At 41.7% G+C, this 144,179-nt stretch overlaps 3 protein-coding genes across 3 annotated transcripts; 1 reads left to right on the top strand and 2 right to left on the bottom strand.

Moving 5' to 3' along the window:
• Window positions 1-33,947: 33,947 nt before the first annotated feature.
• CAMKK1 (calcium/calmodulin dependent protein kinase kinase 1) lies at window positions 33,948-98,057 on the top strand. The gene is made up of 15 exons (XM_063298143.1): window positions 33,948-34,499; window positions 40,966-41,013; window positions 48,722-48,775; window positions 51,511-51,562; window positions 53,892-54,025; window positions 56,765-56,801; window positions 58,407-58,428; window positions 59,648-59,736; window positions 71,057-71,256; window positions 71,733-71,786; window positions 72,241-72,314; window positions 81,044-81,131; window positions 82,259-82,387; window positions 82,871-82,974; window positions 95,260-98,057. Exons 1-15 carry the CDS (start codon window positions 34,053-34,055, stop codon window positions 95,330-95,332), a joined length of 1,605 nt encoding a protein of 534 aa, XP_063154213.1. The 5' UTR covers window positions 33,948-34,052; the 3' UTR covers window positions 95,333-98,057.
• Window positions 98,058-112,369: 14,312 nt separating this feature from the next.
• On the bottom strand, window positions 112,370-121,945 carry C1QBP (complement C1q binding protein). The gene is made up of 6 exons (XM_063298105.1): window positions 121,699-121,945; window positions 118,317-118,467; window positions 117,620-117,704; window positions 116,525-116,620; window positions 115,198-115,320; window positions 112,370-113,258 (listed from the first exon to the last, which is right to left on the bottom strand). The coding sequence occupies exons 1-6, from the start codon at window positions 121,928-121,930 to the stop codon at window positions 113,109-113,111; spliced, it is 837 nt and encodes a 278-aa protein (XP_063154175.1). The 5' UTR covers window positions 121,931-121,945; the 3' UTR covers window positions 112,370-113,108.
• A 1,640-nt stretch (window positions 121,946-123,585) lies between these two features.
• Window positions 123,586-143,016, bottom strand: DHX33 (DEAH-box helicase 33). Its single transcript, XM_063298092.1, has 12 exons — window positions 142,564-143,016; window positions 139,699-139,859; window positions 138,320-138,547; window positions 137,507-137,677; window positions 136,111-136,296; window positions 134,741-134,852; window positions 133,012-133,171; window positions 132,322-132,410; window positions 130,758-130,885; window positions 127,543-127,746; window positions 126,285-126,371; window positions 123,586-124,398 (listed from the first exon to the last, which is right to left on the bottom strand). Exons 1-12 carry the CDS (start codon window positions 142,826-142,828, stop codon window positions 124,084-124,086), a joined length of 2,106 nt encoding a protein of 701 aa, XP_063154162.1. The 5' UTR covers window positions 142,829-143,016; the 3' UTR covers window positions 123,586-124,083.
• Window positions 143,017-144,179: the final 1,163 nt, after the last annotated feature.

Here is a 144,179-nt window from a genome sequence, read left to right as displayed (position 1 = left end):
GGCCCAACCTGGCACGCAGACCAACAATGGAGGCTTGCCCACGGGCAATGTACCAGGTGTGGGAAGACGGGCCACCGAGCGGCGGACTGTTTCAAGAACAGGACAATGGATTACCCGCCCAGACCAACACCGAAGACGCCGCACAAGCCATCCAACCCCCCCAGGCGTCTGATAGGAGCGCTAGCAACCCCGGATGAGGACACAGATGCCTACCTCACAGGGGACGTGATCGACGCCCAAGAACAGCCGGCAGAAAACGCCCCCCACCTGCTCTAAGCAGCGCCGCTGGGCAGGTGGTGAAGAAGGGGCGCAACAACCCCAGGGTGAGTGACGATTGCTCCATCCTGGCAGGGACAATTGAACTCTCATACGGCCCTAGAGCCATCGCGGTCGAGGCTCTGGTGGACTCTGGATGCTCCAGAAATCTGATCCACCCAGACATTGTCGCCGCATTAAAACTGCCCTGCTCCCCCCTCCCTAAACTGCTGGCGTTCCAACAACTCGACAGCTCTACAGCGGGGGGGGGGGGGGGGACCGGCCACCCAGAGGACCGGAAAGGTCACCGTGACAATGGGCACCCACACGGAATCCATAGACTTTGTGGTAACCCAGGTGGGGAAACCCATAGTAGTACTGGGGATCCCCTGGCTAGCACGCCACAACCACACATAGATTGGAGGACACGCTCCATCAAGTTCAAAGACGGGGTTTACCAGGCACCGACACCGGACAAACCATCTGCTCTGACGGTGGGGAGGGCAGAGGTCGTCGACCAAACCCACAACCCTCCCCCCCGAAGGACTGCCGGAGCAATACGTGGACTTTGCAGATGTCTTCGGAGAAGAGGAGGCGGACCAATTACCCCCCCACCGCAAGACGGACTGCACAATTGAACTGCTCCCAGACGTCCCATTACCCAAGCCCAAGATCTACCCCATGACCCAGAGAGAATTAGTGGCGCTGCGGGAATTCTTGGACAAAAACCTCTCCAGGGGCTTCATAGAACCAGCGAACTCGCCGGTTGGAGCATCCGTCCTATTTCGTGAAAAGAAGGACGGCACCCTGAGACTATGCACCGATTACCGTGGATTAAATTCCGCTTCCCTATCCAACAAATACCCCCTACCCCTCATAAAGGACATGCTGGCACACTTGTCAAAGGGAAGGGTGTTTTCCAAACTCGACCTCCGCGAGGCGTATTACAGAATCCGCATCAGGGAGGGGGACGAGTGGAAAACGGCGTTCAACTGCCCCTTGGGCTCCTTCCAATACAAGGTACTGCCATTCGGTCTTGCGGGGCCCCCGGGGGTCTTCATGCAACTCATCAACGAGGTACTGCATGAAGATCTATTCAAGGGCATACTGGTTTACCTGGATGATGTCCTCATCTACACGAGGACGCAGAGGGAACACGAGAGGTTAGTGAGGCAAGTTCTCACTAAGCTCCGGAAAGCCAAACTCTACGCTAAGCTGTCCAAGTGCAAATTCTACAAGTCGCGCTTGGACTACTTAGGGTACAGAATCTCTGACAAAGGTGTAGAGATGGACCCTGCGAAGGTCCAGGCAGTTTTGAGCTGGGAACGCCCACACACCAGGCGCCAGCTTCAAAGCTTCCTTGGGTTCGCGAACTTCTATAGCTCCTTCGCGAGGGGGTTCGCGGAAATTGCCCTGCCCTTAACCGATTTGCTCAAGACCAAAGGCGTCAGGGAGACGCACAAGGTCAAAAACCCAGGGGCCATACTTAATTGGACTCCTGCCTGTCAAACCGCGTTTCACAGGCTAAAAGCGCTGTTCACAGCGGAGCCAATTCTAGCTCACCCGGACCCTGAACGGCCTTTTGTGGTGCAGGTGGACGCCTCTGACTTCTCAATAGGCGCCATCCTACTGCAAAAAGATTCCGCTGGAATCCTGAAGCCATGCACCTATCTCTTGAGGAAATTCTCAGAGACAGAGAGGCGCTGGCACGTGTGGGAAAAGGAAGCATTTGCGGTTAAAGCAGCACTGGAGGTTTGGCGTCACCTTTTGGAAGGAACGACTTGCCCGTTTGAGGTCTGGACAGACCACCGCAACCTCAAGGCGCTCCGTACGCCCCGGCGCCTCAGCCCCAAGCAGATACGCTGGGCTCAGTTCTTCAGCCGGTTCAACTTCCAGCTGAAGTTCATACCAGGAAAAAAGAATTTCCTAGCAGACGCACTCTCCCGACTGCCCCAGGATGCGGAGCCTATCTCCGACATTGTAGGGACGGTGCTCTCCGATTCCCAACTGGGTATGGCAGCTGTCACCCGGGGACGCGCTCGGGGACAACCTGCCCCCCCTCGCAAACAACTACTGCGCAACCCACCCCTAGACACAGGCAACCTCAAATGCCAGGTGGGTTACGGGCAGATTTTACAATGGCGTTAAAATCTGACCCCTGGCTCCTCGCCAACCCCAACAAGGTCACTATGGAACAGGACCTCGCATGGGTGGAGGGAAGATTATATGTACCCGACTCACAACGGCAGGTGATCCTCAACAGATCGCATGACAGCAAACAGGCTGGTCACTTCAGGTTTTTGAAAACCCTACACCTAACTCAGAGACAGTTTTGGTGGCCCTCGCTGAGGAAGGACGTCAAGACATATGTGGCATCCTGCCCAGTGTGCGCTATGGCCAAGTGACCGGCTGGCAAACCCCAGGGTTGCTGCAACCCATGGCTGAACCCTCCCGCCCTTGGGATGAAATCTCAATGGACTTCATAGTAGACTTACCACCTAACCAAAAGAAAACGGTCATTTGGGTTGTAAAAGACTACTTTTCAAAATAAGCCCATTTCATCCCCTGCGCCTCGATCCCATCAGCCCAACAGCTGGTGAAACTGTTCCTAGTCCACGTGTACCGCCTACATGGCTGCCCCTCCCGCTTGGTGACCGATAGGGGCACACAATTTACCTCGAGGTTTTGGCGGGCTTTTTTGAAACTGATAGGTACCCAGCAAGCCCTGTCAACCTCCTGGCATCCCCAGACGGACGGATCCACAGAGATCCTTAATGACACAGTGGAGCAATTCCTCCGCTCCTACATAAACTACCACCAGGACGACTGGGTGGACCTCCTCCCGTTTGCAGAGGTCGCATACAACAACGCGATACACCAAAGCACGGGAAAAAACCCCTTTGGGGTGGTGTCGGGTCAGGAGTTCGTCCCCATCCCTGAACTACCTCAGCCTCCATCCCCAGCAGTGGCCGCCTGTGATTGGGGTGAGAAACTCGCAGATTCCTGGCCGGTCATCAAGGACGCACTTAAAGAGGCACAAACCGCGTACAAATTGCAAGCGGACAAACATCGGCGCCAGCAACCAACATTTCAGGTGGGGGACATGGTCTGTCTATCCACCAGATTCATAAAATCGCCGCAACCGTCAAAGAAGCTGGCCCCCAAGTTTATTGGACCATTCCAGGTGACACAAATTGTGAACCCAGTCACGGTGCGCTTGGACCTGCCCCATAATTTAAAGAGACTGCACCCAGTATTTCACTGCAGCTTACTCAAGCCGGCAAGTGATCCCTCCCGGTGGCACCCACGCACGCCCCCCCCCCCCAGTGATGATATGACGTCCAGGCCCCCAATCTGATCCGCACCTTCCATACCACCTATCCCTCCAAACCCATGGCTTAACCTTCTCAAAGGGGGGCAGTATGTCATGATCACCATTGCGATGCTTGTGACATCGCAACGGCTCGCATGACAATGCAGGGAAATGGGTCCCGAGCGGATTAAGGGAAAAGGCAACTAGGTAACAAAAGAGAGCAACAGGTGCTGGCAACAAAGTATCAACTCTAGCCGGAGGCATGAAGAGAAAGATACAATGTTGCAAAGAAAGCAATTGACAAGACCAGACCATGAGGCGCGCCCGAGCTGTCAAAGAGATTATGAACCTGATCGCCCGGCAATGAACCATCCAGGTTCATTGAACCAGCCAGGGAAGCAATCAAGTAAACGCCCGGAGCACAGGAGGGGCTCCACGACCCCTCACCTACCGACGACAGAACCGACGGGGCTCGGGGGCGCACCCAGAGTAAGAAGGGGTGGAGCGCTGACCGGCGCGGGCTATTTAAATCCCGTTCCGGTGCGCTCCACTCACTCTCAGCTTTCTTAAAGGGCACGCATACTGTTACTCAAATAAAACCAGAACCTAAGCCTATACTAGCGTCTGTGTTTTTACTGGGTAGCAGGCAGAGCCTGACACAGACCTGAACTCTGGAGTGAAGTTCTCCATGCATTCAATGAACTGTCAGTCAACCATTCTGAATATTAAATAGCAATCCTCTTAAAACAGTGACTGACTGGAAAGAGATTTGTACCATAAACAAATGTTGAATCATAGATTCAGATTTCAAAATCTGAGCTTCTGTAAACAGATTAAAAATTGCACAAACACGTCCAGATCTGAATCCATCAACTTCCTCAAACTAAGTTTTACTCTCCCTTTTGTCAGAGCAATTTTGTTGAATTTTATGACCCTTTCTGTTCAGTGGCCTACTCTTGTACCTGGGCAGATCAGCCCACTTGGCGTGTTTGAGCAGTAGAGTGAGCTAAGATGCTGGTGAAACATGGCTTATTTTGAAAGAATCATGCTAGTACTTGCAGCCTGTTTGCTGCTGCTTGGCTAACTTAACCCAAGTTCATTGCTTGAACTTGGTGAGGAAGATACCAGAAAGATGAGGTGGAACATTTGCCTTCATTATATATAAACTTAGGAAAAGGGAGTTCCAGTTTGCAAGGCTCTAAGTCCAGCACGGGAAAACCTTATGCCTGTAGGCATAATCCAAACTACAGAAGTTCGCCATCAAATCTACAAGGTCTTTCAGGAGTCATTACCCCTTTATCTGTCCCAGGTTCTGATTGGAACCAGAGTTTGTGCCTGTATTTAGACCCTTTATGGTTCAATCACCAATCTTCTTGACTGAATTTCCTCTGACTCTATAGAATAGCCCTAGGTAATGTTTAGAGTTAGATTTATGATATGAGAATGGAATTGTTCTTCTGTTTTCATGCTTTTTCAAATTTTGAGATACATTTACTTATTGAAAAATATAGGAGCACAATAGTGTACAAAATACATGCATTTTAGATGGATATGCACTAAAATGATCAAAGTGCATAAATTAGTGAAAATGTGAATATTCATGAGGATAATTTACACAATTAGTCCTCAAGTGGATGCAGAGAGAGGATGGAACAAACTTAGGTCTGGGAGAAAATGTGCATGTAGCAAGTGAAAAAGGTGAAGAATCATCAATCTCTAGCTTGGAGGACCTCAACTTACTACTCTCATAGTTCTGAATTGGACCACACATAAATTGTTATAAATAACTCAATACTGATACACCTGCATCATAGATAGTGGTTGTTGTGGGTGATTTAGGCACTGAAATTCAGGCAAGGTGGCAGAAATTCAGGTGTGAACTTGGATTTTTCAGTCGAAGGTGGGCAGTTTCTGAGCTCCCTACAGGCTCCCTAGCCCTGTTTTGCACCTCAGTTTTACAGTTTTTGTGAATTTTGCTGCCAAATTATAGTGGCAAAATGCAAACATTTTTAAAATCAAGAACGACGAGAAATAGATATGTAAAGTCTCTGCAGGGTTTAACACATATTTCCCTTTTTTATATAATAGATCTCCTCAGAACAAAAAACACTGAAAATTGTAGCTCCACTCCCTTCAGATATGATGTCACATTCAACATTATGCTTTCTGTTGAAAAAGGTTGCCTATGTTGTCCTAAATCATGCAAAAAATAACACATTTTGTCTTGTTCTGGTTTAGCCAGATTCTTTGCAAAGTTTGCAAGAGAGTAGAGAAATATGGAAAAACATCACATTCCTGGAATGTCAGTGTCTGATCTGTAGCTTTTGCTGAGGACCAGCTGAGGTATTTTCAGTTTTAAAATATGACTTCCCACTTGATGGGAAGCAGTAATAGCTTGAGAACTGTTCTTAAAAGGAAATGTGAAGAAACTACACAGGAAATGCACACTAAACAAAGCAGAACCCACACTGGAGCAATTTCAAGCTAATTGGATGTATGCTCTTTTAAAAAGAGAACCTCTCAAAGAAAAAGGAACTATGCACTTCGTTTGCTGAAGAAAAAATAGAATTTGTTTTTTGTGATTGCCTATTCTAATGGTTATGAATGCACAGTGAGAAATTAATGAATTCAAATTCTGAGTTATTGGTAAGTCACAAATGAGTGAATCGATTTGCCTATTGAAATGTCTTGCCTTTATTACTGATTTGTTCATTTATTAATTAACACTGAGCACTGACATCTGTCAGTAGTTTTGAGCAGCCTATTAAGAGCTGCACCCCTAAACTGGGGGGGGGGGGGGACCAAGGCCTGTATTTTAGTGTGGATATGGGAGATTTGAAGGGTCAAACTGAGGTCTTAAAGCTGTGTTTCTCAACTGGTGTCATGCATGTTGCAGATGGTCCTCATTCTTTAGTTTTCAGATGGAACTTGCTTTCCAAGTATCTGCACTGGTGAAGAAGGAGAGAAGAAACCAGGTTTGAATTGAGTGTGCGAAGGCAAGCTGGGTTACTGATTGAAGCCATAGCCATGAGGCCCAAGTCGGGGCTTGGTTAGTTGCTAGGTTAGAGCTATTCAGAGATTTTCTTTTGAATGAGGCAAACAGTTCATTTCACTGTGTTATCAGTGTAAGGAGAGATTTGATTTTCTTTTCATTTCTTCATTTATAGAATTTATATGGCCACCCATCTTAAATACATAACCAGGGGCAGCTAACAGCAATCCACAAAAATATATATAATAAAACCTTGAAACAGTAGAACAAAGTAGAACAAAGTTAAAATAACCACAGTACAATAGCCGAGGCACCCTAATGAACTCACAACACAATGACGCCTGTACTGGGCTCAGCTAACATCTTGGCCCAGCACCGGGGGGAAAGAACCAGGTTTTCATAGCCTTCTGGATGGCCAGGAGGGTGGGGGCCCTCTGGATGTTGGGGGGAGGCTGCTCCATAAAGCAGATGCTGTCCTAACAGCCAGGAACCACGCTGAGACAAGGAATAGGTGTCTAGTGTTTTATTACTGCTACATAACAGAGAATCCTAACAAACTGAAGAAGCGTGGGAAAACCCAGACATATAAACCCCAAAGACTAAGGCGGGCCCGATCTGTGTCTCTTTGAATGGCCACCTAATTCCTCAGTACTACGCATGCGCTTTACAGCCTGGATGGGAGCCCCTGCTCGCCATCCTCACTCATGACAGATGCCGTAACAGAGAAGGCACATCTCCTAGGTACCACTAGATGACATTGTTTAATAGAGGTGACCTGAAGCATGCCTACCCTGCCAGATCTAGAAACAGAAGCAGAAATCCTTCTGGAGGGGCAGTCCCACAAGTAACCAGGCTTTGTAACATGTTGGATTTTAGAGGCCAGTATCTTGAATTGTGCCTGAAAACATACCAGAGTCTTGAGGGCAAAGACTTTGGTTCATCATATTATTCCAGCAGAAGCAGAGATACATTTTTTTTGTCTGAGACTAACAAATACACAATTGCATTGTCATACGCCAGGTTGAGGAGAGATTTGATTTTCTTTTGCTAGTCAGTGAAATGCAGCCACAAGCTTTTAAGTTATTACTCCATCTTTCCTCATGATGACATATCTTTTAAGATTGGCAGTTAGAGCAATAAAATTTGTCAACAGTATTTTTGCATTTTTTTATGTTCTTAAAACTCTGTAACTGTATATTTATAATAACAGAATCCTGACCTGTTGTTTCTATATTGGTGGGACCTAGGGTCTTGAATGCTGATTTGTGGGACTTAACATATGAAAGGGTAAGAACAATTTCCTTAAAGCATCTGCCAAGTTAAATCAACTAATCTAACCCCAAACTCACAAAAATGAAAAAAAAAATGGGAGTGGGGGATTGAAAAGGGAATCCTGGGGGATATCAGAGAGCCAAATGCAGTCTCCCAATCCCCAGGCTGCATTTTTGTACCTTGTTTTAAAGGAACAGCTGTGTGCTCTAGGTAGAATCCTGGAAACTCTGGGAATAAAGCAGAATTCTTATTTTAGAAATTTAGCATCTGTGTGATAGCACTAGAATAATAAAAAGGTATCTCTCTCTTATTACAGCTTCAGAGAGGAAAAACATTGTACTAGTTGGATTGTTTTCCCCTTGTGATACAATTAATGGCACAGGAAAGGCCTGGCTACGAATAACCTTGTTCCTATTAATAATTTGTAAACACTATGTGTGTTTTGAAGATATATTTATGCTCATGGACTAATTGACACCTATACCCTTTTACTCACACACAAACACACCCTCCTTCCAAGTGGGGAATTTAATGCATTTGAAAGAGGAAATCCCAGTGCATAATTGTCTTGATCTACAACAAATAAAATAGGTAAATGTTCTCTGACTGGGGGCTGCAGGAGTGATAATAAGGTAACATCTTAGATATGGGCAGGGGCATTTTGGGAGTGTGTAGATAGGTGTTTTATTGATTGACTTTTAAATATACCACCATCTAGAGACATTGTGATTACGTGGTATAGAAATCTATGCAATAAACAAAGTTTCTCAGAACACTTAGCAGACCTTATTTCTTTGTTTTCTGGACATTTGGCTGGAAATCTTGGTGCTTATGCTAAGTAATTTACCACCAAATTTTGGCAAGAAAACAGCTGTTACTCTCTAGAAAGTCTCTAATTATACATCATTTTATGGATATGAAAAACTGACATGGAAAGCAACTGATTTAAGGATCATGGCATACTCTCATGGCTACCTGTTTGCTGATCAGAATCTACCACATGAAAGGGCTTTTAAACTCTTTTTATGCTATGGATTTGGTTGATATTCCTATTTTAATGCATAAATTGCATTATTTTAATGAGATTGCCCTGAGATATTCTTAGTGACTTTTAGGAAAGTGATGTGCATATTTGAATGTGTAGGGATGTCTGCCTTATCTGCCTATCCTATCCTATCCATCTATCTCTGTCTGCCAGGCTGATCTTCAGTTGAGCTGCACCTGGCACTTTTCAGACTGTAGTAAGCTTAAACAAGATGAATTAGCATTTTGATAGCTCTCTTTGTACTGGCAAGGTGACTCCCTGAGCATCTGGTTCTGGGCGTTCTGCCCAAGAGAGCCCCTAGACACAGCAGTGATGAACTGGACTAAGATAAACTCTTTACAGAACTAAATGCGGTAACAGCTAATCTTGGCTGGCCACCTGGGTCCTGCACGATGAAAGGAGCTTTGCTTCTTTTGATGTAACCGCTACTGGCAAAACACATGTATACATCCATACACAGAGTATGTCTTTCTTTTTTTCCTTCCTAACAAAAAGCATTTTTACAGAAACCAACGGTAAAAAGGCAGAGGCTCAAAGACTGATAATTGGGTTTCCATAGCCCCATTCATCCCCAAACCCATCTGGGTTTTGAGGTTTTCTTTAGGAGTTCTGGAAAACCTTGAAGAAAAGTTGGTGGGTATTCCCAAATTGTATGGGGTTGAAGTATTTCAAGAATAATTTTCTACTTGAACCTTGAATCTAAATCATTGGTGTCCTTTGTCTTTAGTTCATTCCATTTGACCTACAGGAGACTGGCACATAGGACAGGGTTAGGAGTGGCATTAAGGTATTTTTTATTTATTTATTTATTTATTTATTTATTTATTTTTATAGATTTATTCACCGCCCATCTCCACCTCATGGGGGACTCTGGGCAGTTTACAATAAAATGAAGTTAAAATTTAAAACCATTTCAATACAACAATACAATAAAATAAAGATATAATAAAATCTAAGTGGCAAAAGATTTTAATCAGTCCATGAGTGTAACAGGCCCCTCAAAATCACTTAGGGCGCTAGCCATCCCCAGGTATAACTATTCCCCCTCCTATTCCAAGCCTGCTGACAAAACCAGGCCTTTAGTCTTTTTTGGAAGTCCAGGAGCGAGGGGGCCTGTCTGACCTCTGGGAGGAGGATTTTCCAAAGGGCGGGAGCAACAGCAGAGAAGGCACACTTCCAAGACCCTGCTAGATGAAATTCTTTTATAGATGGGGTCCGTAACATGCCTTCTCTGCATGACCGGGTGGGGCGGGTCGATGTAATAGGGATGAGACAGTCCCTCAGATATCCTGGTCCCATGCCATGTAGGGCTTTAAAGGTAATAACCAATACCTTGAATTGGACCCAGAAGCAAACTGGAACCCAGTGCAGCTCACGCAACAAAGGTGTTACGTGTACAAATCTTGGAACGCCCAAAATTGTCCACACGGCTGCATTCTGAACCAGCTGAAGCTTCCGGATACTCTTCAAGGGTAGCCCCATGTAGAGCGCATTACAGTAGTCTATATGGGAGATAACCAGGGCATGAGTGATAATTCAAAGGGCCTCTCGGTCCAGGAAAGGGCGTAACTGGCACACAACCCGAAGTTACGCAAAGGCCATCCTGGCCATGACTGCCACCTGCTCTTCGAGCAGGAGTCGTGAGTCCAAGAGGACCCCCAAGTTACGCACCAGGTCTGTCTGGGGCAGTGCAACCCCATACAGCACTAAAGATCACAAATTCCTGGCACATGAGGTGCCGTTAATCCACAGCCACTCCATCTTACTAGGGTTCAGTTGAAGCCTGTTGTTCCCCATCCAGGCCCCCACAGCCCCCAGACACTCAGAGAGGGTGGTCACAGCATCACTTACTTCACCCAGGATGGAGATATACAATTGAGTATCGTCAGCATACTGATGGTACCTCATCCCATGGTGACGGATGATCTTGCTCAGCGGTTTCATGTAGATGTTAAAAAGGAGAGGGGAGAGTACTGATCCCTGTGGCACCCCACAAAGAAGGGGCCGTGGGGCTGATCTCTCCTCCCCTGTCACCACCGATTGGGACCAGCCCTGGAGGAAGGAGGTGAACCAGCACAAAACTACACTGCCCACCCCCAACTCCCTGAGCCGACCCAAAAGAATACCATGGTCGATGGTATCGAAAGCCTCTGAGAGGTCAAGAAGAGCCAGGATGGATGCACTCCCTCCATCCCGCTCCTGCCAGAGATCATCCATAAGTGTGACCAATGCCGTTTCCATCCCATAGCCAGGCCTGAAACCTGACTGAAAGGGGTCTAGATAATCCGTTCCATCCAGGATCCTCTGGAGCTGCAGCACCACCACTTTCTCAACCACTTTCCCCAAAAAGGGGAGGTGGGAGACGGGCAAAAGTATATTTTATTTTACTTCTATAATATACACATCTTAAATCTCTTCTGTCTCCCTAAATTCCTAAAGGAGGGTGAATAAAACATTGCATGTTTCTTCATCAAAAAGGTCGAGCCAGTAAAACCAACCATCTTTTTGCTTTATCTAGCTTTGCATCCTTGCTTTCATTTAAGATATTAAGGCAGATGAATGCAATTAGTTAACCCATCTGGAAACTATGTAGTTAGTATCATTATATAAACTAGGCTATAAGCATGTTATAGTTGCACCACAGATAGGAACTTGTCCTTCCTATGGACAAATGGATTGTCGCTAGTGTGCTGATCCTGGAAAGCATTTTGGCTTCAACTTAATTATCTTTGCATTCTTGTACAGATTAAGTCTGTACCTGTTTGCACACCTGATGTCATGTTGAACCAAATATTGGGAAAGGTTTGGTTGAATCTTAAGAGAAATGCTTGAAGAGAAACCCAACAGAAGTTCAGTGACAGAACCAATTTCTTGGGGGAGGAGTGAACTTTAAGCAGAGGTGGGCAAATGTCTGTTGGAGATACTCTAACTTGGAATTTCTCCATGGAGAAGAATTTGAGTTAGAATGGCCTTCACAGCCCCTCTACAGCTCTTTGATCATTTTTAATTCAGCCCTAGTTATATTAGATCAGTCTTGACATGGTAGGTGTGGATTTGTTTGTTCATTTTGCACAAATAAATTCCAGTTTATTTAGTTACATTAAGCCAAAATACATTTCTGCTATGTTTCATGGTATGTTTCAGGGAGCTTAATTTTTTTTTAAAAATCTGGTTTTTCAAATCCAGCGTGGGAGGTAAATGTAGCACTTGCGTATTCTTCTTTCCAAAATTGAGATATTTTTGTCTTCTATTCTCCTCCTGTTCCAAAGTTTCATGGAGAAAGTGAATTAGTTTCAAGTAAGATCTTTCCTTTATGCTTGCAAAATAATAAATCTCCTTGAAGAAACATTGACTGTTTATATTGTCCAAGGAATAAAAGCTCTGGCTGGTGTTGGTGAAATCAAACTAAGTGGGAAGCTATCAAAACAAAGGATTGACAAGCAGATGGGGAGTAGGACTTCCCTTGGCATTGAAGGGTGAATTTGCTCAGCATCCATAGGAACAAAGGTGTTTACATGCAGCAGAAATAGGTTAAGAAGTGTAAAGCAAATTTTGTAGTTAGGGAAAAGTCTGTAACTGGTAGGCTATAGAGCAGTGTTTCTCAGCCTTGGCAACATGAAGAGGTGTGGACTTCAACTTACAGAATTCCCCAGCCAGCATGCTGGCTGCGGAATTCTGGGAGTTGAAGTCCACACCTCTTCAAGCTGCCAAGGTTGAGAAACACTGCTATATAGAAAGGGAAAGGGGTGCTTCCAGTCTATCAGCCTAACTTGGCCTATCTGATTGGCCTGTCCAGCTCCCCAGGCTTTTAGTTAGGACCTTGTCCAAATTTGGGGCTTTTTTGTTCTCCCAGATACATCCTTCACCAGGTTACAGGCTGGCTTGAAGCTTCATGTTCTCCAAAGGTTTTGAATGAAGAGTTAATATCAAGGTGGGCAGGCTATTAAGCCCTTTCTCTTCCTCAAGGGGCAGATCTTCTTCCTTGCTAGGTTTTGCCCAATCTCATCGGATTGGGGGCACAAGAGGGAGCTTAGGAGTTCTTTTTTCTCCCACTAGTGGATCCCTTTGGTTACTTACTAAGTCTTAAGTGTACAATGTGTTATTATGCCTCCTTCAGAAACCTAGGGTGTTGGAAAAAGCTTACTCCATCCTGGGGACCCAATCCCCTTCTTGTCTGCCTGTTCTTCTTTTTTGGTGCTGGCACTGCTTAAGAGGTGCCATCCTCTTGCGTACCATGTACCATTCCTCTAGAATTTCCAACTTTGCCAGTTTAGGATCTGAGCCTTTAGTGAGATGGCAGATTTTCCTTCAAAAACTGCTTGTAATGTGGGGTCATCTACACTGTCAGGCAGGAATGGGAAACTTGAAGTCTATATGCACCTTCCATGTGGTGGTCTCCAGAACAGCTCAGATTGTGCAGTTGGAAACAAGTAACTGGTTTTAGTGGCTGGTGCCACTATATTCTGCACTGGTTGAACTTTCCAAGTTGCTTTCCGAGACAGTCTAGCTTTTAGTATTATATCAACCACATGCAGAAGGTCTGGCTTAAAGAGAATGATGAGGTTGCCTACTGAACTTTATGGTTGAGAAGGGGACATGGCTCTAGTTTTAGGACTATATTGAAGTGGAATTCAGTGAGAATTTTTAAGAAATGCAATCCTTAATTGGGGGACCCAGTTAATATCCGTTGGGGAGAGATGGGCAGTGAATAAATTTATTAAATAAATAAATAAATTTATATTTCGAATTTTTTGTCACCGACCATCTCCCCCAAAGGGGGACTCTAATTGCTGTTATCTGAATCAGTTGCATTTATGATTTCCCAATCTTTTGGTTAACAGACTCTGCCTTTTGGTTTTCCTTTCCTGCTAAATAATAAAACTAAAACTCCGTTTGCTGTCCAAAGTGTAATCACTTGTCAGGGATGGAGGAAAGCTTCATCTGCTTTCTCCTCTTCCACCCCCTTTTCCAGATTGCCATTTTCATTTTATTTTTCTTTTCACAGCACTTTTTAAATGGTCTTTATTTATACCAACTTTTCTATTATGCCCTACTTCAAGCAACGCAAGGAGGTTTACATGGAGGAAAAAGTAAAAATGTAGCAGCATGGGAAGATAAAACAATAATAAGTGTTCAGAGAACACTTGCCATCATCTTTTAGTGCCTTTTAATTCTCTTATGCAAGACCAAGGTCATGGAGAGCTGATATCAGAGTCAGACACACTGTCTTAGCTCCCGCCTGCAGATGATAATTGTCTGAGGTTTTCAGGATAGATCCTACCAGAGGAACACTAACTTTCCTTATGAAGTCAATGCCTATTTGGTGGATCACCCACATCTCAACTCCAGTGTTTAATGCAGAGCTACATGCTCAGTCTCTCCTCCCCCAATATGTGATTGCCCAACTGTAATATTGAATGTGACAGGCGAGAGAAATTCTAGAAAGCAAAGCTGAATTTCTTAAATGATCAACTTAGCTTCCTGTTTTCTACCCTATGGGTAGAAGACAAACCCATCAGGCTGAGCTAGAAATTTCTCCCTGAGGCTTGCTACTTTTTTAAAGTTTAACTGTCATGTAATTAGGATGGGGGATGTGTACATTAGGCCACAACTGCGTTACAAGAAGTAGCAATCAAGTCAAATTGTTATTATCTGTAAGCCACCCAGAGTAGTTGTGTACAAGATGGGCGGCAGAGAAATTTGACAAACAAACAAACAAACAGTACAGTATTTCTGGACTGGATTGCCAGGCTGCAAGGGGGTGGGTGGATGGGTGGGTGTGTTTCTCCTGCAGCAAGCAAACAGAAAGATTACACCTAGGGAGACAAATTTAGCCTACTTTTTCTCCCACACAGAACCAATGTTTAACAAAGTGTGGTGGTAAAAGGTACCCCCCACACACATGTGATCTGCATTTCCTACCAAGCCTATGAATTGCCCCCCTCCATACATGTGAACTGCTTAAAGTGCCCTTGTAAGAAAATATTCACAGCAAGCTGAATTGGTCCTGAGTGATGACAGGAGGGGAATCAGTCAGGAACCTCTGGCCCAAATGGCTTATATTCACTGGCCATATCTCAGGGAGAGTAATGCTGACATGCCGGCCTAGTAGGAAGGGAGAAATAAGAAGAAGGTCACCCAGATGAGCTTATCAAAAATATTCCAGCATCATGCTGTAATTTACACTCTGTCTGCCTTTTTCTTGGTCCTCTCTTTGTAATGTTGTTAGCCAAAAGTATATAAACTGTGACTCTGCTTTTGCTCAGGGCTGCCCAACAAGCTACCAGTGCTTTACTAGGAGCCCAGTGTACACTGTACAGTATGCATGCTAATAGATTTATGTTGTATCTTCAGAGTGACTTGGTTGCTTTAAGTAACCAGATTTTGGCCACAACAGTTTGGTGCTGTGATTTGGATCAGAAGGATGAGAGGGGAGGCAATCAATCACTTGCATGTCTGTCTGTCTGTCTCCATACCTTCCATAGCTGCAACCTTCACAGATGGAACATTTCATTAATCTTATTTTGTTTTTTTCTCCAAGGAGCATGTGTTTCATGTTTCAGCATGTTTTGTGTAGGCATTCCTTTATCTGTGTGAAAACCAGCCGTAGAGTTGGTCTAATTGAGTAAGTGCGATTGCCCCAAAGTCACCAACTGAATGCTTGGTAAAATGAGGTTCTGAACATGCTGTAGGACCATCCATTTAAGAACTGGGCCACAGTGGTTCTTAAATTCAAAGCAGAGAGATAGGTGCATATTATCACCTCCTCTGTACAGCTGAAAGCCAGTAAAAATAGATGAATATCTTAGTAGAAATGTATCATAGTGCCTCCCTTATCCCTCACCCCACACATAGCAAATAAAAAAGAAGGGGAAAATATTATGTTTCAGTCTAATACTTTTAATATGGAGACTGTATTATACCATGCTAAACCACAAAAAAGAATTAATAAACAGCTGTGTTTTCTCCATGAACTTCTGCAGGGAAGAGGAATGGAGGGCAAGTGATGTCATATGCACCATGAGATAATTGTGCAAATGACATGAATTATGTAATTAAAGATGCACATGACATCACTGTGGCTTCTGTCCAATGCCTATAGGGTTGTCATCTTATCTCCACTTGTGCATGACTGTTTAACTATAGAGTTGTATGATTTGAACCTGAAGGAGGTGCATTTTGATTTCTGGAAACCAAACTTAAAATCAAAGCTCGTTGCATGTTTCAAATTCTGATTTCTCCAAACCAACAGTAGTGGCTTCAATAAGCTCAAATGGGATATTAAATGATGGACTCTTGTTTTTGAACCATGTGGGGTGGGGCTGTGGAGGGTGAGATGGCAGAGTACACATCCTTGTTAACTTTCTCTGAGAGGTAGGAGATGGACTATAAGCACTTGTATCTGGCCTTTCCCCTCTCAGAGCTAATCAGTCTCTCAGCACATTGACCCTTGTACTTTATGCATCAATATTTAATGAGCAACAGTGGCTTCCAGGAAGGAAGCAGCCATTTTGACACTCCAGAGCAGGGATTCTCGACCAGGGTTCCGTGGAACCCTTGGGTTCCACGAGAGGTCACTAGCGGTTCCCTGGGAGATCACAATTTATTTTAAAACGTATTTCAAATTCAGGCAACTTTACATTAAAGAAGTAAGTTTCATTCTTTACTGTCACTATTAATGCATACATTCAGGGCTACACATGAAACGAATACAATAATTTTCTAACTTGTGGCCTATATTTGAGCCTGAATGTGCAGGGGTTCCCTGAGGCCTGAAAAATATTTCAAGGGTTCCACCAGGGTCAAAAGGTTGAGAAAGGCTGCTCCAGAGTATTTTGAGGGACACAAGCAGATCCATACCTCAGATATAAGACCTGCCACAGTGGTGACATCAGTGTTGCAGTAAATCTGCTGAGTAGAGGAGCTGTGCATGAATGAGGTGGGTCCCATCAGTGTGCCAAAGGCCATCTCATTTCTGACACAAGCTTTAGCTGGGATGGATAATACTCTAAAATGAGAGATCTTTAAAGACTGTGGGATTACCATAGTGCTAGATAAAAGCTTCAGGGTAACATGACCGGGAGTAACTCTGTTCAGCAGTGCTTCCCAAACCAGGTAAATTACCCAAAATTGGGTAAAAGCATTTTTTCTTTGGATAACGACACATGAACCCATTAAATTGATTTAAAGTGTTTTACCTTTCTGATAAGCAGTTTTTGGTAATAAAGGAACAAATAATAGGAAGTGAATTTGGAAGTTTCTATAGTAAGTTTCAAGCCATCAGTAGGACATTTAGAGAGAAAGCTTAGTTTTGTATACTTGCTTTAAAATGGCTATTTGTCCACTTATCCTCTTGCATATAGTTTGAACAGTTTGTCCTTTGTATACTGAAAGCACTGATGGCAACTAATGGCATAAAGAAAGTTGGAGGAGGAGGAGATAAATGAGTCCCTGCCTAGATAGGTTTTAGGTAATTATAGGGTTTTATTTCTTTTCCACCACTAACACATCCCCATCTGAATTTTTAAATTAATTCATGGTCATTCGGATAGGATGAGAGAATGTGACGTGAGGGACTGCTTGCTTGTGCTGCATAAATATATATTGCATTAGTGTGGTGGGAAATAAATATTTTGCTGTTTTATCAGTAGGGCAGCAGAAGGTTCAAAGGTCCCTGCAGATAGCTGAATAATTTTTGAATCCTTAATTTAGACTGGTGTTTTTCAAAGTTGGCAACTTTAAGATGTCTGGACTTCAATTCCCAGAATTCCCCATCTGGAATGCTGGGGAATTCTGGGAGTTGAAGTCCAGACATCTTAAAGTTGCCAACTTTGAAAAGCATTGATTTAGAGCAATGCATAACACAATTAGACAGAGCTAGGAGGTGGGGTGTCTTTCTGATTCCTCTTCCCACTAATCTCTTTAAGTGTTATTCATAAATAGTGCCACTGAAAAACCTCAAATTGTTCTGAACACTTTTCAAACCAAAAAGCAGCCCTCTTGAAAAACTTGTTCCATTTTCACAGAGTGAAATGATTGGAGTTGTTTAAATATCTGTCACCTTTCCATTTCATTAAATTCTCAAAGACAGTTAACAAATAAGTGGAGTGTGGACTTGGTCAGTTAGTAACGAAGTAGAATTAATATATGAATTATTTGTTTGTTTGTTTGTTTTTCAAATTTCTATCACCTCCCATCTCTCCCAAAAAGGGGACTCTGGGCAGTTTACAATAAAATCAGAATTAAAAACATATAAATTACAATATAATAAAACAATGAATAAAGATAAAATAGGTATAAAATCCAAGCGGTGAAGATCTTATTTGTTGGGGAGAGGTCTGTGGTACTAGCCATCCCCAAGAAGAACTGGTGCCCCTCCCACCCCAAGCGAGCCAGCAGAACTAGGTTTTCAAGTTCTTCCGGAAGGCTGGGAGCGAAGGGACCTGTTTCACCTCCGCGGGCAGAATGTTCCAGAGGGCAGGCGCCGCTGCAGAGAAGGCCCGCCTCCTGGACCCCACCAAGTGGAATTCCCTTACCAGCGGGGTTCGTAGCATGCCCTCTCTGCATGACCGGGTGGGACGGGTCAATGTTAAGGGGATGAGACGGTCCCTCAGGTAATTGTAGCCAGTTTCTGCAATTACAGCAGAATGCTTCAAATACTAAAAGCATAGAAGAATAATTTGTCTTTAACGCATTTTATTTTACCATTTGGGTCTATGATATCTCTGTTTAGAGAACTCTTTGACAGATTCAGAAGTATTATGTGTGTTTCTTTGGAGAGAATACTTTGATATTAGGATAGTACTGAGATAGTTTTGTTTCTGATGCCTGCTTACTTAACTTTTTAATGGCCAGGAATATTAAGAGTAGGTCTAACAAAGATTTAAAGCAGCTGTCTTCATCCTGACACCTCCCCAAGATATTGGACAACAATTCTTAGCATTCTGAATTAGCTTACCTTTCACTCATGATGGGAATTTGGAGAGTTGCAGTTCCAGCATATGTAAAGCATGCCTTATTGCAGTGTTTCCAACCTTGACAAGTTTAAGATGGGTGGACTTCAACTGCCAGAATTCCCCAGCCAGCCATGCTGGCTGGGGATTCTGGGAGTTGAAGTCCACCCATCTAAAAGTTGCCAAGGTTGAGAAACACTGCCTTATTGGGATAAGACTGATTTATAGTTAGACAAATTTGTAAACTGAGTCAAAAGTACAGAACATGGATGATGGATAGGGATGGAGAAACTCCTGTTGCCCCGTCATTTAATTTTAATGTGCAAGACAGTATCCAGGGAAGATCACATTTAATTTTAAAACTGTGTGAGAAGGAATCCTGCAACTAGACCATGGAGAAAAAAATGAAATGGGTAGTCAACCAGTTGATTCATCAACCAATTAATCAACCAACCAATCAACCACCAAAGCTTTGGGAATTTTCCCAAAATCTGGGTGCCATCATGGAAAAAAATGTGTTGTTAGCAGCTGTTACTCTTCTCCCTTCCCCTGAACATGTACTCACAGATACAAACACATCCAATGCATTCAAGAATAAATTTATCAATATCCTGATTCCTCTATGTAACTATGGTGTGACTATGTTGTATATAGCTTTAGCCAGTATACCTCAAAAACAGCTGGGAAAAGTTCATAGAAGAGAAACACAAATTATCAAATACTGTAGCAGTCCTATTTTCAAGAAAAGTTACATTTTGAAAAGTTACAGTATAAAAGCATTTGAATCATGTACAATCTGGAGAAAAAGTTTTCTTTCATTAGAACCTGGCGTTATCTTTGATTGGTAGCAAATTGGCTGTATTCACAGAGCCTGGATACTGAATTAATCCATTTTCTGGATTCACAGAAAACACTGGACCCCAAACAAAGCAAACCGGCTAGATTCATCAACACACACAGCTGCACAATAATGTTGCATGTTGGATCCACTAAATGCATCTACTTGCTCTTTTACCTGATCTGGTTAAGCATGTTGTGTGAACCCAACTAGTGTTTCCTCTCAGTAAATGGGGGAAATAGAAGTGTGGTGCTATACTTTGTTGGCTTTCCAGCCTATGTGGTTGGCTCCATGGGAGCTGAATGCTAGATTAGATAGGCCTTTGGTCAATTCAGAACTTTCTTGAATTCTTAGCAATCAGGAATGAATTTTCTAGGCTTATTCTCTGTTAGTTTACAGTCCTAAGTTTTTGGAACCATTGTCTGCTATTTCCCATGTTAGCTAAGAGGCCTAACAAAAACCCAGCCAATTAAATCAGCTTGAGATGGATGATACACCTTTACTGGCATCCCTTTTTCTGACTTTTGTGAAGAATGCCCTCTGGCACAAAGCTGGTACATTTTTCTCCCAACCACATCTCCCATCCTCTGCAACTCATTCTTTTTATTTTTATTTTATTTTTTATCCTTCCCAAGAATGAATGTAAGCAATCTGTTGCCATAGCAATGATAACTATACCATCACCCAGGAGCACATAAATACTTCAAATGCCTGGCTTCTGTCAGTAGCAACCATTGTCAACTTCCCCACATTATTGCTATCCTCACTGTCAGCTCTTCGATTCCTTCCTACTCCTCAGTGGGTTTTTACAACCATTAACGAAATGAGGTGAAAAATCTTATTATCTTTTCCACAAAGCATCTGGGCCCTGCTAGTTCTTGAGAATCTGGAGGAAATGCCTCAAGAAAGACTGAAAATGCCATATGGTCCCAGTGGGCCCCATTTGGCTCCCTTTGAAAAATCAGTGCCCACCTGATGTAACTAATGGTTATGCTGTCCTGTTAGGGTGAGGCAGTTGGGCATGTAATTTCCCATAATGCCTTGGAGTGAGGTTTTGTGGGGAGAATTCTGGGAAATTAAAATAATGGCTCACAGAGTAATCTACCTGACACTGAATGGAGAATCTGGGGCCAGATCAAATTTGCAAGATTTCATTTTTCACCTGTAAATTTGATGTTTGCCTAGTCTGCTTAATATTGTCTTGCCTGCTCACTTCTGCTCAGCGCTTTTGAAGCAGTAGATTTTTAGCCATTGTGCCATTTTTCAGTGAGGACTATCAGCATTTTAATTCTTATTCTTAACAAGTAGCAGAGAACTGGTGTTGTTGGTATCCTGCAGTCCACACTCGAATCTTATTCTTGTTGGCCAAGTTCTTGTCACATCCACTAGGGCAGCAGCATCATTTTAAGTTTGCTTGAATGCATTTTGTTTTTGATTTGCATCCTAGAGTTGTCTCCATCCTCTGCTTTCCCTGTGTAATTTTTGGTTGATTATTGCTTATACATGCAATTAGAATAATTACATCTGATTATGCAAATCAGTATCATTGTGTAATTAGAACACAGAATGATAAAGAATAATGCACTGCTGTTTTCTCTCTTTATTTCTTGTTTTACTTCCTAACCAGCTGCATAAGAACATAAAATCGTTGGTTATTTCTGCTGTTGGCCTTTAAGTAAGAGAGCTCATTCAGAACCCCAGAGGACTTTGGAACAGATATTTTAATGCAAAGTTCATTGTTTAAATAATTTATATTTGGCCAGACCAACTGCATATTTCAGTCATTTTATCATTAACAGAGAACACAGGTGTATTGTCACAAAGCGAATGGCTTTCACGCTGGAATAGAAAGATGCTGCTTTTAGGCCCTGAGCAAATTGTGCCACCCGTATCTCCTGTTCTCCCTCCACTGAGCTCATTATAGCATATATGAGTGCCAGTTACCCTTCTGCTATCCCATAGGCCAGGATTTCTCAACCAGGGTTCCGTGGCAGCCTAGGGTTCCGCTAGAGGTCACTACGGGTTCCCTGGGAGATCACGATGTATTTAAAAAATTATTTCAAATTCCGGCAACTTCACATTAAAGAGGCAAGTTTCATTCTTTATTTTTAGTTTAAAAACACTGTTAACGCACATGTACAGGCCTACCCATGAAACGAATATAATAATTTTGTAACTTCTGGCCTTTATTTGAGCCTGAATGTGCAGGGGTTCCCCAAGGCCTGAAAAATATTTCAAGGCTTCTTCCAGGGTCAAAAAGTTGAGAAAGGCTGCTATAGACACACACACACACACACACACACGCACACGCTTTCACCATAACAGTCCTGTGATGTGGGCAAGGGTTAGACAGCAACTCACCGCAAGTTGCACTTTTGTACCCAGATCTTTCTAGCCAAGGTCTAAAGTATATTTATGCTTGATTAATTTCCACTATCCTGTCAGTTCTCCCTGCATATTCTGGTGGTATAATTACAAAAATAGAAATGTACCATGAAGAGATAAGGAACCATTTTGGATCTGCTGGATTGAAAGACCTCCTGTTTCCATGCTGTGTCCCCAGAATAGGGGTAAATCTCTGGAGCTATCTTAATAATCTATTTATTCATTTATTGAGTTTACTGAACTGCTGGTTACTGAAGTCTCTTGTTGGTTTGTAACATATAACAGCAGAGTTAAAGCCAACATTACTGAAATAAAAATTACAATAAGCTTCAATTAAAAGCTGCTCAAAAAGGATATGTTTTAAATGTCTTTTTAAAAGCTGACTTGAGATTATTTTCCTCCTTGAGAGAGCCAGCCCCAGCTGCCTTTTATCTTGCCAGTGCAAGTCTGCTAAGAACCCACCAGGTTCTCCTTTCTCAACCTGGCAGAACAAGATGGCATCCATACCAGAACCTCGCGCATCGAAAGCTAGCCAGTCAGCGAAAAACAAAGTGATCGTATTTTTCCTATTTAGACTACTTAGATTTCTTTATCATACTAAAGAATTTTATTATTCTTCACTCTTCGAGTGTATGGGGGCTGTAGGGGTCTGGATGGGGAACAACAGGCTTCAACTGAACCCTGGTAAGAGGGAGTGGCTGTTGGTTAATGGTTCTGTATCTGGGACATCTCTTGTTCTGAATGGGGTTGCACTGCCCCAGACAGACCCGGTGTGTAATCTGGGGGTCCTCCTGGACTCACGGCAGCCGTGGCCAGGAGAGCCTTTGCGCAGCTACGTGCTGTGCACCAGTTACGCCCTTTCCTGGATCGGGAGGCCCTTCAAACAGTTACTCGCACCCTTGTTATCTCTCATATAGACTATGGCAATGCACTCTACATGGGGCTACCCTTGAAAAGTATCCAGAAGCTTCAGCTGGTCCAGAATGCAGCCACGTGAGCTGTCTTTGGTGCCCCCAGAAGGGCACATGTAACACCGCTGCTGCGCGAGCTGCATTGGGTACCAGTTTGCTTCTGGGTCCAATTCAAGGTTTTGGTTATTACCTTTAAAGCCCTACATGGCATGGGGCCAGTTTACCTGAGGGGCCCCCTCTTCCCCATTATATCAGCCCGTCCCATCCGATCGTGCAGAGAGGGCATGCTGCGGACCCTGTCTGTAAGAGAACTCCATCTGGCAGGGTCCAGGAAGTGAGCCTTCTCTGCAGTGGCACCCACCCTCTGGAACATGCTGCCCCCGGAGGTGAGATTGGCCCCATCGCTCCTGGTCTTTTGGAGGAGTCTGAAGACCTGGTTCTGCCACCTCACTTGGGGTGGAGAGGGGAATAGATCTACATGGGAATGGCTGCTATAGACCACTCCTCCCACACTTGGACTGCTTTAGATTCTTTTACCACTTGGACTTTTTTATTTTTTATTCTTATGTATATTATTTATTATTGTAATTTTATATTGCGGATGTTATTATTGTTGTTTTAATTGATTACTGTAAACCGCCCAGAGTCCCCTGACGGGAGGAGATAGGCGGGGACAAATTGGATAAATAAATAAATAAAATTATTATTAGATTTTTATCCTGCCTTTATTATTAGATTTTTATCCTCCCTTTATTTTTGGTCAGCTCAAGGCAGCATATATCCCTAATGTTCCTACCTCTGATCTTCCCCACAACAAGAATCCTGTAATGTGGGTTGGGGTCAGCCCTTCGTGGTAATCCAGACAAGAAGCACAAACCATTGAGTATTAACACTACCTTTATTGTAAGGTTGCAGTAACAGAATCTTGCAAGTCTGAAAGTACTTCCCTCCTCCCTTACTTTGACCTTCCAGGAAACTAGGGAGGGTCCCTTCTGAGACGCTTCCCACACCCCTTTTCCTTCTGTGGGCTGAGATACCTTTTGCATGATGGTTGTCTAGGCTGCAGCTCTTCCTCCTGTCTCTCAAGGTTATTCTCGCAGACCATTACAGTTGGGCTGAGAGAGAGCGACTGACTCAAAGTCACCTAGTTGGCTTCATCCCTAAGGGAGGACTAGAACGCACCATCTCCTGGTTTTTAGCCCCCCATCTTAGCCACTACACAAAACTGGCTCTCAATTGAATTGAAACTGAATTTAAAATACCAGTACAATATCAAATCCCAAATAATCAGCGCTTGGCAAAATTATTTCATGTATAGATGTGTTCAGACTATGAGTCCTGATGAAAATCAACTGATAAGCCAAATAGAGGATATTAAACTCTTTACAGTTACTGATTATTAATATTAAAATAGACTGTTCCACTTGACTGCATCACAGGGAGAAGAGAGAGAAGCTACTGAGATCTTCTTTCCCAGAAACATAGCGTGCGGTGGCCATTTCACCACCAGCTACATCCGACAGCAGGAGAGCAAAGCCTTCTCTATTAACCTTAATTGACCACCTGCCATTTCATAGGGTGTTTTGAGATTGGTTTGAGAGCCTCTTCTTTCCTTGTCCTTTTCCTGGGTTAACATAAGATACAAGTAAATATATCTCCTTCCATTAATGGCCGATAATATCTCCAGGAAAGCAGTCGGCTGCAACTGACTTAATCCAGTGGGGGGAAACGTAAATGGTGCTGCTGGTCGTGCCTGCTGCTTCAACTTATTGCAAGGAATGGGTTGTAAGACTTTAATAACACGACACATTATATGCACCAGAACAAGAGCAGTACTTTGTTGGAATATATGTTTATTTTATATTAATTTAATTAATTTAACTATTTTAATAGAATTTTAATGATTTTGTTTTGTTATTTTGAATATTTTGAGGGGAGGTTGTTTGTTTTTGACTGTGTATGCTGACCAGAGTCACAACATGAGATGGGTGACTATACAAATTTAATAAATTAATTTATAAACTACCTTTCTAAACCAGTTACTTCTAGAGTTCATTGGTAGTATTCAGACTAAAGAGAGCCCCACTGAAATTAATGGCATGTTAGCTATTATAACTAATTATGTCATAAATTTAAAGGGTGCCTCTCATCAGTAATTTAGTTTGAATGCTATTCTCATAAAAATAAAAGTTTGAAGCTGCTTTTTGTACTTGTAGAGCATCTCCTTTAAGATTTTTTTTTAAAGGAGAGAAAAACTGCATTTCTTGAACTAAAAAGAAATCATATATTTTAGTTCCCAATACAGTAAGGGAACATTTCATGAAATACAGAACAGATTGCAAACATATACTGCCCCAGGTTGTGAAATTTCCTGAGACAGTGTTATTAAACATTAAATAATATATTCCTTATAAACCTCTTTCAGATTTGCCCCCTTTTCAGGTTTGTCCTTTATTTTTTCCAGGAAAATAGGGTCACTGTAATGTATATGGATAAAACGCTTACACACAAGCTGTTCTACATAAACATCTATCAGAAATTCTGTAGTTAAGTTGTGCATTATAGATCCTACATTGAGAGGAGTGTTGGGAATAGATTACTTCCAAGTCCTCTTCCAACTTTGTGGCCATGTTTGTACAACACACTCAGATTGTTTCCAGTACAAAGCTAGTAATTCCTTTTGTTCAACATGCTAACCTTGTAGTGGAGAAAATAAATCTAACAAAGAAAATGGAGGCTGAACCCTTTTTTTCCTTTCTGTCTGTCCTGACTCCCAGGAAACACTCTGAGACAGGGAACTGTTCTCTAATGTTTTATTGCTAATACATAACAGTAATCCTAACAAACTGAACAAGCGTGGGAAAAACCCAGCCATATAAACCCCGCAGGTTAAGGTGGTCCCAATCTGTGCCTCTTGGAATGGCTCACCAATTCCTCAGTGCTATGCATGCGCTTAACAGTCTGGAAAGGAGCCCCCTGCTCGCCATCCTTACTCATGACACATCCTTAGGCATGAATTAAAAACTAGGTTTAACCTAGTTATGGGCTAATTATGTGGGCTAATTATGTGACCAGTTAATTAGGTGACCATCTAATTATGTGACCAGCTAACATACATTCATTCATTCATTCATTCATTCATTCATTCATTTAACTAACTAATTTATTCACTGCCCATCTCACCCCTATGGTGCAGCGTATGATTCTATGGTTGTATATTTCCCTCCCTGCTCACATCTAATAATCTTGTTAGCTTTCTAGTATCTGCCTTTTTTTTTTAATGCAGTTCAGGGAAGGTCTTCTCTTCCAACCCACCATACTTAAGTGTTCCAAACTCTGCTTGTTTCCTTCTGTTTTACTTCTAAAGATAGTACTGTTTGTTGATTCAAATTTGAGAAGTATATTTTTGCCACATTTGTAGAAATCCTATGTTTCAATCTTCTAAGGGTTAGTTTTAGGCAGTAGTTCCACTGACCTTTTTGACTGCCTTTCACATCTCTTGAGTAGCCTAGAATATCATCTAAGGACTTAAATTGGACTGAAATGTTATCAATATGATTCTTCATTTTTCCTCATTTCTTTTGAAAAGTAGCAGAAATATCCCAGTGTCCACATTTGAAAAGAGAAGACAATTACCAACATGTCACATTATACTGATTACTCTTCTTAATCTGTCTGAAAGATAGGATCCTAGTTTAAGTAAGTTTTTATGTTCTGCCAGTTTCTGTGTTCTGCCAATTTTGATCAGTGTCTTTGCGTGTTTTTGTTTTATAGCAGTATTTCTAACCTGGAGCCCTTCAGATGTGCTGGAATTTAGTTGCCATCATTCTGGCTGGGGATTATTTCCGCTTGCTTGCTTGCTTGCTTGCTTGCTTTCTTCTCAGTCCTTTATTAGATTTTTTAAAACAAAAAATATTTAATCTTAAAGAAAAGATTCTTGTGGGGGGAGATGGGCACATCTCCTTGTTGGGGGAGATGGCCGATGATAAAAATTTGATAAATAAATTATCTTAAAGAAAAAGAGGATTTTTAAAAAAATTAAAAGTACAAACTAAAAATACAAACTAAGAAGGAAAAGGAAAAAAAAACAAAAAAACATATAAAGAAAGAAACTTACCTCTTTAGTGTGAAGTTGCCAGAATTTGAAATAATTTTTTAAATAAATCGTGATCTCCCAGGGAACCCCTAGTGACCTCTTGTGGAACCCTGATCTACAGATTTGGATTAAGGTTGAATAATCCAAAAATAGTATTGTATATTGGACTTTGGACTCCCCTGTATCCATTTTAAAAGAAATAAGTCCCACTGAATAGAACAGAACTTACTTCTGAGCAGCCATGTAGAAATACATTGTATCGTTCTGATCCTATACATGTTTATCCAGGAGTTGTTACTGCTGAACAAAATGAGACTTGCTTCTGAATAATTGTATTTAGGCTGGCTCAGTTAAAACACAAATGTGTATATACTGTTTTTTGCAAAAAACAGAACGCAAATATGCTAAAAACAGTGAAATTTTAAACAAATCTACTCAGAAGAATTTAAGGGGACTTAGTCCAAGGACACCGTTTAAGATTACAGCTAAAGGACTTTTTAGTGTGACCAGTAGTGTGACCAAACTATACAAAGTTATGCAAGTCTCCCTCAAGTTGAGCCTTTTTCCAGGTGACCCCATGGACTTGTCTATGTCAGTTTTTTTGAAACAATATAGAGGTGCTATGTACTAATAATGATATATAACATTTGTGATATTTCAGGCAGAAAGTTGAGGCATACAATTCTGCTAACCTATGTCTAGCAAAAATGCAAAATACTCTGATCCTGTTTCACAAACTTAATCACAATGTGCAAAGATATCTCTTTCTATCCATCTCTGAAAAACTTATCCTTCTGGATTATTTTTTTAAACAATACTCAGGTAGGAAATGTAGAAATCCAAATGGTCCTTGGCATAGGGCCAGCAGGTCTGGTTTGCAAAAATCTGGAAAACGTCAATGGCAGCAAAACGTGAGTTTTCTAGCTCACTTTGCTGCCATCTAATGTCTGCTTGGATTTTTGCAACCTGATTTTGTAGCTGTAATGTGTAGCAAAAACTTCTCCTTTGCAGGGTCTTAACCAATCAAAACCATAGTTTTGTGGTTTTCTTTTTCCACTGTTCCTCAATACTCTATGTTTCTTGAGCAGGCTCTGCCATCACTCTGTTCTCCATTCACTCCTATTAATGTTATTACTCATAGCATTCCTACTACTACACAAACCAGAGACTCCTCCAATCATACTAATACCTTATTTGAATTGAATTGAATTGAATTGAATTGAATTGAATTGAATTGAATTGAATTGAATTGAATTGAATTGAATTGATGGCTGTCCAAATCCATACGACTCTGGACAGCATACGTCATTAAAATATTATATTTATTTATTTATTTATAGTATATGGTTTATATAGCTGCTCCCTCACACAAGTGATTCTGGACAGCATACAAGGATTAAAAGAAGAAAAAAAACCCACAACATGTAAAAAATAAGAAACAGTAAGAAACACAAAATCACATACTTCTAGAAGGAACAATCCCACAGGCAAATGACATCCTGTAGAGAATTCCCCAGCCAGCATGCTGTGTGGACTTCAACTCCCAGAACTTCAACTTCAGCTCCCAGAATTCCCTAGGCAGCATGCTTTAAGATGTGTGGACTTCAATTCCCAGATTCCTCAGCCAGCATGCTGGGTAATGCTGGCTGGGGAATTCTGGGAGTTGGTCCACATACCTTAACGTTGCCAAGGTTGAAAAACGCTGCCATAGAGGGTCAACACCCAACTTGTGATGGAATGTAAGGGTGACCTTGGAAGATGGGAGAAGAGATGCTGCCTAGGGAATGATCAGATAAATGAAAAGGAGTCCACAACAGAGTAACAGTCAAAGGAAGAAACTTAGGAAGGACCTACCCTAACTACTCAGGTGGTAAATAGTGAGGGCAGGAGATTTGCACTTTCAGACTTGCAAGATGCTGTTAATGTAGCCTTACAATAAAGTAGGATTAGCTCATCTGATCCTGTCTCCTGTCTGGTCTACCTGGGAAGGCTGACACAACCTCACCCAAGGCTTGTGGGAACAGCAGGTGTTCATAGACTTCTTGAAAATCATCAGGATGGGAGCCATACAGATCTCTTGGGGGGATGTTGTTCCAGAGGGTGGGTGCTGCGACAGAAAAGGGAAAGGATACCAGATTTTGACTCTACTTCTGTTGGTACGCACTACCTGACTTCACTATTGGGGGAATGATCTAATCTGTAGCTTTTTTGTGGAGTTTTTTTTTCTCAGTGTACATGTGCACATTTAGTAACATCCAGGAAAGATGAGTATTGCCCAATGGAACAGCTTACTGTAGCAGTGATGTTTATGGATCATTCTGCCATAATAGTGGCTGATTCCTGATGTTGTGTGCTTCACTTTGGAAAGATACTTTAATGGCACAAACATGAGGGCAAAGGTCACATAAAGAAAATTTCAGAAGCGTCCTAATTTGTTTGCGACTTAATTTCTCCATCATATACTATATAAGAACTAAGAAACGGCTACCCTAAAAATAAACAGATGAACCAAATATATACAAACCACACCCTCCGGTGTGTTACATTCTTGCAGATGCAGATATGTATGTAAGTTGCAGGAGAATGTTCTTTGCTCAAAAAAATATTATTTTTTCCTTTTTTAAGAACTGTTGTAGTCTAGTTTGTTGGGGGCAATCAGATATAATTATAGTAATTAAGTAACTAGAACTTCTGACTTGCTTGAGTTGCTGATATAAATAAAATAGTGGCTGATATAAGCTGTATCCTCAAAATATACAGTTCAAAATATCAAGGTTTCCAGTGCCAAGACGTAAAACAAATATGTGGAGTCTGCAACAGATTATTGAGTATATCCTCCTCCAATTAGTCTGGAACATGTTCTTTTTAATGCTGTTTCTAGTTACACAATACAGCAGAAGTAGGCAACTTTTGGGACCCAGTGTGCAGATTTGAAATGTTGACAGGAGGCTATCATGGATGCATTCATGAAATAGCTGCTGGGGGAAGGGAGTGGCTTGTTCAAAAAAGGGCTTCCATAGTGGGCATGACCATTAACACTACATCAGAAGGTGTTCCATAGTGGGCGTGATCATTAACACAACATGTCTAGTACCCTAGACATGCTTTTTTCCCCTCAGCTGATGACCGTACTTCCAACCCATATATATACACATGTACTCTCTGATGAGGCCAACCTTTGGGGTCCCCTCTACAGCCTAAGGTGATGAGTTGCAGCAAGCCAGCTTCCATGTTCCCTTCCCCTATGATAGTACGTACTACCTTCTCTGCTGGCCTTTTCTCCTGCTTTATAGGACTAGAAAGTTTCCATTCCCAATTATATAGAGAATTTTATCATTTTCTCTAGGGAAGTGGAGAGCTTGCTAGAGATGCTGCTTTAATCTTCCATCTTATTAGGCTACTTACTATAAAGTATGAGCAGATAAATTTGCTCTTACTCCTCTTGTTCTTCATTTTTGTTTTTATTGTTTTCTGTTTTCAGCAGCTACACTGATTTTATTTATTTATTTATCATATTTTTATCACCGCCCGTCGTCTCCACAAGGAGGGACCCTTGGCAATTCACAATAAAAACAATTTAAAATTCAATAAAAATCATAAATAATACCAATTTTCTACATAACATTCCATCCTATTTAAAAAAAGTCTTTTGGAATGGTGCCATTTCAATTCTAAATTAATAGGCAGCCAGCTACCTGAGTTTGTTGTTGATAGGGAACCCCTCCCAAAAAATAAAACCCCCACACTTTGCATATAGCATATTGCTTCTGGTAAACCCCATAAAATTATTATGTGTGTAAAAAGCTCAGGTGGCCAGAATTGGCTTTGGATTTACAAACATAAGAACTATGGAGGTGAATTCTCAGTTTTGATGAATTAACTCAGCCTTCCATTGGGGCCCTCCTTTTGTAGCAGGGGACTCTGGAATTTGTTGTCTCAGCACATTTGGAGGGTATTTGGTGGAGGAAGGTTGATTTAAGTATGTAACTTCCAACATTTTCTATCAAAATATTCCTATAATAAAGTTGATTTCTTTAGCCTGGGATACTGGGATTTGCCCAATTTTTACATGGGACGTTTGGAGCAAATCCAAAATGAGAGACAAACAAGGTTATGCTAACTATCTAGCTTTGTATCTTAGAGAATGTAGGGAAGGGACTTACAAAGGTGGTAGAGATGTCTATTTCTTCTTCTTGTTTCCCCTATACCGATTTCTTATTTCTCTTCTCCTCTCCTCTCCTCTCCTCTCCTCTCACTTTAAAACAGCCTTCCTCAGCTCCTGGAGGAACCCTTGAAATATTTTTCAGGCCTCAGGGAACCCCTGCACATTCAGGCTCAAATATAGGCCACAAGTTACAAAATTATTTGTTTCACGTGTAGGCCTGTATATATGCATGAACAGTGTTCTTAAACTAAAAATAAAGAATGAAACTTACCTCTTTAATGTGAAGTTGAAATAATTTTTTAAATAAATCATGATCTTCCACAAAACCCTGATTGATAAACCCTGCTTTAAAAGCTCTTGGTCCTGCTTCATAGTGGAGTAGAAAATAAGAAAGTTAAGGTGTTGTGATGAGCACCCTTGGTTCTGTTGGATCCTCCTGTCATATACAGATACTTCAGAAATTCAAAGGGGGCTGTTTTCTGCTGCCTATTGCCTCCTGCTCCCTGGGTGATCAGATGAAATGGTGGGGAGCAGGATTCAGGACCCTGGACTTCATCCTTGTAATTCATCCTGAGCTATATCAGCAGACTAGCACTGGATCATTCGTTGTTTCTGTGGCCACCATTCTCTCTGTCCAGAGTGAAAGGCCAGCCATAGGGTGGCCTGGGATGAAGGACAAGATGGTGCCCATCCCAGTTCTCATAATTCTTACTTCAACATTGGAAATAGGACAGCATCCTCTAGCACAGTATTTCTCAACCTCACCAACTTTAAGATGTGTGGACTTCAACTACCAGAATTCTGGGAGTTGAAGTCCACACATCTTAAAATATAGTAGCTGAGGTTGAGAAACACTGCTCTAGCAATTCTGGAATAAGTGACTTGTTTGGTGGGTAAGAGTGGGAGGCTGCCGCTGTTTAGACCAGTCCCATCCTCTGCAGTTGTTATATGAAATGGCCCACTTCATTCTGACTGGTGGTAGAACAGTTCCTGGTAGGATACCTATGAAAAAGAAGGAAAGATGGGAGTGGTGCATAGCCAGTGGCTTCCTGAGGCATAGCCAATGGCTTTTTGGTATTAAAAAAGAGAAGAAAAGGGGAAGGAGTCCTCTGACACCAAAAGCCTTCTCCTTCTAAAATCATTTCAGCCCTTAAAACAAACCAATTTATTCACCTCCCACCAATTCTCATTTTAAGGATCCCTTCCATAGCCACTTCCCTCCTAACTTAGTACTGCTGAAGGTAACTCAACCTATATGTGTTATATTCAGCGATACTTTTTCTTTTCACTGTTTCTCTGGCTTCATACAGCTTTTAAAAGCTCTTTTCTCCTTCTGACAAAATGTGTCCTCAGCTAATGCATTAATTGAACAGATGATTGTACCTGAATCTCAGCATGTGCAGTGTGTAAAATGGCTGTATAGTATCTGGGGCCTTAATGATTTGTGCAGGTAGACAACCAAGATGATTATGGGGATAACAGCTTCAGTGGGAAGAAAATCTTCAGCACTTGAAGCTTTTTAAGAGACACAAAGAGCAGACTTCTCCGTCCCATCCTGGGAGTCCTCCAAATGGTATGGCCTTCAACTCATTGCTGAGAATTCTGGGGGTTCAATCCACACATATGGAGGATGGGCAGACTAGGGGAAGCTATGATAGAAGTACATAAAATCACACCTGGTATGGAAGTATGGACAGAGATAAGTTTTTCTTCCCCTGGATGATTTGGGATCATCCATTGAGATGAAATGTAGGATTCAAGGATGATGAAAGAAAACATTTATTTACAGGACACAGAGTTCAACTGTAGAATTTGTTGCTCTCAGATGTGGTGATGGCCCCCAGTTGAAATGGTTTTTTAAAAGGAGTCTAGATATATTAATGGAGGATTGGGCTATCTAATAGCCGTTGATGGCTTGATTTTTTTTAATTGATTATATGCCATCAAGTTGTTTTTGACTCCTAGCAACTGCATAGATAGATTTTCTCCAAGATGATCTATCCCATACCTGTTCTTTCATGTCTCCCAACGGTGCACTCATTGCATCTGTAACTGAGGATGGCTTGATATGAACTCCTGAATCATAGCCTTCACTCCTTAAATACCAGCTCCTAGGGAAGTGGAAGTGAGCCATTGTCCTCCAGTCCATGTTTGTGAGTTTCCCGTAAGCATCTGGTAGGCACAGAATAATGAACCACATTGGCTTTTGGTCTGATCCATCAGGACTCTTCTTATATGCTTACATGTGAACATGTGGGAGTGTAATAGAAGTAGGATCCATCCCTTCCAACCTTGTGATTTAATTTCTGAAGCAGTCTTTTCCATATGGTGGTCTTTAAATATATTGGATTTCAGTGCCAATAATTCTCTATCAGATGCATTTCAACACATCTGAAGAGTATTGGGTTGGAAAAAAAAGTTTTAGAGATATATGTTAGCATCCCACAAAAGCAAAAACAGGGCTAGTAATGGCTATATTACATTATAGGTAATAACTGGTAAATCACTTGAAAATGGTACAAGTACAATATACTGTTGCAGCAGTGGACAACTTCGTGCCCCCTAAATGATTTGGACTTCAGCTCCCATGAACTAATGGCAAAGGATATGAAAGTTGTGCTCCAAAATATCTGGAAGGCACCAGTTGGCCAACCCTGTTATACTGGCTTTAAAAGTAATGGCTTCCTCTTTGTTTACCCTGTTCCTTATTACAGTTCTTTCCAGAGATCCATGTGGCCGAAATCCCCACCTTGGACGCTTCAAATGAATTATTCAATCCCGATGGCCTACACCATCATCTAATAACGTAAAAAGCCAGGATCGAAGTATGGGTGATTCTACAGCAGAGATTGTTGGGCAGGTCACAGACACGTGCCGCAAAGATGCTCAGACAGAGCTTGCTGAGAGAGTAGCTACCATCAGTGTAGCTGTGGGTCCCAATGCTATTAAACCAAACAGTCAGGAAGAAAATATTGTTCTGTTCTCTAACTGCACAGCTGCAAACAACCAAAGGAATGGGGTGAGTGTTGATTCAGGCACATCTGAAGAACTGGATGGTACCAATGAGTTGCATGCACCAAAGAAGGTCCCCAAAAGGCCTGTTTTGACTGGCAGGAAGTATTCCCTTCAAGAAAAGACTACCGGAAATTACTTGAGTTCTGCTGATCTTCCAGGCTTTGGTCCATACGCCACAGGACCCTCCACTCACATTTCACCACGAATAGTGAGGAGGCCGACAATAGAATCCCACCGAGTCTCCATCTCTGATGCTGTGGTAAGTTTGCTCTTCATGGCCCACTCTGATGGCTAGCTATTATGCCCGTTGGGGATAGCCTTAGTTCAGCAGTGCAAAAGATCCATCAAACCTAATAGTTAATGCAAGCACCCCTGTCTACCTGAGTCATCTTTTTACCGCTTGCCCCTTCTATTTCTCTCTACCATCATCTTTGGATGCATTTTCTTCGGCAGATATCCTTGGGAAGTTTTATGTGTGGTGGTAGCTTGCTTATAATTATTTTATTGGCTGACGTGTGTAGCATTTCCCAGGGTGACTCAGACAAGAGCAGAAAGTAAGCAATTTAAAATTTTAATACAGGCAAAGGGTGTGTAGTCGCTACACTATTGATAACTGCAACAGTCCACATAACACTCTCACCGGACTGTAAAGACTAGCTGATGTATTGTGGCATCAGCTTTCATTAAGTCAAGTCTCCTTTGTCAATTGCTCTTAGCTGGCAGATATATTTATATTTGTGTCCAGAGGAAAAACCTTTGAATCTAAATTGTCAAAGCAAAATGGCCATGAAATACAAAAGGTTCATAGGCATGTGACATTTCCGTCCAAATATATATAAATTGAGGATCAACTAATTCCTTTCTAATAGTAGTCTCTAGTAATAATACTATGTTTCTGTAGTGCTATGTAAAATTATCAGTAAGAGAAAACCCAGTTGTTGAAGACATACTTTGGTGAAAGCCAAGGCAGATAAAAAAGGGATCCCTGATTTTTGGGGACCAAAGTAGATATTTGCAATTTTGAAAACATATAATGGGAAGCTTAGGACTGAGTGCTTCCTTCCTGCTTCAGCCATTAAGTATCTCCAGTGCAGCTACCCACAGAGTTGTTGTAAAAATAAGCTACCCAGTCAACTCTTAAGAATAATGATACTAACAAAGATTCCTGCACCCCATATTTCTAACTTAATCTGTGTTTACCATCTTCCGCATGAATGTATACTTCCCTCTGATCTCTACCTGTCTTTCTTTCTATTTTTCTAACATTGTCCGAGAAGGCCAAAGAACGAGTCTCTTTAAGCACACTAGAAGACATTGTGATTGTGACCTGCCACATTTCTTTTTAAAGATCCTGCAGAGAGGTCATGTTACGGACACCATCTGTAAGAGAATTCCATCTGGCGGGGTCCAGGAAGCAGGCCATTTCTGCAGTGGCGCCTGCCCTCTGGAACATCCTTCCCCCAGAGATAAGACAGATTCCATCCCTGGTGGCTTTTCGAAAACAGCTAAAGACCTAGTTCTGCCATCTTGCCTGGGGGGAGGGAGGTAATCACTCTTGGAGATGGCGGGTGCCCTAAAATGGTCCTTTAGGCATACATGTGTGGTTTTATATCTATCATCATCATCTGGATTTTATACTATATTTATGTCTTATATTATGTTGTTATATTGTATTGGATATTTAGGATATTTAATGTTTTTATTGTTTTTGTGAACCGCCCAGAGTCCCTCCTTTGTGGGGAGATCGGCGGTGGCAAAATTTAATAAATAAATAAATAAATAACAGAAAGCTCTTGCTAGAGGTGGAGTTGGTGTGACATTGATTGAGGCTGACAAGGGAATGACTGAGTTTGTCTCTAAGACGTATCCATTTATTCTGGATTTCTAGGTCTACCCTTACTGCCCTCTTCCTTTCACCTTTAATTTATCTTTCCCATAACTACTGACTGCAGACTTAATATAAATACAGCATGTTTTATTTTCAGTGTTTATGGGGCACAAAGCATACCTAGGCATTTTATGCACAAGATCTCCTCTTTATTTCTGATATTGATGTAATTCATACATAATGGGGGGGAGGAGCAGGATCTTGAGGTTTATGTAAATTTTTTTTAAAAGATTTTCAGAAAGACCTGTAGGGGAGAGATGAAAGAGAGCACTGAATGGCAAGAAAGAAGGCTAGAAGGGCTGAAATCTTCACATTGCAATATTTTTGCCACAGGCAAAATACAGTAAAATACAGTATAAGTGTACAGCAGGCTACTGGAATCTGGTTTTCTCCAGATGTGTTGGACTTCAATTCTCAAGCTTCCTAAGCAACACAATGCCATACGGAGTCTTGAGTAAATGTTGAGCACATCTGCTAAGCACCTGATTGGGGAAGGCTGGCTTAAACACTGGCTTTATCAGAGTTGGCTCATTTGCAATTCCGTTTCTTTCCCGGCCTCCATCTACATCATCAGAGTCTTTGACAGGCACGTTATGCAGGGTTGGAGATTGTCTGCTTTCCTGGGCAAATTTCTTACCAATCTCCCCAGAACCTTCAGATGCATAAGAACACCTTCAAAAGCAACACCTCCTAAAGTCATTTGTCATTTTCAGGCCCTGGAGGCAGCATATCCATACTACTATGGTTGCAATCATTATGCAGCCTCATTTACTCATCTTGGCAAAAATGAAGATGAAATCGATCAATGTCTTGTGCTGCCGGTTTATGCCCAAGCGGGCTCCATCAGCTGAAAGTGAAGACGGAGGAGTGATTCTCCACTGCATTGGGTAAACAAGGAACAGCAAAAGCAGGTGCCATTTGAAGCCTCTGCATACCCAGCCAGTGGCACATTTTTTTGGCAAAGAACAGTTGGCATATTTTCTGCCGCAATAAGGCTAGAGAGCCAATGGCATTAGCTGAAGGCTGCTAGATCTTGATGTGCTGCTTTTTGTGATTTAATTCTCCTTTTCAAAGCTTCCAAAAGTAGTAAAATACTAGGGTGAGAATTTGGAATCAGAGGATAGAACAATTTTTTCTTTTTTTTTTTAAGTAATATTTATTATAAGATTTTACATAGGCTTAAAAAACAACAGAAACATAAAAGAAAAAGTGGGAAAAAAAGGAAACTATACTGTACTAACAAGTCTTTATATGTTAACCATTTTTCTTTGACCACTGTTCCTTTTCTGTAAAATGCTTCTTGGACTGAGGCCAACAAAAGTATTTTTGGGCATAGCCTGGGTTTGTATTTATTCCATATTTGTAATATGGCATTCTTGGTATAATGATTTTCAAAATCTACATTTGCTTTAACTTTATCATACCATAAGTAACCATTCCACCCAAACCTCAGACCATGTCCTTCTAATTCTAAGAGTCTCTTGTTTCTTAACAACAGCCATTCCTTAATCCAAACCAAACAGCAGGCAGCAAAAATACAATTTAAAATCAGGTAGTCCCAATCCTCCTCTTTCCTTTGCATCTTGGAGAATCTTATATTTAACCCTTGAGGATAGGACAGTTTTCTCAAGTTGGCTTGAGAGCTGCTAATACTATGGATACTGATGGATACATCAGGCCCCACTTTTTCCTCCAAAGAGCCTAGTACCATCTGTCTGCACAGTGCAGTTGAAGGTGTGATGAACTGCTGGATGTATATGCCATTGTCCCCCCTCTCCAGCCTATGTGGCAGGCCAGGTGTGGTATAGGTTCTCAGGGAATTACCTTCTGATCTTGGAGTGACTCCACCAGCCAGCTTCTCACTGGATTCTCCTAATCAGGAATTAGTACAAGATCTGTTTTTCTCAGGTTCCCCTTGTGGTGAGCTATTGATCTGCTGGATGTAGCTCCTCTGAAGATATGCTTAGACCAGTGTTTCTCAACCTTAGCCACTTTGAGATGTGTGGACTTCAAATCCCAGAATTCCCCAGCCAGCATGCCTTCATGTTGACTCCTGGCAACTGCCTGGACTAATCCCTGCAGTTTTCTTGGCAAGATTTTTGGCAGTGGTTTGCCCTTGCCTGCTTCCTAGGACTGAGAGAGAATGACTGGCCCAAGGTCACCCAGCTTGCTTCATGCCTAAGGTGGGACTAGAACTCATGGTGTCCCAGTTTCTAGCCTGGTACCTGAACCACTACACCAAACTGGCTCTCACCTTGAAATATTTTTGTTTTTAATCCATTCAATCATGTCCAAGTCTCAGAGACTGCCTGGACAAGTCCCTGCAGTTTTCTTGGCAGGTTTTTCAGAAGTGGCTTGCCATTGCCTCCTTCCTAGGGCTTAGAGAGAGTGACTGGCCCAAGGTCACCCAGCTAGCTTTGTGCCTAAGGCAGGACTAGAACTCCCAGTCTCCCAGTTTCTAGCCTGATGCCTTAACCACTCCACCAAACTGAATCTCTTGACATAATTAGGAATATCTAAATTGTAAGCAATCCATTTTATCCAGAATCAAGTACTGGAAGCCTCACTGACCAAGAGTTCCATGTTTAATTTGTCAAAAAGTAGTCCAATAAGGCTAATCCAAAAGCCAAGTTATCATCTGAGTGGGTAACCTGTGGGTGTAGGGTGATGCTGGATTCCAACTCCAATCAGTTCCAGTCAGCATCCTAATGCTCAGGTGTGATGAAATCTATTTTACCGTCTGGAAGATCATAGGTTCCTCACTATGCTATACTATGGTAAATAGAGTTCCAGGGTTTAGATCATCTATAATTTGCTTTAATGAACTACAGGCATTTTCATCAACTACAAGAGAGCTTCTGTTGAATTAGTTGACGAGACTTTTTAAATGGACAGCAAGTGAGAATGAAGCATTTCCTGCAAAGCATGTGAGGCAAAGAAGAATGCCTCTTTTAAAATGATGTTTGCTTTGATCCAGATAGGCATAATTTGAATTAAAAGGAAGTGTTCATTTGAACCTTCTTTCCCAAAGAGCATATGCATGTTTACTTGGAAGTGGGTGCTATTATATTTATGGGATATACTTCCTGGCTAGTATGTTGGTGACTGCAATGTTAATATAATACAGTCATAATGAGCTACCAAAATTTCCTTTACTTCTGTATCATCCATAATGAGTCACAACCCAAAATGCATTATTTGATGTGTTAACAGCTCTGCTGCTCAACACCTGACACACTAGCAATATTGGCATTTGCCCCAGGCAGCATAAAACCTGGGAAATGCTCTGCCTTTGGAGTGTTGTCATAGTTGATATTCTTGGACACTGCAGACTGCACATATCTCTGTACAATTGGACCAGGGTGCTCAGTTCCGTGCTGAGAGAGGGAACCTCAGTGAGGCAAAACATTAAAAGGTTTCCTCTTAGTGTTCATGAGTAGCTATTTATGGGGGAGGGAAGAGAGCAGAAAGGGTGATGATTATTTCCTGAGAATTTCTGTCATTATTTCAGAGGAACCCACTGTTCATTCTCATGTCACTGACATTTCATAGAATTACATTCAGGTCCTTTTCCATGTTCACTGCAGGAGATTTAGTGCTACAGCACAGAATCAAGGGAAAGTAGGACCATGGAGTTGAAGGGCCTTTGGAGGTAACCTCCTCTAGCTTTCTTGATCCTGCAGATGCATGAACTTAAATTCCTAAAATTCTGAGCAAGTTGGTCATCTGGAGGAAGTCCAGGTTGGAGAAAGATGACCTTGTCCAGCCTTTTGCTCCAGGTGGAATCTGAAATGTACAATACAATACAAATTCAGCATTCCCAAAACATGATTATTTCAATGAGGGGGAGCCAATCACCACCTCGTATTTGAGTTCTGTTGTTGTTTTCCTAATGTATACCTGGAATGTACCCTCTTGTAACTTACAAAATTGAGATCTTGCCTTAATCAAGTTCAGTTACCATTTATTAATTTTCTATTAAATTTTAGCTTTTTGTCTATTTTCCCTGTCCTTTCCCTTACCACCACTTTTTAATGTTGCTTCAACTTCCCCTCCCTTCGAATAATAGTTTAACTAGCAGCATTACAAAAATTAATTCCAAAACTGGTTTATTAATGTTGCTTTTCAGTTCCTTCCATTGTTTACTCCCCTCCATATGCAAGGTATTTCAGAGAGAGGTGTGTCATCTGCAGATTGGTAAAGATACTGGAGAAAAAGAGACTTGACCCAGAGGGGGGTGCGTTAGAGTCAAAGTCTTTTTCAAGTCACATATTTCCTGGCGACTTTATGGACACATCCATGTAATCTTGGCAGCAGCAAAAGGGAAGTGGTCAGACATTGGCACCTTCTGGAATGGTTTTTTCAACTTCCCAGTCTAGCCAGCAGCCTTGGGATTTCCTGGGTAACCTCCTGTCCAGTAATAATAACCAGGTCTGACCTTGCTTATCTTCTGAGCCTAACCAAAGTTGTCCACATTCCAAAGCTGAAAAAAACTGAAATAAAATACAAAATAATATAATGAAGGATTTTTGATACTTTACTTTGGGAACACAGCTGGGCAACTTCCTTTATGCTTCCTTTATGGCAAAGCTGTCTCTTCTGTCTGTTGCTGTAATTTTTTGAACAGAAGCAGGTTGGAAGCATTGCTGCTTACAAATATTTATATCTTATCTTCCCTAGTGAATGAGGTCCCAAAATGTATTTGTCACTTCTCAATATTTTGAGGAGCTAAGAGAGGAGTGAAACTACATCTCAGACCTTCTATTTCTTTGTTACCCCCTCCCTCCATTCTTTTCAAGGTTAGATACTAACTTGGTTTATCTTTCTTATTCCACAGGATTGTGTGCAGCTGAATCAATACAAACTGAAAAGTGAAATAGGAAAGGTATGTTTATAGTACCTTATTCTCTACCCCAAGGTTGGTCAGAATGTATATTGGAATTAATTGGGAGATCTCTGGATGTTTTGCAGTAGATTTAGAAAGGTTCTGGCTCCTTCTAAATTTCTAAAATTATTTAATAAATTTAGAATAAAATAATTTAAAAATTATTTCTAAAACCAGAAATAATTAAAACACCCCCAATTTTGTTGTCGAAAAAAGTATCATTACAGCAAGTGATGGGGGTGGGGCAGAACTCAGAAGAATTCTTTGAAAGAAAGATTATTCTTGAATTGAAGATTTGCTGTGTAGCATGCTAGCTTCCCATTTTTAATTTTTTTTTCAGTTAGAAGAATCAAACATAAAAGATCAGGTGTGGTCTGGAGCTTGCTGGATATCTGTGGGCACATTGGCTTCATAGACACAACAGTGGGAACTTAGGGAAGAAGAACTGGGGGATGGGTTCTTGAGTGCAAGGATGATCAAGCTTGTTCTGATACTGATCAGATATTTCTTAATTGAGTTATGTGATCAGAAGCAAAACAGGCAATTTTCTTCCCACGCTGGCTCAGTAAATATCTAGTAAAAGATGAGGTAGAATAAAGTCAACTCTGCAAGTCTGAAATCAGTCCACTATAGTTCTCCTTTTATCAGAATTGCATCTGTCTGATGGGTTGGTCCAACATCAGATGGAGACCTTTCCTTCCATAAGGGAACTGGCACTTTTAATCTCTTGGGATTTCAAATCTTAATATGTAATCTTTTATCCTTCAGCAAAGGATCGTTACCTTGTCATGGTGCTGGAGCTTGAGCACCTCAATGATGCCATGAGCTAAACTGTGAAGGGCCACCCAAGACGGGAAGGTCATGACAGAGAGGTCAGACTAAATGCGATCCCTGGGGAAGGTAATGGCAACCCACCCCAGTATTCTTGCCGTGAAAACTAAATGGATCAGTACAACCAGAGATATGTCAGTATACCATCGGAAGATGAGACCCCCAGGTCAGAAGATGGTCAAAATGCTACTGGGGAGGAACAGAGGATGAGTTCAACTAGCCCCAGACGTGATGACGCAGCTAGCTCAAAACTGAAAGGACGGCTAGCGGCCGACGGTGCTGGTGGTGAATGGCGAATCCGATGTTCTAAGGATCAACACACCATTGGAACCTGGAATGTAAGATCTATGAGCCAGGGCAAATTGGATGTGGTTATTGGTGAGATGTCAAGATTAAAGATAGACATTTTGGGTGTCAGTGAACTGAAATGGACTGGAATGGGCCACTTCACATCAAATGACCACCAGATCTACTACTGTGGACAAGAGGACCACAGAAGACATGGAGTAGCCTTCATAATTAATCGTAAAGTGGCTAAAGCAGTGCTTGGATACAATCCAAAAAACGATAGAATGATCTCAATTCGAATTCAGGGCAAGCCATCTAACATCACAGTGATCCAAATATACGCCCCAACCACAGATGCTGAAGAAGCTGAAGTAGAGCAGTTCTATGAGGATCTGCAGCACCTACTGGACAGCCTAAAAGAGATGTTATTTTCATCACGGGAGACTGGAATGCAGTGGAATGCTAAGGTGGGCAGTCAAATGACACCTGGAATTACAGGTAAGCATGGCCTGGGAGAACAAAACGAAGCAGGACATAGGCTGATAGAATTTTGCCAAGACAACTTGCTCTGCATAACAAACACTCTCTTCCAACAGCCTAAGAGATGGCTTTATACATGGACTTCACCAGATGGACAACACCGAAACCAGATTGACTACATCCTTTGCAGCCAAAGGTGGCGGACATCTATACAGTCGGTAAAAACAAGACGTGGAGCTGACTGTAGTTCCGATCACAAACTTCTTCTTGCACAATTTAGGATCAGACTAAAGAGATTAGGGAAGACCCACAGATCAGCTAGATATGAGCTCACTAATATTCCTAAGGAATATGCAGTGGAGGTGAAGAATCGATTTAAGGGACTGGACTTAGTAGATAGGGTCCCGGAAGAACTCTGGACAGAAGTTCGCAACATTGTTCAGGAGGCGGCAACAAAATACATCCCAAAGAAAGAGAAAACCAAGAAGGCAAAATGGCTGTCTGCTGAGACACTAGAAGTAGCCCAAGAAAGAAGGAAAGCAAAAGGCAACAGTGATAGGGGGAGATATGCCCAATTAAATGCAAAGTTCCAGAGGTTAGCCAGAAGAGATAAGGAATTATTTCTAAACAAGCAATGCACAGAAGTGGAAGGAGACAATAGAATAGGAAGGACAAGAGACCTCTTCCAGAAAATTAGAAACATTGGAGGTAAATTCCAGGCAAAAATGGGTACAATCAAAAACGAAGATGGCAAGGACCTAACAGAAGAAGAAGAGATCAAGAAAAGGTGGCAAGAATATACGGAAGACCTGTATAGGAAGGATAACAATATCGGGGATAGCTTTGACGGTGTGGTCGGTGAGCTAGAGACAGACATCCTGAAGAGTGAGGTTGAGTGGGCCTTAAGAAGCATTGCTAATAACAAGGCAGCAGGACATGACGGCATCCCAGCTGAACTGTTCAAAATCTTGCAAGATGATTCTGTCAAGGTAATGCATGCTATATGCCAGCAAATTTGGAAAACACAGGAATGGCCATCAGATTGGAAAAAATGAACTTATATCCCCATACCAAAAAAGGGGAACACTAAAGAATGTTCAAACTATCGAACAGTGGCACTCATTTCACATGCCAGTAAGGTAATGCTCAAGATCCTGCAAGGTAGACTTCAGCAACTCATGGAGCGAGAATTGCCAGATGCACAAGCTGGGTTTAGAAAAGGCAGAGGAACTAGGGACCAAATTGCCAATATCCTCTGGATAATGGAAAAAGCCAGGGAGTTTCAGAAAAACATCTCTTTCTGTTTTATTGACTATTCTAAAGCCTTTGACTGTGTGGACCATAACAAATTGTGGCAAGTTCTTAGTGGTATGGGGATACCAAGTCATCTTGTCTGCCTCCTGAAGAATCTGTATAACGACCAAGTAGCAACAGTAAGAATAGACCACGGAACAATGGACTGGTTTAAGATTGGGAAAGGAGTATGGCAAGGCTGTATACTCTCACCCTACCTATTCAACTTGTACGCAGAACACATTGTGTGACATGCTGGGCTTGAGGAATCCAAGGCTGGAGTTAAAATCTCTGGAAGAAACATTAACAATCTCAGATATGCAGATGATACCACTTTGATGGCTGAAAGCGAAGAGGAACTGAGGAGCCTTATGATGAAGGTGAAAGAAGAAAGTGCAAAAGCTGGCTTGCAGCTAAACCTCAAAAAAACCAAGATTATGGCAACCAGCTTGATTGATAACTGGCAAATAGAGGGAGAAAATGTAGAAGCAGTGAAAGACTTTGTATTCCTAGGTGCGAAGATTACTGCAGATGCTGACTGCAGTGAGGAAATCAGAAGACGCTTAATCCTTGGGAGAAGAGCAATGACAAATCTCGATAAAATAGTTAAGAGCAGAGACATCACACTGACAACAAAGGTCCGCATAGTTAAAGCAATGGTGTTCCCTGTAGTAACATATGGCTGCGAGAGCTGGACCATAAGGAAGGCTGAGAGAAGGAAGATCGATGCTTTGGAACTGTGGTGTTGGAGGAAAATTCTGAGAGTGCCTTGGACTGCAAGAAGATCAAACCAGTCCATCCTCCAGGAAATCAAGCCAGACTGCTCACTTGAGGGAATGATATTAAAGGCCAAACTGAAATACTTTGGCCACATAATGAGAAGACAGGACACCCTGGAAAAGATGCTGATGCTAGGGAGAGTGGAGGGCAAAAGGAAGAGGGGCCGACCAAGGGCAAGGTGGATGGACGATATTCTAGAGGTGATGGACTCGTCCCTGGGGGAGCTGGGGGTGTTGACGACCGACAGGAAGCTCTGGCATGGGCTGGTCCATGAAGTCACGAAGAGTCGGAAGCAACTAAAGGAATAAACAACAACAATCTTTTATCAGTCATAATGTACTATAATGGAGTACTAGTCTTCACCTAATGCAGGGTAGACTTCTTGCAGGCCAGACTGACTCAAGAGTTCTTTTGTAGTTATGAGAACCCTTCCAAGTGCACCATACACAGCAAACTGATATTTATGGACTGAAAAGCTAATTCAAATGTGCATTTTAATTATTTGCCTTCTACTCTACTTTTCTTAGAAATTTGCATCCAACACTTTGCACCCTCCAAGTATTATACTCTCCAATACCTTATTGTTGTATTTATCCAGATAGTGTTGATATCCAAAGCAATGACTTCAACAGATACTTATATTTCATTCAGTCTTTTGCTATGATGTTCTGTTTGGGACCAACTCTCCATCTTGAAGGAGGTTTTCTCAGTGGGCCTGTAATTGTAGAGCCAATAGTCTTCAGTACTTGACACTCAAAGGGAGGCAGACTGTAATAGCATATCTATATAAATATTAGTGCTAATAATACTGACTGTTAATATCAAAAACATATTGCTGATGGTATTATTATTAATCAGTTTCAGAACTACTTACCTGCACTTTAGGTTTGTATTAGTTAAGGTAAAGTTTCCAGGTTGAATTTGATTCTTTGCAAATTTACCGACACATCCAAAGAGCTTAGCTGCAGAACATCAGTGGTTTGTTGTTATCTTTTCCATTTTTTAAAAACTTTCAACTCTAGTTTATAGCCCTGGTAATCCCTGGAAGTCTTCCATCCAAGGCCAGGCCAACCCCACTTAGCTTCAGGGCTAATTCCCCATTAGGAGGCAAGTATTTTTATATATATTTCTCCCCCTCAAAAATGCAAATACAGTAGATTCTCAGTTAACCGGCACTCATGGGGATCGGTAGATTCCGGATAAATATAGTTTCTGGTTGCTTGAGAGTTACTATTAAACACTAATACCCACTAGATGGCAGCAGAGAGATACAGATTTTTTTTTGCTGGTTGCTTGAGAGTGGCGGTTGCTTGAGTTCCGGTTAACTGAGAGTCTACTGTAATAATTTTAGATAGACAAATGCTGTATTTATCACCTCCATTTCTCATGAGGAAAGCTCAGGTAAGGACATAATAATTATTGGTTGGCATTATCATTATAATTATACCTGAAATTGCAATTATTACTGTTACGTTTTCCTTTTCATCTGTGAGCACTTTACTTGGCTGTCTGCCTGAGTTTTCAAACATGATATAAAGACTTTTAATAACCTTTCATGCAGCCAATTGTTGGAACTTCAAAAGGCCAACCTTGGCCATCGGGCGTGGTTATTTCCATTCAGATGCAGTGTAGTTAACTGTTTTCTCCTATCAGAAATCTCCCAGAGCTAAAAGGCATTTTAGAGTGAATAGGTGAGTAGTTTCTGTATGGAGATTTGCACTGAAAGCAGGGTAACAGATGACAGCCTAAATGAGGATATTTTCTCTAGGGGGAGATATATCTCTTTTGCCAGAGAAGAATGTTTGCAGGTCCTTGTGCAATCCTCTGTTTGCCCAAGGACCTGTGCCTGTCTTTTTGTAGGTTTTGAGAGCTGCATCCCAAAGGTGGCATGATCAGAACCCAAGGCAGACTTCATGGCATGGGGGCAGGGGGGCAGAGTTTTTAAAGAGGTGAAACGGGTACCTTAAGCCTTTAAGGCAGTGGTTCCCAAACTGTGCACCTCAGTGCCTCAGGGCACTGTAGAGAATTCACAGGGACACCACAGGATATTTTACTACTTAATAAATGGAATATTAACAAGGAGAATATTCTGCAGCACCCTTGTGAGTTCTCTGTGGCACCCCATGGTGCCATGGTACATCGTTTGGGAACTCCTTTAAGAGCTTCCGTTTCGTCCCTTAACATCTCCCACATTTTCATTTGTTTTAAAAGTTGGCGCTGCTGACTCCTGGAGGCTGCAAAAAATGAGCATGAATGTGCCTGCAAATGCCTTCCTTGGCACCCATTAGAGTCCCTGTCTATAACTGACTTTTGTTAAAAATATGTATCTTTTTAGGAAAACGAATGGGAAGCTGGCATGTTGAACAAAAGCTAGCCTCTTGTTTGCTAGAATACCATTGGCTCCATTGATTGATTGATTATGTGCCCTCAAGTTGGTGTTGACTTTTAGCAACCACATAGATAGACTTTCTCTTACCTGTTTGTATGTTTTTGTTGTTGTTGTTGTTTTGGTAAAATATAGGAGTGGCTTACCATTACCTTCTCCTGTCCAATATGAAATGTTGCCTTTGCCTTTGTCTCTCAAGCGATCATCTGCCTCCAACATCTTTCTATATTGCTGCTGCCCAATGTAGGTGCCTGCTTGCTTTAGCTGGGCAGCTGGGAGGACCTTCATGCCTTGGTTGACCCTGCTGGGAGGTTATACCCTTGGCATACACTCCTGGTGTTCTTCACTCATCCTCCAAGGAACACACACACACACACCCTGCTACAATGAGGCAGCATAGCAGGGCTTGAGAAGGACATTGACATAGACCTTCTTCTTAAAAAATAAAAATAGTGACTGTAACCAGTTTTGACTGGAAGTTTGCTCTCCCTCTTGCCCAGAAAGGAAGATAAAAGTAAGCTAGAGTAATACAGTGCATTCTAAGGAGGCTAGAACAGAGTTTATATGATGCTAGATTTATAGTTTGCTGTTATCTAGACCAGTGTTTCTCAACATTGGTGACTTCAAGATGTGTGGACTTCAACTCCCAGCAAAGCTGGCTGGGGAATTCTGGGAGTTGAAGTCCATACATCTTGAAGTTGCCAAGTTTGAGAAACACTGCTCTAGGCTCTTTCCTGTTCCGTGAATTCCACTTTTAATTGCAAACTGGTTAAGGAAGACAAGTAGATAGAGAAGTCTGGGATCTGCTGGTATTTGGGCTGCCTGCTGACAAGCCTGAGTTGCCCTTCCACAGAATGAGAATAATAAACAGTAGGCATCAGGAATGGAAGGATCCAACCATCAGAGAGAGAAATTATCTTCTTTAATAGCACTACATTCTAGAACAGAGCTGCCAACAACTTCTAAGCAGTTTTTGGCAGCCTAATAAGCTGGCAGAGATCAAAAACAGACCCCCAACCTTGACCAGCTGGCTGACAGCATCCCAACACTGCTCTATTTCAGGCAGTTCCTTATCCAAGCAGAAAGCAACATCCATCTGAAGTGTGTCCCACCAGACTGTTTTTACAGTGATTAGAAGCTGCAGTTAAATTTGGGGAGGTGTGGGGGGCAGTTCAAGGGATGATCAGTGGTGCAGAGATGAATGCATTGCAGGAGAATGGCTTTTCTAGGTTTTGGATGGGAAATGCTTATGATTTTTCTCATCATTAAAAAAAACTGTTTATTTTTTAAGACTTACATGTATTTTTAGACTTAACCCTCAAGTTTTCATGTACTGTACTTTATAGTAGCAAGAAATTGAATCCCCTCATTTCAGATCACCATCAGAGAAGGCTTATGGGGGCTGCAAAAAATTCAAAATCTGCTTGCCCACCCTGCTCCAAAATCTATCAACAAAGCAAGGAGTGGGGGAATGAAAAAATACCAAGTGGAGGCAGTCAGGAAAAATAAGGGGAGAAACAGTGGGGAGTGGGTTTTACAAGCACAGTCTCCTGCCTTGGGACAGAGTTTTAGGCTGACTGTTTCCCTGGAACAGGTCAATGAAACAAGACAGTCAACCAACAGTGATTTTGATTGCGTGTTTATTTCTAGGGTTCTTACGGAGTTGTGAAGCTGGCCTACAATGAAAATGATGATCAATATTATGTAAGTTGCAAGTGCCTCCCCTGTTCCATTGCTTTGTGCGTGTGACTGAGATGGGACAATGGTGGGACATTTTCTTTGACAGCTTTGAATTCCTACACACTTGGAGGTAACCAGAGTTGGGAAGGTTGCCAAAGTCTTGTTTTAACTGCTTAAAATGTTCCCCATATCTCTTTCATTTTGAGCTGACATAGCAATAATTTCCCACACAAAATGGATTTCCAGATCTGTTGAGCCACTGAACAATATTTGAAAAAAAAAGGAATGATAATTACTTGATAGAAAGAAGGGCAGAAGGCATAATTATATGTTTTTTTTCTTATTTTTCATCCTTTTTTCTTTCTTATTTTCCATCTTTGTCTTTGTTTTGGGTTTTCTTTCTTTCTTTTTATCCCTTTCATCCCTTGAAGTCATTGTTCAACTGAAGTCCCTGCAGTTTTCTTGGCAAGGCTTTTTGGAAGTGGTTTGCCATTCTTCTTCCTAGGGCTGAGAGAGAGGGACTGGCCCAAGGTCACCCAGCTGGCTTTGTGCCTAAGGCAGCACTAGAACTCATGGTCTCCCAGTTTCTAGCCTGAAGCCTTAACCACTACACCAAACTGGTTCTCCTTTGTATATTTTTATTATGTTGAAACATTCTAAATACAGTTGTAATCGAAATTATTCAACCCCCATTGCAAATCAGGTTGATTGTCAAAATGTACAGACTTTCATGCCATCTGTAAGGAAGCTGGAGCTTGGGCATCATTGGACCTTCCAACAGGACAATGATCCCAAGCATACCTCAAATTCCACTAAGGCTTGGATGCAGAAGAAGTCCTGGAAGATTCTACAGTAGCCATCACAGTCACCTGACTTGAACCCCATGGAAAATCTCTGGTGGGATTTGAAGAAGGCAGTTGCAGCACACAAACCCAAGAATATTACTGAACTGAAGGCCATTGCTCATGAGGAATGGGCTATGATTCCTCAGGAATGCTGCCAGAAGTCTGGCTATGCATCTCGTTTGCAGCAGGTCATAACAGCAAAGGGTACTCTACTAAGTACTGAAGATGCTTGCCATGAAGGGGTTGAATAATTTTGAGACTGGAGAAGTCATTATAAGTTGCATTTTCAGTTGACTTTGGGGACACCACCTGAAGCATTCATTGTGTTGAGCTGTTTCAAGTGCTTTTGTTTGATTTGTTCATTGCACATAGCTGAAAGTCTGTACATTTTGACGATCAACCTGATTTGCATTGGGTGTTGCATAATTTCAATTACAACTGTATAAAAAAGGACATGTGGAAAATATAATTGAATTTTATGGTTGCATACAGTATTACATAATTATCTAATAGCTGGTGAGTTCCCCCATCTTTCCTGACTGACAAGGCACTTTTTGAAACTGACACAAATTCCATGTTCTTTTTATTGCCACTTTGCAGTAATCCTGTAATAACTATATACGTATCATTGACTAGAGCTGTCAAGGGGTGAAAAGACATTGCATGCAAATGAATTGTGCCACCAATTACCTGGAACCATTATGATTTTGACAACTAGGAATAGTTACGGTTTCTGTCTCCCCTGGTTTTTCTGTACCCCTTATTGTACACTTTTACATCTACTGATATAAATAGAAGCAGAAGCTTTTGGGACTTGTACTAGTGTCCTCTCAAGTAGCCAAGAAATAATTACATTCTTCTAAAACAGTGTTTTCAACGTTGGCAACTTTAAAATGTGTGGACTTCAACTCCCAGAATTCCCCAGACAGCATGCTGGGGAAGATCTGTAAAGTCCACACAACTTAAAGTTGCCAAGGTTGAGAAACATTGTTCTAAAATATGGTTAGGTAAAAGCTTCGGGATGGGGGATGAAGAGGAAATAATCCTTCCATGTGTGGTCACCTGATGGTGATTCTTACTTGATTGGGGTAAATGGGTGACTATTTATTGACAAGTTTTTCCTTGCTTCTTTTGCATTGTGGAGAAGGACCTTCAGTCCAGGATACAGACGCCAAAGGCCCCTTGCTTAATGTTCCCTGATTGTGATGACCCAACTCTATGGTACCACCTATACTGTAATTCCAAATTCTGCTATATTTTCTCAGTCTGGGTACCCAAAACTGAGGAGATACACTACAGTAGCCTGTTCCACTGTTCTTATATTTTTGTCAGATCCTTTAATTTCTTCTGATTACTATTCTCAAAACCATCTTCAGCACCAGCTCCAGTCTGTTAATGACAAGATTCCATAATCATGACATTACAGACAGCAGCCTGGCTTTGTGTCCCATCTATGTTGCAACCTACATTTCAACTCAACTGATTGAATGATTATGTACTGTAACTTAATTATGATTATCACAACTGTGATAATCATTTGGAATGACATAAATATCACCTCACTAACATAAATGGGCCTTTAAATGGCTCTAAGTCAGAAGTGCTAAGCCTTGATTCACTAACTATAATATGGAAATAATATACATTATGAGGCAAGATGTTATTTTCCTACCTGCTTCCTTAAGCACCTTAGTTCCAATAATAAAAAACTGACTCCCAACTGTAATGATAACATGCTGTTATTTTAGATATCCTGGCAGGGAGTAGGGGTTCCTACAGACATTGGATGACCAACTTCTATGAGCTGTCTACATTTGTTTGTCTTGTATTAAAATGAGCACCAAGCAAATTTCTCCTCCTACAGGAACTCCCACAGCTTTTATAACATTATTATATTTTCTCTTTTGCCTGCAGGCCATGAAGGTCCTCTCAAAGAAGAAGCTGTTGAAGCAGTATGGATTTCCACGTAGGTATCTGTGCCTTGTTAAAGCATAAAGACAGAGGAAACTCTTCCATCTAAATCAGATGATTTGTCTTTCTAGCTCAGTGTTGTCCATTCTGACTAGCCCAAGGTCACACAGTTGGCTTTGTGCCTAATTCACAGTCTCTAGTTTATTTCTAATTGGTGTCTTAACCATTACACCAAACTGGCTCTCAATAAGGAAATAAGGTGGGGGTGGGGGTGGGGAGAAAGAGATGAGATGAGATGAGATGAGATGAGATAGATAGATAAACTTTGTCCTGCTACATGCAAAGAATTTATGAGGTATGAATTTTTTTGGTGGTTTGCTTTTATTCAACCCACACTCAGTAAATGAGAATGCTCTGTGGGAGTGAGTGAGTGAGTAAGTGAGAGAGAGAGAGAGAGGGAATTATAGCATCGTATCTCTTTGTTCTTATGTAAAAGTGAAAATTTGCATTTCCTCATCTGCATTCACTATGCCAAGAATGTAAACCTGAGTCCTCAGAACTGGGTGTGTCCCCCAAATCCTTGGGTCTGCTCCCCCACCCAATCTCCAAAAGGTGCTACCAAACTATTATTTTGTCCTCAAATAAGAAGAGGAAACTCATTCAGTACGTGACTGAATCATATCACCTACATTTCTCTGGAAACATATCAATTATTTCTTTTTCCAATTTCTGGCATGTAACCACTGCACACCACTCATTAAAAGTTGTGCACCCCTGGTATTTGCCGGCTTAACCTGGCAAGCTATGTGGCACTTAAGGCTGAAAAAAATGCCCACCCAGGCAATTTGGGATTGGATTAATTAAGTTTAATTGTAAGGCAGAACTCAGAAGTTAACAGGCACTGCAGTTTTGCATTTCACATTTCCTTGTTAAATTTATACCCTGTATTTTAACTGAAAGGTGGAACTCAAGCTGGATAACAGGAAAAAACGAATAGAAGAGAAACAAAACAGTAAAAAAAATTGATTACAAAAAATAAAACTTCTTAAAAAGCACATTGGTAAAACAGTTCATAACTAACACAAACATATTAGTAAGCTTCAGGCTCATGTTTCCATTGTTCTCTTCTTTTGTATGCCACAGGAGATGACATCTGCTTTTAAATTAACCAAAAAACCCCTTTGATATCCAAATTATCAGGCTAGTTTGAAAGGATGGCTTGACAGTGTAGGACCATTTCATATTTTCTTCCTGCAAATGTAATTTATTCAAATGCTGAGGAGAGATTGCTGTTTTTAGTGGATTATAAATGCATTACTCATCTTTTTTTCCATGACTACAATGGGTTACATGGTCAGAGCTGATTTGCAGGGATATCTACAATACAACATTTCATTGTTTACAAGCCAGGAAGCTTTAGCCAATCCCAGCTATATGACAGTGGCATCCTGTATTGATTTTTTTTTAATGTGCTTCATGTTAGTTGTCACTGAAGATATCAAAGAAACTTGTCAATACACAGTACATGACAGTACATGGAGTTGTTTGTATAGAAGGTTGTGTTTCCAGAAGTACACTTAAAATGGGGGTGGGCAATATGTGGCCCTTCAAATGTTGTTGGCTACAGGTCCCATTGTTTTTCATAGATGACCATGTTGATGTAAAGTGGGAATTCAGCAGCATTTGGAGAGTCACAATATCACTTGTATTCTTTATTTCACATCACATGCATAACCTGGTTTTGTATTAACCTTTTTTCTGGGTGCACATAATTATTTGAATCATAAAGTCACCATATGAGCCGGGCTTACACAACATGCTGAAGCAATAAAATAAGCCAAGATTAAGACTAAGTTGTCTTGTAGATATGCAGCCCTGAAATTGTAAGTGTGGTTGTGCAAACACAGCCAGTGGGTGGGGTCATAATTAAATTGTACTTGGTGTAGCCTGTTGAAATCAAGGGGCCTTCTGCAAGCTATGACTGTTTCTTGATTTTGGAGGGTTTACTCCAAAAGTGATTAAACCAGAAACTAGTCCACTGGTTACAGTTTTTAAAAAAAGTAGAAAGGGTTGAAGTGAAGCGGAGCTGCTATTTTTGGCTTTGCTTCTTGGATTTATTGCTGTCAGGTTGATTCTGTCTTCTGTTCACAGAGAAAGAACATTAGTATGAATGATTAAGTAGCTCAGCACAGTCTCTTAGTTTGCTGCAACAAGATCTGTAATCTCTGATGCAAAAATCCAGATCATCAGAGAAGTAACTGCATCTGAATTAAGTTAGGTATACTTGGTTCTCACAGGTTCTAACCCTGAAAGTCAGGGGAAAATTCAGCCTCAAAGCCACATGAGAGCCAGTTCTCACCATATCTCTCATTTCTTTGCCAAAGGTCGGCCTCCACCTCGAGGATCAAAAGCCAACGCAAGTGGACAGATAAAGCCCATGGCCCCTCTAGATCGGATATATCAGGAAATAGCCATCTTGAAGAAGTTGGACCATATCAACATTGTCAAGCTGATTGAGGTTTGTTTGCTTGTGTTCTGTGCATGAGGTAGGTTGGGATTTTCCAAATCTCCCTTTAATTGAATTTCTTCCTGGATTTGAAAATTCTGGATTTTCTGTTTTGTTTCAAAGTGAGCCTGATAGATGAAGACTTCTTCATTTTTCCACTGTTGATTTTTATTTTCAATTTTGTGTGGAAGACTATGAGTGAACAGTTTGCCCAGATTTCAGCGGCTTCTGACCTCCTCCTAGTTCCCATTCAGTCATAACAACTTGAGTAAAGTCTAGGAAAAAAAAAATAAGGATCATGAACAAAGCTGAGTTGCTACTGGCAGTGGTTGTTGGAGAAAATATAGAGAATAAAATAGAGATAAAAATATAAAATAAAATAGAGATAAAAATATAAAAATAGAGAGCCAGTTTGGTCTACTGGTTAAGGCACCAGGCTAGAAACTAGGAGACTAGGAGTTCTAGTCCCGCCTTGGGCCTGAAAGCCGGCTGGGTGACCTTGGGTCAGTCACTCTCTCTCATCCCAACTCACCTCACAGGGTTGATGTGGGGAAAATAGGAGGAGGAAGTAGTATTTGGTATATTTGCCACCTTGAGTTATTTATAAAAATAATAAAGGTGAGATAAAAAAATCTAAAAAGTATCCTTTTTAAAGGGTTTTTCTGTTTCCCTTTTTTATATAGTCACCACTTGCTGAGCTGCAGATTCTTCTGGCTTGTGTTCTAGAGGCAAAAGGGGAGAGGGTTGTTCTTGGAATTTTAGTGTTATGCCATTTCTGGCTGTTACACTATTTCAGACCCTGGCAATGTTATACAGGTAGTCCTCACTTACCAACTGCATCATTCAGTGACTGTTTGAAGTTACAACAGCGCTGAAAAAATAACTTCACAACCAATGCCCACATTTATGACCGTTGCAGCATCCCTCAGTCACATGATTACCATTATATGCATTGTCATGTGCCTGACCTGTTGTTTTTCTTTTTTCCTCCTGCTTGCAAACTGGACAGATTGGAGAGGAAGGGATTACGAGAGAATAAGCAGGCACACAATGGGGAATACATTGGGCTGTTTGTGTAGCACACTCATGGCTCCCAGCCCCAACTGCACTTGGGGCTGCTGGCACCACTGCGTTGCTTTCGATGTGTATTCCCCATTATGTGCCTGTTTATTCTCTTGTCCCTTCTTCTGCAATGAATGTTAATACAAACATTAATTCCCTTCTTGCTAATTATCCCAGCGCTGGGGTGAGCATTCCAAAGAGCAGGGGAATGGGGAAAAGAAAGTACAGTCGCAGTCACATGATTTCCCACTTAGCAACCGCTTCACTTAATGAAAGAGCTGCCGGTCCCAATTGTGATTGCTAAATGAGGACTACCTCTATGCCAAATAGTTTTCTTAAAGTTTTGAGTGCCACTGTGTCCATATCTTTAGGAAATAAATAACAGAAAGGCAGCAGAAGGGGTTAACCAGGGACTAGAGGGCAGGGCCGTGTGCCCACATTAGCCTGATGCACCCAATAAGTGCCTCTTTCAGCACTCCCATTACTGGTCACCTGATTTTGTCTCCAAAATAATGGGTGGTAAAACATAACACATTTTACACATTTTGAGGCTGCCACTGGATGGTTTCAGAACAAGGAGGAAAACACTATTTTAACACCTGTATAGCTAGTGATGACTTAAACCCATCTCATTCATGAACTGGGGACAAGATGAAGTGTCATGAGGACAAGGGGAAAATTGTTGATATCAAGAAATGTTTGTATCACCGTTAAGTACTTCTGTTGTTTTTCCTGTTGCTGCTTTGACAATGCTCAAAGGGACACGTGTTCTTCAATGAAGAACTCCCCTCTGAAAGAAGAAAGGAATTATAAAACAAATCAGGAATTGCAAAACAAATAATTTCAGTCACTTTTTTTAGTAAGATGTTATCCATGCATACATTTATATCAGCAACAAAGAACTGGCAGGAGCATGTTTGCAGAACTGCTGAGGGAGTTGAAAGCAGTTTATAACTGCATATATTTGAGTTCCAGTACAGTGTATTAAATTTTGCAAGTTTCCTGTAGAATCATGGAAAAGAGACTTTGGAGGACCTCAGATCCACCCCTTGCTTGGTATAGGGCCTCTAGTGCAAGAAGGAACTGCAAAACCCTTGACTTTGCTGTCTAGCCACTGTCTTTCAAGGCAGTTGTTTCTAGGAAAACAGCTGTTATCATTGGGTGGGTGCCCCTAAAGTTTGGTGAAATTTGTTTGCCTTGTAATTTCCACAAATTCATTTTAGTTTTACCCTCTGGAGCAAAAAAGAAAATATCTGATCCATTGTTTGCATAACAGGATTTGTTGATTTCTAGATTCCCCCTGAGTCAGCACCTTTTCATGCATCCTTTGGTGACAAATTGGATTTTTTTTCCAGCGAAGTTCTGTCCATGGAATTTTATTTTATTTTATTGTACCTGGTTCCTTCCCAATGTGTTGGACTACAGTTCCCATTACCTCAACCAGATAGTCTAGATCATCCTTCCCCTATCTGGTACAACCTGGATGTATATGGAGCATAATTTCCAGAATTCCTAGCCAGCATGGCTAATTCTGAGTGTAGCAGTGTCAAGACAGCTTTAGGATGGGGAGAGCTGGGCTAGATGCTGCATTAACACTGCTGCCATTTAGGGCATCATAACTCTGCCTGTAGTGTGAGATAAAACTGAATGATGATTCAGAAGTTGGAGTAAATATGTTCTTCTTTTCAGGTACTGGATGATCCTGCAGAGGACAATCTATACATGGGTGAGTAATGTATAAGACTATAAGAAAGGCTCTGCTGGAGCAGACCAGCACACTGTGTAGTTCTTACAGAAGCCAGTCAAAACGCTGTGGGAAGAGGACATGAGAGTAATTCTGCTTATGTTTCCTAGCACCTTCTACTGATTCAGGACCATATTCCTATTTATCCTGAAGCAGGGGAATCTTTTTGGCTGGGCTGGGATCACATCCAAGAATGTGATAATGTGTCAGCCCCAGTAGACAGATCAGACCGGGAAATCTACTCTGCAGGAAGGCTAAAACTACTTTTACTGAGATTGGCTATAACAGAACTTTGCAAGTCTGATTGTGCTGGACCTCCTCCTCCTTCTTATACCTCAGTGAATTAGGGAGATGTCTGTCTGACACACTGAATATTATCTCGTTTTGGACTTAAAAAATGTTTGGGCCCCTTTTGCCTAGGTAACAGTTCCTTAATATCTCCATCAAAGTCATCTTCCTTACCCTCTACATGATGCCGCTATCTAGGGGGGGCTGATTCTTTTCTGCCCATTTTGCAGCATTGTTTTTCTTAGATACACATGATCTTTCCCTCTTCCCCTTCCCTCATAAACTCAATTCAGCTCAGCAAACCTGGCTTGGTTTTGGTTTTTTTTAAGAGTTCTCTAATACATCACAAAGAGATACCTCTGGTTTAGTAAGGTGGCTGATCAATATTTCCTCTGCAGAATTCTCTAGAGTAGGGTCAGGAAATATTGCTGTCACTTTTAGTGGCTTCAGAATGGTGCTATGTGGCCATTCAATATCTTTCTAAAGCCATAGATGAGGTCAGGGCATCCTGTCACCCACACTCTAGGGTGAGGATGGCTACCCTCAATCCCTGGTCCTCATACAGCCCTCTGTTCCTAGTTTGTGGCCCCCACAGCACTCTGAGATCACACCACTGAAATTCTGTGGAAAAAATATGCCATTTTTCACTGCACAATTTTCTTTTTTTTTTTTTACTAAAATTAGACTGGAAATAGATGTAAGACAAAATGTACCTATTTCCATTGGTAGCTCTCAAAACTGCCGCTAAGGCAAAAGAACAAAAAACCCTTAAACCCAAACCCAAAATGTTTTGCACCCACACCGCTCAGATGATGTAACTCTATCACCAGACACAGTCGCCAGTGGCCTTCAGAAGCTAAAATTTGTAAAGGGGTTGTTCCAGGCATCTAGATTCTCTCTTTGCCCTGGGAATGCTGGGAAATCAAAGTGATGGTTGCCTCATTTTCTACAAAGGGTGTTGCTACCAGGACTTTGAAAATAGATGATTATAGAAGTGAAAACAGAAAGCCTTCAGTTTGGAGCCATAAGTCCTTTTATGAAGAACTTTTGGTTAAATCTTATTTTGAAGGTCTTTTTGCTTTAGTATACATTTAGTGCTGTAAATGCTAGTATCATTGTTGGTTTTTCCTGCAAAAACATTCTTCTAGCCAATTTTAAACTTAACAGACCTTTTCTGTAGCATCTTAGAAAGATGCTTTGTTTTAGAGATTAGATAGAAATTAATTCAGGGAGGTTTGCTTCTCTGAAAGTGCATTGGTTGAGAGCTGCCTTTTTCTTTTCTTCTTTCATCCCCTTCAGTGTTCGACCTTCTCCGAAAGGGGTAAGTAGTCTATAATAGACAAAAGATTGTGTGAATGCCACATTATGGGGATTGAAGCCTAGCATTTTTGTAAGACACTTTTGTTATTTGGGAAGACTGGCACATGACATGATTGTGAGAGAGTATAACAAATGATTAGAAATTGGAATTGGAATCACCTTTTAGAAGATCTTACCTTTATAAAAACTGAACAAAAGCAAGCTTCTGTGCATTATGAGTGCCAAGATAGGATGGAAAGTTAATGGATAATCCCTGTTGGAATTTCTCATCCATCACCCGCCCCTTGGAGACTTACTCAGCACTCATGTCCTACCCAGTGTTACTCTTTTCATGATACCAACTCATCTTTGACATGTACACATTGGGTTATGTAGTGCTGGCATCATGAACAGGGTGTCAGGATTCACTGCTTGATTGTTGAATAGGCCTGAAGTTCTGCTCAGCATCATCACGTCCAGGATGAACTGTATCAGCAGCATTAAAGTCATTGCTTCATTAAACAGGGCTTTGAAAAGATGGGCATGGGTGCCATCTTGGCTTTTGTGACACCTCTCCTAGACTCTGCTTCTACCTACATCTCCCAGATCCTTGGAAATCCAGAGAATCCAATACTTGAAGGGCTGTCACAGGGAAGACAGTATGGATGTATTCTCTGTAGTGCCTAAGAGTAGGACAAGGATCCATGGGGGAAGGTTTACAGGGACAGATCCAACTCAAAATAAGGAGTAATTTCCTGACTGAGAGAGATATTAAGCAATGGGACAGACTGCTTCTTGGAGTCATGGGTTCCATCACTGGAGGTTTTCAAACAAACATACATTTGGGCAGCTGTTTGTCTGAGATGGTTGAGGATTGATGCCTGGGGCAGGGGGTAGACTAGACCTCCAAGACCCCTTCCATCCCGATGATTCTATGAATCCCTCTCCCCATTCTTTTGGAATATAAACTGGGAGGATGCAGCCTGTATTGCTATAGTTTGATTGGCAGTTCCACCACCTAATCATCCCATAAACTATATCATTCTACAATTTGGCATTTATAAAAGCAATAAATAACAATCAACACCAAAAATAAGAATAACCCCCAATGAAACATTGCAAAGTGACCTGTTGAACAAGCCTCACAAGCTTACATCATCAGAATAATTAAAAATACAGAAGAGAGTGGCTGTTAAAATCTGGCAAAGCACTCAACTTACTCTTTGTGCCCTATTTTTTAGGCCTGTCATGGAGGTGCCGTGTGACACCCCTTTTTCCGAAGAACAAGCTTGGCTCTATTTCAGAGACATTGTCTTGGGCATTGAGTACTGTGAGTATAAAGCAACGGAGGTGTTGTTGTTGATGGATTTTTTTTTCTTTGATGTACCTCTTGCCTTTCAACTCAAATGATACTCCAGTGAATGAGCCGTAATTCATTCATGTGTTTCAGCACATTTCTGTTGAGATAAAACAAGGGCCAGTAAAAGTTGGTGAAGGTTAAAGAGCTCCCAAAATATTTTTGGAGCAAGCTCAGATCAAGTCAGATTTTGGGAGGGGAAGTACTTTTTGCTGTGACTAGCCACCAGTCTACATAACCCTTATTTTATTTTTTTTATTAAAACGCATATCTCATTTTCTGACCAGAGGTTGATTTATAATAATTTAAGTCAAGGTTCAGCAGCCTTTACTGCTGGAGTGGGCACTAGAGTATAATGTAATTGTGTACAATGTCCCTCGTGCTGAAAAGTAAAAATAAAATGATGAGGCTCTACAGTGAGTTTAATTCCATCCAATCATTCTGGGATTTTATTTATTTACCTAATCAATCTATAAGTCACTTATAGATGCTACAGTAACCTCAGGCAATTTATAGTTATGTAAGGAATACAATTTAAAATAACCACAAAGAAGAGTACCAGTGATAAAAGAATGATGAATCCACACCAGGGAAACAGCACAACAATATTTATTTATTAACTTATTTGATTGATTTATGTAGCTGCCCACCTCACATATGTGGCTCTTGGCAGCTGACAATAAAAATATTAAAACCCATACGATATAAAAAATGAAAACACTGAGCATCAAACAACCATTAACTGTAGTTTTTAACTGTTTTTCAATTGGTTTTAATGGTTGAATTTTGTGATTGTTAGTTTGTGCTTTAATTGTGTATGCCACCCAGAGTCACATGCAAGTGAGATGGGCAGCCGTATAAACAAGGCCAACAGATGCACTCTGTCCCACATCTGGGGCCCCAGGCTCAGGCACAGTCTTTGCACGTTGGTTGATCATAATCAAATCAATATTGAGGCTGAATATTCCCCCTCAATGAGAGTGACCTCCAGTCGCCATCTATTAATTCTCCCAATATATATTTAGGCTTCTCCACTGCAAACATTTCTACATGCTGACACAGCTGCTATTGTCCAATTTGTGGCCCCAGCCCTAAAAATGACACCGAATGTGTCAGTGTGTCTAGAAACCTTGCATTCTTTAAAAACCAAACCAAGCAGCAATAACACTGTGAGGCTGAAACGGTTCCAGCTGGTGTGACAAGAATGGGAAATCAATGTTTTATCATCCCTTGCTTCTTTCTTGCTACAAACTGTAGGCTATTGATTGCATCCTGGAAAAACCACAGCAGTTAATGTGGGGGCAGTTGCCACAATCCTCCCTAGGGAGCCCTTTCTATCCCTGACTGGGACAAATAGGTTTAGAAAGAAAGGAAACAGGTAACTGTGGCTTAAACCACAGGTAACCAAAAGCAGTTGTTGATCCCCAGTCTGTATCTCCTGGAATCACAAACCAATCCCATTGCAGTTTTCAGGAATCTCCCTCTCACAATGCACCAAATTTAGTGCTAATGGAAAAGGTCTTGTTTACATTAGTTTTAGTTTAAAGATTTAATTAAGTAGCTTCTGAACCTGTTTATTTAACACGGGGACATTCATTTTATAATTATTTGTTATTGCCATAGTACTACAAATATTTATATCTCACCTGACATGCAGCGTATCCAGGCATTGCACAGTTTAAAAGAAAAATATGGTACCCAGAATAAAAAATACAGTAACACAGATAGCAATAAATGCAATGAACATATAAGTACAATGGTTTTTTTATTCAGCTATTTTATATTTATGTTGCATTTTATTTTGTATCATAAATATAAATAAAAACACATGATAAAACACCTCCAGGAATGTAGCCCAGGCTATAAATGGTTCAGCCACACCATCGTGTTTACTGCATACTGAATAAAACATTTTCAACATATGCCTCAATCACAGTGAAATCAGAACAAGCTTATTTTCTGAAGAGGATATTCCCAAGATGGAATGCCACATGAAAAGGAGTCCACTGTGGGCCTGGTGCATTTTTCCAGTAGGCCTGGTACACGTTTTCTGTAGAAATTTGTCAAGCTAACACTAGGTTTGAAGTCTAGCCCTGGCCACATGCTCCCTCTGCATAGTTGACAAGCCCCATCATCCTTGCAATTCTAGTTTTCTTAACAATATCAGGGAAGAATAGTAACATTTACTTACTTACTTATCTGATTTATATAGTTGCCCATCTTGCAATTATGACTTTGGGTGGTGAACATATGAGTAAAAACCAATAAAACAAAAATAATGAATAACAATAAATGACACAATAGTGGCATCCTTGGTGCTCTCTGAGCTTGGTTGTTTGCTTGCAGTTGTTTCATTACCCAACTAGATAACATCATCAGTGGCACAATAAAACAATAATAACACAGTGGTACCCAAGGGCAATCAATTCAACCACATAATTTGAGATAGTCCAGACCAGAAACACCAACCATGAGTACTAACACTACCTTTATTGTAAGGTTACAGTAACAGAATCTTGCTACTGAAAGTACCCTTCCCCTCCTTTACTTTTACTCTCCCCAAAACTAAGGAGGGTCCTTCCTGAGATGTTTTCTCCATCCCCACCCCTCCTTCAGACTCAGATTTCATTTATCAGACCATTGTCTAGGTTGCAGCTCTTCCTCCTGTCTCCCACGGTCATTCCCACTCACCATTACATAACCACAGTCATGTCAAAGAAAACCACAGTGACAGCCTCACCCAACCTACAGGCCCCATGCCTGTAGGAACATCCAGCTCTTCAAACTAATAATAAACCAGAAAAAAAATCCGAATAACCTAAAGCAAGCAAATTATATACATATAAAATACAAAATATAGAATGGCAACCAAGCACAGTAATAAAAAGAATCAAAAAGAGACTCTGCTGGACTGGGCCCAAAGGCCTGGGAGAAAATGCCAGGTCTTAACAGCTTTTCTAAAGGTGAGTTGGGCCTGTCGTATATCTGGGAGAGATAATTCCAGAACACAGGGGCAACCACCAAAAGGCACGCTTCCTAGGTCCCATAAGGCTTGTTGTTCACAGTTTAAAGAGTGAATGTGTGCTTTCCTCTCAAAAGGTTTCAGGTTCAGTGTCCAAAGTTGGGCTGAGAAAGATTTTCTTCAAGCTGGGCCTGTGCCAGGCAGTCTACAACTCTCATCATCCCTTGCCAGCACTGAATTTGGCCACGCTTACTGGTGATTAGGCAGGTTGCAATCCAGCACAACTGGAGGGCCACCAGATCAGAGGAGGCCTGGGTAGGCAGCACTGAACTAGATAGACCAATAGTCTGAATTGGTATTATAGTTTCCTCAATTCATGGCTTTTTCTCTTCATACATCTACAGGCCTAGCACGAACTGGCCTTGGTGTCTTTCTGCAAAGAAAACCTCTTTCAGATTCCATCCCTCCAACCCACCACTGTTACTTTCCCCTGCAGATTTCTTTTGATAGGTGCTAAATCATTCCTCTGGTCTGTGAGAGGAAGGTGATAGTAAAGTGAAGCAGCAGCACCTTGAGATTGCTCTTTGTCCTTGAACTGCAGCAGACTTCTCCACTAGTCTAATATAATGCTGTTAGCAGCAGCCTCAGCAGACAGTGCAATGTGCTAGTATAATTGAAACACATTTTCGTCTCTACCCCCATGGCAGGGAGTTTGTTATGAGGCAAAGACATGTTAACAAAAGAAGCCATGCTGTGGAGTGCCTATCTCTCTCTCTCTCTCTCTCTCTCTATCTATCTATCTCTATCTATCTATCTATCTATCTATCTATCTATCTATCTATCTATCTATCTATCTATCTATCTATCTACCTCTCCCTACCTCTACCTCTACCTCTACCTCTACCTATCTCTATCTATCTATCTCTATCGTATCTATCTATCTACCTCTGTCTACCTCTGTCTACCTCTACCTTTACCTCTCTCTCTCTCTCTCTCTCTCTACCTCTACCTCTATCTATCTCTATCTCTATCTCTATCTCTATCTATCTATCTGTCTACCTCTACCTCTACCTCTACCTCTACCTCCATCTGTCTGTCTGTCTGTGTCTATCTATCTGTGTCATGCCAATAATCCAGGGATATAGATTTCTATCAGTTCAAGGCTCACAAACTTGGTATGATCAGCAACTGCTCTCCAGAGTGGGCAGGACCCAGATCCATTTGGGGAGAAGGTTTCAGAAGTTGCAACATATGAAATGAATTTTTTTTGGTGGGGGCTGCATAAACCATGGTGGTTGTGGTTGGTCACATGAGGTCCTCTGGTTGCTTTTTTGCACCCTACAGTAACTTATGCTTGTTTTAAACACATGCAAGTGCCCCCTGGAAGCCACCAAGCCCAGTACCCCCCCTCCCATGTCAACACTCCAAATATTGGAAAGTGGAAAAGAAGACATGGCAAGAGTGGGACATTCCCATGGCTTCTTTGGGAAACTGGGAGTCCAGAGAATGGATCCCTTGCCTTCTGACCTTCAGTCCTGCTGCTAATCTAATAACTGAGAGCAGTGGATGTATTACTGGCAGGATGTGGGTGAAAAGATTTAAGGTCACTTTGGAGGCATTCAAAATGCACCTGGCCAAACCAGTGTGAAGGCTTATTTGGGATATTTTGAACCAACATTTTATCTCCTTCACATTATGTTCTACTACAACCCTCTGATAAGAGGACAGAACTTTAAGCAGTGTTTCATTCCTGGACTTTTACAGGAAACTTTGATAATTGGGCGGACTATATTTCATGTGGACATTTTATATATGTTTATGTTTTGTAACAGTGTTTACCCTTGAGTAATTTCTCTACGGCATTTAGTAAATTGTTTTATGTTTACACTGCAGTACACTGCGCTACAGTAAGGAGTATACTGTACCTGGCTGTTAGGACAGTACCTGATTCTTTTTTTGTCTTTGCTGTTTATGCCCACTCTGGAGTGGGCATAGATTGATTTCTTCCCGTTGGTTTCAGTGAGAGAATTTGGGTTAAGAAAAGAAAGGTGCCCAGAGGAGACAACTCCTGCTCTTACTTCATTTCTGTCTTACTTTAAGAATCCAGCAGGGCTTTGGATATGGCACAGACTCCTATATAACCCTTTTCTGTAATGAACAGTAGGAATGCTCTGCTCTGGGGATCACAGAGGCTCAAAGATATACCAGTTTGGCGGCATTTTTTATTTCTGTTTCAACATCTGTGTGGATGGGAAATGGAGGATGAAGATTTTGTGTTATAGCTATTCTTAAATAATTAAAAATCTCGTCTGTCTTTCGCAGATCACCCAGTGACCTTTCAGTAGATGTTCACCTACCTTTTATTTTGCCCCTGTTAGCAAATCTAATTTCATATCTTTGCTCAAATAGAAAGAAACGTAGTTGTAAGACTTCACACCAAGCACAGCAATATATCTTGACATCAAAGATGGGTAGTTTTAAGTACTCCAGCCGGCTGGCTGTCATGACAGAGCTTGCAGATGTCTTCTCTCAAGGAAGAAGGAATACACAGCTTGACATCCAGACACTCATTCTGATGCAGTTCTCCTTATTCCCAAGAAAATAAAGAATGAGATTGGTGATGGTGGGGATTCTGAGGGTCATCTGTCCAAGCCCACATATTTGGTTCCTATTTTTGTTGATTATGAATTTTATCTAAAAGGGAAGGAATCTCATTTCTGGCCCCATGAGTCTCACAAGGTAAGCCAGATGCTGGTGTGGACAGAATTTTCTGGGTGCAGAATGGAGGTAGGAGTAGGGTCATAGATTTAAGCATAATTCTGGCTTGCATAATAAAACATCTGCCTGGTTGTTTTGTGAGACAGGGATCTAAGAGATCTAAGAGTAAAAATGAGAATAGAATTGTGCCCATCTCACATTGGTATTGTGTGAATCTATGAGATGTCTCTAAGTGTTCCAAATTCTTGTGGTCAGTTCAGACCTCCACAGGGTGTTCAGCTCTTTCGAAGTGACACTAATGGTGAATAGCTTTTTTGATTATGTAAAACTTTTTGTTTCAAACATAGAATTCCTTTTGGCTAGAAGGAAACCTGAAAAGGAATGTGCAGGGGAAGATGGACTAAGAAGGTAATGCCTATTTGAATAGAAGAAAGGCTTTCTGAGTGCCAAAATCCCATTTAAAGATAACTCTGTTCTTGGTAAGATGAGTCAGCAGTGTGATTAGAAGAGCAAAATTAGGAATAAATTTATGATAGAACTAGACAAAGCCCTAACAGTGCCAGGAGAATGGAGTACCAAAACAGAATAGATTCTAATTTAGCTGGATCTATCTACATTTCTTTCATGGGAACACAGTAGACCAAACAGTCCAATATAGGCAGATCAAAGGCACATTTCTCTAGCTTAGAGTAGATGCTGTAGTCATAAAGGCATTGAAAAACTGCTTGAAATTGTTCAGTGTAGAGAGCAGGATCCTCAGAGTAAATGAGGAAATATTCCAATTACACAGTCAAAAAATCCAGAACATGAAAAATATCATTCATAATTTCATGACATTTGAGAGTACATTAAGCAGTCCGTAGGGCATTATTATATATTCAAACTTTGCAAAGCGAGAATCAAATGCAGCTAAATATTCATGCTTCTTTTTCATGTAAATAAAATTGCAAGGTCTGAGAATCACCTTGGTAAAAAGGGTGCAGTCCTTCTAAGTGTTCAGAAACAAAGGGAAGAGAGTACTGGTCCCTAATGGTTATAAAGTAACTAAGATCCAGTAATCATAAAAAGGTAGGAGGACTTGGTGGGGAGGAGGCAGAGTTAGTAAGCACTGTCTGTTCTTATTGATCAATTATTTTAGGCAGGTTAACTTGCACAATAATTTGACATTGGGTAGAAGCATTTTGTGGAAATCTGAGCTCTAGGGATGGGATTGATAGTACAGTTGCAGAATTGAGTACTTGGAAGACAGTCTATACTTCCCCCTTTTCAAATACATCAGCATAATTTGCATGTTGAGTGGGCAAGGTAGAATGGAATTCCTGTTGTGGGGTGGTGGGAACTGATAGCCAACTGTCAAAAATGATCTAGTAAATCCTGCATTTGATGACTGCTAAGGTTGCTTCCAACTCTGATCTTACAAGCTGCCGACACTTCATCAGATTTTGAGAACTTAATAAATAAATAGGGGATGGGGAACCTTCTTCATCAGGCAAATCTGCAGTCCTGGCTATATCATGCCAGTTAATTGGAAATCATAAAAGCCTGGAGGTTTTAAGCATCCCTAAATGAATTTTTTCATTAAGATGGTAAATGCCTTTGATGATTAGATAAAGTGATGTATTTTGACATGCTAGCATCTTTCTCATTTTACAGTAGTACTCTCCATCGTGCTGTTTGTTTATATTAAAACAACCTCCATTTGGCAATTGATCCATAATGTACTTTCTCTGTCTCTCTCTTCTACACAAACATCCATCCCATAATCCATAAAACTCCTAGTCACTGCAGTCCAGCTGCTGCAGCAATGTTTCAGTTATTAAAGATGCAGATCACATTCAGATTCTGAAGTTTTTGCTGCAAGGAGGAAGAATTTCAGCTCCTTTGTATCTGTTGTGCCAAAAGCCTCAGAGTCATGGTCTTCTAAAGCAAATGCTATCTTAATTTCCATCCTGTACAAAATGAAACTTGCCAAAAAAGGAGATAATTAGCAATTCATGAAACTGAACAGCATTTGAAGAGAAATAGATTAATCAAATGGCTCCCCTCAATGCTGTTTCACTGGTTCGTTTAACTGATTTTTGGGCATACTCACTTGAAATCATGTTCTATCAAACTTGGTGGTAATTAGACATATATGAAATTGCACTGATTTATGGCACAGAACCACTTGGAGACTGCTTTCTGATAAAGCACCTTTAAATTTTTGCAAGATAATGTTATTTTGCCATTTCTTCATTCTTGGTTGAATTCCAGAAACATGTGTTGAGCCATTGTGGAAATAGGATGGACCTTTGATCTGAGCAAACCTCCTATTTCCTTAAGCTTTTATCAGAATTTCAGTCAATATATCAATGATAATATAATTCAGTAAGCTGAGTAGCAATGATTCAATAAATAAAACATTTCATTGCAGCGAACAACAATAATTTAACTACTCACAGTTGTCATAAGAGTGATTGAAAATAGAATAAAACAAATCAACCTCCTCAGTTATTTTCCTTAACTGAAAAATAAAGGGCTTAGTATTTGAAATAAATTACAGAAAATGATATGGAAACAGTATAATAAAATCTTGCTTGTATGGACCCTATTTAGTAGATACAATCAACAAAATTTCAGTCTGAATTTCTGCTCCCTGCTCCCCAAATAACAGACAAGCCTGCTGAATCTGAAGTAATCTGGACAAGGCTGTTAAATTTAGTTTGATTTTACAACATATGTGACAATGCTTATATACCACCTAGTGCCTATGATGCCAGATGGTCTACAAATGATGTACTTTCAGATTTAATGGATGTTCCAGAATAATAGACAGCCTTCCAAAAATTAGTTCATTAAATTGAGGTTACTGTATTCTCTAATAGATCTGAATCTGAAAATCCCAGAGACACAGGATCAGGACTGTTGTTATAACTGAAAGTGGAACTTGATTTAAATAAAATCAAGGGGTCAACAATAAATGCTATCATTGGCATTTCAAAAATCCACCAAAGTTTCAAAGAGATTTCTGTGACTGGAGATGTTATTTATAAAGAACATCTCCAGTCACAGAAATCTCTTCCTACCTCTGGACCTCTATCTGGACCACAGACAGATCCTGCTGTCTCTGCTGTAGATTGTGAATTGTCAGGGATGACATGGAGGCAGCAGTCCAGTGAAATAACTTGCCCTTGTTTGCCAGGGCCTAGTGCTGGCATGTTCAGGGATCTTTTATGCTGGTCTTTCTCAGCCATTGTCTTCCAATACCACTGGTCTTTACAAAGAACATTTTTAGATTTTTATAATGACAAAAAGTTACTGTTCCTAGAGTGGAACATTTTTCTTCTAGTCTACACCAATCTGGTATAGTTCTGAAGATGGCCTGGTGGTCTTCCAGAATTTAATATGCCAAACTGGAAGTGGCTTGTGATGTTCTGGATGAAATGGGAGGCTTTGCACATTCCTAATTTTAAATAAATAAATTTTGCTGCCTCTCTTACCTGTGACAATCCCATCTTTTTCTTCATTGCTTTCATGAAATGGAGTCTACTCCCTTGGGAGCCTTTCATTCTGTCTGCCTTTACAAGAACAAGTAGGGCTTATCTCTTCAACTAGGTGTTTGAATGTCAATTATTTGTGCACCAGTTACGCCCTTTCCTGGACCGAGAGGCCCTCCGAACAGTCACTCATGCCCTGGTCATCTCCCATATAGATTACTGTAACGCGCTCTACATGAGGCTACCCTTGAAAAATATCCAGAAGCTGCAGCTGGTCCAAAATGCGGCCGTGCAGACAATCTTGGGTGCTCCAAGATTTGTACACGTAACACCTTTGTTGCGTGAGCTCCACTAGGTCCCAGTTTGCTTCCAGGTCCAATTCAAGGTGTTGGTTATCACTTTTAAAGTCCTACATGGCATGGGACCAGGATATCTGAGGGACCATCTCATCCCTATTACATCAACCCGCCCCATCCTGTCATGCAGGGAGGGCATGTTACAGGCCCCATTTATAAAAGAATTCCATCTAGCGGGGTCTCGGAAGTGTGCCTTCTCTGTTGTAGCTCCCGCCCTTTGGAACATCCTTCCCCCAGAGGTGAGACAAGCCCCCTTGCTCCTGGACTTCCACAAAAGATTAAAGACCTGGCAGGCTTGGAATGGGAGGGCAAATAATTACACCTGGGGATGGCTAGCGCCGTGAAGTGATCCAGAGGGACCTACCACACTGATTAAGAGATCTGATTAAGATCTCTTCGCCATGTAGATTTTATTTTTTGTTTATTGTTTATTCGTTTAGTCGCTTCCGACTCTTCGTGACTTCATGGACCAGCCCACGCCAGAGCTTCCTGTCGGTCGTCAACACCCCCAGCTCCCCCAGGGACGAGTCCGTCACCTCTAGAATATCATCCATCCACCTTGCCCTTGGTCGGCCCCTCTTCCTTTTGCCCTCCACTCTCCCTAGCATCAGCATCTTCTCCAGGGTGTCCTGTCTTCTCATTAAGATTTTATTATATTTATATTTTTATTGTATTTTGTAATTGTATATTTCAATCTTGTTTTATTGTAAGCCACCCAGAATCCCCCCGTTGGGGAGAGATGGGCGGTGAATAAATTTATTAAATAAATAAATAAATAAATAAAATTATTTTGATATTTGCGAAGTTTAAGTTGGTTTTAATTATCTTGTTTCTATCTTATTAAAAATCTCTTTGCATTTTTGTAATTGCCTTGAATGTTCTACCAAAGGAAAGGTAGGATATAAATTGGATAAATAATTAATCTTTAACATATTCCCTTTTACAGATTGCCCCAGACAATGTCTTGTTTTTAAAACAGTTGTCTTAGAATGGCCAGACTGGAGACAATTTTGAGAGAATTCTGTTGATTCTCAAAATAATTTGCCAAGGAAACAAGTGGCTGATTTTGCAGTCATGATGTCTGACACCGAATCTAATACTAATTTAATTGTGGGAAGCCTCCTCCTTAAAACTAACTGAAAGACAGACTACATTGCCATGAACTACCTTGCCTATTGATGACCAGATGGCAGTGCCCGACCAACCTTGGTTGATTTCAAGAAAGGCTAAAGGCCCTCCTTTGGGGGGAGATGGGCAGTGATTATATATATATATATATATATATATATATATATATATATATATATATATATAAACAGGGCGAGAAACCATGATTTTATTTTTATATATATATATATATATAAAAACAGGGTGAGAAACCATCAAGAACTCCCAGGACTGTAGGCTAATTTGAGACGTTAATTTAAAAAAAATGCTTGTATTTTACCAAGAAAACTGCATGAATGGTGCATGTAATTACCAGAAGTCACACTTGAATTGAAGGGGTCTTACTGATGGAGTGATCTGGAGGTATAAAAATATGTATGCTAATTTGTGGCATCGGAGCTGATTTAATAGAGATATTGTCCTACAACAGTTTTGACATTTCTTACAGCCAATGTGGCTACATTTGTTTCTAGGAAATTTGGAAATCCAAGATTAGGAGAGATAATCAGCAAAGGAGACTTTGGAAAGTGACCTTCCTCTTTGGAATTCTTACAAAATAATAGGTACTCCTTCAGCCGCCTTTGAATAGCATGTTCTCTTTGTTGCCTTTCCAGTGCATTATCAGAAGATCATTCACCGAGACATCAAACCATCGAACTTGCTCTTGGGGGATGATGGACACGTCAAAATTGCTGATTTTGGAGTGAGCAATCAGTTTGAAGGCAATGATGCCCAGCTCTCCAGCACTGCTGGGACACCAGCCTTCATGGCCCCTGAAGCTATTTCAGATTCTGGAAAGAGTTTCAGTGGAAAGGTAGCATCCTTGATTTTTTTTGTATGTCTTTCACATTGCATTCAATTGGAGGGGAATAACAATATATTCTTCACCCTACTATTCACCCTACTGTTCTATATAAGACCTCATTACTCTTGATTTTCATGGGAAAGTTGTGAACATTTCAGAAGCTGTATGAACATGCCCATCTTCTACATTCAGAATCAGATCTCAGAATCATTACCTTTATTTCTGATGTTCAGCTATGAGTACCAATACTTACCAGCCAAAACTGATATTGTCCACATATAAAACAGTATTACCACCATGACTTGAGGAAACTCCAAGGTTAGCAGAAGTACAAAAAAACTTTAGAAAAAACATGCCCAAGAGAGGGAAAATCCCCAAAGTAGCACATCAGGTTCAAGAAAAATAATAAAAAATGAGAAATAATGTTTAAAAGCAGGATGAAAATGAAGGAACTTAATTAATGAAATGTTCTTGCTTTTTTTCAGGCTCTGGATGTCTGGGCCATGGGCATTACTCTCTTTTGTTTTGTATATGGGAAGGTAAGTCTAAATGGGGGCTACTTTTTTTGTAGGGGGAGTTAGTGAGGTAAATCAAACAGACATGAGAGTTTTAGTAGTATATAGATTGTTGGAGGAGAGATGGATCTGCTTTATATTGACTTTAATAATGCATAACTATACATAATAAATATGATTAAAGCAGCTAGTGACTTGGTTAATACCCACCCCCCCACACAAAATACAACTTCACAGATCATTAGCTATTTTAACTGAAATTCAGATAGCTTCCATTACTGTATAAGTGAAAAATAAATATAATATTACTAAACATACACATTGCTATGACTGTGAGCGCATGAGAATATTGATATACCAGTTCAAATACTGCAACAATTGGTCCTAGAAAGGCTGCCTCGGGCCTAAGCTTTGACTGTTCCTGCCAGTGGAGGGTTTGTATAGGCCAAAAAGAATGGAAAACTGGTTTGTTTTGCAGTGTCCCTTCATTGATGAATTCATCCTGGCACTTCACAACAAGATCAAAAACAAGCCAGTGGAGTTTCCAGAAGAGTAAGTAAACTTGAGTTGAATAGCATAATCAGAGTTCCTCAACAGGATTCATTTGAACATCTAGTGTTGCCCATTCCAAACAGTCAGTAATCATGTCTGTGAACAGCAAGTATGCCTGCCTCTTCAGTTGGGGTAACATCTGGAGTGGCAGTGGATGAAAGCAGGGACTGAACCTAATGGAACATGGGCTGAGTGGGTACCCCCAGGTGAACTGCTGAAGGTTTGGGGAGTTGTAATCCCAACAGGTAGAGGACATCATCCTTGGGAGTCCTTAGCTAGTGGCTCCATGTTAATATTGACAGTTAGAGATTTACTCTGCTATGCCATTAATGACCTTCTTTCCCTTGTTTTCCTGACTTGCCTTCTCCGGCCACCACAGATTATGGATGCCTCATCTCCCACTTTATAATAGGTTTGCTGCATAATTAGTTATACTAGTATTTAAGGAGTATTTTCCCAGTTCTCACATTGTCCAATGATAGCCTCAAAAGGATGTCTCATAAAACACTCTCTTTTTGAGGATGAAATCATTTTCAGCCAAAAACGTATTTATCCTCTTCCTTTTCACCCTTCTTTTATATATTGGTTTTGAGATTCAGTCGTAATTATTTTCTCTGTCAGACCAAATCATCTCAATAATTCTCTCCACCTTTGGTACAGGTCAGTCACTTTTGTATTTATTGACATTCATTTAGCATCCATTCTCTCTTGACCTTACTTGTCCTCATTTTGCTCTCCTTTTAGTTACTCCAGGCCCATTTCATTCCACTTACTATTATGCTTTATGATATACAAAACTCAAACTTCCATATAATGAAGTAGGGAACCCCTGCTTTTCTGTACAGCCTTTTTCACTTCTTTTAACAAATGTGTATTCCTTATAAAAGACCACATACTATCTACTACCTTTCTACCTGCATTGCATGTCATAACATTTCTTCATCCATTTTTCCATTTTTAATAAACCCTCTGCCCAGGTACAGAAATTCATCTGCTTGCTCTAGTAAGTATATTTATGTATAACTTACATATATTCACTCAATTTTCCCTGTCAAACACAACTAGAAGAAGAAAGGTCCCCGAGTCATTTTCTGACTCTTTGGGGGACACCACTTTCACGTTTTCTTGGCAGACTATAGAGCAGGGTGGTTTGCCATTGCCTTCTCCAGTCGTAATTAACTTTCCCCAGCAAGCTGGGTACTCATTTTAATGGCCTTGGAAGGATGGAAGACTGAGTCGGCCTGAGCTGATGCATTAGTTTTCAGATCTGTATTTCCTGTGACATCATACAGTCTATCTGACATTCACTGCAAATAATTTGTCAGCCAAGAACATGGCATCACCAGCATACCAAAGTACACACGCGGTTACATCCCCAAATAGATACATGCTTAAGGAGGTGTATTGATACATTTAAGTACATTAAACAACCAAGGGGACATCACACATCCTTTTCTTACTCTGTTCAATGTTGAACTATTCACTAAGCATTCTAATTATTATGGTTGATTGCACAGTCAGCCAGATGTTTAGACTGGATTTGGCATTTTTGTCCACCTATCAAGTCCTTCCCAAGGACCTGGGATAGGCAGATATTGTTGTTTAATAATATTAAAGGTATCATCACAGGATGTAAGCTGTTCCAAGTAAAGCTGCCTTTTGCAATTGACTAATGGTGTTGTTCAACTGGTGCTCCAGATGTTTTGGAATTGCACCCAAGGCACCTATTACTATTGGTACTATCTATTGTTATTTCCCACTTTTTTTATATATAACTCCAGGCAGCAAACATACCTAATACCCAGTGTCCTATTTTCCCTACAACAACAGCCCTGTGATTTGGGTTGGGCTGAGAGTGACTGGCCCTAAGTCACCCAGCTGGCTTTCACACCTAAGGGAGGACTAAAACTCACAGTCTCCTGGTTTCTAGCCCAGAACATTCACCATTACACCAAAGTGGTTCTCGTTTATTCTTACCCATGCTTTACTTCTATCATATATTGCTTTTATTGCATTCAGCAACCAACTTTCAACTCTTTATGTGGGCTAAACCATCCACAATTCAAGGCTCTTTACTTTATCATATGTTTACTATAAATGAGCACGTGCACAGTGAACTTTCTTTCTCCCTAGTCTAATTAGAACTTTCTAATTCTCCGTAGTTTTTCATTGCATACAATCAGTCATGCTTTTATATTTATATTCATTCCGTTTGCTATGTGTATGTGTGAATAGATTTATCCTTAAGCAATTAATTTGAAATAAATGGACCTTTTTCTAAGAATGTGACATATTTTCCCCCAACTTTCTGATGTACGTTTCAGCCCTTTAGCCCTTAAATTAATAATTAAACCTGTACCTTCTCTTCTTGCATTTATTCATTAGCTGTACTCCACAAAACCAAACCACATCCATTCAGATCTTCATTCTTTTATTTGTTAATTCAACTCCTCACCATTTACTCCTCTTACAGTCCCAGTAGATATCTTCCATATGCCATGGTTGTCACCAGATGGGCTTCGTAGAATTGATCTCCACAATCTATTCTGGCTTTGATCAGTCAAGGTTTCCACATAACAGTCATTTATAAGATTAAAAAGGTATGGACTAGATCAGTGTTTCTAAAACTTGGCAACTTTAAAATGTGTGGACTTCAGCTCCCAGAATTCTGCCTGGGGAATTCTGGGAGCTGAAGTCCACACATCTTAAAGCTGCCAAGGTTGAAAAAACACTGGACTAGATCATCAGTCTTAGCTGCACCTGTAGCATATACAGCATTCCTTGCTAATGGTAGGGACAGCACTGGTTAGCACATTTCAGGCAGTATGCCAGAAGAACCAAAGCCATTTTTAATCCAAGCAAGCTCATGCTATTCTAGACTCTCTAATCTAAAGATTACCTTGCAAGCAAAACATGCCTATGTCCCACCAACTAGGAGATTCATGCAGTGTACTGGCACACACTTAGGTTACAACCAGGAACAGAAATTACCTTTTCAATTATCAAAGAAGACAGTGGGTGTTATTCTGTGGGGTGGCCCTGTGGATAGAAAGCTCTTTGGTGCACCAAAGCCATTCAGTAGAACAATGACAAGGCAGACAATTTTAGTTGATTTTCCTCTCTCTCCCAGTAGCATTATCGCCTTTGCCCAAATCTGTTCCTGAGGATTGGCGGACCTTTCAGAACAGGTTGGGAGAACATTTTTGAACACAACCCATGATTTGTATTTGTTGAATGCCAGCTGTATTTTCACTATCTATGGATAAAGTCACATCATGTGTGCACATTATCATGTATGGTGCACTGGGTACTTCTAAAAGTTTTTGTAGGAAGTTTCCAGCCCACAAAGCTGTGTTTTGGATGAGATGCCAAAAGCTATGATTCTTCCCATATGGCACTGTATAACAACAGCAAAGAATTTCTGACCTACTTCCATTAATTAAATACTTCATCTCTAACTGAAATGTAAAGATGATATCATACTACTGTGGGTAAGGGGTGTGGGTGGGTGGGTGGAGAGTATAACGGGTGGAAGAATGTTCCCAGGAAAAGCCATGAGTGCTAAAAAAAGTATCTCTTTATACTTCAAGCTTGTTATCGGGTATTATAAACCACTTAATGCTAAGGGGCTTTGCCATCCACCCCCACAACCCCATTAGTGCTCTTAACAGCCTGTGTTGGTGATCATTATAATAGGCTGGAAAGCCATCCGTGGATTCTTGCATATTGTGAAACGGGGTGGTTTGGCAAATTTTAGGGCATCAGTGCAGAAACGTGGGAAAAGTGCCGCAATCCTTCTGGAGGGAATAATTACATTTCTAGAAGACCTGGCGCCTTCTTTCTGCTTTCCTGCAAAATCCAGTGTGGGGGCAACAATCATTGCCGTCATTCTGACAGGTTCATCATCACATGACATCACAATAAAGCCAATTCAGAGTGAGGAGGATGCTTTCTGTATTTGCCACAGCTCCTGGCTTTTTCAAGTGTTATATAATGTAAACTTTGGCTTCTCCAGTCACTTTCCTCCCAGTTATAATTTTCTGTCTGTATGATCAGTCTTAAAAACAAGAATGTTAATGTCCAGTACCGGCTGCAGCCTCTTGAGAAAGATTTGCTTTCCTGTTCTTTTTATGTATTTTAATTTTGTTATTTATTGTTATGTTTTAACTGTGTTCGCTGCCCAGAGTCACTTTAGTGAGATGGGCATCAATATAAACAATAAATAAATGGGGAATGTATTCAGAAGTGGGAAACTAAGGGCTTAGAGGTATGGAAAATAATTATTATAAGGAAATGGTGAAGAAACTGAGAAGTTTCATTCACAGAACACCTGTAACTAGGCCAGCTAAAGCTCTAGATGTTGACCATTTTATTTATTTAGTTAGTCTTAAAATATTTATTTATTTTAACTTTTTTTTGGCAGGGGTACCGGCCATATGATTTATCTTTAAATAATTTATATGGCCACCCATCTCACAACAGTGACTCTGGGTGGCATACAAAGATTAAAATCCAACAATTAAAACAATAAGCCATGGTGCTCCGAGTAAATGACACCTTCCAGTCATAAAACACATCAACAACAGGGCTAGCCTAGCCTCCTAACCTAATATCATGGGCAGCCATGTGATGATGCAAATGTTTGTTTCACATAGAAAAAATTAAGTGGCACATGCAACACAACGTTGAGCATATAGTCTTTTTCATTGTGTCAGCTGGCCAGCCATGCCCTCCTCCAAGAGACTCCACTGTATTCCTCCTCTCACCCTTTTGCTACAAACAGCGTTTTCTAGCCCCTGAGCATAGAGTCACTTGTTGAGATGGGCGGCTATAGAAATTGAATGAATAAATGAAAAAATGAATGAATAAATAAAGATAAATACTCAGTCTTTATCAACTGTTTGGGAGGTTCCTTCCCTGTTGTTTTTAATTTCAAGACTGTACTTCTATAAACTTGAAGCTTGCCTGATATCACCATCTTATACATGAGTGTCTTATTATGATTGTGCACCACTAAGTCAGTATTGATTCTTAGCAATCACCTAGATAGATCTTCTCCCGGAGGATCTCTCCCCAACCTGGCCCTTCTGATCTTCCAACAGGGCACCTATTGACACTGTAATTGAGTCCATTCACTTGTTGCTGGTCGTCCTCTTTTCCATCCACCTTTCCCAGCATTATAGACTTCTCCAGAGAGTTGGGTCTTCACATAGCATGTCCAAATTGTGCATCTCTCTCTCTTGTCCTGGATCAATGCTACATGGCATATCAGGCAGTAAGGGTTCTTCAACTCTTTTGGTCTTGGGCGAGTGCTTCAGCATCCTTCCATGTGATATTCAGTGCCTTCAGTCTTGTATCAGTGTTCTTCACCATGTTATGCGAGGGCGAAATTGAGCATAAAGTTACATAAATAAGAGCACCTAAACATTGTAAATGAGGGAATTAAGGAGATCTCATGCGTAGGGGGGAAAAGTGTAGGTTCCTCCAGCCTCAGCTTTGCCATTTCCCAGGTTTTGGGCATTTTGCCCACCTTCTCCCCACCATCATATATTTGGGTTTATTAGTCAGCTTGTGAATGCCTCCTCCCATCTGCCTCCACAGCAAGGGACTAACGTTTAATGAGCTGACTGGATTTTTCACTGATGAACCTTTTCCTTCTTTTCACTATCTCCTGCAGCAGTAACTCTCCCTGTGTGACATAACGTTCACCCTGTGATCTGGTCTTTCCTACCTAAAAAGGCCTTTCTGCTCATTAGTGTGCAGGGAGGCGGCAGCAGATAGTGTATGGATTCAGTGTTTAAATGAAGTCAATTAATTTGATAAAGTCAGTAAGAAAGACAGGAGACATGGGGGAAAGATAGCCTTAAATTAGAAGCTACTGAGCTGGCTTCACCTCAGACCTCCTACAGACTTGGTGTGGTTTGGCAGTTGGATATGTTTTGCCATGGTGACAAAGGATATCTCTTTCTGTTCAATCCATACAACATGCTAAACTATACTAAGATTGGGACTGGGTAATTAGTAATTTAGCATGTGGAAACCCAGTTACAGTTTCAGCATGTTGTGGGAATCAAGATATAATTATAAGCCATAATACAGTTTATTTGTTGGGTATTGTATATGATTTTGTTTACCCAAGATTAGGGTTTAGTGTGTTGTGAAACCCAGCCTCTGTTTACAAAGAGGCCAAAGAAAGTATGGCTTGATTTCCTGGAGGTGAAGAGAATTAAATCATAGATCATGACTTTGCTTTGTTACTTATCTTTTCCTACTTGGAATTCATAGTCAAGGACCCTTAAAAGAACTGATGCAATATTGCACCAGTGGGACTTTATTGTTATTTATAGTTTTGTAGATTTTGTAGAGGAACACAGGGATGACCTTGGAGGAAATATGCAGAGATTTTTAGCAAAGTACGAGCTCAATCTTGGAAAACAAGACAGCGTGAGAAAGAAACTTTTAAGTGGTTCTGCCTAGACACTCTTCAGTATAAAGGAAGGAAGGGGAAACACTGTCAAGCTTTCAAGATTCTGTTAGTCTGTATCAATAGAGTTCTAGGTATTTCTTGTGGTCTCTGTTACTTAACCTGGTCTACTTTGAAGAGCTGGCTGGTTCTGAAGTACTGCTGGGCCACTGATGGGAAATTCTAAGCTACTGTTTGTTAAAAAGTAAAAAGCAGATTTGGCCCAAGAAGTTACCCTGCTTAAGTATCTTGTACCCTAAGCAAGCTGATCAAGTTGTTTTTGGTACCTGAGACATAGAATCTCATAAGCATTTCTCCCCCTTAGCTGTAAAATATAACAAAATATGTTATACAGCTGACCATTTCTGCTCTTCCATACCACCTAAATTTTGGTGCCTGAGGCAACTGCCTCATTCTCTCTAATGATCAGATCAGCCTGTCTTGCCACACTAATCTCTCTGTATGCTTCAGCTCAGTGACAGAGAATGTGTTTGCCTAAAGATCTGAGGTTCCAGCTCTGGGAACAAAAACCTTGGAGAACTGTCTTAATGATCTTGGGGAGATGAACCAGGGATTGGACTCTGCGGCTTAACTGGATCAAGGGGTGTGGGTGTTGAGGTTATCATGAGGCAGAGCCACAATCAATGAATCAGTCAATAACCAACCAACCGATTGGGTTAAGTGTTTTATGTGAGTGTAGCTAGCCAGCTCCATCAATATACTTAACCAGTCAGATGTCTTTTTTATTTTATTATTATTCAAATTTTGTTACCGCCCATCTCCCCCAAAAGAGGGACTCTGGGCGGTTTACAATAAAATTAATACTGTAACAGTAAACATTAAAATCCTCTAAAAAGTGAAAACAAGTTACAAATATAAAAATACAATATAAATATAGTCTTTACTGATGGTTCTGGCAGCACACAGTAACCCTAACTGAGTAACAAAAATAATCATTTGGGAATACTTTGAGAGAGAAGGAACTAGCAGAAAAAAATTTCTGTTTGGCACTGCTATTATCTAAGATGTGTCATTTAAAGTCCAATTGAATCCAGTGGGTTCTGTCCTCACCCTGTTTCCAACTGGGGCTCCAATCCTACAGATCAACAACTGCAACCCCCAAAGTGAAAAAGCTTGCTTACCTCAATGTAAGCCATGATTGATATCTGAACTGAGCCAGCTTAAATAGAAACTATCAGCATCAGCATTCAGCAGCTCTGCATTCCTGGATTACAGGAACATCACCCCCAAATAGGGTCATGTTCTCCCATTCTTCCATCACCACCCCCATCATTCCTTCTGCCAGTTATCTGTGATTAACAACAGAGTGCTAGGGAAACATACATTTATGTTTAAATTTATGGGCTGTTCTTTTGCCTATAACAGCAGCCTTCAAAGTGGTTCTGATGAAATCATAAGGAAACAAAACATCACAAAACAGCTCCTAGGAACATAATGAGGCTGGCAAAGTTTCTGCACATAATTTTGGGAGGGGAGAAGGCATGACAGTCCTAGTTTTCAGGGGGAAAAAACTAACCCTAAATAGTAACAGATCCCATCTACTGAATCACCCTGGGAGAGGATTTCAGAGCTGACATCAGTTTGGCCTTTACTGGCAGACATAGGCCATTGGAAGACCAGCTGCTACTTCTCTGTCTTGCTACCATCCTCTTGTTGGCTCAACTCCTGGATTTTAGCTTGCTATTATTTGGTAATTGGTGCAATCTTCCCCAGCCTGCTGCTGCTGAGCAGATACGTTGGACTACAACTTTCATAATTCCTAACCACTTCTTCCTGGAGCTGAAAGCCATTTGGGAGATTCCCTTCCTGTGTTAGGATACACTCAACCCATTTTCGTCTCTTTTTAAAGCAAGTATGCTTCCATATAAGGATTCTGCACCTGTTTGAAAGCAAGCTGATTCATTTACTGCTCAGTTCCGCTCTAGTTGAAACAGCTAGATGGGGGGTGGGGAGGTTAGAGACACTGTGGCTGTTTTCCCCACCTCTCCTTCTGAATCTGAGGTCCTGTAAGGAAAACATTTACCTGATAATTTTGCTGTCCCCCCTCAGTAACCCAGAAAAGGAGGAGGGATGAATTTACAAGAGTTTCTTCCATTTCTCCCTTTTTTTTCCAACATCCTCAAACATACAAAGTCTTAACTACTATAGGATTTTGAAACATAAAAGAATGGTGTTTGGACAAGGAGTAAGATTGGCAAGCTGTAGCTTATGTCCTAACCAAATACTTTATATTTACTTCCACTAGGCCTTGGATCAGTGAGGAACTGAAGGATCTGATTCTGAAGATGCTGGAAAAAAACCCTGAATTAAGGATAACTGTTCCTGAAATTAAAGTAAGCAATTATGAGCTTTAGTGGGTTGTTGAAAACGTTGCTTCCTCTGAGCTGTTTCATATCACAGTAATTGAATAGATAGCTTTAATCTTATTTAGTGTTCTCATTAGTAATGTACTGCTAAACTAGCTTTCTCCAACCTGTGCCCTCCAGATGTGTTAGCTTATACCTCCCAGAATTTCTAGCCACTGTGAATTTTAGGAGCTGTAGTTCAACACAACTAGAGAGTACTGCGGACCAGTATATTAAACTTTATAATAACTGTATGTGCTGCAAAGAGCGCAGGGCCACACAGCACCCACATAATGCAGATCAGCACCATTCAGTCCCAGAAACTAAACCATACTCTCTTCTGACTGCCTAGGATCAGCTTTCAAAATGCATTGAGCTTTAACAAAGGATATTTTGTGAATTGAAATGCAGCCTTTAGAAATTCAAACAATCTTGCTAAAAGTAATTGTTACTGAAGTGGCTAACCTGAAATAATCATCCCATCAAGTAAAAAAGAAGAAGAATCTGGACTCTGCTTGATAATTCTCTTCATTGTTTGGCTGGTTAGATGCTAATATATCATAATCTTAAAACTTGAAAGCGTTGCTATCTAAGCCATTTGCTAGAACAAGAAGAGTGACAATTACCATGTTATGCTACCAGGTGATTGTATGGTTCCTGTGTTTTAAAAACAAATCCTAGAAGCTGCACTCCCTTATTCTTTCTCTACCGCGTCCCTTCTGATAAACATTCCATTAAATGGATTCACCTGATTAAGACATCAAGCTCAGCCATGACTTCATTGAATGTCTTCTGGCAAGCCTATCTTTTTTAGATTCAGCTATACCACTTTTAGAGGTCCTAATTCTGGTTTGTTTTATAGCAGCTTTTTCAAAGGCTGGGTCATGATCCCAGAGATGATGATGGTACATGTTAAAGGTCTTGAACTCCAAGAAGGTGCTATACACACTAACTGTTGTTGGCTTTTGCAGGTTTCATGTTCTTTTTACCAGTGCAGTTATTTCTTAGAGCCATATCCAAATGCAGGCTGGCTCCTTTGATTAATTCTACACAAAGGAATAGTAATCTAAAGGAGCTGATAAGTCATCAGGCACTCTGGTTATGTTTTTGTGCAGCAACATCCATGGGTCACGAAGTTTGGCAAGGACCCTCTTCCTTTAGAGGAAGACCATTGCACCATAGTGGAAGTAACTGAAGAGGAAGTGAAGAACTCGGTCAAGACAGTTCCTAGTTTACCTGCTGTGGTAAGTGTTGCAGTATTAAACGTTGGTCTCCCCCACTCTTTGTTTAGAGCAGTGTTTCTCAACCACTTGAAGATGCGTGGACTCCAGCATTGCTGGCTGGAGAATTCTGTGAATTGAAGTCCACGCATCTTCAGGTGGCCAAGGTTGAAAAACACTGGTTTAGGGAGTAGTCAAATCATGCTTCAGCTGAATGAGACAGCCCTAAAATGTTGGTGGCCTAGAAAGTTGCCTTGTTTGCCTTTATAATGTCGCTGGTTCCACCTGGTAGCCATTATCCTTGAATAGGCTAAGTTTAAACCGAGCCCTGTTTTTAGTGTGAAATCAAGGCAGCAGTTACAACTTCCATTCTGAGTCAATTTGGAGAAATTTTATCCACTTCGAAAAGACAATAGTTTGCAGCAGTAAAGGTCTAGGGCTCCCAAGAGCTATCTAAAATAATTGAGAGATGTCCTTCTGATCCTTCTCTTTCTCTATATACCCAAGATTTTAGTGAAGGCCATGCTGAGGAAACGCTCATTTGCCAACCCATATGAAGCCCAAACCAGACGAGAGGAACGATCTATGTCAGCTCCAGGGGACTTACTAATGTATGTATTCTTAGCACTTGCGTGTTCAAGTTACATATGGCAATTTCTTGTGTGTTCTTAGCACTTGTATGTTCAAGTTAGACAAAGGAGGAAAATATAAGGCCAACCTTATATCCTTAACCTTGGAACCAAGTCCTGAATGATGGGCAACTGCATATTGATATGTTGTTTATTCGTTTAGTCGCTTCCGACTCTTCGTGACTTCATGGACCAGCCCACGCCAGAGCTTCCTGTCGGTCGTCAACACCCCCAGCTCCCTCAGGGACGAGTCCATCACCTCTAGAATATCATCCATCCACCTTGCCCTTGGTCGGCCCCTCTTCCTTTTGCCCTCCACTCTCCCGAGCATCAGCATCTTCTCCAGGGTGTCCTGTCTTCTCATTATGTGGCCAAAGTATTTCAGTTTTGCCTTTAATATCATTCCCTCAAGTGAGCAGTCTGGCTTTATTTCCTGGAGGATGGACTGGTTTGATCTTCTTGCAGTCCAAGGCACTCTCAGAATTTTCCTCCAACACCACAGTTCAAAAGCATCGATCTTCCTTCTCTCAGCCTTCCTTATGGTCCAGCTCTCGCAGCCATATGTTACTACGGGGAACACCATTGCTTTAACTATGCGGGCCTTTGTTGTCCGTGTGATGTCTCTGCTCTTAACTATTTTATCGAGATTTGTCATTGCTCTTCTTCCAAGGATTAAGCGTCTTCTGATTTCCTGACTGCAGTCAGCATCTGCAGTAATCTTCGCACCTAGGAATACAAAGTCTTTCACTGCTTCTACATTTTCTCCCTCTATTTGCCAGTTATCAATCAAGCTGGTTGCCATAATCTTGGTTTTTTTGAGGTTTAGCTGCAAACCAGCTTTTGCACTTTCTTCTTTCACCTTCATCATAAGGCTCCTCAGTTCCTCTTCGCTTTCAGCCATCAAAGTGGTATCATCTGCATATCTGAGATTGTTAATGTTTCTTCCAGAGATTTTAACTCCAGCCTTGGATTCCTCAAGGCCAGCTTGTCGCATGATGTGTTCTGCATACAAGTTGAATAGGTAGGGTGAGAGGATACAGCCCTGCCGTACTCCTTTCCCAATCGTAAACCAGTCTGTTGTTCCGTGATCTGTTCTTACTGTTGCTACTTGGTCGTTATACAGATTCTTCAGGAGGCATACAAGATGACTTGGTATCCCCATACCACTAAGAACTTGCCACAATTTGTTATGGTCCACACAGTCAAAGGCTTTAGAATAGTCAATAAAACAGAAATAGATGTTTTTCTGAAACTCCCTGGCTTTTTCCATTATCCAGCGGATATTGGCAATTTGGTCTCTAGTTCCTCTGCCTTTTCTAAACCCAGCTTGTACATCTGGCAATTCTTGCTCCATGAACTGCTGAAGTCTACCTTGCAGGATCTTGAGCATTACCTTACTGGCATGTGAAATGAGTGCCACTGTTCGATAGTTTGAACATTCTTTAGTGTTTCCCTTTTTTGGTATGGGGATATAAGTTGATTTTTTCCAGTCTGATGGCCATTCTTGTGTTTTCCAAATTTGCTGGCATATAGCATGCATTACCTTGACAGCATCATCTTGCAAGATTTTGAACAGTTCAGCTGGGATGCCGTCGTCTCCTGTTGCCTTGTTATTAGCAATGCTTCTTAAGGCCCACTCAACCTCACTCTTCAGGATGTCTGGCTCTAGCTCACTGACCACACCGTCAAAGCTATCCCCGATATTGTTATCCTTCCTATACAGGTCTTCTGTATATTCTTGCCACCTTTTCTTGATCTCTTCTTCTTCTGTTAGGTCCTTGCCATCTTTGTTTTTGATCATACCCATTTTTGCTTGGAATTTACCTCCAATGTTTCTAATTTTCTGGAAGAGGTCTCTTGTCCTTCCTATTCTATTGTCTTCTTCCACTTCCGCGCATTGCTTGTTTAAAAATAATTCCTTATCTCTTCTGGCTAACCTCTGGAATTTTGCATTTAATTGGGCATATCTCCCCCTATCACTGTTGCCTTTTGCTTTCCTTCTTTCTTGGGCTACTTCTAGTGTCTCAGCAGACAGCCATTTTGCCTTCTTGGTTTTCTCTTTCTTTGGGATGTATTTTGTTGCTGCCTCCTGAACAATGCTGCCAACTTCTGTCCAGAGTTCTTCCGGGACCCTATCTACTAAGTCCAGTCCCTTAAATCTATTCTTCACCTCCACTGCATATTCCTTAGGAATATTAGTGAGTTCATATCTAGCTGATCTGTGGGTCTTCCCTAATCTCTTTAGTCTGATCCTAAATTGTGCAATAAGAAGTTCATGATCTGAACTACAGTCAGCTCCAGGCCTTGTTTTTACCGACTGTACAGATGTCCGCCACCTTTGGCTGCAAAGGATGTAATCAATCTGATTTCGGTGTTGTCCATCTGGTGAAGTCCATGTATAAAGCCGTCTCTTAGGTTGTTGGAAGAGAGTGTTTGTTATGCAGAGTGAATTGTCTTGGCAAAATTCTATCAGCCTATGTCCTGCTTCATTTTGTTCTCCCAGGCCATACTTACCTGTAATTCGAGGTGTCATTTGACTGCCCACCTTAGCATTCCAGTCTCCTGTGATGAAAATAACATCTCTTTTAGGCGTGTTGTCCAGTAGGTGCTGCAGATCCTCATAGAACTGCTCTACTTCAGCTTCTTCAGCATTTGTGGTTGGGGCGTATATTTGGATCACTGTGATGTTAGATGGCTTGCCCTGAATTCGAATTGAGATCATTCTGTCGTTTTTTGGGTTGTATCCAAGCACTGCTTTAGCCACTTTACTATTAATTATGAAGGCTACTCCATTTCTTCTGTGGTCCTCTTGTCCACAGTAGTAGATCTGGTGGTCATTTGATGTGAAGTGGCCCATTCCAGTCCATTTCAGTTCACTGACGCCCAGAATGTCTATCTTTAATCTTGACATCTCACCAATAACCACATCCAATTTGCCCTGGCTCATAGATCTTACATTCCAGGTTCCAATGGTGTGTTGATCCTTAGAACATCGGATTCGCCGTTCACCACCAGCACCGTCGGCCGCTAGCCGTCCTTTCGGCTTTGAGCTAGCTGCGTCATCACGTCTGGGGCTAGTTGAGCTCATCCTCTGTTCCTCCCCAGTAGCGTTTTGACCATCTTCCGACCTGGGGGTCTCACCTTCCGATGGTATACCGACATATCTCTGGTTGTACTGATCCATTTAGTTTTCACGGCAAGAATACTGGGGTGGGTTGCCATTACCTTCCCCAGGGATCGCATTTAGTCTGACCTCTCTGTCATGACCTTCCCGTCTTGGGTGGCCCTTCACGGTTTAGCTCATGGCATCATTGAGGTGCTCAAGCTCCAGCACCAAGACAAGGTAACGATCCTTTGCTGAAGGCATATTGATATAGTGGAAAATAAAATGGCAATCTGCTGTTTACAATGACTCATACTGCTAGGAAAACAGGCAGCCATAACATTGATGTAACATTCATAGAAATAAAAAGGGAAATAAAACCAGTTATTAGAGTTTGCTGTCACTCAGAACAAATCCTGTCCAATTGCCCTACCAACTTTTAATTAATTTTGTTAAGCACATTTCAGTATAGAAAGGTAAAGGAACAACCTGTCAGTTTAATTTATGGTAAATATTTTAGGATGCACACTGGAAATAATAAATCTTGCAGCCCAGCCATTCTTTAGCAATTTGTTCAAGAGTAAAAACAAAACAAAATTCTCGAAACAAACTTCATCTTATATTCAGGATGTATTTATTTTATTTGGGAAAAAAATGGTCAAAATGAAAGAGATCTTCAAGTACCAAAGTGACTGTTATGTAGAAGAAACACCAGATATGTTTTCTGTTGCTCCAGAGCAGTGTTTTCAAACTTGGCAACTTTAAGATATGTGGACTTCAACTTCCAGAATTCCCCAGCCAGCATGCTTAAAGTTGCCAAGTTTGAGAAACGCTACCCTACAGAGCAGAGTAAGAAACATGGCTAGAGAAAAGTTAAGCATCCAGGAACAGTCTGAATTGGTGTTTCTCAACCTTGGCAACTTGAAGTCCACACATCTTCAAGCTGTCAAGGTTGAGGAACACTGGTCTAAATAGAAAAAGTTGTTTGAAAGTGGAAGAGATTTTTCAAAAAAATGTTTGTCATTATTTTGTTATGCTGTTACTTATATAACATTATCAACATACAAGGTCTGAAGTAATAGCACAAGACCTGTTTCTGCTGCTCAGTGTTTATAATTTAAACTTTGGGACTGAAAAAAGAAAAGTAAAGGGAGTGAAAAAGAAGTCCAAGCAAAAAAGGATTTTTAAAAAATAGCCCAGTTTATTTAATTAGATTTCATGTTGGTAGCAAACAGGGTCTAAAAAGGGATTAAAGGAAAGTCTCCTGTGGGTTCTGATTTGACAAAAGAGCAAAAGACAGTAGTGTGCTGTAGGTTTCAGGGGTGGTATTGGGAGCCAAACTGAAAAAGTCTCAAGGGAGAATGGAGAGAGAGCAGGCGTATATTTTTCTTGGAGGTTGTTATAAGCGTAAGCGGTGTCAAGGAAGTTTGAAAAAAAACTGGTTTAAAGGTACATCACCCTGAATTGTATGGTAAGAGGGCAGCAATATAAATAAGATCTGTGGTATTCAGGGACTGAGTCACAACCTTACCAGCAGTAATGGCAGAGTTATTTAAAAGAATGGATCTGTGGCATTCTGAGATGGGAAAGTGTTAAAGGCCTCCAAAGTAGCAAGAAGAAAGGAGAACTTCCTAAAATGGGGGGACTTCAGAGAGATGATGGTTTTGGAACTGGAGGAGCAATTATAGGGATGAAGTCACAGATTTATTGCTCTGCCCAAACATTCAAAGCAGACTGAATTGAAATTGCCTTGAATTTCCCTTTAATGGGTAGAAGTATTCTAATTGTGTGAGTAATATGAACTAAGTTTGTTTGTTTTAAATCCCCAGCTGAACCTCCCCTCCTCCCCTTCCCCTCCAGTTTGGGTTGCAGAGGCTTTGAAGTATGCGAAATTAATGTCCATTGCTAGTTGGAGGAAGGATGATAGCTTTCATGTTCCTCTAAAAGGAAATGAAGGGAAGAAGTAATTAGAAAACCTTTCCAATTTTCACAATTTGTTTAATTAAGCAGCACGGGGGAAAAAAAAGTACTATTTTCTCCTGTCCTTAGAATTGCTTAAAGCGGTCTCTCCCGGATGTATTGGTTTTTAATTCACATAATTCCCTGCCAGAATTACCAGTGACGTAAAAAGTCTGTGCCTCTTAAGCTTAATGCTGTTTTAAATTCTGCATTAAGAGTTTAGACAACTGAGTATATATTCTTTGACACTAGTGCCAAATCATAATTTCCTGAAAACCAGTATCTTGTTTTCAAGATAGAAAAACAATTTAAAAGGATATTCCTTGGAGGAGAAATCAAAGAGGGGATAAGTTTAGTGTTCTAATTTACGTATTTAGCTGACTCGCTATATACATTCTGTTTCCTCACAAGCAGGTTCTCTTGTATTCAAGAGAGTTCCTGCCATATTTAGGATCCACATATTTTATGGAGACTAATCTCCATTATATGTAAGGTTGCCCTTTTAGATTCCCAACCATGCCAAATTAGTGATGAGTGGGATTTGCAGCACTCCAGGTCCTCCAGATGTTGCTGAACTACAGCTCCAAGCAGACTCATCCAGCATTATCAACAGTGAGGAATGCTGGGAATTGTAGTTTAGCAACATCTGGAGTTTTATATATTCCCTATCTAATGTGGCTTGGTGTTTCGCAGTAACCAGGGTTATTGGAGCTTCTTCAATAGATAATAATCCATTATTTATAGGAAACGCAACCATAGCTGCTGATCTTGGAAACCGCATTTACCCATCATAGTGAATAAACACTCCAAAACTTGTAGGGTTCTCCTTTAAAGAAGTCATGGTTAAGCTGTTAGTCTAGGAGCATGAGGAACCAGTTCTAGTCCACCTTCAGCCATGAAAGCTTTGGGCCATCCACTTTCAGCCCAACCAGCCTTACGGTGTGATTGTCGTGGAAAAACAATCCTACTTTGAACACCTGAAAGAAAGGGGGAATATAAGTCAATCAGACCAATAAATAAAATTTTATTGTTTGTTTTATTTATTTATTTTCTATCCCACCTTTATTATTTTTACAAATAACTCAAGGCGGCAAATAAAGCAACCTCAGCCAGTGGCTAGCAGCAAACTTCATGAATTAATTTTGCATCATTTGAAGAAATTCTTCTTTTGTCTTCCTGTTCCTCCCAATTGCTATCTAAATTCTAGTTTCCTCCCAACCCTGCTTTCCATGAAAATGTTTTTCTTGGCTCTGCGGCATTTTGACATTCTGATCTCTTGCATGCAGTCTCATTATTTGATTGTTTCGTCCCCCTTCCCTTTTGTTTTGCTCTTTGCTTCCAGGCACGGTTTTCGGTTAGCCCCCTCTGTATATTTGCATCCAGCTTTAAGGTAACTTGGTGTCTTTTTTCCTCCCACTGTGCAATGGAATCCTTCATCTCCCCCCTCCCCCCTCCCCCCTCCCCAGTGAATTTGTGTTGCTGTGTAAGTCAGACCATGGTCCTTACCTTCAGAGCAGAGTGAGCGTGTGCTCCCCCATGTGGCGCTTAATGTGCATTCATAAGAGCCCTCTGTTGTCATTTTACTTTTACACCTTCTCTTTTCTTTCCTCCTTTCTTTAAAAAAAGAACACTTTGGTACAATTGATTGGTGAGACTTGCGGTTCGGCTCCCATGGTCTAGAGCAGTGTTTCTCAACCTTGACAACTTGAAGACGTGTGGACTTCAGCTCCCAGAATTCCCCAGCCAGCCATGCTGGCTGGGGAATTCTGGGAGTTGAAGTCCACACCTCTCCAAGTTGCCAAGGCTGAGAAACACTGCTCTAGAGCTAGACAGGAGGGCATAGCAATGGTGCCATGGACCTTATTCTACGGAGAGTAGCATACAATGGAAGGACTGTCATGGGTGTTTTGAGACCACCCTCTATTGGACAGGCTGCCCAATCCAAGCCTGGCTTTAAAAAAAAGCCTAGGCAGTAAAGAAGCCTTTGAAATGGATCTCCCACAGTTACCACCGATAGACAGCAGAAGCGGACAGCTCCTTGCTCACAGTCCCTCCTTGCTTGTGTGAGATGTATTTCATTTCTGCCAAAATGATCATAATTACTTGCATCTCTACACTTAACTTACCATATGCAAAGTTTATGCAAAGTCACAGCTGTTTGCATATGCGTATTTTAAGCCCACTGACAGCCGCTGTTTTTTAATAGGCAGTGGTAGGCTTTTCTGCCTGGGATAAAGGACAGCTCCCTTCCACGTATCTCTTGGGTTACCTAAGCAGACCAGACCATCTGTTCAAAATGATGCCCTGGGAATTCTAACAAACTATTAACTCTTGTGGTGGCAAAAGATACCCTCCTACTTACATGTGACCTGCATTCACTACCAAGCCTATGAGGATCCCCCCACCCCCAATACATGTGAACTGCTTAAAGTGCCCTTGTGAGAAAGCATTCACAGCAAGCTGAATTGACCCTGAGTGGCAACAGGGGGAAGACTCAGTCAGGAACACGTGGCCCAGTGAACCAAATTGTTTCTCTTCGCTGACCATATCTCAGATAGTATAGCTAGCATGCCAGCCTAGTAGGAAGGGATAAATAATGTCACCTGGATGAGCTTATCAAAAACACTCTAACATCATGCTCTAATTTACACTCTGTCTACCTTTTTCTTCGTCTTGCCTTTGCAATGTAGTAGGCCAAGGGTGAATAAGCTTGGTCCTACTTTTGCTCAGGGCTGCCCAACAAGCTGCCAATGCTTTGCTGGAAGCTTGGTATATACTGTATTGTTGTATATATGCTAATAAATTTTGCATGCTAATCTTAAGCAAACCAAAAGACTCACTAGCCCAAGAATTAAAAACAGAAGTCATCTACAACTTACAACGTAAGGACTGTAACAGCCACTATGTAGGACAGACGGGCAGAAGACTAGCAGAGTGCATCCATGAACACCAACTGGCAGTCAGAAGACAGGATGAAGACTTAATCTCACAACACATGGACAGACTCAACCAGTTTCAACTGGGAAACTGAGCATCCTAGGCCAAGCTAAATTTAAAAAGGTTAGGGAATTCCTGGAAGCTTGGCATTCAGGCAAATCAGCCATCAATAATCACATAGAGATAAACCATATTTACAGACCATTCAAAAGAGACAATAAAAAAGCTAAAAAGGAGACAAAAAGGCCAAAACACATCATCTCCAGCAACCTACACCCAGATAAGCAGGGATTAACACCAGACAAACAAGCAGAAAACAATACCCTAATCAAGGAACTACCAAGGAGAAAACCACACCCCCACGAACACTTACTTGCACTGATGAAGCTACCTAGTTGGGTAATGAAACGTCTGCAAGCAAAGAACCAAACTCAGAGAGAACCAGGGACTCCATAATAACTTTATGTTGTATCTTCAAAATGATTTGGTTGCTTTACATGAGCCAGGTTTTGGCACAACACTATGGATAAAGTTCTAGGTCTCCAGAAATAGAAAGCCACTCAGACATCTTAAAACAAACGAACAAAAAAAGCTTACCAAACAAGGAGTGAAGTAATTGAGTCACACAATATGGCTCCATCCTGCTAGCCTGTTACGGCTATAGTCCTATGATCTGTAGAAGAAAGTTGTTCACTCTCAATGTATTTATTTACTTATTTTCATTGAAAGTAATCTGAGAGCTAAGAGTGACAATCATATTAAATGAGCAAAAATCATCAAGCAAGAGAGTGCAAGACTGTGACAATGATGAAACAAGCATCCTTCCCCCGGAAGTGAGGTTAGCCTCCTCCCTTCTGGACCTCAGGAAACGGTTGAAGACCTGGTTTTGTCACCATGCCTGGAGTGGGGAGAGGAGGAGCCACTCTCAGGGTTGGTTGGTTCCCTAGTCCAGTTTTGTCCCCTTTGGCTGGAATTAGATCTGCCGTTACTTGGATTTCATTATATTTATATTGATTATCGATATTATTCTGATTTTATTGAATTCTAAACTGTTTTATTGTGAACTGCCCAGGGTCCCCCGAGTGGGGGAGATGGGCGGTAATAAAAATATGATAAATAAATAAATGCTAAATGATAAGAGCAGCATACGTTTGGTTGGAAACCATAGCAAACAGACATTTAGTTGACACTTAAAGCGAACTAGATTCAGTCCCAGCTGGATGGAGACTGAATTAAATAATTGGGTATCTCTATCAAGAATGCCTTCTCAATTTGCCATGAAGCAATCATGAGCCCTCTTCCAGATTCAGCAGAGTTTTTCCTAGGCAAAAGGGGACATGTTGCAGTTATATCAGCAGCAAACTCAAGGCAGGTTGAAGCCATCCCATTTTCTGATGTCCTGGAATTGGGGAAGATACACACCAGCTCTCTCCCTACCTTATATAATTGTGTTTCTCAACCTTGGCAACTTTAAGATGTGTGGACTTCAACTCCCAGAAATCCCCAGCCAACCATGGCTATCTGGGGAATTCTGGGAGTTGAAGTCCACACATCTTAAAGTTGCCAAGTTTGAGAAATGTTTATATATAATGTGCTTTCCATTTTAGCTATTGAGAGAGAGCATATTTCAGGAAAGGGAGGCAACGTAGTAGGGCTTTAAACCAAGTAGTTCTGCTTTTGCTTCTCAACACCACTGGCTGCTGACATTACTTGGCCCCCATAATTTACAATTACAAAGAGGAATGAAACCAAAGACTCTTCCAAGAATCATCCCCAGTGGAAGCTTTGGGACATTTCTTGACATGTGGCATTCTGTTCAACTGGAACAATAATGAGTATTTATACTCATTTGATTTGGAAGGAACACTATCTTTTAAGCCATGTTCTTCTCAGCAATAAAAATGAAGCTATGCTATAAAGAACAAAGCATTCATTGCTGCTTTTGGAGAGCTCCGCACACAGGAAATTTTCAGGGCTCACGTCATCGTGTCTTTTATCAGTTAATTAGGGCTGTTCTGGATTCATAGCCAGTGCTGCATGAATCCTAGCAATTAGTTTTAACACCTGGGAAACAGTGTGCCATCGGAGGAAGAATTACTTTATTTTGTGAAATGGTTCTAACCACAGGCTAAGTAGAGAAGGGCCTGATGAGTGAAATGTTTGACAGCAGCTAACTGGACTTTGAAGAAGCAAGATAGGAAGAGTATTAATGCTTTTATGCTTTGGTGTTGAAGACTCTTGAGACAGCCAAGAAAGCAAACCAATCAGTCTGGAGTTCTCACTCAAGGCACAAATGACCAGGCTCAAATTATCCTATTTCGGGGACATTATGTGAAGACCCAGCTCTTTGGAGAAAGCTGTGATGCTGGGAAAGGTGGAAGGAAAGAGAGAAGGATGACCAGCAGCAACGTGGATGGAATCAATTGCAGTGACGAGGGGGGCACTGTTGGGAGTCCTGAAAGACCAGGTTAGGGACAGATAGTCATGGAGAAAAACTATGTATGTGGTTCCAAACTGCAGGAAGAACTTCCTGACAAAAGCTGGAAACAGTACAACTCCCAGGAAAGTTTGGCTTTTCTCCATTTGGAAAAACAACAGGAGTGGGAGAGGTTAGCATTAAGGTTAGCCTTATAAGAACACCCAGTGGGTGATACATTCTCCAAGTGGATTGATATGGGCATCCACAGTGACATCTTCTTGCAAAGCACAGAGAAGGCAGTTAAAACCCAATTTCAAACCCACCTAAACTAGCAAGCTGAAGGGGTGATGGAGGAGGCGGCAGTCCATCCGGGAATTGTGCCTGTTAATGCTCTGTCTCACAGGTTGCCCGGCCACTCTGCAATCAGATAGCACTCTTCTGTTCTCCCTGCCTGAGGCGATACATCATGTAGGAAAGCTGATGATGGTCTCTGCATTAACTTGTATCAGCTGCTGACTGTTTCATTCTCCAACTGCATGAGAGCACTTTCAGAGATCGTCAGCCATCTGGTGCAAAGGCTGGGTTTATTGCCAGGGCTGGAGAGGGTATTTAATAGAAATCAGTTCTTTCCTTGTATATTTCCTAGCTGTCCTAACAGCCAGGAACCACGCTGAGACAAGGAACTGGTCTCTAATGTTTTATTGCTTGTACATAACAGGAATCCTAACAAACTGAAGAAGCATGGGAAAAACCCAGACATATAAACCCCAAAGGCTAAGGCGGTCCCGATCTGTGTCTCTTTGAATGGCTGCCCAATTCCTCAGTGCTACGCATGCGCTTAACAGCCTGGATGGGAGCCCCCTGCTCGCCATCCTTACTCATGACACTAGCAATATATAAAGAGCTCTGTGGGGAGAAAAGACCCAGTTAGTCCAGCATCCTGGAAGCCCAGAAGAATGAAAGCAAAAACCCTTGTATGCCGTAGCTTTCCAGCAAATGCTATTCCAAGATAGACTGCCTCTGAAGATGGAGGTTTTCAATATAGCTGACCCATTAGCAACCCTTGATTGATCCCTTGCCATAATTATATCTCATTCTCCTTTTAAAACCAGCTATGGCACTTGGCCTATACCAAGTTGTTACCATACCACCAAGTCACGTGTAATCTATCAAGCTCAGTATTTTAATTCTGGCTGTGTTCACACAACACACGTAACCAGATCAGATAAAAATTGAGCAGCTGCATTTACACGATATGCTGAACTTGCTTGGCCTTTGTCATTAATTTTGTGTATTGTGTTTGTGGCTTGCTGTGTTGTGTGAATCCAGATCCTTTGGTAACTTTATGGTTCAGTACATTATGTAAGTTCAAACAATGGGTTAATATGGTAACTGAATTAAATGTGTTATGTGAATACAGCAGCTGACTGGCTGTGACTCCTCAGATTTTTTGGCACAGCTGTTTTTCCTATACCCAGAGATGTCTGGGACTGAACCTTAAGCCCTCTGGATCCAGAGTGTATGTGTCACTACTGAGCATATTAATAAAGGAAGATTCTAGTCCTCATGGTTTCAAATAATGTGCTTTTTCTATTGAATGACACCCCTTCTCAACGTCATGCTTCTCCAAATGTAATTTCCTTTCAGTTGTAAAACCAATAATGGCTGGCTTGGGAATTCTGGGAGTTGAAGTCCACACATCATAAAGTTGCCACGGTTGAGAAACACTGCAGTAAGATACGTGTATCTGCAGTTAGCCTCTTGTATGAAGACAAGTAACTTACAACAGGGATTGTTGTACTCTGCTTGATCTTCCTGATGAAATGTTCTTCCTCTTGATTATTTGTAGAAAACAAGGAAGCCGAGAAGAGATTAAGGACCCAGAGCTGCCTGATGTGAATGAAGATAAGTCAACCTCTTGAAACCCCAAGCCTCTCACTGACTGATCATCCAGCTAGAGCTGCTGCTGTAACTATTGTAATCGGTGGTGTTGTCTTGCACGCCATGCTGTTCTCATCAACCAGGATTTGTGATCTGCAAGAGAGAAAGAGGAAGACAAATAAATACAACATTAAGGACTAAAACAGCAAACAGCAACCCAGAAATGGTACATCAAATAGCTAATTTTTCATACAACCCGCTGCCTGCATTTTTTTTCCCACAATGTAAGACATTTTGGTGTTGTATACTTGATATGTGCCTCTTCCAGCCGTGTTTCATGTTGTGGTATGTGTTTGCCGAATGTTCCCCGCTAGGAGCTGCTCAGTTAAAACTTCTGTTCCAACTCTGATTTTGGTATGAGCTATTCAGCAATCAGACTGCAAGCCCAGTATATTATGCAACACATTAGAAACCCTGCGCCTCTCTTTTTGCTCAGTCAGTGGTGCCATTACTTTGACTTGTTTTTGAAATGCAACAAAAATACAGTATCTCTGTGGTAAGTATCCAACTCATTTTGTTTCAGCATGTTTCCTAAGTTGTGCATGTCTGTATCTGCTGGGTCATGCCCAGTGAGGTTGCTAAAAACTAGAGTGGCTTCTGAATTTCTCCTCCTTTAGATTTTTCCCCAATTTCTAAATTACCTGCTCGTTTCCAGAAAGTCAGTCCAAATTAAGAAAACCAAGCTGACAGTTTTCCTTTGTCTCCCGCCTTCCTTCCTTTTTGCACATGGAGAGGGGCTAAAGCTCAGTGGGATGGTATATATTTTACATGCTTTTAGATCCAATTCCTGGCATCTCCTTACGGAACTGGGAAGGCCTCCTCTGTGAGATGATGAATGCTGCTGCTGGCCAGAACTGACAATATTGTGCCAGATGACTCATGGTTTGACTTCACATAAGTTGGCATCATATGTTCCTTCCTAATAATATCTTAAAAAGCCATTCTGATGTTACATAAGTAATGGCTGTGCCATGTGACAATTCTGCCCCTAGAAAGCAGCTCTAGATTCCATGTTCTGATAGTACTGGGCATGTTTCAACTTTTGAGCTAGCTTACTTTTGTCTCAGCTGCTGCAAAGGAAGAACTGCAAAACTTCCATTTACAAGTATGAGAGATACTGGAGCTGTGGAGGTTCAGGAAAAGGGTGGTCTGTTTTTCCATTTACTCTTGATTCATCTTGCCTCCCACCATCTCAACTCAAAGCTCTTGTGATAGACTTCACCAGCTGTCTTGTCAGCAAACCTCACCTTGATCTTTCTAGTCAAAACATTTGGAAGAAATTGCAGAGGGAAAATGGAGCTGTGTGCCCTACATTTCTTTTGTGGAATTGTTTACCAGCATACAGGAGACTTGCCAAAACACCTTACAAAAAGAACCATGATTCACTCATACATGTAATCAGGATCAAAATTAATGGGATGTAGAGGGAGTTTTTCCAGTCGCTCAGTAGACCTGTTCTAGTGGCAGAATTAATTGTAGAAATGCTCATTAAACCAGATTCACTAATTCCTGTGTGTTGAAATAAACACACACAGACATACATATGACATGCCATTGCAAAATGTCAAATTTAATAACCGGAATGCAGTTCTCAAACATTGGCCTACGGCTGTGACTCCCAAGGCAGAAGACATCTCCAAGGCCATTTTCATGTCAGAGGGCCTGTGCTTTCAGCAGACAGTTGCCTTTCTGCCTGGAGTTGTATACTCTCAAAAAATATGTCACTGATTTCAGATTGATCTGCCAATAGGTGCCCAAAAGTTCTGGGCATGGACAGGGGCAGAACATGGGACAGCAGGAAAAGAAGAATCCTTTGCATGTCCAAGATACATTTATAATGAACCCTTTTAGCTCCCATCAGAATTTGATTTCCTGCAACAATTCTAGTCCATCACTTGACAAAAAGGGCAAACTTTTGCACTATGCATTATAAATCTATAAACATGCTCAGAATCAGGCGCATTAGGACTGAAGCATCCAGGGGGGTGAGTGGTGAGGAATGTCATTCTCTGCTGGTATGGTTATCAGGATGTCTTAACTGTGTTCTACCGCAGGGATGAGCAATCTGCGTTGTTGTTGAAGCTCTCATTCTCACCAGAACAATCTGGGCTGCATTGATACCGAATTGGGACTAAAGAGAATATTGTTGGGCCAGAACTAACAATGATGATGCTAGCAATTTTTTCACCTTTTCACATCTCTCCCCCCGCCCTCATCCCTCTGGTCTCTTGTCTTACACCCTGTTTTCTGACTCTTCCTCCTTACACTGAAATGAGGAAGAAAAGTTTACCCTTACCAGCAATCCAACTGACTGTTTACAAAGAGATTTTGAACTTAAACCAAGGGCTACATGAAATTAGGACAAAGGCTATACAGTATGTGACATAAGGGCTATTGGTTGCCCACTCCACTCTACCAAGCTTGGGTCTACTTTCTCAGATGTGCTTAACCTGGTTACCAAGTTAATCCATGTTGGTTATGAATTGTGTTAATGAATTGTGAACTAACAGAACAGACTGGGTCTTTACAGCCTGCTAAATGGCACACACACATTAACCAAGGTTAAAACTAAACAAACTTTAGCATGTTGTGTGAATGCAACCATTAGGTTTAACTAACGTGTACCATGTGAACACAGCCCTGAGGTTTTTTGTTCTGCTGTCCTGTATGAAGCAAGAAAAATATTAAAGGAGTCCTTCCGAACCACTTCCATTGCTCCTTTATCATTCTGCCAGTCTAATCTCTGAGATTAACAATCAATATAGCATAGTTTTTACAATGATACATTAAAGCTTGAGCATATTTAGAATTGACCTCCCTTATTCCAAATGATAAGAAAACAATAACAGGGACTTACAAAAAGGAAAGCAGATTCCCACCTTTTTCCAAGGCATGTGCTTCAGTATGTATGTTTGCAGGTCATTCTGAAATAACCCTATTTTTATATGTCTGATACTTAAATTAAGGGACATAGAGATGGACTTTATGTGACTTTTCAGGTCTTTGTTTATGAATCTGTCCCATAACCTCATCAGCAAATTCAGAATTATTTTTTTCATTATAATATTTTAAGGCAGTATTTCTTAACCTTGGCCACTAGAAGAAGTGTGGACTTCAACTCCCAGAATTCCCCAGCCAGCCGTGCTTGCTGGGGAATTCTGGAAGTTGAAGTCCACACATTGTCCAGTTGCCAAGGTTGAACACTGTTTTAAGGCATAATTATATGCATTTGAGTGTGTGTACTTAGCTAAGAACATTACAAAATTTGGGGAAGTTCAAAAACCAAGGGATACATTCCCACATATTTGGCAACTATGAATGTGGTTAATCTGATAAAAAATGTAGCTTAAAAATGACATCTCCAGGTACCCCTGTAAAAAATTACCTGTTCCCGACGTTCCACTTTTGTGTAAATTTTATGAAGTAATTGCTGCCCTTTCCCTTCCCTTCTCACATTAAAGTTGATTTCAACAATTATTCAAACTCATAGCAAATCACTTGATTTTCCTCTGTTTCTCATTTGCAAGCTACCCCAACACTGATTTCTAATCCTATTAATCTTTCTACTCATACGGTATCTGTAATAACCCTCCTCAGTTTGATGTCTTCTGAATGGGTTAGACTTCAACTTCCCAGAAGAGCATGTCCACGTCTTTGTAATGGAGGACTTAGGAAATGACAAACCTGTCAGCTTGGTTTTGTGTACTGGGTAAGGGTCTCAAACTGATTATTAAACAGCAAGTTTGTGAGCACTTGGATAGGAATGCCACAATGAACAGGTTTTGGCATGGTTTGTAATAAATCAAGTTTGCCAGACTAAACTTAACTCTTTTTTGATAGAGTTACTAGTTTAGTAAATCAGGAGAATACTGTAAACCAGTGTTTCTCAACCTTGACAACTTCAAGATGTGTGGACGTCAACTCCCAGAATTCCCCAGGTTGATGTCCACACATCTTAAAAGTTATCAAGGTTGAGAAACACTGCCCTAGACATATGGTACCTGGGCCTCAGCAAAGCTTTCAACAGTCTCTCCTGACATTCTTCTTAATAAAATGGTAAAATATAGGCTGGATGATACTACTGTTAGATGAATTCACAGTTGGCTGAATGTCCACATCCAAATGCTGCTCGTTAATGGCTCTGCTCCAGCCTGGAGAGATGTTTTGAGTCAAATGCCACAGGGCTACGCACAGTCCTGTGCTGTTCAGCACTGTTTTCCATAACTTGGTTGAGGGAGTTGAGGGGACACAAGTTTGCAGATGACACAATGCTGAAAGGGGAAGTTGATACTTTGCAGGCAGTCCTCGCTTAGCAACCATAATTGGGACCAGCCACTCCATCACTAAGCACTGCGGTCACTAAGCGAACAATGTGACCACAACAAATTCATGACATCACTTCCCATTTGGTGGTTAAATGAGTTGCGGTCATTATGTGAAATGTGACTACAACTTGTAATTTTACTTCCACATTCTCCATTAACTCTGCTTGTCACAAGCCAGTCAGGATGCATGCAAATGGTGGTCATGTGACCACAGGACGCTGCAACGGTTGTAAATGTGTGCCAGTTTCAAAGCACCCAAATGGCAATCATGTAACCATAGGCCCTTGCAATGGTCGTAAATGCGAGGATTGGCCACAAAGCTGTTTTTTAACACTTGTAATTTCCAATGGTCGCTAAACAAGGTAGTTGGTAAGCGAGGACTAGCTGTAAAGAAGAAAGAGAAGACTCAAAAAGAGCTAGACAAGCTTTAGTAGTGGGCTGAAATAAATAGGATGGAATTTAATAGGGAGAAACATAAAATTAGGGCAAAGTATAGTTTGGAGGAGCTCTGGCCTGGCGATAATACATGTGAACAAGATCTAAGTGTTCTTGTTGACCAGAAGTTAAATGTGAGCCAGCAGCGTAATGTAGCTGCCAAAAGGCAAATGCTATCTTGGGGTGCTTTAACAGGAACACAGAGTCCAGATCATGGGGAATAATCATTCCATTTATCTGCCGTGGTCAGGCCCCATTTGGCATATTGTGCCCATTTCTGGGCATCACAATTCAAAAAAGAACAGTGGCAAATGAAGTTCAGTAGAGGGCTGCCAAAATGATGAAGGGTTTGGAACCAAGCCCTCTGAGGAACAGCTAAAGAATCTGTTTGTTTAGCTTACAAGAGAGGCAACTGAAGGAAGATGGGACAGCAGTCTTCAAATACTTGAAGGCTTGTCACATAGAAGAGGAAGTGGATTTATTTTTTACAGACCCAGAGACCAGGACCAGAACCAACAGATGTCAGAAGGAATGCCCTGACTATACTAGCTATCAGACAATGGAAGAAGCTCCCACATGATGTAGGGAGTTTTCCCCTGGAGATCTTCAGGAGGAGGCTAAATGGTCACCTGTCAGAGATCCGCTAGTGGACCCTGCGCTGGACTGGACTAAATGACCTCTAAAGTCCCTTCCAAAGTTGTGTATTACATTTCCATAATTCCATCATTCATAGCCATCATAGCCAGTGTTGAAGTCCATATAATTTGAAGGGCACCAAGCTGCCTTAGAGTGAGCTATTTATTTATAAAAACTGTATGCCACCTATGCACTGGATTCTAGGTGGCTGAGTGTGTGGGTGTGCCTTCAAGTTAAGTCTTGGCTCCTGGCGACTACACTGACAAGTCCATGCATTTTTCAGTGTTTTTGGAAATAGTTTGCCATTGCTTTCTTCCCAGGGCTGAGAAAGAGAGTGATTGGTCCAAAGTCACCCAGTTGGCTTTGTGCCTAAAGCAGGACTAGAACTCACGGTCTCCAGGTTTCTAGCCTGGTGCCTTAACCACTGCACCAAAAATCTATAACGTCTAATAATAGGCCACATTTCTATTCAGTGCTGTCCATCACTAACAATTTTCCATTCTGAAGATCTCATGAAAGACTGACCTTGGGGAGGGGAGAGGACCCCAGAGTGATGGGGTTGCTGTTGAGAAGGCCATCTTAGGGGCCCTGCCCCCTTGATCTCTCAAAGGGAGGGTACCTGTAGCGACCCCTTTTGACTAGACTGTATTGGGTGGATTCCACCTGGAGCAGGTGGTCCTGAAGGTAATAAGGGCCCAAACCATGTAAGTAATCACCAGCACTTTGAATTGGGCCCAGAAGCAGACTGGCAAGCAATGCGGTTCCCTCAAATGAGGTGTTATTCTGGTACACTGGTTGGTATCAGTCTGTTGGTGGGCAGCTGCATTCTCCCAGCTGCAACATCTGAGTTATCTTCAAAGGCAGCCCTATGAAGAGTGAATTTCAGTAGTTTAAGTATGAGATGACACAGACATGACTCATTGTTTTCAGTACCAGGAAAAGTCCCAATTAGCAGAACAGACAAAACCGGCCAAAGGCCATCGTAGCCAAGGCCTTTACTTGCTGATGTAGCAGGAGCCACAAGTCCAAGAATTCCTAAATTGTGTATCTGCTCTTTGAAGAACAATTAATGGAGCATCCATGGATCCAGAAGCTTTTGTAATAACAGTAACTCCACTTTGCTGGGGTTAAGTTTGAATCTGTCCCACCTCATCCAATCCCTCACAGCCTCTAGCACTGTTGCTGGAGGAGTTGCATCTGTCATCTCAGGAGACCCTGCCCATCCAACTTAAAGTTAATGTGGGCAATTTTGTCTGCAAAATGCCCAGCAAACTGCCCACAGTGGCCAGTGGGAGGACTTTCAAGGCCCACAGCCCCAAAAGTGGGTGAGTCACTCTAACAATGCTGCTGCCTGGCACTATACAGCAGAGGGAAATAGCAATGTTTGGTTACTGATACAAGCAGACTCAACAAGAGCTCATACCTGTGTTCAGGTCATCCTCATTTCTTGTCTTTCACTAGCATCACTCAAACTATCTCCTAATGCAAGTAATTTCCCGTTGCTCCTGGTGGAACCAATTAGCACCCCTGGACCAATACTCTGGAAGAAACTGCTTTGGAGCAATCTAGCAAGCATCTTTGCCGTCTCTGCATTCTAGAGCTCAACTAGGCACACAAACACACCAGTGCCTGTCAGTCACTAGGACCACCCCCCTCCAGTCAGTTAGATCCATAAGGTATCTAGGACAGACCACCTTAATGGGTCACTTTCATTATGTGGACCAGCAGTGGCCACAAGCCTCAGGAGACCAGATAGTGATCTAACCTCTACAGTGGACTGATGCTAGTATCCTCCACCCTCAACTCCCATCCTAATGCATATGCCTTCTGTATTGTAAGCCATCTAGAATCAGAAGGTTGAAATGGGCAGATATATAAATTTGATGAATGAATGAATGAATGAATGAATGAATGAATGTCCTGAGGTAAAGGCTAGATCCAGTATTTGGCCCTCAGTGTGAGTCAGGTACATCATGACTTGAGACAGACCCATGGTTGTCATATAACAATAAATTCTTGAGCCACCCATCCCTGAACCATTCTCCAGAACATGGAGGTTGAAATCCCTCAGGTTGCAAAGCCTGGGGGAGTCTACTACCAGCCCAGCAATTACCTCAAGGAGCTTGGGAAGGAAGTTTGATGGGCAGTGGGAACACAGTAGTCCAACAATACTTCTGAGCTTGAGCCTGGTACCCAATTTCATGGCATAGGACATCATACCTGGTCATCTGTGGAACAACAGATATGGCCATCATCAAACTTTCTCTAGAATTATCACACCTCCTCCCTTGTACTAGCACCACCTGAAACCCAGCTGGGCAAATTTCAGACAGAGATGCTCCTCCATCTTTAGCCCACCAGGTCCTCCAGCTCCAGCTGATGGAGGAGGAGGATCTTATGGCTGAGCCTGGCATTCAAAAGTACCAGCCTGAGTCCAGGTCCTGCAGAAATCTGACACCACCTTGGGTTGAGGTTGAGTGTCAGAAGTGAGATATTTTATCTCTTCTGTCCCCTGTCATAGCCCATCCGCACTTTCCCCATACCTGCTCATCATCCCATCACTTCTCAACTCCCCATTGATTCCACAGCCTTCCTCATCAGGACTGCTTCTCATTTGCATTCTAAAAACCTTCCCTATGATATCCCAAGCTTCCACCCACTGCTTAGCTAGGGCTACTCCAAAAGACTGGGTCCACTTCAACACCTGGTCTGCCTCCCATCCCAGGTCTATAATAGGTCCCTACCTTGCCCCCAAATCCCCCAAATCTCTCACTCTTGGGAATAAGTTATCTCACTCCTTAGTCTCCTGAGCCCCCCTTGCCTCGTGTCCTCTTGCACCACAAGGCTGTCTCTTCCTCCCACCCAGAGGATTTTTCACCTGCCACACATTCTTTTCTCCCCCCCCCCTCCTTCTACTGCTTGTCCTCCACTCACAACTCAAGCCATCTCCAGCCAAATAGCATCTGGATTGCCCCTAACATTAGTCCTGTTAGCCTTCTGTATACCAGCAGTTGTAATTCTCCCACCAGGACACCCCCCAGTGTTGAATCTCTCCCAGTAGAGCAATCTATCAGCCACCATATCCTTCTTCATCACCCCTTTCCCCTCCTCTACCCATAACATTCTCCACCAACTCCCCCCAAGCCAATCAACTTTCACCCTCCTTTCTCAATAATCCAACTTGCATTAATCCCTTGTCAGCCTTTGCCTTCCTCTTCCTGCGTCCCATCTCTTCAACTGCATTCAGTTACTTCCAGCTGTCTTCATCACTACAGTATCCACTCTAGGACTCTACTCCATCAATGTATCTCATCTCCAACTTCTTTTCATTCCATGCCTCCACCACTCTCCTCTCCTTCTCCAGCCAGCCCCGTCTTCAGATCCACCAGTTCTCCTTCCCAGATCCCTCACCATGCCATGGAGCAAGACTCCTATCCCACCATCTCCTGTAGGTGAGGGTAGTTGGGACCCACAGCCAGCCATGGCCTGTGAACCACTATTAACTTCTCATGATTTCTGAGCTGGCTGTTAAAAATGTTGGCTCCAGAAGAGGAAAGGCTTTCAAAAGGCCTTCAGAGAGTTCCAATATAGCAGCAGTTCCCAACCTTTTTTGGCACCAGGGACCGGTTTCATGGAAGACAATTTTTCCATGGACTGGGGTGGTGGTTTCGGGATGATTCAAGCATGCCCTCTTTTTCCCAACCTTTTATTCTTTTTTTCTTCACGCTTTTTGGAGATAGCAGCCAATGGGCTTGCTTTCTCTGACAGGAGGTGGAGCTCAGGTGGTAATGCGAGTGATGGGGAGCGGCTGTAAACACTCAGGCTATAAATTTGCTCGCTCGCCCGCTGCTCACCTCCTGCTGTGCGGCCTGGTTCCTAACAGGCCACGGACCAGTACCGGTCTGCAGCCCGGGGGTTGGGGACCCCTGCAATATAGTATTAAAATAGCAAGCCCAAGGTGAGGTCAGTGTCTGTCCTGTGCTTTGCTGCCATGCTAATTTCAATATATTGAGCGGTAACAGTATGGAGTGGAGTAATAGCAAAAATAAAGTTCAGTGGTGTGTCACAGAACAGGGTAATTTTTAATATTTGTGTAGTGCACTAAGCATTTGCCAATAAGATCTTGGCAATGTTTACAATAGCCTTGGTATCACCTTTCCCTTTTTTTTTTTTTTTTGCTTTACTGATGGAATGGAAAATGGCTTACAGTGATTTGCCAGTGGGGGGGAGCCTGGCATCTACTGCATCTGATGAATTGCAACACCACATTGATGCAGTGTTGATAAACTGCTGTTTGTACCATGTGAACTGGAAAGTCATCCTATGTCCTTATGGTTCCATATGCAAACGGCACTGTTACTGCACGTGCAAACTTTTTTTTTGATAAAGACCTGGCACACCTATGTTCACAGATCCACCATGACTATGAAGGACAGGGTCACTAAGCTGTGATAGAAATGCAACGCATTTTGCCAATATTTTTTGCCATTTACAAGGAATCTAAAGTTGCATCCCTTAATCGGAATCAGGTATAGATTATAAACCGTGCAGTTAGTGTGGTTGTGGTGTCTTAAATATTTTAAGAGTTTACAAGATCCCACGGTGCTGAGAATTTCCTTACTGTCTCTTCTTTGGTTCATGCTACTTTGTACTCAAGGTCCATGCTTGTCCTGTGCTGGTATTTTGTGTTGTGTTCAGTGTGAAGCTCAGAAACTTCCCACACCCCAGAAACGGAAAGCATGACAATGTATGCCAGCCCTGTCCAACAGACATGTTGGGATCATATGTCGAGAATTCCCAGGATGGCAAAGAGTAAAATATCCAGCCACCTATGGTGACAGCATCAAGGGCCATTGCACTGTAAATATGTATCATGAATAGAGCCAATCTGGAGGGTGGAGTTGCATGTTCTTGTACCCCAAAGAATGGAATCGGGGGGGTGGAGGTGGAAATGCCAATAAAGTGCTTAGAATTAAACTACTGGCTGAGTTGTGATTGAAATGGAGGCACAGGCATTGCTCTGGACTTCTATGTCATCAGTGAACAATTCACTCATTTCTGGAGGCTAAAGACTCACTGTTGTCATGCATGCTCTGTAATGTTTTCATTTTTTAAATGCTGAATAATAATAATAATAATAATAATAATAATAATAATAATAAATTAGACTTGTATATTAAGATGACAAGTTTAAGAATATCCTATGTGCACTCACTTAGGTGTACACATCACTGAATTGAGTGGGGTTCAGTACAGAAATACGTTGAATTCACTGTTTAGCCACACAGCATATGAAATAATGAATTAATTCCTCAAAGGGACTCTTATACAGTACTTATAGGAATTGTCAGTTAAAAGGCTCTTGAATAGAAAGTAAAACCAAATCAAAACTTTGCTGTACTTTAAAAAGCACAGTCAGTTGGAACAGGCAGTGCTGGAGTAATGACTGGGTTCATACTTTTTTCTTAGCCAAAGTAATACGTTTAGCCACTGTTAGCTGGAAAACCACTGTTGACTGGGTTCATATATATCATATAATGTGGAGATTCCAATAATCTGCCTTTTGATCCTTGGAGATACCAAAGATAATTTGAAACTCAGTACATAAAGCATCTTCTCTACCACTGAGCTATGAGAGGTGGCCAGAGCCAAGTGTTTTACTAGTAGAAAGGAGTAAGTTTTACTAGCAGAAAGCTCTGGCATGCAAAAACTCACAGGATTCAGTGGTTCTTTTTAAAAAAGATCTAGTCCAATCAAGAACCCATACATCTTAACTTTCTTGTCATGCTTGATCCTCTAATACAGTGTTTCTCAACCTTAGCAACTTGAAGATGCGTGGACTTCAACTCTTAGAATTCTCCAGCCAGCATGCTGGCTGGGGAATTCTGGGAGTTGAAGTCCACGCATCTTAAAGTTGCCAGGTTGAGAAACACTCCTCTAACAAAAGTCTTAGGTTTAAATTCCGTAGGTGGTAGCACCTGGCTTTGGCCAGGCCTGGTTAGTGTTTGGATGGCAGGCCACCAGGGAATATGAAGGCTACTGTCTGGATTGGAGGAATTAAAAAAGGAAGATTCCAGAAGAAGTTAATGACCAAGAAAACTTCATGGTTATGACTACCAGCAGGAGTCAAGCTCATCTCTGCTTTATGCTCTTGACTTACTGTGCCAATTGAACCCAAATAACCACCGTTTTGGATTTGCAGAAACTAGAATCTGGATTTGAAACCTGTCATTGCTTCTACTTCCCACATGAGGACTGTTAATAACAAGAAGTCTCAGTAAATCTGAATCTGTGCATAAAAACTCCATGTGCCCCAAGGGGATTAGAAATAAAATGAAAATGGAGTGCTGCTTTTTAACAGGCTGTTTTGCCTAGTTCTGAGAATAATTGATGACAGGGCGCCAGAGAAGAGAGAGGTGTCACACATAAAAATTAAGATCACAGCAGTAAGTGGGCTGTGGAAACTCCATCCTTTTTATTGTGTATTGTGCAATGCGTGTAAAAAGGGTGGGCTTCAATAACATGGTCACGGATGCCATCTTGACTTTTTGACCTCACTCCTGTGGACACCCCCCAGCCAAAAAGTCTCTCTTCCTGAAGAGCTACTTCCATTTGACGTATCTTGTTTGAACAAGTAGCTTACATGACACCTTTTGTTGACCAGTCTCTTAGGAAAAACCAAAACACGTAGTAAGAGACTTACTTCTACTCATGGAAATATGTTGGTCAAACGCCCTTGAAAGCAAGAGTGAAAGAGACTCCTTTCAGAAGAACGTGAATTTGAGGTTTTGGTTAAGTTTTGCAGGACAAGATGACTTACTGAAACCAAGTGACTTACTAAACCCTTTTGGGGGGAGATGGGTGGTGATAGAAATTTGAGAAATAAATAAATAAAATAAATACATAAATGGTCTGCCCCAAGCACACCCAATTACCAGATTTCAGTACAATGCTTACAGAAGTAGCTCAGCCCCATATTGCTGGGCTGGGTGACCGTATGGATGTGCCTGGTGAATTCCACACAGGCCCAGAAAATCCCACGGAAGGCCAGCACTCGCGTACAAAATGGCTGATGAACTCCGATTGATTCAGGGCGAGAGAACTAATGTGAAATCATTCAGCTGTTCTGATGGGAGAGAGATGCTCTTCCAAATTACTGGGGGGTGCTTGAAAATCCAAATAGGGATAGGGGAAAAATAACCGTTATAATTGATCTTTGATATTCAATGGTTTATGTTTTTTTTTTTAGCCAGTGCATAGGGAGAGAGCCAGTTTGGGGGAGTGGTGCAGGCACCAGGCTAGAAACCGGGAGGCCATGAGTTCTTCTACCACCTTAGGCACAAAGCCAGCTGGGTGACCCTGGGCCAGCCACTCTCGCTCAGCCCTAGGAAGCAGGCAAGGGCAAACCGCTTCTGAAATCCTGCCAAGAAAACTGACTTGTCCAGGCAGTCACCAAGAGTCAACACTGACTTGAAGGCACAGACACACAAAAAGAGCGTAGGGAACTTGTAGGCTTTTGTCCAGTGCTTTGAGGCTGGGAAGAGTAGCTTACCTCAGATAAACACTGGGTTTGCACCATATAGGAGGTTGAAACGTGGCTGGCTAGTTTGTGGCTCAGGGGCATGGGAGCTTTTACCTTTTTATAGGAGGAAAAAAAATTCTGTTTCAAATTTATGGAAAATACTGTACCACAGAATCACGCTGGTAAGTTTGTGCCAGTTATGCAAACGACAGCATCATGCAATTGGTACAGCATGCTTTTGTATGAATTAGAAAAGCTGTTTTCTCCACCCCGCCCATTTTAAATAGACTGCTAAAATGTTATAACCTTTTTGTGACTTTCTAATTGGTCCTTAAAGAGGTTCTTATGCTTTTAATTTCATAATTAGATAGAAGGTAACAAGCAGAAAAAAAATACTCCCGCATCCCTTTGGTGCCCCCTACTGGATTCAGAGTTTAAGATTTCTGGTATGAAAGTTTCATCCATCTTATGATTCCATGAAAGCTTACAACACATTTTCCCCTCCTTTTTCGTTACTTAAAAATGGTAACAATGAATGGAATCTTCAAATTCACATGCTCTGAGGAAACGGACTAATTTTTAAACTGCTGCAAATCTGCACGGGGCTGTAGCACAGAGACAGGGCAAAATTCCCAAACAGCAAACCCTTTTCCTAAAACAAGAATGATTTTTAATATTGTGCCTTCAAGTCAGTTTTGACTCCTAGAAATTGGTTAGACAAATCCCTGCAGTTTTCTTGGCAAGATTTTCAGAGTTGGTTTGCCCTTGCCTCCTTCCTAGGGCTGAGAGAGTGACTGCCCCAAAGTCACCTAACTGGCTTTGTGCCGGGATTAGAACTCAAGTCTCTTCATTTCCAAGGGCCTTAATCTTTACACCAAATTGGCTCTCAAAATGAAACTAAGTCATAAAATATAGAATTGGAAGGAATCACTCACGCTCTTGAGTCTAACCCCTGCTCAGTGCAGGAATCCAAAGCATCCTTGAGAGATGGTAATGAAGCATCTGCTTGAAGACATCCAATAAAGGGGAAACTCCCCAGCTCTGTAGGCAATTGTCCCCACTGTCAAACTGTTCTTAGGGTTTCCCATTCCTGTAATATACAGGTAGTCCTCATTTAGTGACTGCCTCATACAGTGACCATTCATGGTTACAACAGTGATGAAAAAGTAACTTTATGACCAATCCTCGCATTTACGACCTTCACAGGTCTGTAAAGCAAAGCAAAGCTGAAGATTGTAAGAGCAGTTTCATTTAGCGACTGCTTAATAATCTATTATGGTCACTAAATGAGGACTACCTGTATAATCCCATTGTTTTGTTTCTTGCACTATAGAATGATACAGAACTATTCTGGGCTTTCATTTTCATGACACTCAGATACTTGAAATGTGATGAGTCTCCCTTGAGTCATTTATATGTTAATTAAAACTCTCCTCGTGGAATCGAGGAGTTTCTAGGCCAAATTTCCCATTCAACATTATCGTAAACCTTAGGCAGAGCATGGGATGATTCTTCTTAAGTTAAACTGTCCATCTATAAATAAGCAGGGCCTTCCCTGCTGCCACCTGAAATAATGGAATTCTCTCTCAAGTCACTTGTAATGTAGCTCATTACAAAGTATGCCTCACTGAAATAAATTCAGGTTGTTTTAGTAATGCTTTTCTTCTATTAATGTTGATTTATTGCGCATAGTAGGAGTGTGCAGTGCTTTGGAACATGAAGGGGTGCGCAGCTAGCACCTTGCTACAAATCCTTAAACCAAACTTAGCTATGCAGTGTTGGAAAGGGCAGTGCAGATGCTTTAGGGAGCTCCTGAGCGGTGATATGTGAGCGCTCTCCCCCCACCCCCCATCTGAAGTTTTGTCTTTGCATCAGAAGCACTTCCCCACCCTAGTGTTCATGCATGCAGTGCCTTTTTAAATCTAACGTTTCCACATAGTGCATTATTACTAAGATTTCCATAGTTATATTTATAAACCACTGAGGCAGTAGATACATTGCATAAGTGCTTAAATGAAATAAACCCCTTCTCCTCAAATAAACTGGGGCAAATATTAACTGGGATCACACCTCCCACCAAGCAATGGCTTACCCATAGTTTGTTGAACAAGGCATAATGGCAGAGTTCACACAAAACACTTAATTCTGGATTCCCAACATGGCACCAACATGCCTGCTGAAAGCTCCTTCGGTGTCTGCAAAGGATCCCTGGCCCATTGATGGTATTTGTTGTTTTTTAAAAAGGAATTAACAAGGCATAATACTTTTCTGGATAGTTTTTTTGTACCATCTTTGATGTGTTGTTAGGTGTCCAGAGACACCTCTGTGAGATGGGCAGCCACATAAATCAATTTATAAAATAAAAATAAATGATTTAATGAATAAAGAAAAACACCAGTTTTCTCAACAATGCCCCTAAGCCCCAAAGTGGCTTTCTTTGATAAATGGTAAAATGGTAGGTGGTGGGAGTCTAGTGTGTTTCTTTGAAAGTGTGCCCCCCTCACCCCAAAAAAGTCTAAAAACTATCTTAGAGCTTGCATTGTGTTCTTTGAGCATTACAGCTACACAAAGCATAGAAAAGCAGCACTTCGCGAAGCAGGTTAACGCAAGGGAACCACGTATCCTTGAATTTCCAGAGGTCCCTCAAGACCTGGTTGTGTCAGCAGGCCTGGGGACCCCCAGGGGACTGGTTGAATATTGAGATGGCTCCTATGAAATTAATCCCATCTCTTTGCCCAAACTTTTATTCTTTTTTAGTTTTGTGCTTACAGTGTTAAAAAGTTTTTGATATTAATATTAGTATTAATATGTATATATTTTTAACTCTGTTGTATGCCACCCAGAGTCACTTGATTGTGAGATGGGCGGCTACATAAATATGACCGATAAATAAATAATAAATTTAAGTAGATCCATCCTTTGGAAGGATCATATGCGCTGTTTCTCAACCCTGGCAACTTTAAGATGTGTGGACTTCAACTCCCAGAATTCCCTAGCCAGCCAGGTTGAGTGTTCATACGGCTGGTTCGAAGGCTGTCCCAGGTTGCCTTGCTGGCAATCCCCGTGCCAGTGTTTTCTGTGAAGGTGAAAGGTCCCTTGTGTAAGCACTGAGTCATGTCTGACCCTTTGGAGGGACGCCGCTTCTTGGCAGACTAGAGTGGGGTGGTTTGCCATTGCCTTCCCTCGTCATCTTCCCCAGCAAGCTGGGTGCTCATTTTACCGACCTCGGAAGGATGGGAGGCTGAGTAGACCTGAGCCGGCTACCTGAGAATCCAGCTTGCGCTGGGATCGGACTCAGGTCGTGGGGAGAGTTTCAGTTGCAATACTGCCGCCTACCCCTCTGCGCCACACTTTGAGGCTGTTTTCTGGGCATGCATAAATGGGAAGGCCCCCCCCCTGCTTCAAAGCTGTGCTGGGTGGCTTTAGCGTCTCGCAGAGGGATCCTCTACTTGCAGTAAGGTGCTTTGCAAAATCTCTCTTCTGAACGCTTTGCAGTGTTATTGATTACAAAACTGCAAATGCCTTTATGAAATCAGTGGCAGATTTTAATTACATAACAGGCCGAGGAGCCACTGAATAGATAGATTACCCCACCAAAAGATTAACAGGTCAAACCCTCCTGGGAGAGGTTGCAGAGTGATCATTCTCACTTTGGAGTTGAGCATTCATATTCTGCCTCTCAAATTGTTCCTTGACCTGGCAGCAATAATTTAATCACAGCTTGGACCGTATGTAACCTTAACAAGGTACGTAATGTTATACTGTAACTGGATGGGTTCAGATAACATACTGTCCCAAAAACAGAGATCAGTAAGGCTTCACTTTGGCTATGTTCACACAACCCAACCATCAGCCAAAGACCTAGCAGCTGCATGAGCGTGTGCAAGTGCTGTGCTTGCTTTATCTTCTTGCAAACCCAGTCCATTTGGCATTGCAGAACCCACAAAAAAGGTTAATTCAGCAATCAAATTAAGTATGGTGTGTGAAGGCACCTATGATGTGCAAACCAGGCCACTGTCAGCACGAGACTACCAAAAAATGAAGAGCACGATAAAGGAAGAATTGCAATAGCTACAAAGCCACATGGAGAAATGCCGAACTCCTTCTGTATATTTGTTCCCTTCCACCACAGATTATTCACAGGCAAAACAGCTCCCTCTCCTTGAAGAACTCTTGTTCACAAGCAGATGGCTCATCTACCAGGAAAAATTACAGCTGAAGGCATTAAGAGGTGGGTTGCAAGCTATCTCCTATGGAGCCATCCAGAAGGTTATCTAAGTTAGCACTATCTAACTGAACCTGTGTTTGCACAATTCCCTAGACTAGATTAAACCAAGTGGCTCAGGTCTGGGGATCCAGCAAATGCTTTAGCATGCTGCGTGAACCAAGCCATCACATTAAGCCATAACGTAGTATGTATGTTTGGGCGAAGCATGGAATGCTAACGTGGCAACCTTCTGTTAATCCAGGTAGTTGGGTAGGAATTCTGGGATTTAGAGCATCAGCGTATCTGAACAGCACCAAGCTGAAAAAAGCTAAGCATACACACACAGTCCACCTTACACTAAGAATTTAAGATAGTTTATTTTCACATCATTTATCTTCCTTTTTAAACTGTACAAACCTCCCCAATCTAGTTGGCACCTGGATGGCATACAGTTGCAGAACAATATACCCCCCAGTCGGTGGATATAATCAACCTCCACGGAAAAACTTCAACTCTCTCTTCTCTAGTTCCCTGGGATTTTAAAACTAGAGTCCAGGCTTTGAAGGGCAGGAAAATCATCCACCCCCAAACTCCCCGTGAGGAAACACAGGCCTCCACGCAGCCAACTCAGCCTACTGACATTTGACAAAATGCTTCAGATCTTCAAGGAACCGAATGTACTCTCTGTGCTCCAGGGCTGTGCTGAGGTTCACAAGCTCATCTGCAAACGTATTGTCCACCCCTCGGTCAGCCAGGAAATCCATCAGGTGGTCATACAGGGCCTGGGAACAGTATTGGAAATGTAAGAAGACCCAAGAAATGCAGGCGCTGTAAGACGACAGCCTATGTCAGTCTATGGTGGGAAACAAGAGGAGTCCGGTAGCAGTTTCTCCAACGAACACGTTTTATTAAAAGGCGTAAGCTTTTGTAAGCTGCAGCTCACCTCCTCAGATGCTCGGGAAAGCCTTTTAGTAAAATGTATTCATTGGAAAAAGTGCTACCAGACTTCTTTAAAAAAAAAAAAAAAAAGCTTTATTTATTTTCATCAGAATATAGTTAAAATACAAAACAGTAAATACAGTAAAGATAGAAGACAGCATTAAAAGAAAAAAGACACAAACTATAAATGTGAAAGTAGAAAGATGGTAAGAACAAAGAAATGACTTCCAGCTATCCCAATTACAGATAAAAATATAATTGAAATAAATTAATCTAATTAAACCACTTATTTATCCATATTAACATTATTTCTATCCAAACAAACCCACTATTCAGTAAAACCCATAATCATAACTTCATTTTTTTCCATCACGAGCAGATAGTCTGGAAACAGTGCTACCAGACTTCTTAAGAAATGCAGACGTAGCTGCTTTTTCTAACACTGAGAGCCAGTTTGGTCTAGTGGTTAAGGCAATGGGCTAGAAACTAGGAGACTGTGAGTTCTAGTCCCGCCTTGGGCATGAAAGCCGGCTGGGTGATCTTTAGCGAGTCCCTCTCTCTCAGCCCAACTCACCTCACAGGGTTGTTGTTGTGGGGAAAATAGGAGGAGGAAGGAGTATTAGGGATGTTCACCGCCTTGAGTTACTTATAAAAAAATTATAAAGGCGGGACAGAAAATAAATAATTAACAATTTTAAAAAAACATAAGGGGCATACAGGCTTACAGTCAACCGGAGGATTGCCACAGAATTCAGTTCAGTGTGGCTCCCTATTGCCAATCTTACCTTGGGCAAAGGGTTGGATTAGTAGTGCTCAAGGATCCTTCCAACTCTAGCAGCATTCACATAACACACCAACCAAGCCTTCAATTATACAGTAAAAATACTGATTTTTTTTCAGGTTTATAAAACTCGCCAGGGAAAAGGGATCTCTATTTTTCTCAATCTGTCCTAAAATGCAGCATCCAGGAACGGAAGGCCATTTGTCTCATATAGGAATGTTCAATGGTTGGATTCACACAACATGCTGTCAGGATATAGAGCGAAGAACCACGCTGAGATCCGAAGCTTTAGCTCTAGCGTTCATTGTTCTGCTCTACAATACGCAATCCTGCTACACTGAGAAAGCACCAGCAATTCCTACCAGAAAAGCTCAGAAGGCTAAGGCGCTTTCTTTCTGGATCTCTTGATAGGGAGGCAAAGGGAATCAGTACTGCGTGTGCGTTTTTCCCCCTGGAGAGCCCCCCCACCCTTCATCAGCACTGTCCGTAACACATGCAAGATTCTAAAGCTGGGTTAAAAAAAATACCCTCTCCTTTGAATCTTCACTCTTGCTGACATCCTGGACTGATCCGTGCAGTTTTCTTAGCAGCAGCACAACAATGTAAACCCAAATGCAATGTTCAACTCAGACGTTATACCCAAACCATACTCTGGCTGAAGACAACAATCTGGTTAACATAACATGCTACAGCACTGACTGAGTTCTTACAAGTAGCCAACCCATGAACCATCCAACCTGTTTTAGCCTACTGTCCTGTGTTGTGTGAATCCAGCACCTCCTTCACTCACAATACCTGCTGTCCAGACTCTTACCAACCTGGCAGCCTCCAGATTTGTTGGAACTGCAACTTCTAGAAACCTCAGACAGCGCCATCATGCTGGGTGGGAATTCTGGAGCTGCAATCCCAACCCATCTGGAGGCCACCAAGTTGAAGAAAGTTACCTCCTATAGACAAATGGTCACATAAAAACATGCACAATGACCTACACATTCCCTTACCCAGTCTAGAGAGTCGGTGTTGAGAGTATAGTTGTTGTCCTGCCATTCTGAATCTCCAGCAGGCTGGAAGCTGACCTCCCGGATGGAAAAAATATCACTTTCCCCTTCTTCACTGGGGCTCACCTGCTTGGCAGAGCAACCCAAATGGCAAGGGTGAAAAACCAAGTCATTGCTAAGCAGCTCAGGATTAGGCCATGGAGGGACATTTACTCCCTAGAAATTTACTTAGAACACTCATAGTCCACCCAATATCAAGACCTTGGTGTGTGTTAGGTTCTGCAGCAGAGTGCACCTGCAAGGATTTGCACAAATCAAACTACACATTCCACTAGAACCACGTAACTTGACATTATATGATCAGCAAGGGCTGAACTACACATTCCACTAGAACCACGTAACCTGACATTATATGATCAGGACACCTGTCCTCATGGTGACAGGCCTCTTTGGAAGAGTCAAAAGAAGCTGCTGCTTGCATCAGTGGAGGCTTCCTTCCCTACAAATTAGCATACCCAGAGGGGAGATGGAGGGGGGCAGTCATAGGGGAACATGAAAAGAAGGGGTGTGTTCATTTTCCTGCAGGTGGATTTTTCTAAGGGCATATCTGGTTGTATGCTGTTGGCACAGAATCCTGGATTAGAGGAGTTTTTAATCTGATCAAGCTACCTTCAGGTTTTTAAGAACTAGAAATCTGATTTAATATAAATTATAATGCAAGAGAAAACCCTGCTTTTTCAACAGACAGAATCCAGGCTGCTCATTAAATAACACACCATATTATGTGATGCAAAGTTAACCAGTGCACAGGTGTTCCGGATTACAGCTTTCTCAATCCAGGTTTACTGGCCATGCTCACTGGAGCTGATGGAAGTTAATAAAACAATCTGAAAGGGCATTTAGCTCTCAGATACCCCATTTAGATAAGTCCTCCCCAGCAACCTCACTAGAAAGCTGAATATGTATTCGCAGTGCACCATTTCTGCCCTTGCAAAACCTAATTATACTGCATTCCCCAAATCCTTCCTCTGTTGGAATACCAGCATTGGTGGAGAAAGCTCAGCTAAAACATCTTCATCACAGTCTGTTTCTATGAGGAAGAAAATATGTTTCTCTTGGGTGTGTACATTCCACTTTCCTTCCACTGAATTCTAGATGGCGAATTCAAGGTTGTCCCCTATTTGGGCAGTAATCAAGGCCAACCCTGCTTAGCTTCAATGAGCCTCATCTGCCTGGCCTGTTAGCACATGACAGTCTCCAGAAATGTTGATTTCCAACCCTGTAATGGAGGACTTCATGTAGAGAAGGCAGAGAGATAAAATGACCTCACCTCATCCTCAGGGTAATGGCAATCCAGCACAAGTGTTTGCTTGGTATCATCTTTGGTTACTTCTACAACAAAGTTTGGGGTGGATGTCAGCTCAGGCTGTAGAAGAAAGACAATTACATAACCCTCAGAACCAACACCAACCAAATCATATTTTGGTTGCAGCAATTCAGATGAAAAATGGAAGAAAACTGCTTCCTCGTCCTGCTCCTGCCATAAAAAAAACATGTACGTAGATCTGATTCACTCAAATGCTGGTGCCTCCAAGTCTTACTGAAATTAAGGTACTCCATGCTGAATTACGATCTGTGTAAACCATTGCAGTGAAACCAGACTATTTTTGTCTACCACTTCCAGATGCCCAATAGATCCAACAGCATGTTATCTGTATCAACATGGCATTTGTACAATCAAGTAGTAACACAAAAACTTGCATGACATTGAAATAAACAGATGTAATATGCAATTAAGTAATTATTGTCACAGACATAATGGACTTAATTTGTTGTTTTGGAGATGTCCAGACATGAGCTTGGTCTGTTTGCATTCAAAGTCTTTATACTGTAGAAATAAAATGAAGCTCTATGTTTCTATATGGTCTAGATTTAATAAATGATTAAAAGTCTGAGCTAGCTGTGTATTAAAATTACAGCTTCTTCCTTCAAGTTCATTTCATCACTAATCCATACACACATTTTTCCTCTTTGGATTGTATCATTACTACTGTACCCTTTTTATTTGGTTTATTAAATTTCACTATTTTTTTTAAAATCATTTAAAAAAGTCTGCTAAATGGCAGTCCATGTAATCAAGGTTCTATTGTGTTACTTCTTTTAATAATATCTTATCTTACAGGACAGTTTTAAGAGCATAATTTATAATGAATTCATGCAAAAAAGTAATTTTCCTTCCAGGCAGTACAATGTAGCTCCTGCTGGCAGTTGCAATGAAGAGGACTTGGGGAAAGTTCAACCTCTTCATTCTGCTATGACGGTCACCTGCTTTTAACTAGGATCTTTCACAAAGACACAGGTGCTTCACCCGTTGTCTACACTCTTGAATCCCACCCCACTCCCAAAACAAAGGACCCCTTTTTACCTCTTCTTCATCAGGCTTCTGTCCTTCTGGGGGCTCATCAAAGTTTGGTGGAATGCTATTATTAATATTGAAGGAGACAGTGATCCTAGGGAACAACAAACCCACAATTAGCAAACCAGGATCAGTGCAGGCCAGCAGCCTTGACGGGAACACATGGCCTCCAATGCTTTTGCTTTCTCAAAAGCTGCAATGCACACATTTACATCAGTCTGAATCTCAAGGAAAGCACACATTGCATCAGTCTGAAGCCCTATTTATTAATTACTTATTAATTAAATAATCAATCCTTAGCCATAAACCGTCACCATATTGTTGCCAGTGTTATTATGTAGTGATCAGATATACTGATCTGTAGTGGTTTGATTCTGATATACCAATTTCGCTATGTGTGTATGCATGTACCTATTAATCTATTTATGAGCCAGTGTGCTGTAAGGGTGAATTGGATTAGGATGGGGGAGACCGAGGTTCCAATCCACATTCAGGCACCGAAGATCACTGGGTGACTTTGGGCCAATCACAGGCTCTCAGCCCAATACATTTCTGCAAAGGTCTGCCTGCCTCCAAACTTCTTGATACTTCTAAGTTGAATGCAATCTCTCTGGGCTACATAAGCAACAGGGCTTTCTCTTCCCGCCAACACACTGAAATCCAGAAAGTGGAGTTTGGTGACTGCCCAACTTTCTTGCCCACTTACATTTCCCCAGCCACTTTCCGTGTGAGCTTGGCCTCAGTGCCATGAATTTCCAGCTCCCATCCTCCAGACATCTTTGGCAGGGATTTGTGTTTCTGGATCTTCTTCTCCTCTTTGATTTCATCATTTAGAAATTCAGCAAAAGCTTTGTCACCTGCAGGTTGGAAAGAACAGCAGCTGCTTCACTTTATGCACCCAATATAACTAGTGCTACTTCCAACTCATGGGACCTACAATGATACTGGTAGTCCTTGCTTAACAACCATAAATGGGACCAGGATTTTGGTTGCTAAGCAAAGTGGTCATTAAGTGAATCTGACATGACTTTACCACTTTTCTTTTTGCAGTGGTTGTTAAGCAAATCACCACAGGCGTTAAGCAAAGCACATGGATCCCCATTGATTTGGCTTACCAGAAGCCAGCCAGGAAGGTCGAAAATAGCGAACATGTGACCACGTGACGCTGCAACAGCCATAAATGAAAACCTGTTGCCATGCGTCCAAATAGTGATCACGTGACTGCTGGGACACTGACAGTCTAAGCGTGAGGACATATCACAAGTCAGTTTTTTCAGCACAGTCATAAGACTGAACCTTCACTAAACGAATGGTTGTTAAGCGACGACTACCTGTATTTTTTCATTTCTAAAGCATCATAAGGTTTGATCGCAGCAGATGGCCACACCAGCCAGTTTTGGTCAATCCAGAAAAAGCTAAGCAGTTTTGGTTGTTGTTTATTCATTCAGTCCCTTCCGACTCTTCATGACTTCATGGACCAGCCCATGCCAGAGCTTCCTGTCGGTCGTCAGCTCCCCCAGGGATGAGTCCATCACTTCTAGAATATCATCCATCTACCTTGCCCTTGGTCGGCCCCTCTTCCTTTTGCCCTCCTCTCTCCCTAGCATCAGCATCTTCTCCAAGGTGTCCTGTCTTCTCATTATGTGGCCATAGTATTTCAGTTTGGCCTTTAATATCATTCCCTCAAGTGAGCAGTCTGGCTTTATTTCCTGGAGGATGGACTGGTTTGATCTTCTTGCAGTCCAAGGCACTCTCAGAATTTTCCTCCAACACCACAGTTCAAAAGCATCGATCTTCCTTCTCTCAGCCTTCCTTATGGTCCAGCTCTCGCAGCCATATGTTACTATGGGGAACACCATTGCTTTAACTATGCGGACCTTTGTTGTCAGTGTGATGTCTCTGCTCTTAACTATTTGATTGAGATTGGTCATTGCTCTTCTCCCAAGGATTAAGCATCTTCTGATTTCCTGACTGCAGTCAGCATCTGCAGTAATCTTCGCACCTAGAAATACAAAGTCTTTCACTGCTTCTACGTTTTCTCCCTCTATTTGCCAGTTATCAATCAAGCTGGTTGCCATAATCTTGGTTTTTTTGAGGTTTAGCTGCAGGCCAGCTTTTGCACTTTCTTCTTTCACCTTCATCATAAGGCTCCTCAGTTCCTCTTCGCTTTCAGCCATCAAAGTGGTATCATCTGCATATCTGAGATTGTTAATGTTTCTTCCAGCGATTTTAACTCCAGCCTTGGATTCCTCAAGCCCAGCATGTCACACGATGTGTTCTGCGTACCAGCTGAATAGGTAGGGTGAGAGTATACAGCCCTGCCGTACTCCTTTCCCAATCTTAAACCAGTCCGTTGTTCCGTGGTCTGTTCTTACCATTGCTACTTGGTCGTTATACAGAGTCCTCAGATTCCCCCAACCATAATTTGGATGGAATTCCACAAGGAAATTCTAGGGCTGTAGATAAAATTGCCAGTTAAAAAAAGCCCAACTATGCTAAAAGGTGTCCGCAGGGACCCCCATCCATACTGTTGCCAAGAAATGAAGCTGCCTTTATTTTTACCATGAAGTTTGCGCCCCAAGGAGCTGATCATCTATAGCGGACAAACACTAACAAAATTTCATGTTCTTCACCTCTGTTAAAAATAGGAGAGCAGTTTAAGCCATACATGCAATGAGGTAGAAAGAAGGTCTTTGAAGATCACCACCCAATCTTGTGGCAGTAAATTCCATATGTTCTTGATATCAAGTTCTAACATTTTGGGAATAAATCTTTTTTCCTACCCCAACTCAAGTTCTAGGATGCCCGTCCCTCTACATTTCTACATTCAGCAACCCTATGCACATTCACACAAAAATCACAGAACATCCTATTCTAGGCTGAAGTATCCAAAAACTTTGGATTCACAAAATTTACTACTATGGTTTATGTGACGTAGTTCCCACAAAATGCTATGAAAATGGGAATCCCATATTATAAACTATTCAATCCCATTTTAATCAAATCTTTATTCTTGGGCAATTTTTCACTGTTCTACCACAATTATTCCAGCTGTAGAGGGTATTCCATGTTGGAAATACCACAGATTTGCACAAGGAAATTATAGAACTCCAAATTTTATTTTTGATTTCATTCCAAATAATCCCTAGCCTGGAATTCACCCACTTCATGGCTGACAAATACTGGAAAAAGCATTCCAGCCACTGTGCTTCTCACAAGAGCTTTCTGGCTTGAGTTTTAGATCAACCTTCCCCACCCTGTTTCCTCCAGGTATGTGTAGACTACATGTCCCAGAATTCCTGGGGAAGGGGAGGACCTTTGAAATGGTAGTTCTAGCAAACCTGAAAGGGACCAAAATGTAAAAGTCCAGTCTAGCCCCGGCAGCGCCTACAAGAAATTAAGATTTTGCTTAACTGGATGACACTTTTTTCCTCTCTCCAACTTGCAGCCCATTTCCTCTTAAAAGAACACACGGGTGCTATTCAGTCAGTGGGCTGGACGCTGTTTCAGGATGGGACTTACTGCACGCACGTGGCGTCGGTTAGTGCGGGTACACACCTTGCTGCCAGAGCATGCCTTGCGGGGTTGCAGTCTGCGCCTGCCGCTCACCGCGCGCTCTGCACCACGACTGCCACGCGCCCGCTCCAACTCGTACCTAACGGCCCTTGCAGGCAGAGACGCATGGACCCCGCAGCTTTTTCGCGAGACGGAAACCAGAGCCCTACTCGCTTCGATGTGGGAATGAGCCTCGCGGGATTTAACGAGGCTAACCTTGAAGCAGAAGCCTCTAAGGCTCCCCGGGAGGAGGGAGGAAGACGCGCCCCCGCGATCCCGGTTCATTTAACCCTCTCCTCTTTTCTCCGGCACGCCCTGAGCCTTTTAGAGAGCAGGCCGGGGCGGCGGCCTCCCCCCGCGCACCTCCGATCCCGCGGGAGGCAGGGAGGGAGCAGAAACCCACCCCCGACGGAACCCGATGGCTCTCTCCAGACCCACCGCGCCTGCCACTGGAGCCGGGCGCCAGGCTGCTTCCGCGTCAGCAGACGGAGCCTCGCCCGGCCCCCTCTCCCCGGGCCCACCCTAGCCCTCACCTTCGGTATGGAGGCCGCCGCAAGAGCAGGACACGGAGGGCGAGCCCCGCAGGAGGCTGGGAAGGCCCTTTCCGGCGCCGTGGAGCACCCAGAGCGAGCGGGTGAAAGGCCGGGCGGCGGCGGCCGCCGGGCCCGGCAGCGGGCGATGCGCACTCGCCTGCCCAGGCAGCAGGGGCCGCAGCGGCAGAGAACGGCGCGCGGCGACGGATCGCAAAGCCCGGGCGACCAGCATGGTGAAGGCCGGAGAAAGATTCAGCAAGGCGGACTCACGTGGGGAAAGGCCGGAAGGAAGAGAGAAAACCAAGGACGCCCCCCGCAGCCTCCGCCTCCTCGGTTGTCCCTCCGCCTTTTAAAGGAGGCGCCAAAAGCGCTTCTGGCGCGTTGGGATGTTTCGGGCGCTGCGCCCTGCCCGGTTGGGTGTTTTGAAGATGCTTTTAGCTGGAAATGCTGGGAGGGAGCTCTGGATTTCCGTCCGTGGATGCGTCGGGGTGCCTAGTTGCAAAGACGTTCCTCTTGCCACTTGGCTCGGCGCCTCCAGAAGTAGATGGCTTCCCGTCTCTGGAGGTACCATGCAGCGGCTGCGGAAGCTGCACGAAATACACTCGTTTTCTGAATGGGGGTCCTTATGTAGCCAAAACGGTGCCATCCACAACCAAAAGGGAGTAACAAGCGGGGTAACTTAAGGTGTGTAGAAATACAAGCAGGCCTTGTTACCTCTGAGGACACTCATCCCAATATGCTAATTTGGACAGGAGAAGGAAAGGAGAAAGGACCTGGATTAACTATAAATGGGATTGCATTACAATCTTGTCCTCCGTTTCATTTGTCCTTTCTAAAAGCTGTCGGTGGGTGTCTTCCCAATTAATGGCATGAAATCAAATCCATGGGCCTCAGAACTTCTAATTAATGGGCTTTTCTGGATTTTATGGCTGCTCTCAGTAGCTACCTCACAGTCCTGGGAAAAGATGCGGCTACCTTGAGGTGTCGCAGACTGGTGCTGGGTTTGCACCCCGAAGGACCTTTGGGGGAATCACATCCAAAGCTCTGCATAGCCCAGCTCAGCTTTTGTGCTTTGAAGCTCAGCTAGGTGCTCCCACCTGCTGAGTTCATGTAATGTTTTGCTGCTGCTTTTCCTTGTTGTGAGCTGCCCATAGGTGAGATGGGTGGTTAAACAAATTGAATAAACAAACATTTCCCAAGTGCAAAACACGGTTTAGCAGCATCCTTGGTTTACAGTAATTATTTTTTCTCCAGTTTACATCTGTGAGTGAGCAGAGATACAGAAGGAAAGTCTTAATTCCTCCTTCCTATTCTATGTAATTAATTGCATTAGCCTTGGAAGTACCTTATACTGTATAGAATAGGTTCACACATCACGTCAAGTCATGATTGCTTTACAGCCATGGCCGGGTTCATGTTTATCCCACATCTGACAAGTCCATTATGGCTTAGGCTGTGCAGTCCACCTAGCACGATTTTCTTTGTCCTCCCTGACAGCTGACTTCTTGAAGAGAGACTTGTTTTGGTCTCTTTACCTGAAGATGTCAGGGTTTTTGATCTAGGACCTGCAACATGCAAAGCCGCTGTTCTAGTACAGAGTTATGCCACCTTTGGCATAGGAAGCAAGGGATTTTCATTTGGAGGAGGACCAAATTCAGCATAGTTTTTAGCACTAAGGAATCTGTATGGTGAAAACATCTGGTGAAACTACACTCCTGAGTAACCACAGGTTGTGTTTTCCTTGACCATAGAGAAATGATAAATTATCTCTTGATCTCTCTACGTCAAAGGCTTCAGACTTATTTCCTCTTTTTTAGAAGTTAGGCACAGATTGATATCAATGCAGCAAGTGTTTGAACATGAATTGAATGATAAAAGAGAAAAAAATCCATCCTAAAAATAAATAGTATTCAAAATTAATTGTTCTCATGTTACATAGTAATGGTAAGATGCAGTGTTGACAAAGTCTGACAAGGCAGTTTTCAGAAATAAAGATCTACCAGGTTTGTCCTAAAAGACATGTCAGGTTCTCTCTTCTTTACATGGCATGCTTTCTAAAGGACCGAAGGCCAAGGCCAGCTTTACTTACATGAAAACTTCATACATATGTTTGGAATGGAAACGGGGGGGTTAATCACAAAGCAATTTTAGAGAGGCAATATCTGTCCGTGGCCTGTATTATCACTTCTAGGTAGATATGAAAACAGCCTGTGCTCTTACTGTACGTAAGGTCCTATTCCAGAAGAGACTGTGAAAGAAACGTATGAGGTCCAGCTCACTTCTACCAGTGGGAAGTCAGTTGATATAGCAGCGTTCCTGTATATTAGGTTACCAAAATCCTGATCCCAAGTCCGGTAAGCAACTAATTTTTTCTTTTCCCCAGTCTTAAGGTCCATTCTTGGCCACCCTGAGCTTCCGGCGGAAGTATTCGGGGGCAGCATCATACAGCCAGTCAGCATCCACCACGCAGAGATCCCTCATGTAGCATTTGCTGGTGTGCAGCAGTTCATTGTATGTAACGCAGGCTGGCTTGCAATGGAAAAGGACCGAGGAAGGATGAATGGCCACTGGCTGGTGTGTGTCTGTTGTGGCATAGGTGCCGTCTGGCTGCAGCTCTGCCGTATTCATGAAGAGACTATAGGCCAGGCAGCGGCGGACAGTCCCAGTATCAGAGCGGGAAGACTCCAGAGGTACTGAAAGCTGGATTTCAAGAACAAAAACACAGCAGTAAGAACAAAACTAGAGCTGAAGCTTTGGGATACTCCAGAGGCAGGCTAACTTTCTGGCTTAGTGGATACATCAGGGATGTTCAAGGTGCACTAAGATAATTTCTCACAAATGTCTGCCTTAGTGGAAGTGGCAGTCACTAAAAATGGACAAATTGACCAAAGTTCTCCAGGGAACCTACCCATCAGACTTACCTTGGTTTGTTTCTGGGCAATTAGGCCAGAACCAAGGCCACTAATTCCCATTATTTTTCAAGACTGACTGTGGGGTTTATGGATGCTGACAAGCTGGTGTCTTCCAACCCCGCTCCCCAAAACAGTGGGGCCAAGAACTTGTCAGATACCACACTGCCAACATCTGAGTTACACCATTCTTTAGCATTAAAATCAAACCTATGACGGCATGATCGATCTTTGATTAAATTCAAGTACAGTCTGTCAGTAGATAGTGCCTTGCAATTACCACAGCCAGAACAGGTGAAGATTGGAGGTCTGTAAAAACCTTACTGGGCCACAGCCTCTCCTGCATTCCAATCTTCTGCTTTGAAAAGTGCCATGTACACCAATGGCAATTCTAAATGGATCTATAGTGAATATACTTATATATGGGCTTTTACATTATAAACGTGCTACATGTTTCATTGTGTAGTTAAGCTTCATATGAGCAAAAGCACATGAACTTCCACATGTTCACATGTGAAAAGCATGTGAACATAGAAAAATACTCTAAATAAATATATATGGCCCACATGAATTTGCTTTATCTCAAGTCAGGTTGCTGGCCTTGATGGATAACAACAGGGAAGGATCTGGGAAGGCAAAATCTTTTCTTAATCCTGAAATCTACATTTTCTCTTGTTCCTAGTGACCTCCAGCTTCAGCAACCTCCTCTCCTATGTGAGATAGAAACAGTGACATCTGTGGCACAGCAGCCACACTGTATCACATGCTAGCTTCACTGCAAGCACAGAAGACTCCTAAGTAAGGAGAAAAGGGGAATTTTCTAAGAAAAAGGACTTGCTCTCTGAATTCTTGGTACTTGTACTGGAAATAATAATGTATACCTTTCTCTGGGTGGGTATTTGGGAATGGGAGGGGGGGCAATGTGTTCTGGGCCTTGATGAGCCAGATAGGGAGAGATGATGAATAAACAGCACTTTTAACAAACTAGAACTTCTGTTAAAACATTAATTTAGGGATGGTCAGAAAGTAGATTCAGGCTCAGAAGTTATATTTTTTTATTTATTATATCAGTTTATATAGCTGCACATCTTGCAATTGCAATATCACGGTGATTTGTACCACAAGGATGAGAGTTTCCTATTTCTAACGGTTTAATAAAATAAAAGGTTTATTTTGAGTCAAGCTCAACTCCTGGTGACTTCATCAACACATCTATGAGGTTATTTTGGCAAGAATGCAGAAGTGATTTTTTTTTCAACTTCCCAATCTAGCCTACAACCTTGCAATTTCCTAGAGATCTCCCATCCAAGAATTACCTAGGGCTGTTCGTGTGTAGCCCTTTGAGATCTGTCAACTAGGTGCAACTTCAACGATGTTTTCCTCATGGGGGAAAGGGAACCATAAGTAAATTTTTTGTGCAAACAGACTAAACACTCAAGTTTCAATTTTTTAAAATCTACAACTAATCAGATTCTTGAGTTGAGCATATAATATCATTTCCTCATAATTAAAAACAACAGGGAAATAGATCCTTCAAGCCTGAAGTCTGTGCACCTTTCACCTACCCTAGGCAGTTAAATGCTGCAGTAGTAACAAGACCTTGATCCAGTTAAAAATGGTATGTTTTGATGGACATCTGATTCAGTGTGAACCATTCTGAAACCTTCCAACAATTACCTTTATGCAAATATCCCTTAGCTGAGCTCTGATATCTGAGACCAGCATCATGTTTCGGCTGTTCACAAAATTTTCTTTGCACCATTCCTAAAACAAGCAGAAAAGAAAGGAGACAAAAGGGAGGTTACCAGGGATGTCAGGAATCAAGCAACAACTGCCTGGGAATGAACCAAGAGAAGGTGCTTGCCTGTGCATCTGACAGACAGGCCTCTTTAGGAGATCCCCAATCTCAATCCTTTATAAACGAGGCATTGAGAGTCAGAGTCTATTTATTCCCTACACTGGGTTACCTGATTCAGATCCACCATCCCCAGTCAATGCACAAGACACCTTTGGCCAAATAATTCATCCCCCTTTCAATAAGACAGGAATATTACATTACCAAGTAGTACCAAACTGCTGGTATAAGACCAATGGATAAACACACAATTTACAGCCTGGGGATCATGCCTTCAATTTCAGTGTGGAATCAATTCACTGAGTGCCTGTCACTATCTCCCCTCCACAATGTCAGATTAACGACTCTGATCCCATTTTTAAAAACCCTCATTTGCATAATAACATTTCCAAAATAAAATGCACAGACTGCTGTGAGCAATGGAAAAGAATTAGGCATCATGAGTGAAAACTATAACCAAATAATACAGGCAGAATCCATGCTTCCATTCTGTTCTCCCAACTAACTTCTCATCTGTTTTCCCACTCCAGTTCTGTGGCCACTGAGTATGCTCACTGTGGTAGCTGAGTTCTTCACATCTGCACTGATGGCTTTTTGAATTTCTGCAGCTTTGGATATATGGATTGTACTAATTTTGGATAGAGATAGAGATAGAGAGAGACATACATACAATATTCTAGACATCAGCTTTTGGTTATAAAGTGAGAAAACACTGCACAGTGAACAAGCTAAAGATACGGCTTTATTTCTTTATTTCCAATATTTATATCCTACTCCAATCCTGACAGATGTTGGGTGGGGAAATGATAGAATAAAACATAACATATAAAACCCCAATAAATAAAATAACACACCACAAGGCAGCAAGAAACAGTAAATGGCTAAAAGCATGCTCAAACCATGCAAGCAGGGTTGGAGCCATCTGTACCATGGTGGGGAGAGAGTATTCCAAAGAGTGGGGGCCACCACTGAAAAGGCATGCCACCTGGTCCACACCCATGAACCTAACAATGAGGGGGGAATCTCTTTAAAAAAAATACAATCTAGCACTTGCTCAAACAGAACCATTTCAAGTCTTACCCGATTGCCACTGATGTTTTTGAAGGCCCGGTAGATGTTGAGCAAAGTGATGTGATCGCCTTCGCTGGAGATGAATTTCTTTCGGATGGCCTGGACTTCATCCCGACGGGAAGGAGGATTGTAGAGGACGCTGTCCACAGAGAGCAGTGAGACGATGGTCAGGATCTCCTCCGTGCAATGGAACTTGGGAGACATTAGGATCATCTGTGAAAAGACAAAGACAAATGCTACACTTGATCTTAGCCAAAAGGCATAGCCCTGCTCAGTTTTTGAGCGCTGAAGTTCAGGTAGGTACTCCCACCTGTTGAGTTTGTGTAACGTTTTGCTGTTGTTTTTAATTGTTGTAAGCTGCCCATATGGGAGATGGGTGGTTATACAGATTGAATAAATAAACATTTCCCTGAGTGCTAAACAAGGTGCAAGAGGCACAGTTACCAAACACTATTCTTTGAGACTATCCTTACAAGTAGGGATGGAAGTACTATAATACAGTGTCCTCAACTCCCAATTCACAAAGATGGTCCAGAACAATTCTATGGAGAATATAGTGGTTAATGGTATCAAAAGCTGCTGGCTGTGGTAAAGTCCAGGGAGGGCTTCTTTAGGGGCAGGCAGACTGCTGATTTCTTGGAGGCCAAAGGCACCACTCCATCATGAAAAATGTTTTATTACTCCCTAAACCCACCCAGGCAATTGGCTACTTGAATAAACCAAAATGGGCAGGGATCCAGAGAACATGTGACAGGCTGGTCAACTACAAGTGTCTTGTCCACATTCTCATGCCTCAGAAACTGAAAGACCAAAGGGTATGCCAGATACCTTAATGTGCACTGTATCAAAAGCAATGTTCAGAAACACTTTAGAAAATTTTTAAAATCTAAAGAATCAATCTTCTCTTTGCACCTGTAAGCAGTTCAATGAAGACCTAGTATGCTTAGCAAACACAGAATATTGAGACTGGGTGAATTCAGTATTATTATTATTATTAAAAATTATTACATTAAATTATTTAGATTTATTATTGCATCATACTAAACCATGATTTCTTGAATCAACCACTACGGGATAGGATCACAGCACATAGTACACTATAAAGCATGGTTTACACATCGAAACTGCTGGGTTCACCCATCATGCTAAGCCAAAACCAACTAGCCAAAACCCAGTTGGTGAATGGGGCCAAGTGTCAGTTGAATGATAAAAGTGAAAGCAAGAGGAGAATGGAATGGAATGACATCCAACTTTCTACCTTGTAGCACTCTGTTGCAGACATTGCTTCTTTTTTCCTTCCACTTCAAGATTTGCCTATTAATTTACTACATTTTATTCTCCAGTTCAATGTGACAATCACGGTGCCCCACATTTTATCCTCCTCACACCAGTGAGGTAGATTAAGTTGAAATGTGGCTCTTCACTAAAGGACACACAGAAACTTCAGAGCTGACTATGGATTTAAGCCTCTAATGCTAATATTATAACTACTACATCATGCTGGTTTCTAGTTACTTCAATAGGGCATCCACTGAATTAAAGGCCAAAAGCATATACCAAAATAAGGATCAGCAAGGCTAAAAAACCATCCAGCGTTTTTGTGAATTCTTCTCCCTGTTGAAGGTGGGGGGGGCGGTTACAGGGAAATGACACACAATTTAGACTCCCTCCAAAATACTTAAGTTTGTGTTTTGGTTTGGTACATAAGTCTTGAAATGAGAGAAAGTCTGTTGGTTCCTGTATTAGATTCTATTCAAGAACATTCCTATAGGAATCTTATACCCAGTTGAACTTGTCTCCTTCCAATTTATTACATTATTAGGGGACAATTATTTTCCTGGCTTTCTCCTCTCCCTTTCTACATAGCCCTGTTCTTGGATTGGCAGAACAACATTCTTCCTATTCAGTTTCAGAAGAAGGAAAGGAAAGCTGCAATTTTAGATAAGCATGAAATGGGTGAGAATGGAAAGACCGGCCCAACCCTTTTAACTGGCATATCCAAAAGTATTGCATATCCCTGTGGCTCAACCCATTCAGAAATGGACCCAAACAACACATATTGAAAAGGAAAAGAGCTATGTGCGAACTCAGCTGTGTTCTTATGCATTTTGTGTGTTGCGCATTTTATGATGACTTCCATAGGGTTGGTGTATACCAAATTTTGGTAATTCTGGGGAGGGGTTACCTAAGCCCATTATCTGACTTCACAAAAAAACTGTTCTATCATGTAATTCCATAATGGAAGAGAAATAAAGCACACATTAAGGAACTGCTGCCTGTCACATGGAAAAAGAAAGAACAAATGGCTGTGTTTATACAACACATTTAACCAAGTCAGGTAAAGACCTAGTAGATAAATCTGCACAACATACTAGTGTGATTCTAATTGATTGGGTTCCTTTAGAATTAGAAATGTTGTGCAAATCCAGACTACTTGATTAGTTTATGGCTCAGTGGAATGCACAATCCTAGAAAATGGGTTTATTCAGTAACTAGATTAAGTGCATTGTGTGAATACAGTCAATAATTATCAGGAAGAGAGTATGTGTCAGATAAAACACATGCTTTATTCAAAGAATGACCCAAATCAATCTTCTGTACCTCTAATGTCAGGCTACAGAAGGGCTCTGAAAACCATTACCAGACAGAGCAGAAGAGACAGCTGTAGGCTGCATGAATCAGTTATCCGATATGGAGACAAAACAGCTTTCTGTGGCTCTTTTTCCTATTAAACCTGGTCAAACCTGTGATACGTTAAAGCTGGTCAAACCTGGGATACTCCAGATGTTGCTGATCTATAATTCCTAGCAGCCTCAACTAGCTGGACTGGCCAGTGGGGAGGATGTTGGCAAGTTCAGTAATATGTGGGGAGTTGTGGGGGAAGAGATGTCCCACAAAGCAATGTGTCCTTAATGTAACTGTATTTTATTATCCTATCTTAGCTGCCTTGAAGATTCTTCTGGATCAAAAGGTGGGGAAGAAAGGAATTGCAATTTATTCTCATTGCACTAAACAGACCTGTTCGTTGTAGGAGCTTGATGGGTGAGCTCAAAATCCATTTCCCCCCCCATGTTACAGAATGCAGTAAGAGAGACGATCTATAGAAACACATCATCTTCTCAAGAAACTCAAACCCAGAGGAATGGCTGTTTTTCAAAATAAAACTCAAAAAAAGGGGCTAAAACATTTTTTCTGGGAAACAGAAACAAAACTTAATATGTTACTTTGGAGAATTTGGGCTCAAGAGGAAATGCAGCCATCTTTTTTCCCAGTGGGGTGAGGATCAGCTGGTCTTCTCTCTTTTCCGCTGCACCCAGGAGAGCCAGCTGCTCAATGGCGGCCTGAAGCGCCTCTGCCAAGGCAAACGAGGATAAAGTTCACATGACTGACCTTTCCCAAAAGTAACAAACCTCCAGAGTCCCAGCAAGAACTGAGATATTGTCAACAACTGTTGTGAATGATCACCAGACTTCTTGGGCTCTACTTCGTACAGCAGAACCAAGGGCTTCATCTATTGTGCCTTGTGGCCTTTCTGCAACACTCCTTTAACCTGAAAGTTGGTGTGGTGAAAAAGTGTTGGATCAAGACTGCTGAGACTCAGGTTCAAGTTTCCACTCAACCCCAAAAGTCACTAAGTGGGCCAATCACTCTGAAAGGTGGGATATAAATGCAGTAATTAAATAAATAACCCGTTCCCTTGAGGATGTGCTGGCCAGGTCAGCTGGGGATCTGGACACAGGAGTGCAGTAGAAGCCACAATGATGTCACGAGTCATGATGTCATTGCACAAATGAGGTAGTTTGTGAGTCTCACACAACAACGTCATGATACATGTGACATCACTTACCCCTCTTCCCCAAATCCTCTGTGGATCTGGAAAAATGAAATCCATCTCATCCAAAGGCTTTCATTTAACCTCCAGTATCTCCAGTTAAAAATGGGTAGGGGAGCAACCCAGGACCCCTTTTGCTGTATGCTGCTCCTGAACCCTGTTTTGCAGACTGTGGAGGCCCCCTCAACTATGATTGCCAAAAAGTGGCAAGACAGTTTCCCACTCCAGTGAGATAGGAAACACATTAAAACAGCCGTATAAACTCTAAAGCAGTCGTGGCAGAGCTGAAAACAACATTCCCCCTCCAAATAAAAACTACTACTCAACCACCATCCCCAAAAATTACTCCTACAGAGAGAGAGAGAGAGAGAGAACAAGAACTTAAGTTTGTTCCAGGAGTATATGGCCTCATCCACCTAGGAACTTTATCTCACTCATTTCTATCCTTATCCCATAATGTGAAGGGAAGATCCCACCCCCAAAGTTGCCCAACTTTAACTTAAAGGAAGATTCCGGCCCCAAAGGTTGCTCATCCTTAACTTAAAAGAATCTATAGATATGACAAATCAAAATCCTAAAAGGCTTTTATAAGTCAGTCTGAACTAAATGGACAAATAGGTTAACTTGATATAGGCAGCTTCCATAGTTCCTCTGAATGATGTAAGGGTCTCCTGTTTTCACTGAAGAAGTAGAGATGCTTAAAAATTACAAAATCTGTGCATCAACTGCTCCTTCATCTGGGTATCATGTTTCTGATTGCTTGAAAGGGTTTTCAAAAGATACACTCTACTGCTTTTTCAGATGCTCTAGTTTATGGCACTTAATATAGGAATAGCAGCTCTCAAGCTGTAAGGGTTCCATGCTTTAGTCTACAGCCAACATTTATTATTTTGGCCCCAATTTCCAACAGCAATGAAAGCCTTTATCCAGTTGCAGCATAGCTGAGGCTTACTTACCTGGAGATGGCTTTGACACAAAGTCAAAGGTAAGGACATTAGGGATTCTCAGAGCCAGCAGATGGAGCACCACACTGGCCAAGTTACATCTGCAGAAACAAAGAGAGCACAAACCTTTTGAATTCTACGAAATCAAGGTGAAATGCAATATATCAATAGAGAAAGAATTCACGTCAACTTGAGTGCCCTCCAGATGTGTAGTTTTCAATACCCAGAATATCTTAGCCAGCACAGTTGTTTTTGAGAATTGTGGGAGTTGAGATCTGGAGGGCTCTCCTGGGTGAGAAAGGATGCACTGTGGTTTATCTTCTACTTCCTCATCTCTCTATAGAGGATATAGCTCAAAATCAGAATCAAGAATTTCGTGTCTGAGAAGATACAGAGGATTGGGGTGAGATTGTTTGTATTTAGACAAGTTCACATGGGATTAAGTGGTCTCCTAGGATGCCCAGGTTCTGAGTCATGCAGAAGTACAAAATTTAAAACCAGCGTTTTTGAGTTCTTCAAACAGGAGAGTACAGCTGAATAACAAATAGCATCAAGGGTAAGGACAAATCTTTTGAAACTTCACTCTGGTCAAGGAAGCTAACTTGTCTCATTATCCACAGCCCATCTCTACGTATTGATACAATGCCTATGAAGGACTGCTACTCTGGAATGAGCCTTTCTCACAAGAAACTGACACTTCACCTTTGGATCTCTGGTACTGTCATTTTATCAAACTTCTCAAACTCATCTTCTGTGTAGAGGCGGTAACAAAATCCACTATCCTCTCTCCCAGCTCGACCAGCCCGTTGCCAGGCCTGAGCCTTTGAGATCCGCTGCACTGCCAGGACCTCCAAGCCACTTTCTAGGAAAGACAGAAAGATGTAAGTTTTTCTTTCTGAAATGGAATTGCCTGTTGGGGATTTAGATACGGCTCCACAGGATCTAACTAGACCCAGAATAAGAAACTTCATGCTCTTAAAGTGTTTTGGATTCCAAATTCTGTAAGACCCAGTAAATATGGTCAATGGTCATGGACATCAGGAAGGCTCTAGGGTGGACTAAGCCTACCTGAGAAACATTGATTTGTCCATCTCAGTATGGTCTATGCCAGGGTAGGCTGCTTATAACAGTCCAGATGGTGCTGAACTATTTATTTTTTTAAAAACATTTATATGGCCACCCATCTTAAACCAAACTCTGGGCAGCTCACAACCCAAGGATAAAAACAATATATACAAACAATAAAACAAAAGCAGTAAAACGAGAGAGAGAGAGAGAGAGAGGAAGAGTGCACGGACGAAAGACCTGGCACCACAGTTAAACTTTATGATGCAGCCCACAACACATTCCTCCCATGCCAGTCTCATCTATCCCAGTGCTTGGGGGAAAAGCCAGATCTTAAGCGTTTTTCAGAAGTTTAAAAGGATAGAGTAATTGGGATTACAATTTCTAGTAGCTCCAGTCAATCTGGCTAATGGTGAAGAGTGATGGGAATTATAGTTTAGTGACTTTTGGTATGCCACAAGTGCTGACTCACAGTCTACAGTGACAGCCAAGAACTCTCCAGGATTTCAAGCACAGAGACTTCCCCAGCCCCAAAGACAACATTTACTGTGAAAACTTACACTTTTCCTCTGAACTACATAGTACTAGAATGTACTGACTTTTCTGGATTGAGAGACACACTTGGCCTTTGATTCCTATGCCAAGGGCCATACTCCAAAAAGGAAGTGGGCCCAAAGTAATACAAAAAACCCTGGTTGGAGCCAGGATTAAAAATAAAACTGATTTAAATTACACATTTGAATATGTTTAACATTCTCTCTCTCTCTCTCTCTCTCTGATTTTTTATCCCGCCTTTTTCTAGCTTGGTGCCTTAACCTCTAGACCACATTGGCTTACAAATTACAGTTTCTGTGGACTGTATGGTCCCCAGGAATATGGGGAGCCACATGCAGCCTTCAGACCTGAGGTTTTGCACCCACAACTTAAGGTTAAATTGCTATATATGCTATATATTCATATGATTTGCTTGATACTGCTTATAGCTTAGCTTATCGTTGGTTTTCAGAATACAGTACTTTCCGCTGAGGCTGACACTCACAAACTCCATTCCATTATTCTCATTTTGGAGCAGAGAATGGGAGTGGAGAGAAGTGACTTGCTTAAGGACTTTGAAAAGTTTCTGCCTTGGGCCAGGCTGATGCAAGATGCTTGGGATCTTGAATCTTCCAAAGCTCTTCTCCCTCCCCCTCCTAATTAATTTATAGCAAATCATGACTTCAACATATCCTTTGTGTGTGTAGGATGATTTCCTGAGCAGCAGAACCCTCCAGATCACATCTATTGTCTGTAACAGTGCCCAGCACCACCACCCAAGCCACACACCCTCAGGAATTTCTGTGCAGGGCCAAGTACTACATATACATACGAGGTGTATATTTCTTTGCTTTGACCATCCCTGTGTCCACAACATATTTTATGCCTGCAATGGTGATGGAGGTCTCTGCAATGTTGGTGGAAAGAATCACTTTGCGATAACCCTGGTAGAAACAGAACATTTCTGGGTTTTTTAGCTTTTCTACAACATTCAGTATTCAAGACAAGCAAAAGTAGATACAAATATTGAGAAGAATCAAGAAGTCTCCCAGTTTTGGATGCAAGGTTGCAGGCATTCCCAAAGGACCTTTTCAGCTGTGAAGGCTCAGATATACAATACCCCTTCTATAGGAAACTCATGGCTTGCTTTCAAGGAACACCTTCTCCCCTAAGTACTTGCCAGGTGCTCCCCCACAGTGAAGTTACCCAGGTGGCTACAAGAAAAAGACCCTTAGCCATGAGCATCACTTGTGGAAATCCTTCCATGGGGAGGCAGAGACATTCATGTTTCTTTACCGATGTCAAGAAATGATGTCCTCTTCGCCTGGACATTTTTCTAGTTAGACTATTTCTAAGTATGGCATTCATACTTTTCTGTGCTGCTTACATTTTGTTGCTTTGTTTTATTGTTTTTAACGCTTTAAATCATTTGGTAATACTTCTTACAAACTCTGCTTATTGGGCAGATTACAAATAGAATCAAGAACAACCGGACTAGAAAGAACTTTACTGTCGTACGCCTTTTCAGAATGAAGAGTCTCCAAAAAGGAGGTGAATGGGCCATGCACAATATTTGGCCTTAGGACTACACATATAGGACCACAGTCGCTACATTATCATTTTAATGCAGCAAAAAGTGGAATATTGTCAAATATTTGGGAAGATAACATATTAAGTCAAGTCTCTTCTGAGTCAAGCTTGACTCCCACTGACTAAATGGACAGATATGGAAGTAGTTTGCCATTGTTTTCTTCTAGGAGTACATTTTTCAAATTATATTTTTCAACTCAAAATATACCTACAGTCCTTGGATTTTCTGGTGATCTCTTATCCAAGTACTGACCCTATTTAACTTTCTGGCATCAGCCAAGTTTCGCTAGGTGCTGTCACTCAATAGAGCCAAGCATATTGATTATATTTAATTAATTTGATACAATTTAACTTAATTCAAAATTAAATTAAAATTTAGTTGCTATTTTGGCTTGGTTTTTTTGGAGTGCACCCCTGGCATGACATATAAGGATTAATGTTATGCATCCGTTATCTATCTATGAGCTATCTATGAAAATAGTTCAAATGAGCACTTCAGCAGATTTTATTTTTAAGGTCAGTGCTGTCCGTGAAGAGATAGGAAGTCAAGCTTATCTTGAAGGAGAGTTTACATTTTTATTGTGATTCCCACAGCGTTGCTCTAGTTCTCACCTTGGGCGCAACCTGGAAGACCCGGAGTTGCTGTGAGTAAGGCAGAGAAGCATAAAGGGGCATGACCACCATCTGAGGGCAGCCATCAGGAAGATGCTTGGCAATGTCCCGACAAGTTTTGGTCATTGCTTCAATCTCTTCCTGGCCTGTCAGAAACACCAGGATGTCCTGAGAATAAGGTGCTTCCTTTACAGAAAAAACACAGAGACATTTTTATTAATCTTACAGGTGAGGCCCATAGCAAAATGGCAGAACACCCCAGATTCAAAAGCACAGAAGATCCAAAAGCAACTGATTTTTCAGCTCAGCTGAAGTTATGGAATAACCTCACTTTTCTCATCTCCCTCCAGATCACTTGACGGGCTGGTAGTTAAAGCTCTTTGCAGCTTGAGCCCTAAGCACTTCGGAGTTTGCCTCACCATATCATAGTCCTGTTGCAAACTAGTCTGTATTCTGAGTGTTGTTCCCCATAACCAAATGAATTACTACAGAGCAGAGACTTTATCACAGCTGCTCCAAAGATTCAGAATGCCCAGCCTAGTAAAGATTGGGCCTGGTCTGCTTTCTCTGCACATAAGAAACACTACACTTATTTTTAAAAGCATCTGGCCAACTATTTTTCTATGCCACAATTAACTTGGATTTAAAAAACCCAGATAACTAGTTTCAAGTGTCTTAGCAGCTTTGAGCTTCTACACCTTTACAAATAAACACAACTTACTACTAGTCTACACTTGTTTTACAAAGGAGAATTAGAGCCTTTTTCTCTCCAGCCAGCATAGAAACACAAGCTATGAACTTCTTAACAAATCAGTAATTTGTTGTGTGCATACAGTATGTGTGCATATTTTTTTAAAGGCTTCCTTCAAGGGACTGGCAAAGGAAGATTGTTATTTACTGAAGTCACCTTGATATTTGGAAAAGTCAGTTGAAAGTTTTCATATTTAAAACCTTTTCGGGTTTGGGGAAATAACAAAGTAGCAGCATTCTTAGTGCGTTAACACCATGATGAGCGAGGCCCTAATGTATTTATAGGCAGTAGTTAGATCAGTTTTCCCCAACTGGTGCTCTCTAGATAAGTTGTACTGCAACTCCCATTACTCCTAGCCTCCTATTTAGGTGTGACAGGAATTACAGTTCAGATTGTTTGCAGTATCAGACACCTGCTTTCAAATTTCCATGCAACTATAAAGCTTACTGGGTGATGCTAGGCCAGTCTCCGTCTCCCAGTTTAATCTACCAAACAGGGTTGTTGTGATGGTAACAAGAGGTGCAGGAAAAGAGGCAGAAAAAAATGCATGCACTATCCTGAGACCACAGGAAGAAGAGCAGAATAAAAATATAGCAAATAAATAAACAGCAGTTGAGATATAAACACATTGAACCCGCGTTGTACCTGATGGATCTGGAAAACTGTCACTAGTGCCGCTTGGAGGTAATCACTCTGAGATTGTTTTGTGTACAAAATCTGGATGGGGTGTTGCCTGCCTTCTAGGTAGAGAACTGGTGCTCCATTGAAGTACTGGGAGAACAAGTCTACATCCATAGTAGCTGACATGACAATCACCTGTAAAACGTTGGGTTGTAACTAAGGGCTGCTCTTGACTGTAAGTGAGATTACAGTCAGGAAGTCTTGCATTTTGATCTGCACAATGTAAGCTGTAAATACTTTATTCATTCGTATAACCAATGAAGGCTTTTTAACTCAGATTCTATTCATCCCTTGCTTGCCTTCACCTTTCACATAAACCTTGGATTGGAATGGGATGCATCCAAGAATTCAATAATGGCAGCTTTTCCAGTCAGTTAACTGAGATACCTATGATCAATTAATGCCTAAGAGATTTCTTACATTGTACTTTTTTTCTGAGGCATGAGTAAATCGTACAAGCATCTTATTTTTTTTCATTCAAAGCCAAAGGCTTTTTTTAGAAGTAGTATTGAGTAAAATTCAGCCCTTCTTGACAGTACTATAACTGATACTGAAGATATCTGATAAACAAAACATTTTATTTAAACAATATTGCCACAAATGCAAGTTCCTGTTTTGGACTGCTTCTCACTTTCCCCTGCAGCCAACCAGAAGATTTATGCCTTTGTTATTTTTGTTAAGTCAGAAAAAGAAATGACCTAAAACACCCTCCAACCAGGCTTCAAGTCTTATTAGCCCTGGCTACCACCCCTTTCCCCTTCTGAGTTCAGCACTCACTTTCAAGGGCAATTTCCCAAGCTCCTTCCGTTTCTTCTGGGCTGCCTTCACCACACCAAAGAGCACATCTGTGTGGATTGTCCTCTCATGTGCTTCATCCAAAATGATCACACTGTATTTATGCATAAGAGGGTCCCCAATGGCTTCCCGAAGCAGCATTCCATCTGTCAGGAACTTGATTTTTGTCTCGTCAGAAGTGAGGTCTTCAAAGCGCACAGTGTAGCCAACCTAAGAAGAGAAGCCATTGGAATAAAGAAGAGGATCAGCCATATGGCAACTGTTTAGAGCCAGCTTTAGTTTTGCTCAAGAGACTTTCTTAAATCACCACTAAATAAGCACAGTGGAGTAGTTAAGAGCTGCATATACGTTGGCCCTTTGGGGCTGTCCAGACAAGAAGCACCAACCATGAATATGAACACTACCTTCATTGTAAGGTTATAGTAACAGAATCTTGCAAGTCTGAAAGTAACTCTCCCCTCCCTTACTTTTATTCTCCCAAAAACTAGGGAAGGTCCCTTCTGACACATCTTCTCCATCCCCACCCCTCCTTTGGACTCAGATTTCATTTATCAGACCATTGTCTAGACTGCAGCTCTTCCTCCTGTCTCCCCAGGTCATTCCCACATACCATTACAATTAATGGAGGAAAAAGATTGACATAAGAGATACCCTACCACCAAAAAACCTGAATGAAGTATGAATCTGGAAGAGCTGGGTTCAAATCTCATTAGATAAATCATCAGAAAGACAATCTACCCACATGTGTGCATTTGTTCTATCTATAAATAAAAACTTCTTGTATTTGGCCCCAACCAAAACTTGTACACCCCACTCCCCACCTCTGGTCCCAAAATGTATTTTTTTAAACTGTCATGTATTTGGGCAAGTTTCATGTAACCCTCTTCAAACTAGCCTTGCTTATGGAGATAATCAAGGAGTTTATTTTACAAAATTTAATCTCTTTGAAATATTTTCCATTTATTTTTTGAATAATACAGTGCAGTGGAATGTTTAACATTTCATTACTTCTTGATGAGCAGCAAGTTCCCATATAGAAACTAATTCCTACTACTGTCCCTTTTCGCCCTTACTTTAATGCTACTTGTTCTTATGATGATTATAGTTAATATCAACTACGTTGCATTATTATGATTTGCAAACCTTAGTTTTAAGGGAAAATTACTGTTAGTTAAAATGTACCATGGTTGGCATGCTAAATCAGGGGTTGGCTACTTGCAGCCTTCAGTCTATTTCAAAAACCCTCTGCAAAGCATCAGCTCAAGGTTCTAATAAGATTGCAGCTTGGGAGAGAGAGGAGGGTATCAGAACAATAGAAACATAAAAGGGCAGGTCCAAAAAGAAAAAAAAAATCTACATACCAATTTTCCTAATTCAGTTTTCTTCTCATCCGAGACCCGCGTAGCCAATGATATAGCAGCCACACGGCGAGGCTGGGTCACAGCAACTATTCCTTGGCGCCCAATTCCCCCCTCATAGAGATACTGTGGAATTTGAGTTGTCTTTCCAGAACCAGTTTCCCCTATAAATTATTAAGCAAATAAATGTCATTTTGTTTACATGTTAAATATATCAGATCATTCCCCAGCTGGGTACCTCCACTATTTATCCTAATGGAAAATAAAACAGAAGTGTTTCCTGAATTCATTTAATAAACCAGTAGCCTCAGTCAGCTTTCTCCAACTTGGGCACCACCATACAGTTAAAATTCCCAGCAATAGTCATTTTGACTAGGGGATTCTTGGATTTTAACTCCATCCATTTGGAGGATGCTCACGTTGTTGATACTAGGCAACATGTTCATTGGAATGCATCTCTAAGCAAATACTGTGGGACTACAGCTTTATCTTACTTGCTGCTCTTCAAGGACATCAGAACATTGAGACACAGTTTGGGTGTAGTGACGGTGCTGGGCTAAAAACCAGGAGACTGTGAATTCTAGGCCTCCCTTAGGCATGAAAGCCAACTGGATAACTTTGGGCCAGTCTCTCTTTCCCAGCCCAACCCACCTCACAGGGTTGTTATTACGGGGAAAATAGGAGGCAGGAGTATTAGGTATGTTTGTCCTTTGAGTTATATATAAAAAAGGGATAAAAATATACTACTAGTACTAATTATTATTATTCCCCTCATTTCCTTCCACCATTAACAAAAAGAGTTCTGACTGACAATTATAGTTAACTCTAGTACAATATGCCTGGAAGGTTCCAAATTGAAGAAAGCTGTTTTAGAGTTATGGAAAGGAGCTGTTCTTTCAGCACCAAAAAAGGAACGAGGTGCAACTCTATATTCTATGTGAATATCTTGCCACTGTATTTCAAAGAACACAGCCATTCTTTATCTTTGGCACTAAAATATGCATGCCAATTAATTATCTGGCACACGTATTTTTAAGATACAGCATACATTAAATTTGGGACTATCCTTCTAAAAATTGTTCACATATATAACAGTTCTAATTGCAGATTCCAGTTCTAATATCTTTCATCATATCACATCTTTCTGTCACTTTGAGATGAATGAACTATTAAATTCTCTCATCAGAACAGTTGTGATAAACTGTGAATCAGTCTGTTAGTGACTGGTTAAACCATGAAGTTCTTAGAGGGTTATGTGGCTCAAAAACTGATCAGGGAAGGGTAGTGATTAATTAACTATTTGGACTGCTTCCCATAGAAAGCTAAGCAATTTGGCTTGTCTGTGTTTGATTTAGGGTGATTTGTGAATCCCCCCCACTGGCTAAAATCCCACAACATGCTAATTTCTAATCCTGGCTAAGAAAACACAATTGTAGGGGTCCTGTAATATGCTACTGTACATCCAAGATTTTTTTTTAATCCATTCAATCGTATCTGATTCTTGGAGACTGCCTGGACAAGTCCCTGCAGTTTTCTTGGCAAGGTTTTTCGGAAGTGGTTTGCCATTGCCTGCTTCCTAGGTCTGAGAGAAAGTGACTGGCCGAAGGCCACCCAGATGGCTTTGGGCCTAAGGCAGGACTAGAATTCATGGTCTCCTGGTTTCTGGCCCAGTGCCCTAACCATTATACCAAACTGTCTCTTACAGTCCCTCTGGTGGGAGGAGATGGGCAGTGACAAATTTGATAGATAGATAGAGACAGACCCAACCCCATTTTAGCTTTTTCTAAAATGTTGCACGAACTTGACTATTGTGTTTTACTGTTACACTGTAAAATTCATAGCTTAGCTATTTCAGCTACCCAAACATTATCATTTGCAAACTTCAGTTCAGGGCAGTATTACATGTATGCTAAACCACTGAGTGACCTCAGGTCAGTTACCTTCTCTCAGATAAAACTATTTTTCTCTTTCAGGCACATCAATTTGCTTGATTTTGGAGGAAAGGCAGAGTAAAAATGCAATAAAGTGCACCTCTTCAATAAATGAGGAAAACTAAGTGTCCGGTCCCCCCACCCCCCAGCCTTACAGACTAACACACTGTTGTGGCATTAGCAGCTTGCATTTCAAATGCTTGAGAATACTGTAATTGAAGAGAGGCTCATCCAGCCGAAAAACAGGGACTTATCATCAGCACCCCTATATACCTTTTTGAGGAAAAGTAGCAAACCTGGTATTAGGAAACTACAAGCTAACTTCTGTCAAGACATGTTAACAGATGTACTGGGCTACAGCTCCAAAATCCCTGTCCTGGTTGGGAATCCTGAGAGTTGTAGCCCAAGGCACAGCATTAAACACACTGAGGGCTGGTCATAAACTCTGGCCCTCCAGCACCGAGGGGAGGGATCATAGGCTCCACCCCTCTTCTGCAGAGAAGGGGGCGGGGCCCGGGTAACAGGATGGCCCTCAGCAAAAGTCGCGCCGCAAAAAGTATCCAACGTCCTTATAAAAAACAGGAAGGGCCCGCGAGTGCCTTTCCATGGCAAAAAAGGAGTCTTGCATCTACTCAGGGGCGGAGGGTGAAGAGAAGAGAAGCAGAACTCTTACGTTCAGCCTTCCTTCCATTCAAGGGAATAATTCCCCAGAGTAGGAAATTGACGGCAGGAAGGAGAGGCTATGAAAAAGTCCCGCCCTCAGCGCGGCGGCGGCACGAACACACGCCAGACCCCGCCCCTTTCCTGCAGTTAACAGGGAGGAGCACTGCTGCTCAACTCCCCCTCCCCTTCGGGAAAGGGGCGCGGCTTCAGATGACTCCTCCCCCTCCCACAGCAAGGCCGTTTAGAAAGAGGGGGAAGGGCACGATTTCCTCACCGATCAGGACCGCGCAGTCTAAGGTACGGAGCTGCCCGAGCAGCGTCCCTCGCGCTTGGAAAATCGGCAGGCTCCGGCGCTGGCTGTCGATCCCTATCGAGGAGGAGGAGGACGACGACGAGGAGATGGAGGCGGACGAAGGATGGCGTTTCGCTCCCGGCGTTGTTAGTAACATCGCTCTGCGCGACCCAGAGGCGAGAGGCAGCGTGGTGGACGCCAGCTTCGGTTTCTTGAACGGGGGCAGTTCCCCGCTCCTCTGAGGCATCCTCGGCTCCCAGTGGTAGCGGCGGCGTCTTCGCCGGCGTCAGGTAACATGCTTTGCCGGGCCCCGCCTCTCAGAGTTCGCCTCAGAAAATGAGGACTGCATTTCCCAAGAACCTCATGCCCGCCTCTTGACAATGCCCGCTCACTAACATGGTGGGAGGCTCTTGGAGAAGGTAGTCTCTTTCACGTCCTCCAGTCTAGGCATGCGCTCTACCGCTCACCCAAGGGGCGGAGCCTTCCAGGTCTACAAGTTACGCCGGCAGCGGGCGGAAGCGTGAGAATCGTGGTTTTGCGAAAGGGGATGTCATGTGCGTTGGAAGGGTTCCTACCCTCGCGTTTTGCTTGTTTCCTCCTGCTGTGTTCTTATCTCCCGGAGCCTCCAAGTAATTTCCACAAGGCCTGAGCTTTCTCTTTTCAGTAAACCCTTTTATTCTTTTTAAACCATGTAGCTTGCCTGTATTAGTCAGCGATAGAGGGTATTCTATGTATGATTGCTGTGTAAGTAACTTGCAATATTAGTAGGCCTGTAACTTCCGTTTTCTTTCGTTGCTTCCAGATACTCTGTAAATTTAGGGGAAAAAAACCCGCCATATTTATAGCAGTCCAAAGAGTATTTACTTCTATTTTATCGATGTCACAGTAACACTTAACCAAATTGCTTTTGTAACAAAATACCAAAGCTTTCTTTTAGTTGCATGGCCAAGCAATCCTGAATTTCTGATATTTTCAGTACAGTACAGAGCTGTCTATTATGGAGAGGAAATGGACTCTTACGCTTCACAAAGAAATAACATGGAAACAGGCACGCTTCATACTTACTAGACCCATTTTCCCTACTGGAATCTCATAACTAGTTGCAGAAGTTTGTTCCAGAATACATATGTATAAGGCTGTAGAACAAGATTATTTTAACTTGCATATATTCCAGGAACTTGTTTTCAAAATCACCACAGTATTCATGTACAAATTCTTTTATAAAAGGGTATTTGTTAAACTACTTGCAGTAAGAAAAGAGGTATGTGATCCATAAATCTACAAATAGGGCCACCTTTTGCACATCCAATGTTTAGACTTTTACTTTGCAGAACACAATATTGTATGAAAGGTAATGTTTCACCCACTTTGAGAGAGATGGGAGAAACAAGTTTGAGCAATTATAACCTGCCGGGGGTTGTATAAATTTTTGTAATTCTTAGCTGTTTATTTAGCATGCTCCTGATCAGTGCCTAGCATTTGGAGGCAGTGCCATACTGACCCCAACACCAGAGTCATCTATATTAAGTAGCTATTGATAACTTAAGCTATGAACAGCTTTAAGATTAGATAAGATTATCTTCATTATATAACTCCAC

Source organism: Candoia aspera, chromosome 1, assembly GCF_035149785.1.
Source record: "Candoia aspera isolate rCanAsp1 chromosome 1, rCanAsp1.hap2, whole genome shotgun sequence".
NCBI classification, from domain to species: domain Eukaryota; kingdom Metazoa; phylum Chordata; class Lepidosauria; order Squamata; family Boidae; genus Candoia; species Candoia aspera.
Note: the sequence above shows the minus strand (reverse complement) of the source record. Positions and strands in the feature narration are given on the sequence as shown.

Excerpts from the sequence above, each read along its gene's own strand:
- CAMKK1 (XM_063298143.1), top strand. The coding sequence starts at position 34,053 with ATGGGTGATTCTACAGCAGAGATTGTTGGGCAGGTCACAGACACGTGC. Across the intron at positions 59,737-71,056 it reads TGTCTTGGGCATTGAGTACT|TGCATTATCAGAAGATCATT; the intron begins GTGAGTATAAAG and ends TTGCCTTTCCAG. Across the intron at positions 71,787-72,240 it reads TTTGTTTTGTATATGGGAAG|TGTCCCTTCATTGATGAATT; the intron begins GTAAGTCTAAAT and ends TTTGTTTTGCAG.
- C1QBP (XM_063298105.1), bottom strand. The coding sequence starts at position 121,930 with ATGCTGGTCGCCCGGGCTTTGCGATCCGTCGCCGCGCGCCGTTCTCTG. Across the intron at positions 117,705-118,316 it reads CGGAAAGTGGCTGGGGAAAT|GATCACTGTCTCCTTCAATA; the intron begins GTAAGTGGGCAA and ends GTTGTTCCCTAG. Across the intron at positions 115,321-116,524 it reads GCCATTACCCTGAGGATGAG|GTGAGCCCCAGTGAAGAAGG; the intron begins GTGAGGTCATTT and ends TCTGCCAAGCAG.
- DHX33 (XM_063298092.1), bottom strand. The coding sequence starts at position 142,828 with ATGCCTCAGAGGAGCGGGGAACTGCCCCCGTTCAAGAAACCGAAGCTG. Across the intron at positions 138,548-139,698 it reads AAACTGAATTAGGAAAATTG|GTTGGCTACACTGTGCGCTT; the intron begins GTATGTAGATTT and ends TTCTCTTCTTAG. Across the intron at positions 137,678-138,319 it reads TTGGGAAATTGCCCTTGAAA|GTGATTGTCATGTCAGCTAC; the intron begins GTGAGTGCTGAA and ends AACGTTTTACAG.